Source organism: Dendrobates tinctorius, unplaced genomic scaffold (genome assembly GCF_039654945.1).
Source record: "Dendrobates tinctorius isolate UK_male_01 unplaced genomic scaffold, ASM3965494v1 ptg000028l, whole genome shotgun sequence".
Classification (NCBI taxonomy): Eukaryota; Metazoa; Chordata; class Amphibia; order Anura; family Dendrobatidae; genus Dendrobates; species Dendrobates tinctorius.
In genome coordinates, this window is record NW_027361696.1 from 33,162,937 (window position 1) to 33,307,115 (window position 144,179).

The following is a 144,179-nucleotide window of genomic DNA, read 5'->3' on the forward strand; positions in this document are numbered from 1 at the left end:
AACACACCATCCTCAATTCACTCTTTATGATACCTGGCCAGGTAACAATAGATATGCCTTGCACTCAACACCATCCTCTATTGTCCTCGCAGGAGTTAATAGCATCACACACACTTGTGTGATCCCGGCCAAGGTCACTGCCGCATCACACAGCAAAAAAAATTAGACAATGCACTGTTGGCCAGGATAACACAAATGTGTGTGATGCTAGAAACTCGCAGGAGTTACTAGTATCACACACACTTGTGTGATCCCGGCCAAGGTCACTGCCACAACACACAGTATTGAAATACTTACAAAAATCCTTGCGGACCTGGGGAGAGGTGTCCCAGTCATCCAACATCGCTGCGGGCACCTCATTCCAGAGCCGCCGGGTCACCACTGTGTCCGCGTGCTGCGGATCACGGCTGTCCCACAACGGGACTTGCTCCTGGACTAAGTTGAAGAGGGCGTCGTTGTCCAGGGCCATTTCTTCGTCCCGTTGTGAAGCCTAGAAAAGAAAGAAACAATTATAATCTTGGAAAGATTTGGAAATGAAAAAGATAGAAAAATATACAGAAAAGAAGCAAGATTGAAGATGAAAAACAGGCCAGAAAAAAAGTCAGGGAAAAAAAAAAAAAAAGAGTACAATCACAGTCAGTCTATACTTACAGGCTGTCTCCCCGCCGTCACTTGGACTGGCTGCTCCTGCTGTTCCTCCTCACTTGCCGTGGACGATGAGGTCTGAAAAAGAACAAAAATTAATTTGGTTCATGTGTAGATGTGACAGCGAATACTTACCCAAACTGTAGGGCAGGATGGTACTCACTTTACGCTCTGCTTGGGCCAGTTCACCACGGGCTGGTCTGTATTGCTCTCCAGAAGACATGCTGCAATAAAAAAATGAGACATTGGCACATAATAAATTAAGAAAGAAGGACAGGCAGACATTAGGTTTAGAATACTCACATTATTGCTTCTCTCCAAATTTCCAAACGCTGCTTGTCTCTTCAAGGCTGTCTATAGAGTAGTTGTCTGCCAGTACCAACACCTTCTTTTATATACACTACCCCCCAAACAATGTTTCTTTGTGTAAGGGGTGGTTTAAACCAGTGTCTAGACATGTTTACGCAAAAAACGCATGCGTTCGAAAACGCATGCATTCCCATAGACTGTAATGTGTTATTTTGGCGCATTCCGTGCGCAAACGATCACATGCGTTTTTTTAATGACGTTGGGCGGACCAAAAAATGCAACATGTTGCGTCTAGGCGCACACCTTGAAAAAGCGCATAAGCATGATAACGCAGATGAACGCGTGCAATTGTAAGACTATGCGCCCGCCATGTTAAACATAGGGGGACATGGCGCATGCGATAGGGTGCGCACGATGCGCTGCGCTAAAAAACGCTAATGTGAAACCAGCCTTAGTTTGTGACAGCTGCCAAACATAAAAATCCGCTATATAAACCGCTATAGATAGTAAATCAAACCCCCCTTCATCACCCCCTTAGTTAGGGAAAAATAGTAAAATAAAAAAAATGTATTTATTTCCATTTTCCCATTAGGGTTAGGGTTAGGGTTGTGGCTAAAGTTAGGGTTAGGGTTGAGGCTAAGGTTAGGGTTGGGATTAGGGTTGAGATTAGGGTTAGGGGTGTGTTACGGGTTAGGTTTGTGGTTAGGGTTATGGTTAGTGTTGGGATTAGGGTTAGGGATGTTTTGAGGTTAGAGCTGGAGATAGAATTGGGGGGGTTGCACTGTTTAGGCACATCAGGGGCTCTTTAAATGCAACATGCATTTGATCTCAATTCCAGCCAATTCTACGTTGAAAAAGTCAAATGGTGCTCCTTCCCTCCTGAGCTCTGCCATGCGCCCAAACAGTGGTTTACCCCCACATATAGGGTATCAGCATACTTAGGACAAATTGCACAACAACTTTTGGGGTCCAATTTCCCATGTTACCCTTGGGAAAATAAAAAATTTGGGGCGAAAAGATCATTTTTTGGAAAAAAATAAGATTCTTTATTTTTTTCGGCTCTACATTATAAACGTCTGTGAAGCACTTGGGGGTTCAAATTGCTCACGACATATCTAGATAAGTTCCTTAGGGGGTCTACTTTCCAAAGTTTCACTTGTGGGGGGTTTCCACTGTTTAGGCACATCAGGGGCTCTCCAAACGCGACATGGCGTCCGATCTCAATTCCAGCCAATTTTGCATTGAAAAGTCAAACGGCGCTCCTTCCCTTCCGAGCTCTGCCATTCACCCAAACAGTGGTTTACCTGCATATATTGGGTATCAACATACTCAGGATAAATTATACAACAACTTTTGGGGTCCAATTTCTCCTGTTACCCTTGGTAAAATAAAACAAATTGGATCTGAAGTAAATATTTTGTGAAAAAAAGTTAAATGTTCATTTTTTTTAAACATTCCAGAAATTCCTGTGAAGCCCCTGAAGGGTTTATAAACTTCTTGAATGTGGTTTTGAGCACCTTGAGGGGTACAGTTTTTAGAATGGTGTAACTTTTGGGTATTTTCTATCTTATAGACCCCTCAAAGTGACTTCAAATGTGATGTGGTCCCTTAAAATAAAATGGTGTTGTAAAAATGAGAAAACGCTGGTCAACTTTTAACCCCTATAATGTCCTAACAAAAAAAAAATTGGTTCCAAAATTGTGCTGATGTAAAGTAGACATGTGGGACATGTTATTTATTAACTATTTCATATGACGTATTTCTCTGTTTTAAGCGCATGAAAATTCAAAGTTGGAAAATTGCAAAATGTTCAAAATTTCCGCAAAATTTTCGTTTTTTTCACAAATAAACGCAAGTCATATCAAAGAAATTTTACCACTATCATAAAGTACAATATGTCACGAGAAAGCAATGTCAGAATCATCGGGATCATGGAAGTGTTCAAAAGTTATTACCACATAAAGGGACAGTCAGGGGCGTATCTAGGGGGGGGCAACCGGGGCAATTGCCCCGGGCGCAGCCAGCAGGGGGGCGCAGTCGGGCCGCCGAATGCAGCGGTCCGCAGTGTGCTCCCTGGCGGCTGCGTTCTGCCGCCCCCCTGGCCTGAGAGTCAGCGGTTCTCTGTGTCAGCTGTCAAGCTGACAGCTGGCGCAGAGAAGGTGTGCGTGCCGGCTCCCAGGGAACAATTGTACTGACGTCTGTATAGACGCCAGTACAATTGCAGCTCTGACCGCCGGGCCAGAGCGACGTCAGCAGCGTGACATGTCATGTGATCACGCTGCTGACGTCACTCCCTGGCTCCCAGAGTGAACGCTCAGTGCTGGTGGTAAGTGTGCTCCAATGTGGAGCTGAAGAAACCACCGAAGATGGGGGGTGTTAATGTGTGGCGATGGGGTTAATGTGTAGTGGCATTAATGAGTGGGGATGGGGGTAATGGATGGGGGTTAATGTGTGGGGATGGGGGTTAATGAGTGTGGGGGGTTAATGAGTGGAGATGGGGGGTAAAGAGTGGGGATGGGGTTAATGTGGGGGGGTTAATGAGTGGAGATGGCGGTTACTGTGTGGGGGTAAAGAGTGGGGATGGGGTTAATGTGTGGGGGGTTAATGAGTGGGGATGGGGGTTAGTGTGTGTGGGGGGTTAATGAGTGTGGATGGGGTTAATGTGTGGGGGGGTTAATGAGTGGGGATGGGGGTTAATGTGTGGGGGGTTAATTTGTGGGGATGGGGGTTAATGTGGGGGGTTAATGAGTGGGGATGGGGTTAATGTGTGGGGGGGTTAGTGAGTGGGGATGGGGGTTAATGTGTGGGGGGTTAATGTGTGGGGATGGGGGTTAATGTGTGGGGGGTTAATGAGTGGGGATGGGGGTTAATGTGTGTGGGGGGTTAATGAGTGGGGATGGGGGTTAATGTGTGGGGGGTTAATGAGTGGAGATGAGGTTAATGTGGGGATGTGGATTAATGTGTGGGGGGGTTAAAGAGTGGGGATGGGGTTAATGGATGGGGGTTAATGAGTGGAGATGGGGGTTACTGTGTGGGGGTAAAGAGTGGGATGGGGTTAATGTGTGGGGGGTTAATGAGTGGGGATGGGGGTTAATGTGTGGGGGGTTAATGAGGGGATGGGGTTAATGTGTGGGGATGGGGGTTATTGAGTGGGGATGGAATTAATTTGTGGAGGGTTAATGAGTGGGGATGGAATTAATGTCTGGGGGGTTAATGAGTGGGGATGGGGGTTAATGTGTGGGGGATTTGGAGTGGGGGGGTACTTAATGTGTTGGGGGATTTGGGAGTATGGACGGGGGGTTAATGAGTGGGGATGGAATTAATGAGTGGGGATGGGGGTTATTGTTTGGGGGGGTTAATGAGTAGGGATGGGGTTAATATGTGGGGGATTTGGAGTGGGGGGTACATAATGTGTGGGGGGGATTTGGGAGTGGGGATGGGGGTTATTTAATGTGTGGGGGATTTGGAGTGGGGATGGGGGTTAATGAGTGGGGATGGGACTAATGTGTGGGGGATTTGGAGTGGGGGGGGGCGCCGAACCAAATTCTTGCCCCGGGTGCCAGGAAGCCTAGATACGCCTCTGGGGACAGTGGTCAGAATTGTAAAAATTGGCCTGGTCATTAACATGCAAACTACCCTTGGGGGTAAAAGGGTTAAGCTTTACCTCCCCTATATTCTCTACATACGTCGAGTATCCCCTGTAATAAACCCGTTAAATCTTGCTCTGCCTCATGCTTGTCACCGCATCCCGCGTTCCTACTATCTAACAACATATCAATTTATCAAGAAAAATAGCTCAGAATCTGAACTTTTTTTTTGCCAAGTATGAATGACCCAACGACTACACTCTATCAATAATTTTGTATGGACACCTGCAGACACGTACCAGTGACTGCGCAGCATCTGCATTGGGCCATCTTCGGGCAGCTTGGTTATCTCCTTGACACGCAGTCAAGGTTTGGTGACTCAGTAGATGTGATAATTTACATCACAGAAGGCACAATTTGCAGCTGTCATGGAGTGCAGCTCTCAGCATGGCCTCAGAGTAGACGACAGGACTTGATAGATCTGTAGTCTCTAGGAAGGTAGTGCATTATGGATCTGTAGTCCAGTGACTGATAGAGCATGCTGGGGGTTGTGGGCTAGTGTAGAGGGGTCTTTCAGTCTTATGATCATAAAGCTTTACCATCGTAGGAAACATTTTTATTACTTCATACTTTTAGTTTATCACCATAAACTAGTACTGCTCATACAGCTCACTGACATTGGGAAAAACTGCCATAAAATAAAAACCTGTTAATCACCTGATAAATCCTCTGATGTGGCCTTTAGGGACAGTCTATGACTAGGGGCCCATCAAAATTATTTTTTCAGCTGAGGTACTGTGATCCGCACCCTAGGACTCACATGGTGGTTTACGCCATAGCGGTACGCTTTCATATGTTTAAGGCTGGTTTCACATTAGCGTTTTTTTGCGCAGCGCATCGTGCGCGTCCATGGATATGCGTCATGCGCACCTATGTTTAACATGGCGTGCGCATGGTCTAGCGATTGCACGCGTTCGTATGCGTTTTCGTGCGCATGCGTTTTTTCAAGGTGTGCGCCTAGGCGCGCCAGACGCAACCTGTTGCATTTTTGGGTCCGTCCAACGGCATAAAAAAAACGCATGCGCACACTTGCGCACGTAATGCTACAAAATAACGCATTAGTCTATGGGAACGCAGGCGTGCGCATGTACATGCGCATGCCTGCATTACAAAACACATGGATTTTAAGAGTTAACATGGCTAGAAACTGGTTAAAACGCATGTGCCTAAAAAACGCAAATGCATGCAAAACGCATAATGCGTTTTTTGCATGCGTTTCTATTGCGCACGAAGCGCAGAGCTAAAAAACGCTAATGTGAAAGTAGCCTAACAGAGCGGCCCCGTAGCGGTCTAGCTTCAGGTTGGTGATATTACGTTGTCTCCCTTTTTTCACCTCCGTCAATAACATAGTTTAGTCGCGATCTTGATGGCGTGAGCTCAAACGCTGCCGCGGGCTACTGGTAGAGCAAATACAATGATTACTTATAGGGCGATATAGAACATAGTGCTATGTACTGTGCACCAAGGTCAGGCTGGGGATAAAATTTCCAGAAGTCTAGGGGCCCAGCCATGGGTCAATACAGCCCTGATGCTGCCACACACAGTGCCCCGATGCTGGCTGTGGAGTCAGTGGGTTGTGAGGTGGGGATGACCGAGAGAGACCAAAAGTGCAGGATCAGAGAGAGCAGAACTGCACGGCTCTATCTGTTGGCTCTGGTCTAGGGTCTGCATCGGTAGGGTGGGGTCCTGGTCTGTGAACTGTAGCGAGAGTGGTCAGGGGTGGGTGTAAATGAGGTCTGATCATGGGTCAGTAGAGATGAGGGTCTCATCTGGGGTCAGTAGAGATGAGGGTCTCATCTGGGGTCAGTATTGATGGGGGTCTGATCTGGGATATGTATAGATCAGGTCTGATCTGGAGTCTGTATAGATGGGTGTTTGATCTGGGTTCTGCATAGATGGGGTCCGATCTGGAGTCTGTGTAGATGGAGTCTGATCTGGAGTCTGTTTAGATAGAGTTCTGATCTGGGGTCTGTGTTGATGGGGATCTGATCTGGGGTCTGCATAGATGGGGTCTGCATAGATGCGGTCTTATCTGGGGTCTATATAGATGGGAGACTGATCTGGCATCTGTATAGATAGGGGTCTGTATAGATACGGGTATGATCTGGGATCTGAATGGAAGGGGTCTTACCTGGGGTCTGTGTAGATGGGATCTTATCTGGGGTCTGTATAGATGGGGGTCTGATCGGGGTCTATATAGATGGGGTCTGTATAGATGGGGGTATGATCTGGGGTCTGTATAGATGGGGGGGTCTGTATATATGGGGTCTGACCTGGTGTCTGTATAGATGGGGGTCTGTATAGATGGGGGTCGGTATAGATAGGGGTCTGATCTGGGATCTGAATGGATGGGGTCTTAGCTGGGGTCTCTGTAGATGGGATCTTATCTGGGGTCTGTATAGATGGGGATCTGATCTCCGATCTGTATAGATGGGGGTCTGTTCTGGGGTCTGTATAGATGGGGATCTGATCTGCGATCTGTATAGATGGGGGTTTGATCTGGGGTCTGTATAGATGGGGTCTGATCTGGAGTCAGTATAGATGGGGTCTGATCTGGGATTTGTATAGATGGGAGTCTGATATGGGATCAGTATAGTTGGGGTCTGATCTGGGGTCAGTATAGATGGGGGTCTGACCTGGGATCTGTATAGATGGGGGTCTGTATAGATCTGGGGTCTGATCTGGGGTCTGTATAATGTAGATGGGGGTCTGATCTGTGATCTGTATAGAACCATCTCAAGGAGGATCACAAGGAAATGGACAGCATATGACATCAAATCGGTCAAAAGTGGTGCACTCTAAACATAGAGAGGTGGTGCTCTAAGGTAAATAAAGTCAAACAATAGAACGATGACCTTTGGCACTCAATAAATCACAAAGAAGTTCAATTGCCAGTAAATTTCAAATTTTAATTAACAGCTGACAAAATGGGGTACACAGATAAAGGTCCTTTCCCAACGTTTCGGGGCAATCGCCTTTATCAAGGGTGTCAGTGCAGGGTGTCTGTCGCCGTGCTGCAGTTATGCTCTGCCAAGTGCTGTGCCGGGTTGCAATAGGAATGTGCAGAAACTACGCTGCAGTGTGTATCCATTGACTTGTACCGGGGCAATGGTGGAAATTTACTGGCAAATGAACTTCTTTGTGATTTATTGAGTGCTGAAGGTCATCGTTCTACAGCATGTGACTTAAATATGAGTGTCTGAGAAGAGGGTCTGAATACTTATGACCATGTGATATTGCAGTTTTTCTTTTTTAATAAATTTGCAAAAATTTCTACATTTCTGTTTTTTTTCTGTCAAGATGGGGTGCAGAGTGTACATTAATGAGAAAAAAATGATTTTTTTTTAATTATCACTTTCACTTACAAACGGTGTCTTCCCCTCATCCTTCAAACATGCCTCGGATCACACCCATCGTCAAAAAGCCCTCCCTCGACCCATCCTCTGTGTCTTGCTATCGCCCGATATCACTTCTCCCCTATGCCTCAAAACTACTGGAACAGCATGTCCCTCTTGAACTGTTCTCCCACCTCTCCTTCTGCTCCCTCTTTGACCGGTTACAATCTGGCTTCTGACCTCATCACTCAACTGAAACTGCCCTAACTAAAATCACCAATGACCTACTGACCACCAAGAGCAAGCGACACTACTCTGTCCTCCTTCTCCCGGACCTGTCTTCTGCCTTTGACACTGTGGACCATTCCCTCTTGTTACAGATTCTCATCTCTTGGCATCACAGATTTGGCCCAATCCCAGATCTCATCATACCTAACAGACCGAACATTTAGTGTCTCCCTCTCCCACATCACCTCCTCACCTCACCCTGTCTGTCGGTGTTCCCCAAGGCTCAGTTCTTGGACCCCTACTCTTCTCCATCTACACCTTCAGCTTGGGACAGCTCATAGAATCCCATGGTTTGCAGTATCATCTCTATGCCGATGACACTCAGATCTACCTATCTGGACCTGACATCACCTCCTTGCTGAACAAAATCCCACAATGTCTGTCCACTATGTCATCTTTCTTTTCTGCTCGCTTTCTAAAACTAAACATGGACAAAACAGAATTCATCATCTTTCCCCCATGTCACTGCACCCCTCCACCGGAGCTAACCATCAATGTCAATGGCTGCTCACTTTCCCCATGCTCGGTGCCTCGGGGTGATCCTCGACTCTGCTCTCTTTTTCAAGCCACATATCCAAGCCCTTGCCTCCTCCTGCCGACTCCAACTCAAAAATATTTCCTGGATCCATACATTCCTTCACCAAGAGACTGCAAAACGCTTGTGCACGCCCTCATCATCTCCCACCTCGTCTATTGCAACCTCCTACTCTCTGGCCTCCCCTCTAGCACTTTGCACCACTCCAATTTATTCTAAACTCTGCTGCCCGACTAATCCACCTGTCTCCCCGTTATTCCCCAGCCTCTCCTCTCTGCCAAGTCCTTCACTGGCTTCCTATTGTCCAGAGGCTCCAGTTCAAAACCCTAACTATGACCTACAAAGCCATCCACAACTTGTCTCCTCCATGCATCTGTGACATGGTCTCCCCGGACTTACCTACACGCAACCTTCGATCCTCTCAAGATCTCCTTCTCTACTCCCCTCTTATCTCTTCTTCCCACAACCGCATACAAGACTTTCCCGTGCTTCCCCCATATTCTGGAACTCTCTACCACAACACATCAGACTTTCGACTACCATGGAAACCTTCAAACGGACTCTGAAGACAAACCTCTTCCGACAAGCCTACAACCTGCAGTGATCCTCAGCCTGCTGAACCGCCGCACGACCAGCTTCACCCTCTCCTGAATATAATAATAATAACCAAAGGGCAGCAATGAAACAAAGAGTGAAAAATTTAAAGCGGTCTGAATACTTTCTGTATCCACTGTATATCTCAAAGGGGTCTGTGATGTGTATAAATAGTGGGGGCTGTATAAATGGGGAGCCTGGTCTGGGGTCTGTATAGATGGGGGCTGTACAAAAGGACGTCTTTAAAGGGGTTTGGTACAAAGGGGTATGCTCAACACTCTAGGTCTAGGTGGTCTAGATTGGGGGTCTATATCTTTATTTAGAGGTCTGGTCTAGAGTGTGTATAAGGGGGTGAGATACAATTACTTCCTTGCTTCCCTTCCTCTAATTGTCTTCCATCTGTTGATGTTTACATATGCTAATGTTGGTAATGTCTATGTTTTTTTTTGCAGTACTGTTACATAGTAATATGTATTATCGCTCACAGTTATGGTATTGCCACATTCATACATGTGTTACCATTCTTTGTAGAACTATATTATATGATGTTGTGTACCTTTAGTGTAATGCTGTTTATGTGATGATGTGTACTAATGCTCATGTACAGTTTAGGGAAAGTAAGTGCATCCCTTTGATAAGGGTAGTTGTAGTTCCTTTGTGGGCCACTAGATGGACGCATACTAGTGTGCACTGTAGGTATAGTTTATAGTATGGTTATAGGGGGTTAAGTGTAGGAGGGACTGCCGGGTGGTAAGACAGGAGTTTCTAGGAAGTTAGGTCAGACAGGGCCAGGGTGCCGTAGTGTCCACATGGGCTATAGTCCCGGACAGCTCGGCAGCCACGTAACGTTAAATTGCTGCAGCCCACATCATTCATGGCCACTGTGCATCATAGCAGTGGGCTAGAACAGGAAAGGAAAGATGTGGCGACTCATCGCCTGGGCGGATGCCTTTAGGGCAGGAGTCGGTTGGACTGAGGAGATCAAGGAAGTTGGAGCTTCGATGAGAACGGTATAGACAGGCCAGATGCTTTACCAGAGGCAACCAAACCTGGTGACTGATGATTTCAAGTCTGGGGCAAAACAGACAAAAGGAATTGTCATCATGGCAAGGTCAGGTCAGGAATGAACTGGGGCGCGGTCTAGGATGGTCCGGTCCAGGCGTGTTCTGCACAGAAGTGACAGCCAGAGAGGGAAAGATAAGGAAACAAGTGAATATCATGATGTGCCAACTGTGGATGTGACATGTGAAGTACTGAGTAAAGAAAATGTTAAAGTTATCCCGAACAGTATCGCTATTATTGGTGGTCGCCTGAAAGAGGGACTGTCAACGCCTGGGAAATGCCCGGGGGGACCTAAAACTGGAGGTGCAGGTACGCTGAGAAGAAGAATACAGTTTTCTGTAGGGGAAGGTCGGGACATAGATGCTGCGGAATCTCTGGTCATGACTACAGTCCTGAGTCCTGCCTCCCCTTACATATGTTTAAAATGGAGGGTCTGTATCCAGTGGGGTTGTTATGGATGCCCAGTCTGGTCTGTGGTCTGTGCACTGTATAGATGGGGTCTGGATGGGGTCTATATCTCTAGAGGCTTTGGTCTGGGATGCTATAAATAGGGGGGGCTGTGTACAGCATGATCTGGGGTTTGTATAGATGGGTCTTTAGCTTTATAGTATGCTATATAGTGGGGATGTTACCTATATAAATGGGCGGGGCAAGAGGAAACATTTTTAGGAACCTCTCTGATGTCTTTTTTCAAAAATTGCTAAGTATATCATAGCTCCCAACCGTCCCGACTCTCGCGGGACAGTCCCGTTTTTGACACCCCCCACCCGCGTTCCGCCTGGGACGCTATTTTTCCCGCATTGCACTGAGCCGCCACACCCCCCCCATGCACCGACCCCATCCTCGCCCTCCCAGAGACTCACCGCAGCCTGCAGTGATGTCGCTGGGGTGTTTTGTGGCTGCACGCACAGGACCTGTGATGAGGTCACAGGAGGGGAGGAGTCAGGGGTCACTTGATCAGGGGCCTCCGTGTCTGGAGGACTCTGCTGTGCTGGTTGTCAAGGTGCTGGATAAGGTGAAGTTTCTGTGTGGGGTCAGGAGAAGTTTACAGTGTGGATATAGCAGAGCTGTGTGTGTATGAGGTGTACGGAGCGGAGCCGCGTGTATACGAGGTGTACGGAGCAGAGCCGTGTGTGTACGAGGTGTACGGAGCGGAGTCGTGTGTGTACGAGGTGTACGGAGCAGAGCCGTGTGTGTACGAGGTGTACGGAGCAGAGCCACGTGTGTACAAGCTGTACGGAGCGGATGCACGTGTGTACATGGCGTACGGAGCGGAGCCGCGTGTTTACGGGGCGTACGGAGCGGAGCCGCGTGTGTATGAAGTGTACAGAGCGGAGCCATGCGTGTACTGGGCTTATGGAGCAGAGTCACGTTTGTACGGGGTGTACGGAGCGGAGCCGCGCGTGTATGAGGTGAACGGAGTGGAGCTGCGCATGTACGAGGTGTATGGAGCGGAGCCGTGCGTGTATGACGTGTACGGAGCGGAGTCGTGTGTGTACTTGGTGTACGGAGCAGAGCCGCATGTGTATGGGGGTATGCGGAGCAGAGCCGTGTGTGTACGTAGTGGAGCCATACCTGTACGGGATGTACGGAGCGGAGCCAAGTGTGTACGAGGCATAAAAAGCGGTTTTTCCCACGGACACAGGAGTACACGGCGGAGCCCCGAGGAGCACTTTAAAACTCGCATATGACGGTCCACCGGAAGTGATGTGCTGGAAGCTGACCAGAAATTAGGTAATTTCATGAGATTGTGACGGAACCAGAAATGCTTCAGATCCATCACCATGTCCTCCTCCGACAGCGCGGACAGCAGGATCACCTTGGAATCGGGGATGCTGGCCATGTGAGTGGATCATGATATGTCCTGCACCGGGAGGCTCAGGTAGGCACTACAATGGGAGCCAGGCTGCTATAGTATCTTTATAGAATATTTATTTCTTTCTCTCTCTGTTTCTTTCTCATTCTCTGTTCTGTCTTTCCCTCTCTTTTTCTTTCTCTCTATGTTCTTTCCGTCTCTCTCTAATCTTTCTTTTTTCTTTCTCTCTCTCTGTTCTTTCTTTCTCTGTTCTTTCTTTCCCCTCTTTCTTTCTTTTTCTTTCCTCTCTTTCTTTCTCTCTGTTCTTTCTTTCTTTACTTATTTCTTTCTCTCTGTTCTTGCTATCCCCTTTCTTTCTCTCTGTTCTTTCTTTTCTCTTTCTTTCTCTCTCTGTTCTTTCTTTCCTCATTCTTTCTCTCTATTCTGCCTTTCTTTCCCCTCTTTCTTTCGCTCTCCCTCTGTTCTTTTTTTCTGTCCCCTCTTTCTTTCTCTCTCTGTCCTTTCTTTCCCCTCTTTCTCTATTCTCTTTCTTTCCCATTTCTTTCTCTCTCTGCTCTTTCTTTCCCCTTTCTCTCTGTTCTTCCTTTCTCTTTCTCTCTGTTCTTTCTTTCTCTTTCTCTCTGTTCTTTCTATCTGTTCTCTGCTATTTCTTTCCCCTCTTTCTTTCTCTCTGTTCTTTTTTTCTGTCCCCTATTTCTTTCTCTCTGTTCTTTCTTTCTCTCTTTCTTTTTCTCTGTCTTTCTTTCCCTCTCTTTCTTTCTGTTTTTTATTTCCCTTTTTTCTCTCTCTCTGTTCTTTCTTTCCCCTCTTTCTATCTCTCTGTTCTTTCTTTCTATCTGCTCTCTCTGTTCTTTCTTTCCCCCATTTCTTTTTCTCTCTGTTCTTTCTCTGTTCTTTTTTTTCTGTCTCCTCTTTCTTTCTCTGTGTTCTTTCTTTCTCTTTCTTTCTTGTTATTTCTTTACCTACCCTTTATTTTTCTCTGTTCTTTCTTTCCCCTTTCTTTCTCTCTGTTCTTTCTACCTGTTCTCTCGTTCCCCTCTTTCTTTCTGTTCTTTCTATCTGTTCTTTATTTCCCCTATTTCTTTCTTGCTTTCCCCTTTCTTTCTCTCTCTGTTCTTTCTTTCTCTCTGTTCTTTTTTTCTGTCTCCTCTTTCTTTCTCTGTGTTCTTTCTTTTTCTGTTTTTTTCTTTATTTCTCCTCTTTATTTTTCTCTGTTCTTTCTTTCCCCTTTCTTTCTCTGTTCTTTCTTTCCCCTCTTTCTTTCTCTCGCTCTCCTTTCTTTCTGTTTTCTTTCTATTTGTTTTCTCTCTTTCTTTTCCTTAGTACCAGTCAGTGTGCCCAGAGTACCAGTCAGTGTGATCAGCAGTGCTAAATGGATGTGTTTGGGTGTGGACATGGGTGTGACTAGTTGCGAAATGGGTGTCGTTGGGACGTGGCCTAAAATTTGCAGGGTTGGGAGGTTGAAAGTTGGGAGGTATGTAATGTTACGCAGAAATTGGAGCAATATTCAGTGCCGTTTGACGTTTTCGGGCATTTTTTTATTTTACCAACCTAAAAATGCCCTCCTTTTCTTCCAGGCATTTTGTGGAGTAAAACGTGGAAGGTAAAGGGACTTTGCGCTTTCAATGTAGGCCCCGGCGCTCTGCGGGCCTGGTGGGCGGGGCCTGTCACTGTAGAGGGCGTGGCTCCCGCAGTGACGCAAGGCGGAGGCGGCAGACCGCTGGCTGCTGCTGCTCAGCGGGGCTCTGCGCATGCGCACTCACGTGACTTCTCTTCAGCGGCTGTTGCGTCGGTTTGTTTTCGCAGCCATTTTGTGTTGCATTACTGGGAAAAAAAAAAAACCCGTCAGAGCCGGAGTGCGGGGCAGAGGCGGCGAGCTGTCACGGCCTCCCCTCCCCGCCTCCACCTGCAGCTGCTGGCCACCACCGGGGAGGGAGCAGGGAGCGGACGCCGGGGCTGCTTGTAGAAGCTCCGCTCCGGCCTGCAGAGAGCTCGTCAGGATGTGCGTCCGCCCGAGGAGAAGCAGCAGCCGCCGCGCCTGAGGTAAGCGGTGTCCGGAGAGGTGGCTGTATCCAGGGGCGGCCGGATTCTGCCTGCGCCGCTGTTTCTGGGGGAGCACGGATTCTGCCGGGGAGGATAGGGGGTGCTGCAGGTGTGTGACGATTACATTACCCCCCCCCAACCTGGCAGTGGTACGGCCCATCCAGGGACCTGTCACCTATGGACCGTTAACATTTCAGGTCCTACCATTGCGTCTAATTGGGGGGGGTCATTGCATTTTGGTGCAATCTTTTTTTTCTTTTGGTGTACCCCGAAGAAAATGCTGTTTTAATAAATTAAGTTTTCCCCACCCCTCCTACGGTGCTTCTATTATTCCTCCTGGAAATGTGTGAATTAAGTGGTGCCACCATATTTTTTTTTCTATTTTTTTTCTCAAAGCGATGAATGAGTCTAAATTCTCATATGGAAGGTGATAAAAAATAAAAATAAACCTTTTCGTCTCGCGTTTCCTGGCTCGGCTGCAGCGTCCGGTCCACTCCTCGTGGGCCCTTGTCATGTGACCATGTGAGACTAGTCACTGGCTTCAGTGCCAGAATAGCAGGAAGGAGGGTGTGGTGTATATATAATTTATTATTTTTTAATTTATTTACTCTTTTGCCTTCTGAGTTCAAATTGAAATTCGGAATATTTCTATCAATAATAATTTAAAATAATTAAAATGTTCGGAATTTTAATTTGATCTCTGCAGGAAAAAGAGAAATTTTGAATATTTTTATTTTAATTTATTATTGATAGAAGTAGTCTGACTTTCAGTTTGAACTCTGCAGGCAAAAGAGCATTAATTTTGTCTTGAGGCGCATCTGAATGTTTTTTTTTTTTTGGTAGCTATGAACCTATTTTCTGTTGTCACTGATAGTCATCCCGTGTAAAACGGTAACATCCATTTGCTCATTATTTCATGGGTTTCCAGGAGGAGTAACAGAAGAACATCACCAAGCAAATAAATAAAAAAAAAACCTAAAAGCTTGTGGGTTTACATAGAATAATTTATTAACACAGCAGAGCGGACTGGGTGTTGTTACTGATCATGTGGGCAGCTCCTTTTCGTCCTCCACTGGTGGTTTTGTAGGTAAGGTACCAATGTTGCTTTTGGCAAGTGAAGCTTTGCCGATGCCCATTGATTCATATGGGGGATAGGAGGCTGCAGTCAGGTCTGGGCGCCCCCTACATTCTCATCATTAAATCTTATTGGCAATGACAAGAGTTAATACCGGGGGTCTGGTTCTGCAGTTCTAGGATGAGGGATGACATGAGCAAGGGCTGCTCCTAATATGGGGTCCCCACGTCCTGGCCCTGTCTGGGTAGCACCCTGCCTGATACACTGTGGGGGGGGAGTCGACTATAAATATGTGCAGGGTTGTGATACAAGGGGCGCTTAAGGCATCTTGTATGCTCACAGCGATGGTGAGCCCATTCATAGATGTGCAGCTGGATTGTGGGTAATCAGATTACATGAAGGAGATGGATTGTGGGGACGGCATTTCACTCAGCTCTCGGATAAGCAGAGTGGAAGTTACTGGATTAGGGTCTAAGCGATGAAGGGATGTAGTGTCATAGACTGGATGGCTGCAGTATAGATTTTAGCAGGTGGATCCCTCCAATGACCTAAGAGGGTAGAAAAGGGTTCTACAGGTTGGAATTTTACTTGTCTCATCCTTAATTCCTACAGAAACAGTGATAGATAATTATCTGTCTTATTACAGAAAGAGGGATGATAGATAATTGTCACACAAACTTTTGACCATCACCTTTCAAATCGAAAAAGTGATTTTTACATGTTAATTGATACCTTTTAGTTTTTAAAACTAGCCAGACTCAGACTGCAATTGTCATTACTTTATTCATTTCCCCCCCCCCAGTGTGTAGTTTACAGTATAATCCCAGTTTCAGATTTTTCTTTTTCTTGTGGGAGTGTCTCTCACAGTAATATATGCTGGATGTGAGTGATGTTTCCTTTTAGTAATATAGATTGGAAGTGAGCACTGTTTCCTTGTGGTAGTATACGCTGGTTGTGAGCTGTGTCCTCTTTTTTAATATATGCTGGATGTGAGTGATGTGTGTCGTCCTAGTAATATAGGCTGGATGTGAGCTCTATGTGTCCTTTCGGTAGTATGGGTTGGATGTGAGCTCTGTTCTTGGTAATATAGGCTGTATGCGAGCTCTGTGTTTCGTCTTGGTAAGGGTGGTTTCACATTAGCGCTTTTTAAGCGCACGCACGGCCGGGGGTAGCTCTGCCCGGCGTGCCCGCCCCTTGCTTGTAGCGCCGCCTCCTAGCGGACAGCGGCGCCTGCGATCGGCGCACCCTATCTTTAGCATAGGGTGCGCAGATCGTGCGCAGGCTGTGCGCTAGTTGCGCTTTGACCTGCGCTGCGCACTCTTGACGGTGCGCCGTGCGCGCCAAAATCGAACTTTTCGGATTTTGGCGCGCACGGCGCACCGTCAAAAGTGCGCAGCGCAGGTCAAAGCGCAACTAGCGCACGGCCTGCGCACGATCTGCACACCCTATGCTAAAGATAGGGTGCGCCGATCGCAGGCGCCGCTGTCCGCTAGGAGGCGGCGCTACAAGCAAGGGGCGGGCACGCCGGGCAGAGAGCCGGCTCGGGGGCGGAGCTACCCCCGGCCGTGCGTGCGCTTAAAAAGCGCTAATGTGAAACCACCCTAATATAGGCTGGATGTGAGCTCTGTGTGTCCTATTAGCAATATAGGTTGGATGTGAGCTCTGTGTTCTTAGTAATAATAGGTTGCATGTGAGCGCTGTGTTTCCTCTTGGTAATGTAGGCTGGATGTGAGGTCTGTGCGTCATCTTAGTAATATAGGCTGCATGTGAGCTCTGTGTGTCTCTCCCAGTAATATAGGCTGGATGTGAGGTCTGTAGGTATTTCCTCTTGGTAAAGTAGGCTGGATGTGAGGTCTGCGCGTCATCTTAGTAAGGCTGGTTTCACATTAGCGCTTTTTAAGCGCACGCACGGCCGGGGGTAGCTCCGCCCCCGAGCCGGCTCTCTGCCCGGCGTGCCCGCCCCTTGCTTGTAGCGCCGCCTCCTAGCGGACAGCGGCGCCTGCGATCGGCGCACCCTATCTTTAGCATAGGGTGCGCAGATCGTGCGCAGGCCGTGCGCTAGTTGCGCTTTGACCTGCACTGCGCACTTTTGACGGTGCGCCGTGCGCGCCAAAATCCGAAAAGTTCGATTTTGGCGCGCACGGCGCACAGTCAAAAGTGCGCAGCGCAGGTCAAAGCGCAACTAGCGCACGGCCTGCGCACGATCTGCGCACCCTATGCTAAAGATAGGGTGTGCCGATCGCAGGCGCCGCTGTCCGCTAGGAGGCGGCGCTACAAGCAAGGGGCGGGCACGCCGGGCAGAGAGCCGGCTCGGGGGCGGAGCTACCCCCGGCCGTGCGTGCGCTTAAAAAGCGCTAATGTGAAACCAGCCTAACATAGGCTGGATGTGAGCTCAGTGTGTCTTTCCCAATAATATAGGCTGGATGTGAGTTCAGTGTGTGTTTCCTCTTGGATGTGAGCTGTCTGTTTCCTCTTGGTAATATAGGCTGAATGTGAGCTCTGTGTGTCTCTCCCAGTAATATAGGTTGGATGTGAGCTCTGCGTGTTTCCTCTTAGTAATATAGGCTGAATGTGAGCGCTGCGTGTGTGTGTCCTCTTTGTAATATAGGCTGGATGTGAGTGATGTGTGTCCTCTTTTTAATATATGCTGGATGTGAGCACTGTGTGTCCTCTTAGTAATATAGGCTGGATGTGAGCGCTGTGTGTGTCCTCTATGTAATATAGGCTGGATGTGAGTGATGTGTGTCCTCTTTTTAATATATGCTGGATGTGAGCACTGTGTGTCCTCTTAGTAATATAGGCTGAATGTGAGCGCTGTGTGTGTGTCCTCTTAGTAATATAGGCTGGATGTGAGCTCTATGTGTCCTTTCGGTAGTATTGGTTGGATGTGAGCTCTGTTCTTTTGGTAATATAGGCTGTGTGTGAGCTCTGTGTGTCCTATTAGCAATATAGGCTGGATGTGAGCTCTGTGTGTCCTATTAGCAATATAGGCTGGATGTGAGCTCTGTTCTTAGTAATAATAGGTTGGATGTCAGCACTGTGTTTCCTCTTGGTAACACAGGCTGGATGTGAGCTCTGTGCGTCATCTTAATAATATAGGTTGCATGTGAGTTCTGTGCGTTTCCTCCTGGTAATATATGTTGGATGTGAGCTCTATGTGTCCTTTTGGCAGTATAGGTTGGATGTGAGCTCTGTTCTCTTGGTAATATAGGCTGGATGTGAACTCTGTGTGTGTTTCCTCTTGGTAATATAGGCTGGATGTGATCTTAGTGTTTCCTCTTGGTAATATAGGCTGGATGTGATCTTAGTGTTTCCTCTTGGTAATATAGGCTGGATGTGAGGTCTGTGTGTGTTTCGTCTTAGTAATATAGGCTGAATGTGAGCTCTGTGGTTTTTTTTTTTGGTTTTTTTTCTTACCAGTAATGTATGCTTGATGGGGAGGTGTGTGCTTTCCCATTAAGGCCAGGTTCAGTGTTTGGTCAGTAATTTACTTCCATATTTGTAAGCCAAAACCAGGAGTGAGTGAAAGTACGTAAGTGGTGACGTATTCCTAGTATAATTTTTTTCCTCTTATTGTTCCACTGCTAATTTTGGCTTTCAGACCAAATTCTGAATGTGTGAATGTGGCCTAAAGCTGGTTTCCTGACTGGTGTATTTCATGACCTTACAGCTCTGTGGGCACACACAAATCTGTTAATTCAGGTCAGTGGACCCGCAGTCAGTCTAGGCATTATGGTCTGTATACGTTCCCCTTAAAATTATTTACTGTAAACCAGCCAAATATGGGCTGGATGTGAGGTTCATGTGCGTCTCTCAGTAATATAGGCTGAATGTGAGCTCTTTGTGTATATGGGGTGCTGCTGTCGTCTTTAGCTCATAAATTGACAAAGCTTCTATCCTGCGCTGCTTTCCTCCTTACCTGTAGAAATTGCTTCGCATTTATTCCTACTGGCTCATTGTAGTTATTTGCCCAATTCACTTTTTTCAACCAAAGTTTTGGCATCTGAGGTTCCCAGTGAGTCCTCTGAACTCATCTTTGAGAGAAATTATTGTGCACCATGGCATAAGAGGAGGCCATGTTTGCCCTATAGCTGTGTCCATGTCAGTCACTCTGGGGACCTGCTATGGACATTGATCCTTTCATCATGTGCATCTTTTTTTAGGATGGGGCAATAAAACTGCAGGATTACAAATGGCTCTGGATAGAACGCTGATGGGCCTGGATCTTATCTCTTGCATCCAATGCGTAGAAGTCAGAGGATTAGTGCGGATACTATAGGAGGTCATATTTGTTTCCTAAACGTTGTGCAGATTGATGTTGAATCTCTGAATAATGTTCCCACATGATTTTGTGTTGATCCATGTGCAGAACGGATGTGAGATCAAATATGGTGCTCCTGCAATGTAAGGGTATGTGCACACGTTGTGGATTTGCCCGCGGATCCGCAGTAGTTTTCCATGTGGTGTACAGTACCATGTAACCCTATGGAAAACCAAATCCGCTGTGCACATGCTGCGGAAAATTCCCCGCAGATTTGCTGCGGTTTATTTTCCGTAGCATGTCGATTCGTTGTGTGTTATACGCAGCGCTTTTAGGCTGCGTGCACACGCTGCGGATTTTTCAGTGAAAACAGAAAGCAAAAAACACAAATATCCTGAGCTAAAAGTAAAAAATATACTGCAAATAATGCATAAAGGTAATAATAATAATAATAAGGGTATTTAGTAAACATAATTTTGATCAAAATAATTTTACAAGCCATCCCGCCACGTCACGGCAACCCTTGTGGGACAGTCCCTACTCTAGTATTTAAAACCTTTTCACTTGCCAAGTGGCGTGAATGTGAATAAGGGTCGAGCGGCTGAACCACTAGTAACAGCTTAGGCCAGACTGGATGGATTTTTCAGTGTGGGTCCACAGGTAAAACCGCAGGTAAAGTGACGGTTTATCTGCGGATTTGCCTGCGGTTTTCCTCTACGGTTTGACACTTGGACAATGGAACAGGTGGCAAACCGCAGCGGAATTCGCAGAAAGAATTGACATGCTGCGGACCTGAAACCGCAGCAAAACCACACGGAAAAATCCGCAGCATGTGCACTGCGGATTTGAATTCCCATTGAACAACATGGTACTACACTGTCTGCGGAACTGCTGCGGATCCGCAGCGTGTGCACATACCCTTACACCTCTTCCATTATAGGAATTCGCAGGTGTAAAAATGCAGGTTGAATCCGCACAAAATCTGCAGAAAATCCGCAGTAAATCAGCACTAAATCCGCAGGTAAAACGTAGGTCATTTTACCTGCGGATTCAGCCACATCCTTGCGGAAAAATCCGCAACGTGTGTACATACCCTAAAGTGGAGATTTCCAGAAGACGCCTCTGAACACCATGGCAGTGCTGTCATATGGATCATATTACTATGGATTATGGTAGCTAAGTGCTGATAATGGGGAGCAGTAGCTTAGACATAAGGGTTATTGCCACTTAAGGTCCCTTTACATTTAGCGATGCACTAGCGATCCGACCCGGTCAGGATCGCTGGTGCATCGCTAAATGATCGCTAGTGAGCTGTCACACAGGCAGACCTCATAGCGATGCAGCGCACAATACTCACCTTTCACACACAGCGATCCTGACGTCCTCCCGCCCACGTCCATGCGTCGCTCGTCGTCACAGCAGCAAGCGCCCGACGAGAAATGGAGCCGGACATTCTCGCGCGATCAGCGATGGACAGTGGGGGAGCCGGTCGGAGGTAAGTATCACACCTAGCGATATTGCTATAACGTCACAAAATTTTAGACGTTATAGCGATATCGCTATGTGTAAAAGCCCCTTTAGTATAGACCAGGATAAGTTGGGGTTGTAAACTTTTTCCCAGACTCCCGCATCATTTGTTGTGTGTGCTGTGTACCTGTTATGTTGGTGTGTTGACGCCTGCCCTGGGCTGGGGTACGTGCTGTCGTCGTATCCTTATATTTACATCCTGTAAAGTATCTGCCTAATAAATAGGTCAGTGTGATTCATGAGGAAATCAATGTCACCATTAGATCACTTTCACCAATATGTCGCCCAGTCTGCCGGAGGCCTGGATATGATCATGGCTTCTGTTCATCTGGTGGGGGGATGAGAATTTACTGGAAGTTATCTTTTAGCGCTGATTGTCTTTAGAACAAAATATTAAAGTGAAGACTTGATCCTGGCGCCACCTATCTGAAAATATTAGTGAAAGATGCGGGATGGAAAAGCTATATACATCTGCTGCTGGGGGTCTCCTGTGGGATCAGGACTGTACTTTATATTATCATGTCATGGAATTGCTGTTTGAGCACTTTCCTAATCCTTACCTGAGCACTGGTCTGTGGGGCATGAGTCAAGCCTAAGAGGGAATGTCTAACATTTGCCTGGAAGCCGCCGGTTGCCCCCTAGTTTCTTTGGACTCTAGGAAACTGGTGTTAATATAATTATCTGATGGTGATCGGATCTATATTCCCATCATTCTTTATCGTCCAGGGTCCTAGTCTCCAAAACTGAGACCACAATGTATCCTGGAGTAAAGTCTGAAAGCAGCCCCAAATGGTATGTGTAAAATATATATTATTTATCAATCTATATGGTGAATCCACTTTGCAGTATTTTAACAACCCCCATGTGTCAGGACATAAGTGACCACCCTAGACCCCCTCCCCTTGCATGCCATCTGCTTGTGTCAGAGAAGGGCTATAAACGTTTGATTGTCCCACCAGGCAGTATTCCTTTGCTGCAGCCCCCCATCCGCCGCGGTGCATGTGTTTAGCGTTCAGCATTGGTGTCGTACTGTATGGAGCAACGCCGGAGCCCAGCGCCTGTCACGTTGTATTATAGGCAGAGCAGGAAGTCCTCACACGTTCCCTGTTACTAGGGAATAATCGCCAGCAGTTCTGCTGTGCAGTTTGCGTGCCTTTGATGTAGCGCAGCGGTGAAGGAGTTAAGGAGGGGAGCGCCGCTGCGGAGGACTGCTGCTGCTGGAAATAGATGTAGTTGCAGTGCATTTTGCAGCAAAGTTCCACTCCACGTGCTCTACCTGGTTTTGTGGGAGAGGGCATTTGATCTGAGAACACTTTTATATATATTTTTGTGTTGGTGTAAAATTTTGACAGGTGTTTGGGGGGGTGCACCTGATTTGTTGGGGAGATTGGTGACGGATCGGGATTGGTAACTGCAGCAGTGCGTTATTTATATCTGCATGTTCCTGGAAGGAACAGTGGCTTTGAAAAAGAGGGGGGTATTTTTGGAGAGAGCCTGAACTGCTCCGGTTTCTCTCTTTGTTTGGGCATAATCATTCACTGCATCATATATAACCTAGCAACATGCATCACCGCAGAGCCGCTCCCGTGATTGGCTGCAAGTAGCATTTGTGGCAGCCAATAGGGAACCTGTTACCATAGCAGAGGAAATGTTAGAGGTGAGTCTGCAGAGGCATGCTCGGGAACATTTGTGCCCTTCTGCTCCGTGCTCAGGGAATCTGTGATACTTACAAAAGGCTGATTGATAGCGCTGTATGCGCACATGGAGCATTTATCCCCTTGCAAAATGTAGGGGGAAAGGGTATAATGCACAAGGAGGGGGTTAAAGCTATAAGAAATTTGATTCCCCTCCCCCCCCCAACCTTGATGAAATCTAATTATAGAAGGGGCTGCCATTTTTTTTTTTTTTTTACACAGTCCCCCTCCTCACTGATAGTAGCCGCCTCTGTCTCTGGGAATAGGCTTCTCTGAGACCACCTTCTTCAGTTGTGATATTAGCTGTGTTTTGTAGGATGTGGCTGAGAGGGGAAAAAAGGGGGGGAGTAGTGGTGCTTTATATTGTTAACCCCTGCCGTGCCAGGGAAAAGCTAAGTTCCATGCATCAGATGCATCCTCCCCCTTTTTGCATCGGCGGTTAGCGCGGAACGGACTGGTGACCTGCAGCTGTCAGGTACACTGCAAACAGCCTGGGCTTCAGGCGGGCCCGTCAGGATTTGTGCATGCTGCTTGCTGGTCGAGGAGGGTCCCCCTTCTTAAATGTATATATTTTGGGGTCGGCATTGCATTCGCTGCAGTGTGGAGAGGGCGGCCGGGCTGCTGCAACTCGCTGAACTCATGTATTATACGGTGCTTGCATCATCTGTAAAGTGGATGTGTATACAGCAAAATTGTTTGTGGGTGCGTGGTGGTCTTTTATTTCTTTGGGGGAGGGGGGGTCCCATATTCAGAGGGGCAGAAAGCAAAGTAAATGTAACTCACTTTGACAAAAATTAGGTGAAGAGGAAACATGTCTGCATTGTGTCATTAGAAATTCTCACCTTCAGGCTTCTTCTGAGACGGTGCTTTGGGTTATGATATAATGGCACTGATATGATGACTGCAGCATCTAATGGGGAATTTGCTTTGTTTTAGTCCAGTGGACCGGCGGTGATGTTAAGTATTAACATGTAAAGTATCTTTAACAACTAGAGTGAGAAAAGTCACTGGCAGTGCAGATGTTGGTGTTGGAGAGGAGGCCTGTACTGTTCATGAGTCATGGAGGTCTACCTTCTTTTGGCGGACTGTATAGAAGATATTTGGAGATGTTTACACCTCAGCTATAAGGCGGCTCTATGGATTGGAAATTACGCAGATCCATGAGTGCCATGGACACATCCTTCTGTAGTAAACAATCAGTCACTATTCTATTAGCGCTCACCTTGCCTGTGTTTGGCCTGAAGAAATCCAATATTGAGTCATATATGGTTGGGTCTGTCTGGTTTTATGTTTCTTTTAGATAGCAGATCGAACTCTGTGTTGTAGGAGTCACTACCTGATGGCCTGAAAAGAAAAACAAAAACTTTAGAAGTTTTGAAAACTTTTTGAAAAGTTTGCCCACGTCCACATCAAAGTATCAGTGGTGATGTTGCCATCTTTAGAGATTGGCCCGCATACTTTCCATTTCAGTGTGATTTTAGACCAGACCTCACTATGGCTGGTGCCTTGTCTACCACCGCTCTGGTATCTGGACTCAAAAGTTGTGACCTGATAAATGGCAAAGTGTGGCATTGACAGTATTAGGTCAATGGGTTATAGATGCTTTTCTTCTCATTGATGGGAGATGGATATGATAAGCACCCGACTCCAAATAAAAAGTTAAATAAAGAGCTGCTGCTACCTGGACAACCTGTTTTACGTAGTGCAAAGGTTGTCTAAATTGTCAAGAGGATACTACTGCAGTCCAATACACAAGGGCTGAGCTTTCAGTAAGCTAACTTGTTTGACTCACCCCATATTTCTTTGGCGAGCAGTGGATAAGTTCTTGCCACATAGTCCTGTCAGCACTATTCTCCGACCAGAGCAATGGATCAGAAATGTTGTGCTCCAGTATCATTTAAAGGGGTTGTTTGGACTCATAATTACTTACCTATCCTAAGACTAGGTCATCAATATCCATTCTGTGGCAGTCCAACACGTTACTCCCCTAAAAAAATATCACCCCCGTTGGTTAGCTGATTGCAGCTCTTGAGGCACCTGGTTGCACACAGTGTTCAGGGCCAGCACAGCTCTGCACACTGTAAGCCAGCCGTTATGTGGTACCGCAGCTCATGTCCCATTCACTTCACTGGGAGCTACACATTGCACAGAGCTATGCTAACTCTACATTGTGGGTCCGGGACGCCTCTAGAGCAGCAACCACTGGGTTGAGTCAATTGAAGCATCAGCCAGTCCTGACACTTTTGTTGAAATTATGAGAATTGGATGCACCCACACTTAAATTATATATCCATAGGATAGGTGATAGCTTGTTGATCGGTGGAGGTCCAACTGCTGGGACCTGTATTGATCAGCAGAGATGGGCACTTTTATTCTTGTTAGATTGGATTAGGTTGGTTTCACATTTGCGGTTGTGTCCACAGCGTTTCTGCCACATACATCCGCATGCGTCCTATCTTTAACATTGGGGATGCAGGTACAGGCGTTTGTAAGCTTTTTGCCGCTTTGACGCATGCATTGTTTCTTCGTCTGCGGCTGGGCGCTGTAAACGCAGCATGTTGCAATTTTGGAGGCGTCAAATTGCCGCCTCCAAACGCATGCGTACGCTTGCGGAAGGAATGCATCTAAACAACGCATTACAGGTTATGGGAACGCATGCGTACACAAGCACTTGCATACGCAAGAATTTACATAAGACACCTATTGGGCGTGGCTTGTGTTGTGTACATTCAAAAATTCGCCGGGAAACTAGGACTTGCTAATAGTTCACAACCGCAAACGCATGCATGTGTTTTTGCATGTGTTTGAGGTTGCGGACGATACGCTGCAAATTCAACCGCAAATGTGAAACTAGCTTCAGCCGTGAGTGTGCTCCACCGCCGCTTCGCTCATTCTGAGCTCTGCTTTTTCCGACAGCCCCATACAAAATGAATGGTGCAGCAATCAGGCATCCAAACTGCTGCTTCATTTTCTAACGCACATAAAAATTCCCCATCTTATCAATCGGTAGGAATCCGACCAATGAGACCCTGACCGATCAATAAGCCATCACCAATTCTGTGGCTATGTGATAGCATCCTCTTCACCTCTGCTCCAGAAGCATCAAAAACTCTTTTGATCGTTTCTACCTAAAAGTGTTACTAGAGACTATTTCCTTCCTTATGGAGGAGAGCTGATTTACATATTTTAGCCAGAAAGCATTGCTTGTAGGGCTACATTCGCAACATGAGCTTTTTAGTGAGTTTTTGATGTACAGGGTGGGGCCATTTATATGGATACACCTAAATGAAATGGGAATGGTTGGTGATATCAACTTCCTGTTTGTGGCACATTAGTATATGGGAGGGGGAAAGCTTTTCAAGATGGGTGGTGACCATGGTGGCCATTTTGAAGTTGGCCATTTTGGGTGCAACTTTATTTTTTCCAATGGGTAGAGGGTCATGTGACACATGAAACTTATTGAGAATTTCACAAGGAAAACATTGGTGTGCTTGGTTTTAACGTAACTTATTCTTTCATGAGTTATTTGCAAGTTTATGACCACTTATAAAATGTGTTCAAAGTGCTGCCCATTGTGTTGTATTGCCAATGCAACCCTCTTCTCCCACTCTTGACACACTGATAGCAAGAAATGCTAGTCTAAAGGGGTCAGATTCCTTGTAGGAATGCTTGGACCTGACACCCATAATGTGGTGGTGCACCATCTTGTTGGAAAAACTCAGGGAACGTGCAATCTTCAGTGCATAAAGAGGGCAACACATCATCATGTAGCAATTTCAGATATCCAGTGGCATTGAGGTTTCCTTTTGATGAAGAATGGCCCCACTATCTTTGTACCCCATATACCACCCCATACCATCAATTATGGGTGTCAGGTCCGAGTATTCCTACATGAACAGTTTCCTGGAAAGTGGATTGGTCGTTGTGGGCCAGTTGAATGGCCACCAAGGTCTCCCGATCTGGCCCCCTTAGACTTTTATCTTTGGGGACATCTGAAGGCAATTGTCTATGCTGTGAAGATATGAGATGTGCAGCATCTGAAACAAGGGATACTGGAAGCCTGTGCTAGCATTTCTTCTGCGGTGTTGCTTGCTATCAGTGTGTCAAGAGTGGGAGAAGAGGGTTGCATTGACAATCCAACACAATGGGCAGCACTTTGAACATATTTTATAAGTGGTCAAAAACTTGTAAATAACTCATGAAAGAATAAAGTTATGTTAAAACCAAGCACACCATTGTTTTTCTTGTGAAATTCTCAATAAGTTTGTGTCACATGACGCTCTTCCCATTGGAAAAAAATAAAGTTGGATCCAAAATGGCCGCCATGGTCACCACCCATCTTGAAAAGTTTCCCCCCTCCCATATACTAATGTGCTGCAAACAGGAAGTTGATATCAACATTACCATTTTATTTAGGTGTATCCATATAAATGGCCCACCCTGTAGATTTTCTGCACATATTAAGTAAAATAGGTTACTTGCATTATATACAAAATACGCAGCGTAAAAACTCACCGTGGGAACGTAGCCTAAGGGTATGTGCAGACAATCAGGAATTGGCAGCACTTTGGACGTAGTGCTTGTCCACTGCTTCCAAAGTGGTGCCAGCTATTGAACATAGGTGAATCCGTACATGTTCACTAAACCACGTGGATTCATCGCATCCAATACATTGTATGGGTGAAATTTCTCTTGCGGAGACTCGCTGCATGTCAGATTCTGCGGATGAGCCGTGAGCGTCTCTCTTCTTAAATCCCATCCGCAATGCCGTAACATCTGGACACTGCAGGTTGGGCGCTGCAGAAGTAGGCAGCGTCCAACCCACAGCGTTTACTTATCGTCTGCATATACCCTAAGGGTCTGTGCACACGTTGCGGATTCTGCTGCGGATCCGCAGTGGATTTGGCCCTGCGGATCCAAAGCAGTTTCTCCTGCGGTGTACAGAACCATTATATTCAATCTAAAATAAAAAACGATGTGCACATGCTACGGATTTTTCCATGCACATTTGCTGCGGTTTTGAATCTGCAGCATGTCAATTCTTTGTGCGGAATCCACAGCATTTTTACACCTGCTCCATTATAGAAATCCGCAGGTGTAGAAAACGCAGGCGAAATCCGCAGGTAAAAAACAGGTCATTTTACCTGCGGATTTAGCAAAATCTGTGCGGAAAAATCCGCAACAGAATCTGCAACATGTGCACATACCTTTAGACTTCCTACACCAGCAGAATCTCCACAAAGGACCAACCCCCCTTCCAGGAGTTTAACAAAGTACAGATTTCCCAAAGTATTAACCACATTAGAGAAGTGCCCTGTGTGTAGAAGCTGCTGTAAGCAAAATATCTGCTTGCCCAAAAAACTTTTTTGAAGTTTGAGGCAAACCTTTTTTTTTTTTTTTTTTTTCCCCCAATGCTCTGTAGCGGTGTACACATGGGTGACCAATAACTAATACTTCATTGTAACTTACCTGCACAGTCTTTAGCTATAATAGTATCACATGAGGACGTTGTCTCATTGTATTAATAAGCTGTGATCACCAGCGATCATCCCGGTGTGCCTAAAAAAGAACCGGAAGAAAAACTATTTTAAACTCTCCGGAAGAAAAACTATTTGGCAAGGGTCTTATAGGTGTTTCAGGTCACTCCTCACATTATGAATGGGAGGGGTAGGGCGTCCGTCACCTTGTACAGCCTCTAATACAGCATCATTATAATCGTATCCCTACTACTGGATCAGTGACTTTACAAGAGGAAGGGAACTAAAAAGCTGATGTCGACTATACTTGCTTGCTAGATGAGTGCTGATACCCAAAAAATTTGGATGATGGGTGGAATCAGCATGGGAAGAAATATCCATGCAGTTGCCTTGATCAAATGTTAAATATCGGACCCCAGTTCTGCAAGATGAGAGATTGGGGAAGGCCGATGTTACCTGATTTTCTGACTTTTAGGGTACGTGTCCACAATCAAGAACTGCTGTGGGTTTGACGCTGCATGTTTAGGCTATGTGCACACGGAGTTTTTTGCCTCTGCGGATTTTGTAGTGAAAACCGCAGATAAATCCGCAGGACCCTGCGGTTTATCTGCGTTTTGCCTGCGGTTTTACACATAATGGATGAGGTGTGAAACCGCAGCGTTTCTGGACAAAAGAATTGACATGCTGCGGATTGTAAACCGCAGCAAAACCGCGCGGAAAAAGCCGCAGCATGTGCACAGCAGTTTCCAGTTTACCATTGAAAGCAATGGTACTGTACAACGCACCAAAATCTGCTGCGGACCCACAGCAGAATCCGCACCGTGTGCACATACCCTTATGCAACTTCAAACCCGCAGCTGCCCGATATTAAGGGTACGTGCACATGCTGCGGAATGGGGTGCGGATTTGGCCGCGCGGATTCTGTAAAATCTGCAGGTCAAAAGACCTGCGGTTTTGCCCTGCGGTTTTTCATCTCAATGGAGGAGATGGCAAACCGCAGCGGAATCCGCAGAAAGAATTGACATGTCAATTCTTCCTGCGGTTTTGAAACCGCAGGAAAACCGCGCAGAAAAATCCGACCTGTCTGCACTACGGTTTTTAATATCCATAGGATATTATGGTACTGTACACCGCAGCAAAATCTGCTGCGGATCTGCAGCGGCCAAATCCGCTGTGGAACCGCAGCAGAATCCGCAGCGTGTTAACACACCCTTTAGCATAGTGGATGGGATCTCTAGAATAATCTGTGGCCGGGGAATGCCTGCGGACACTTACATTGCGGCACGTCTTTCAAGACCACAGCATGTCAACCTCTCCTGCGTAGATGCTAGTCTCCGCAACAGAAATTTAAATCCATAGAATGTATTGAACACTGTAAATCCACATGGTTCAGTGAACACTTGTGGCTTTACCTGTGTTCAATTGAAGGCAGCGTTTTTTGACGCAGCCAACATAGCGCTGCCATTTCCTGATTGTGGGAACGTAGCCTAAGGCCTGGGAGTCCACGATCCAGAACGAGCAGCTCTTTGGACATAGTGTATGTTTGCTGTGTCAAAAACGCTGCCTTCTATTGAACGCAGGTAAATCCACGTTTGTTCACTGAACCGTGCGTATTTACCGCATACAATACATTCTCTTGGTGAAATTGACATGCTGCTGTCTTAAAAGACGGGCCGCATGTCAGTGCCCCCGGGTGATTCGGAAGCGACTGGATGCATAGTGGATATAGGCTTTCTAGAAATCCCTTCCCCTATGCTGTAACATCTGGCGGCTGTGGGTTTGATGCAGCAATATCCTAGGCACGTACACTGAATGTGTGTGCACACGCTGCGGGTTCTGCTGCGGTTCCGCAGTGGATTTGGCTGCTGCGGATCCGCAGCAGTTTTTGCTGCTGTGTACAGTACCATAATATCCTATGTCAATTCTGTCTGCGGATTCCGCTGCGGTTTGCCATCTCCTCCATTGTGGAGATGAAAAACCGCAGGCCAATCCGTAGGTCTTTTGACCTGCAGATTTACCTGCGGATTTTACTAAATCCGCGCGGCCAAATCCGCACCCCAATCCGCATTGTGTGCACATACCCTTAGGGGCTGCTTTATTCAAGTTTGGCCAGGTATAGCAGCTCCTCCTATTTCACGTGATATTGCATGTTTATCACCACATTTAGTAGGATATGTACATTCATGTTTATGGGAGAGTTAGGGCGATTCAGGATAATTGTATGACCAGCTTTGGAGAAAGTTTTTAACTCCCTGTAGAAAATCAGCTGCTGTTCTCAGTTTGGAGAGCATTTTGTGCCTGTTGGAAAAGTTGTGGAGGTGTGGGATCTTGCAGGAAGTTTCTGGGCTTTGCTTTGTCTTCCATCCTTCACCATGTTCGTTCTTTTGAATGCTGAACCTCAAACTAATATATGTTCTTCTGAAGTTTGATCTGAGAGTTAGACAAATTGACTCTTTAGGGTGTCCTCAGCTGCTGCACCAGAAAGTTTATTGCACTTTGTCTGGCTGTGTATTCCTGGTACTTCAGGTAAGCACTGGGCCATCTGCTTGTAAGTTGCACTGCCTGCTTGATGTAATTAAATATGGGACGTGGTGACATTAGCCCAGTTGTCTGCAGGTATCTGGTAAATTTCCTTCAGGTTACAGCCTTCCTGACACCCACGCTCTTCTGTTTTGAGCATGCATTCACTCTCCATTCCAGAGAAGTCAGGGCCTCCTGTTACTCCATTGAAGAGAATTAGGCACTGAAATCCAAAAGACCCGACACTTCAATATCTGTCAGGAACCGTGCTTTCACATTTATTTTTTTTTGGCCAGTCTGCAGAAATTGCTGGGTTTGGCTCACTTTGCTGTTTTAGGCCCTGTTCACTCTAGCAGTAATGGCTTCAACTATGGCAAGTTACATTAGTTTTGGAACAAACCTTTGACTTCTAGTTGGCTTGTCACATTTATGGTATGGTTGCATCAAGTTTGTTGTAGAAGATAAAGATGAATGAAAGTGAAAGCAGGTGTCTACATCTGGATAGTGGCTGTGCGTAGTGCTGCGGCTGTTAATGGTTCTATTATACCGCATACTATGAGGATTCTGGGGTACAGCTGGGAAGTAACCTCATCATGTTGGAGCTCTATATGAGGGCATTGCTGGATATAAAGGTGCATTATTACACACAAGCGCTATGTATGGGGGGTCTGTATATCGTGCTTGGATGCATATCTTGTATGTCATAGGCACGGTACACCACCTCACCAATGAATTTTATATAAGTGATCACTGGTTATTAAGGTGCAATATATAATCTGTACAGGTGGGGTGCAGTATTTTCCCACTGTCCTGCTAATGTAAGGGATGGAGTGTGTGCCCTGTCCTGACAGTTTTGGGATGCAGTGTGTTGTCCTGGCAGTAAAGATAATGTATGCACGTTGTCTGTTCTGGCCATTTGGGGATCTATTGAGGCCTTTAACCTGGCAGTTTTAAGGTGCGGTGCTTGTGGTCAGCGTGTTTTTGCAGTTTCAGTGCATTGTTCGCCACCCTCTATCCTGGCAGTGGAGGTTCAGTGTTTTGGTGCAATATACTATGTTGTGTGCGTGTGGTGCAGGGTCCCCCTTGTCCTGACATTGCGTTTGTGGGTAGGACAGGGAGAATCCTGCACGGCAGTGTGTGTGGAGGTGTGCAGGGTGCTCCATGTTCTGGCAGTGTGGTGTGTGGGGGAGGGGGGTGTGTGCAGAGTGCCCCCTGTCCAGGCAGTGTGGTGTGTGCAGAGTGCCCCCTGTCCAGGCAGTGTGGTGTGTGCAGAGTGCCCCCTGTCCAGGCAGTGTGGTGTGTGCAGAGTGCCCCCTGTCCAGGCAGTGTGGTGTGTGCAGAGTGCCCCCTGTCCAGGCAGTGTGGTGTGTGCAGAGTGCCCCCTGTCCAGGCAGTGTGGTGTGTGCAGAGTGCCCCCTGTCCAGGCAGTGTGGTGTGTGCAGAGTGCCCCCTGTCCAGGCAGTGTGGTGTGTGCAGAGTGCCCCCTGTCCAGGCAGTGTGGTGTGTGCAGAGTGCCCCCTGTCCAGGCAGTGTGGTGTGTGTGCAGAGTGCCCCCTGTCCAGGCAGTGTGGTGTGTGTGCAGAGTGCCCCCTGTCCAGGCAGTGTGGTGTGTGTGCAGAGTGCCCCCTGTCCAGGCAGTGTGGTGTGTGTGCAGAGTGCCCCCTGTCCAGGCAGTGTGGTGTGTGTGCAGAGTGCCCCCTGTCCAGGCAGTGTGGTGTGTGTGCAGAGTGCCCCCTGTCCAGGCAGTGTGGTGTGTGTGCAGAGTGCCCCCTGTCCAGGCAGTGTGGTGTGTGTGCAGAGTGCCCCCTGTCCAGGCAGTGTGGTGTGTGTGCAGAGTGCCCCCTGTCCAGGCAGTGTGGTGTGTGTGCAGAGTGCCCCCTGTCCAGGCAGTGTGGTGTGTGTGCAGAGTGCCCCCTGTCCAGGCAGTGTGGTGTGTGTGCAGAGTGCCCCCTGTCCAGGCAGTGTGGTGTGTGTGCAGAGTGCCCCCTGTCCAGGCAGTGTGGTGTGTGTGCAGAGTGCCCCCTGTCCAGGCAGTGTGGTGTGTGTGCAGAGTGCCCCCTGTCCAGGCAGTGTGGTGTGTGTGCAGAGTGCCCCCTGTCCAGGCAGTGTGGTGTGTGTGCAGAGTGCCCCCTGTCCAGGCAGTGTGGTGTGTGTGCAGAGTGCCCCCTGTCCAGGCAGTGTGGTGTGTGTGCAGAGTGCCCCCTGTCCAGGCAGTGTGGTGTGTGTGCAGAGTGCCCCCTGTCCAGGCAGTGTGGTGTGTGTGCAGAGTGCCCCCTGTCCAGGCAGTGTGGTGTGTGTGCAGAGTGCCCCCTGTCCAGGCAGTGTGGTGTGTGTGCAGAGTGCCCCCTGTCCAGGCAGTGTGGTGTGTGTGCAGAGTGCCCCCTGTCCAGGCAGTGTGGTGTGTGTGCAGAGTGCCCCCTGTCCAGGCAGTGTGGTGTGTGTGCAGAGTGCCCCCTGTCCAGGCAGTGTGGTGTGTGTGCAGAGTGCCCCCTGTCCAGGCAGTGTGGTGTGTGTGCAGAGTGCCCCCTGTCCAGGCAGTGTGGTGTGTGTGCAGAGTGCCCCCTGTCCAGGCAGTGTGGTGTGTGTGCAGAGTGCCCCCTGTCCAGGCAGTGTGGTGTGTGTGCAGAGTGCCCCCTGTCCAGGCAGTGTGGTGTGTGTGCAGAGTGCCCCCTGTCCAGGCAGTGTGGTGTGTGTGCAGAGTGCCCCCTGTCCAGGCAGTGTGGTGTGTGTGCAGAGTGCCCCCTGTCCAGGCAGTGTGGTGTGTGTGCAGAGTGCCCCCTGTCCAGGCAGTGTGGTGTGTGTGCAGAGTGCCCCCTGTCCAGGCAGTGTGGTGTGTGTGCAGAGTGCCCCCTGTCCAGGCAGTGTGGTGTGTGTGCAGAGTGCCCCCTGTCCAGGCAGTGTGGTGTGTGTGCAGAGTGCCCCCTGTCCAGGCAGTGTGGTGTGTGTGCAGAGTGCCCCCTGTCCAGGCAGTGTGGTGTGTGTGCAGAGTGCCCCCTGTCCAGGCAGTGTGGTGTGTGTGCAGAGTGCCCCCTGTCCAGGCAGTGTGGTGTGTGTGCAGAGTGCCCCCTGTCCAGGCAGTGTGGTGTGTGTGCAGAGTGCCCCCTGTCCAGGCAGTGTGGTGTGTGTGCAGAGTGCCCCCTGTCCAGGCAGTGTGGTGTGTGTGCAGAGTGCCCCCTGTCCAGGCAGTGTGGTGTGTGTGCAGAGTGCCCCCTGTCCAGGCAGTGTGGTGTGTGTGCAGAGTGCCCCCTGTCCAGGCAGTGTGGTGTGTGTGCAGAGTGCCCCCTGTCCAGGCAGTGTGGTGTGTGTGCAGAGTGCCCCCTGTCCAGGCAGTGTGGTGTGTGTGCAGAGTGCCCCCTGTCCAGGCAGTGTGGTGTGTGTGCAGAGTGCCCCCTGTCCAGGCAGTGTGGTGTGTGTGCAGAGTGCCCCCTGTCCAGGCAGTGTGGTGTGTGTGCAGAGTGCCCCCTGTCCAGGCAGTGTGGTGTGTGTGCAGAGTGCCCCCTGTCCAGGCAGTGTGGTGTGTGTGCAGAGTGCCCCCTGTCCAGGCAGTGTGGTGTGTGTGCAGAGTGCCCCCTGTCCAGGCAGTGTGGTGTGTGTGCAGAGTGCCCCCTGTCCAGGCAGTGTGGTGTGTGTGCAGAGTGCCCCCTGTCCAGGCAGTGTGGTGTGTGTGCAGAGTGCCCCCTGTCCAGGCAGTGTGGTGTGTGTGCAGAGTGCCCCCCCCTGTCCCGGCAGTGTGGTGTGTGTGCGGGGTGCCCCCCCCGTCCCGGCAGTGTGGTGTGTGTGCGGGGTGCCCCCCCCGTCCCGGCAGTGTGGTGTGTGTGCGCGGGGTGCCCCCCCCGTCCCGGCAGTGTGGTGTGTGTGCGCGGGGTGCCCCCCCCGTCCCGGCAGTGTGGTGTGTGTGCGCGGGGTGCCCCCCCCGTCCCGGCAGTGTGGTGGGTGCGCGGGGTGCCCCCCCCCGTCCCGGCAGTGTGGTGGGTGCGCGGGGTGCCCCCCCCCGTCCCGGCAGTGTGGTGGGTGCGCGGGGTGCCCCCCCCCGTCCCGGCAGTGTGGTGGGTGCGCGGGGTGCCCCACCCCCCTGGCAGTGTGGTGTGCGGGGTGCCCCCCCCTTCCTGGCAGTGTGGTGTGGGGTGCCCCCCCCTTCCTGGCAGTGTGGTGTGGGGGGTGTGCGGGGTACCCCCCCTTCCTGGCAGTGTGGTGTGCCCCCCCCTTCCTGGCAGTGTGGTGTGGGGGGTGTGCAGTGTGCCCCCCCCCTTCCTGGCAGTGTGGTGTGGGGGGTGTGCAGTGTGCCCCCCCCCTTCCTGGCAGTGTGGTGTGGGGGGTGTGCAGGGTGCCCCCCCCCTTCCTGGCAGTGTGGTGTGGGGGGTGTGCAGGGTGCCCCCCCCCTTCCTGGCAGTGTGGTGTGGGGGGTGTGCAGGGTGCCCCCCGGCCAGGCAGTGTGGTGTGGGGGTGTGCAGGGTGCTCCCATCCTGGTAGTGTGGTGGTTGTGTGTGCAGGGTGCTCCCATCCTGGTAGTGTGGTGGTTGTGTGTGAAGGGTGCCCCCATCCTGGTAGTGTGGTGTAGGGGTTGTGTGTGCAGGGTGCCCCCCTGTCTTGGCAGTGTGGGGGTGTGCAGGGTGCCCCCCTGTCCTGGCAGTGTGGGGGTGTGCAGGGTGCCCCCCTGTCCTGGCAGTGTGGGGGTGTGCAGGGTCCAGGGTGCCCCCTGGCCAGGCAGTGTGTGGGGGGGTGCTTTTACATTACACCGTGAGCTCAGCTTCTCTCTTATAATCTCCCCCCATGGTTGCGCCTGTTTCACTTGCTGCTTTATCAGCTGCTTCACGGAGTCCCTGTGAAAGCAGCCATTCAGCGCTCATCAGCCAGACTCCTCAGCCAATGGCAGCTGACTCTATCCTGTTCCCGCTGTGCGCGCCAGCCAATCGGCGTCTTGTTGCTAAGGCGTTGGTGCAGCTTGGGGCAGTGCTGGCGATTCCCCCAGCACACGCTCGTGTTCCCGCCCGCCCGCAGTTGGACACGTCCGCCGAGCGCCTCAGAGACGGGCGGGTGACTCAGCAGAATCAAACATGTCTCTGTCAGTTTAGAGCAGAGCCCTCCTCCTCTCACCGCCCACACAACCCGGCGCGCACAGCGGAGCACAGCCCGGGGAAGCTGCGGAAGCTCCTGCACTGAGGATGTCGTCTGCTCGGCCGCGGCCTGCCATCACAGCCGGGGAGCGGAGACGCTGGAGCTGCGCTGCCTCACAGCCAGCGGGCCGCTCTGACAGATAGACGGAGATAGGCGCGGGGAGGAGGGGCGTGCGGGTTTTTTTTTGTTTCCCGCCCGTTTTGAAACGGAAGCGGCGGTGCCGCGCATGGCGGGAGCGCGCCCCTGACACAGATCTGCTTACGTTACTATAAATGGTCTGAGGCGGCGGGCGGCCGGGGCGCGCACATCCACAGCCCGCTGCGGGGAGGCGGTGGCGGAGGACAGGGCCGGGCCTGAGGAAGTCACCTATCATTGTGTCTGTGACGCGCCTCCTCCCAGCCCTCCCCCCTCGCTTGTGGCTGCAGTGGTACATCCCAGGGTGTGGAGCCTTAGACCTGGGCGAGCGCAAGAGTTTCCAGAGGAGCCGGAGATTGTGCTGATCCAGCCCAGGACGCCCGGCAGCGGCTACAGCAACGGGGGCCGCTTCCTCCTGCCCCAGGACTGCGCGGCGGAGACTCACGGACGTGACCTTCCATGACCCGCGTTCACCTTGCCTTGGTCGGGCGGTCCGCGGAGCTGCGCCTGAGCCTCGTCTGTCCGCCCCCGGCAGGTCGCAGCATGCTTCCCCAAAGATAAGGCCCGGCGCCGGCCTATGTTAGCACTTGGTGGAACAGGGTTACTCATCAATCTCCATGACTGGATTACTACGCTCATCATCGCTGACAAGCTGAAGGGCCACAGAGTGCAGCTGCCATGGCCAGAGACCCCCTCTGATCCGCTGGAGTTACATTTTATATTCAGACCTGGATGACATGGATTTCTGACAATTCACACATCCTTTTGTTTCCCCCTCCTTTCCATTTTTTTTCTTTGGTTTGCTGACAACTTGTGTTTCCTGGTCTGACTACTGACTGTGCCTCTGAGAAGAAACACATCGATGGTGATCACGTCTAGTTCTGAAGAGGCGCCCCCTCAGAGAATGCTGACAGCATTGCCCACGGAATGGGCCAGTAAGGATCCGGCGGCGGCGTGCCACAGCGGCAGGAAGCCTTCCAGAAGTTGGTATACCTACCTCGCCAGTACTTTCGGTGTCGTGGTGAAAACCGCATGCGCGCCGACAGTTTTCTCTGCCTTATTTTGCATCTTGTCGTTTCCGCGAGGGCATCACAGTACCCAATGATGTGCGAAATATGTGGGCACCACTATATGGGTACACGGGTATGAGAAAAAGATGCCCAAGACACAACTGTCAGAAAAAAAGTTGTACTTTTGTCAGATCTGGAGATATTGCGCAATTTCTGTGCCTTAGGGAAAAGCTGTAACATTTCTGAAAGTTGGTGTAGGAAGTTAAGGCGAAATTAGACGAACTCCACAAGTTAAGAGTTTGTGAAAGAATGAGCTAGCGTTTTTTTTTGTTTTTTTTTGGAGGGCCTAGTCATCTGTACTCCGGGTGAAGTGTATTTATAGACTCTGTTGGCTCCTTGACTCAGGTCTGATCCCGCAGTGAGTCTGCCAGAAGGGTACAGAATAGTAGGAGGATGACTCAAAGGGGGTCCTGAGAGACCGATAATGGTTACAGTGGGCTCCACCTGCAAGAATGCTATATAAAACCAACTATGTATCAAGACTACTGGATAAGGATAGGGCCTAGCACAGGGGTTGTTTTTTTTACTTGAATTGTACATAGTGAATTAAATTTCTTGACTGTGTGAACTGAAGGTGTAAAATTTGACTTAAAATATCCCTGTTCTTATTTGTGCCACACTTGTGAATTTTTGTGGTTGAGGTGCAGTTACATAAAGTCAGGAGACCTGAATAAGATTGTAAGGTGTATTTCTCGCTTTACCTTCATGTAGTGGGGTCACTGGTTTTGGAGGACCTGCATGGTAATTTTACTGTGTTTTTTTTTTTTTTTTTTTTTTTTTTTGTGGAGAGGTTTAGATTCTGTCCTAAGCAAACAGAGTTTTGATCTTAGGCCGGACTGAAATAGTATGGGATAGTCGCCATTGACCTAGGACTTTAATTGCCAATTCCAAAGTTGTGAAATCACCTGGGCATTAATGTAAATGTGAATGGCAAATGACCTATATTATATACTCTACTCTTCCTCCTTGGTCATTACCATGTACAGAGCAGCTAGGCCTGGGCCTACCCAACCTGGCTAACTAGTATAGAGATGAGCCAAGACCCTGTTTCAGGGACAGTAACCTGTGGCCACCAGATGGGAGTCTGCAAACGTCCTCCTATCTGTAATGTGGTTTCACCATTGCGACGTGATGCGCTAATAATACACCAGGCCAGCTAGTCATAATGGGAGCCAGGGATGCCAGCAGGATGATGTTTTGCAGGGGTCCTTCCTGGCAGCCATGGAGTACCAACCTACAAATCAATTTCCTCATGTCTGACTCTTGCAATGATTGATGGGGACAGATCTTCATTTTTGGTGTTTGAATGTGATGAGTACATGGTGGGTTCACCACTGTCAGCGGTATGGTTAGGCTCCCCCCCCCCCCCCCCCCCCCCACAACCTTTTAATGTTCTTAAAGGATCAGTGATGTAGAAATGTATTTGGGTTTAAAAATGTTGTTGGCCTAGAAGAGGCTGACAGGGTGAGTGAGCCAGTCTATCTTAGGTTTATCATGGCTGGTTGCAGCCTCATGTGTGTGTATAATGCATCTTGCTTAGGCCCTGTTTACATTGTGTTGCAATCGTACCTCTGCTAACAGGCTTGTCTGAACTTTGATCTGTCTGACTTAGGAGCTAGAGATTTTACAAAATCTAAAAAGGTTTTATCTTGGAACATTTGATACCTGGCCTAGAAGAGCTGCCTGTGTGGGAGTGGTTAGGGGTTTTTTTGTTGTTTTTTTTTACACTTTGTGGTTGAGCTGAGGCTGTGTGCACACGCTGCGGATTTTGCTGCGGTGTACAGTACCATGATCCCCTATGGGAATTAAAAACCGCAATGCAGACGGTGTGGAATTTTCCGCGCGGATTATCCGCGGTTTTCAATCCGCAGAAAGAATTGACATGTCAATTCTTTCTGCGGATTCTGCTGCGGTTTGCCATCTCCATTGAGGAGATGAAAAACCGCAGAGCAATCCGCAGGTAAAACCGCAGGTCTTTTGACCTGCGGTTTCACCTGCGTATTTTACAAAATCTGCGCCGATGAATCCGCACCTAATCCGCAGCGTGTGCACCCAGCCTGAGTCAACCTGTTTAGTATAGAGTGATCACATTGAGCAAACCTCCCACCAGGTTGCAACACACTGGAGTCCCAAGTCTGAAGGGTAATATTAGACATCTCTGGTGTTCAGAGTAACATGGGAAAGGATGACTTGTAAAGTTTTCGTAGCAAGAGTGGATAAGGTTGTGCACATACCCCTTCCCTTATCCAATGTTATAAGGTCCAGGTTGCTAGAACAATGGTATAGCATGACCATTTCATTTAGAGAATACTGTTTGCATCATCTTTTTGTAATATTGTGGTTTACTTTTAGTTTGGGGTCGATTATGTTAATGGCTAAATGCTGCAAGCTTAGAAGACCTAGCAGCATCGAGCAGCTATAATAGTCTTCTGGATTGGTGTTCCACACTGGCTCAGTGTTGCAGGTTTTAGGAGTCAAATGACTTCAGCTGTCACAGTGACTATTTAGTGATCTGGCTATAAGAAATCCAAAGTACCTGATGCCAGTGGACACATTGCCTCCTGTTTGTAGAATTACGTTTTATGCAAAGACTGGTGGATGGTGAACTTTATCTCCCATAGACATGACGTTTCTGAATATTTTTCAATCGTACCATCCTAATATCATTTACGAAAATTAGTGTGGTTAATAAATATTCTAGAACTCGTCTTAAACCCAGTAAAGGTAACAGCAAGTGAAATTCTGATTTGACTTCTTATTCTCGACACCTCCAGTCTGTTGCTCAAGCAAGACTGATCAGTGATCACCATCTACTAGAACCTACTTGTCTACCTTCTCAACATCATGGAGGTCCCAGTGATAATTGTTAGTTTGTCCTTTGGGTCATCTCCTCCAGCATAACAGAAGCTGTAGGAAGTCCTGAGGATCACTGGAATAGGACCCAGAGCCACCCATCAAATATAAGTGGCCTGTCCTAGCAATGAACCATGTCCCTATGCCTCATTATGATTCCTATAATCTTTAGCCTCGGAGAATCTCAGTATCTCCCCCTACGGATTAAATTTTCTTTGTAGGCTACAAGGAGAGCGCTAGTGGAAAGGAAGTGACAACTGCTCTCAGCGCATTTATAGCCTCCAGTTGTCAGATTGTCTGCTGTTCCAAATGTGAATATTCACGTGGTAAATGATTCTCACAAAACAAAGGTTGGGAGCATTACACCACAAAGGACCAATTTTTATTTTAAAAAAGATTCTGTTACAAATGAATCCATCTGAATATCATGTGTTCTTCAAAATGGTGTCCATCCTTACCAGACATTAGTTATATATAACCTCCTTTTTGATGCTATCAGCCCATCATTTTACGTTATCATCATTGCAGGGTAGGCAAGTTTTTTTTGTTTTTTTTTTTATACTAGTATAGTACTAACTGTTGCAATGTCCTCTACTTCATGGTTAGTTTTCTGTTCACTTTGATAAGACTGGTTTCTTTTCCATCTGTTTGATAATCCTGAAAAGGTTGTGATCGATATTTAAGACCATGCTCCATATGCTCATGGTGTTTGACCCGGTACTGGCAGAATGGCTGGATTTTGGAAGTAGTTTGATATCTATTGATGATCATGCTGATCATATGGTGCTGACTCCTATGAATCTATGATCTGAGACTTGAATTACACAGGTTAAGAACTGCCCAAATGGAGCTGATAAACTTTAAGAAGCATGGCTGCCAGCTGTCAGTTACTTTTGGCGAGTTGTTTGCAATCGGTGGCTCTCCAACTCTTATAAAACTTCCCAACGTGACCCAGCTATCGGCAGCTTTCAGTGTCCTGGGCCTTTCAGTTTTGACAACTGTAGATTCATAGATTGCAGATGCCTTTCTGGGCCTTTTAGTTTTGACAACTGTAGATTCATAGATTGCAGATACCTTTCCTCTATAGATGAAATATCAAGTGAATTTAATTTCCCCCGCTGTTTGTGCACCAAAGCCAGGCGGCATTTATCGAGATTCTCCTGATGGTAAAATATTTTCATATAACTTAAGTGTTTCAGAAAGTTGGAGCAGGAAACAGCCCTGTTTTTCTTTCATCCCGATATTTTTTTTTTTTCAGCTATTCATAGCATCAGACCTTGTGTGCAGTTCAGACCTTAAATGAACCCAGTGTATCACCAGGCAATTAAGGACCATTTGGCACAGTTTCTGTAATCTGTTACAGAGAAGAACAGAGTAACTTTAAGGGACAGACTGTAAACTTAATGCTTTCTGCACACACTGCTGAGAATGGAATAGTTGTGAAATCTATTGAGCCTAAACTGCAAAATTAACACTTACTTGCATGTGTGAGGCTCCAAAGACTTAAGAAGGCAACGTAAAAAAAAAAAAGAAATTCCAGAGCCGTGCAGTTCATATGTCGGCTATATATAGGGTTTGTGTAGAGGTTGGATAACTACAAATAGTTTGGATTGATTTTTCATGGTTAAAATATCAGTTTTAAAGGGAATCTTTTGACAGGCTTTTGCTACTTTATCTGGGGCTTCTTGTCTCTACATTGTGCTGCTCTCATATTGGGTGTCAAAAACCTGTTGAATAGACAGCTGTATAAATCATTAAAGGAAATCTATAGTATAGAAAATATCAGAGCACTATTCTGATCCTGGGTCCTAGAATAAGACTTGTTTTGTAAAGTATCCATTTGACTTAATACATGGTAGCCATCAGAGTAAGTACAGCTTGCCTAGTAACATAGGCTCTGCCACTTTCTGATTTTATGTAGTTTCAAACTAATGTTTATTGAGACTTTATGGAAGAATATGTAGCAGCATCCTTCTCTGATACGGTCCCCATGAAGGATAAATGCAAAATCACATCCAGCAGAAGATGAACAGTATAGTGTCTTAACAGTGGATGGGTGACACATCTAGAAATAAACTGCAATAAAAAGATGGCTGAATATAAGACAATGTTATGGTAAATTACATATTTGCAACCTCATACGTCAGACCACAGGGAGCGTTGACTCAGACTGTCTAGGGCTGGCAGGTGACCCAGAATTGAACCATGGTACCGTAATAATAATATTATTTTATGTAGCACCATTGATTTCATGGTGCTGTACATGAGAAGGGGTAAAGCCCCCTTCACACATAGCGATATCGCTAAAACGTCAGCGATTTTGCGACGCAACAGCGATATCGCTAGCGATCTTGCTACATGTGACACTTACCTCCAACCGGCACCACTGCTGGATATCGCGCAAGAACGGGATGATCTGTTTTCTCATAGCCGGCTTCCTGCTGGCGCCGACGAGCGACCAATGGACGCGGGCGGAAGACTTAAGCAGAGCTGCGTGTGACAGGTAACGACCGCTGACCGCTGCTGCATCGCTGGTGAGATCTGCCTGTTTGGCAGCTCACTAGCGACTATTTAGCGATGCATCAGCGATCCTGACCGGATTGTATCGTTGTCGGGATTGCTGGTGCATCGCTAAATGTAAGGGGACCTTAACATACAAATTACAGATATCACTTACAGTAAACAAACTAACAATCACAGACTGATATAGAGAGGACCCTGCCCTTTTGGCTTGCATTCTACAGGATGGTGGGGAAGGAGACAGTAGGTTGGGGGGTTGCAGCAGCTCCAGTGATGGTGAGGCGGTAGCCCCAGTAGTGGTGAGGAGGCAGTGGGGATCATTGCAGGCTGTAAGCTTTCCTGAAGAGATGGGTTTTCAGGTTCCGTCTTAAGGATCCGATTGTGGTTGATAATGGTTTCTGACCATGGTATCTGACCATAATGCAGAGACTTTGTCATGTTTTATTGACCCTGTCCTTCGCAGTCAAGCTAAGGACCACACACATTAGGCTAACGATTGTCCGGACCCGCTGATATTAGTGGGCTTGGCCCAAAGTCTGTGTTTGGAATGAGAGAGGGATCCAACATGTCTGGATTTGGCCTGCCATTCCTTTCGTTCACTGTCGCTGTAGAGGACATGGGAGCATATAGTTGAGCCCAACACTCCTGTGTATGGAGGAGTCGTGAAAGTTAATTTATTTATTCAGCATTTTTCTGTTGTGTCTGGGGGGGGGGGGGGTTAACTCTAGGGTCAGACGGCTTCTCCTTTGTTTTACCCTCCAGTTGTAGTTCCTGTTATATACCGTATTTAACAGAGCTGGCCAATAGTACCCGCTTAGGCCTGTTTCACATTTCTGTCTTTGAAGTTCAGTCAGAATCCGCCAGGCGGTTAAAAAACGGATCTGTCTCCGTCATGGGCCAAACTGATGCCACTGGATCCGTTAGAGAGAGTGAGAATTTTTTTTTTTTTTTTTTTTTTAACGCCTTCGCGGACGCATCCCTGCCAGAGCTAATCTGCCGGGCATGCGCAATACAAAATAGCGGACCGTTGCGCTGAAAAAAGTTTGAGTCCGTCTCCTCCGCCCGGGAGCCGCTAAAATTCTGACGGATCCGTCAAAAAAGGGTGAGATGGACGACCGTCAGCCAAAATCCGCCGCTAATGTAAGTCTATGGGGGAAAAAAACGAATCCGCCGAAAAAGGGGCTGATCAGTTTTTTCCTAAGAGTGGTGGATTTTGACTGACGTCAAAAAACAGAAATGTGAAACAGGCCTTATACTGCAGTAATCATTCCAGGCTGGATGTCCTCACTGGTTTCTGGGCAGTTTCATAACTTTTCTAGCCCTTTCAGTCAGAAATCTGACTGGTTCTCACCAGTTGATGTCCACGGTGCTCTTAGGGTGTGTGCACACGCTGCGGATTGTCCTGCGGATTTTTCCGCGTGGATTTGTCAAAAACCGCAGGTCAAAAGACCTGCGGCTTATCTGCAGTTTTTATGCGGTTTAACCTGCGGTTTGACACCTGCCATGGAGCAGGTGCCAAACCGCAGCGGAATCCGCACAAAGAATTGACATGCTGCGGTTTTGAAACTGCGGAAAAATCTGCACTGTCTGCACAGCGGTTTTCATCTTTCATTGCTTTTAATGGTACTGTACACCGCAGCAGAAACTGCTGCGGATCCGCAGGACCAAAACCGCTGCGGATCCGCAGCATGTGCACACACCCTTAGACCAATCTAACAAGCTTTTAAAGGATTTGACCATCCCTGGTGGGGAATGCAGTGTATTCCAAATTAAGAAATGGGTCAAGGTGCATTCCTCCACCTTGACCCATTTCTTCCAACAATCCGGGAATTCAGACTGTTTGTTACTCTATCTCTAAGCTGGAGCAGTAAGTTGGCACCAATATCTGCCGTAATGACGAGCGGCTGCCTTTTGTCATCCAACCTGTGCACAGCTAGTCTTTACCTTTTTGTTACTTTTAGTCTCTGTTCTTGAATTTGTCGTAAGGTTAAAAAAAAAAAGAAAACCTTCATCATTGATAAAGTAATACCTTAATGAAAGCCTGAAGTTGCCCTGCGAGATGGCAATGAAAATTTCTAATGAGGAGGAAGGTCGATCCACACCCCCTCAAAAAAAAAAAAATACAATTTAATGTGAAATTGACAATTATTTCTTAATAAATGTTACTTAAAAGTCAACATTGTCCTGGAAGGAGTTTATCCCCCTACTAGTGCTCACAAAGGGTTGAGTTTTACATGGGCTTGTATTTTTAGTTCACTTGCTATTAATACACCGTGAAGCAGTACTTAAATCCCGTGTGCTCAGTCCTTACTTGCCTTCTTTGGCATCGTAGTGAGTTGTGAACCCGGCGACTTCAGAGTGCTAAACTCGCTACTGCTCTGCACCAACCCTGGGTGTTAATTGGCAGCGCCATGTATGTGAAATGGTATTGTCTTTGTAGTGCAAAAATGGTTTTATTAAAATGAGACGCCTACCTCGGAACTTTTAGTAAAAATTCTGACCTGCAATGTAGACAAATGGCTATAATCTTCTATTGTTTTGAATAATCAGGATTGTGTGCTGTATTATACACAGCCTGGGGCAATGTGTCTGATGTCACCATAGCACACTATCTTCATTGATTGCAGCGTACTCTTTGGGACCTTAGACGGGAAACAAAAGACAATCCATCTCTCGCCCTCTTCATCGGCTTATTAGCCCCTTCCACATTGATCCTCAAAGTGGTCAGTTTCAGAACCTTCTCTGCTGGACCAAATAGATTAGAAGTACTTGATATCACTCAGTAAACCCAACTTACGCCTTGCACTAAAGAGCTATTCTCAGTCAGATTGGGTTTAAAGGGGTTGTCCAGGACTTTAAGATTGATGGTCGGTCTATCTTTAGGATAGGTCATCAATGTCTGGCAGTGGTGCTGTTCCCGGGCTTATTGATTTGAATTTGGGTGTGATGTGCAGTACCTGCCGAGGCCGCTATACAGTCTACAGTCATGGCCAAAAGTTTGGAGAATGACACAAATATTATATTTTCACATGATCTGCTGGCCTCTGGTTTTTATGTGTTTGTCAGATGTTTTTATCACATACAGAAATATAATTGCAATCATTGAGTAACAAAAGGTTATATTGACAGTTAGAATGAGTTAATGCAGCAAGTCAATATTTGCAGTGTTGACCCTTCTTCTTCAGGACCTCACAATTCTCCCTGGCATGCTCTCAATCGACTTCTGGATCAAATCCTGACTGATAGCAGTCCATTCTTGCAAAATCAATGCTTTTATTTTGTCTGAATTTGAAGGTTTTTGTTTGTCCACCCGTCTCTTGATGATTGACCACAAGTTCTCAATGGGATTAAGATCTGGGGAGTTTCCAGGCCATGGTCCCAAAATCTGTTTTGTTCCCTGAGCCATTTCGTTATCAACTTTGCTTTATGGCAAGGTGCTCCATCATGTTGAAAAAGGCATTGTTGATCGCCAAACTGCTCTTGGACGGTTGGGAGAAGTTGCTCTTGGAGGACATTCTGGTACCATTCTTTATTCATGACTGTGTTTTTGGGCAAGACTGAGAGAGGGCCCATTCCCTTGGCTGAGAAGCCACCCCACACATGAATGGTTTCAGGATGCTTGACAGTTGGCATGAGACAAGACTGGTGGTAGCTCTCACCTGGTCTTCTCCGAATAAGCCGTTTTCCAGATGTCCCAAACAATCGAAAAGGGGATTCATCAGAGAAAATGACTTTACCCCAGTCCTCAGCAGTCCACTCCCTGTACCTCTTGCAGAATATCAGTCTGTCCATGATGTTTTTTCTGGAGAGAAGTGGCTTCTTTGCTGCCCTCCTTGAGACCAGGACTTGCTCCAAGAGTCTCCGCCTCACAGTGCGTGCAGATGCACTCACACCTGCCTGCTGCCATTCCTGAGCAAGCTCTGCACTGCTGGTAGCCCGATCCCGCAGCTGAAACACTTTTAAGAGACGGCCTGGCGCTTGCTGGTCTGTCTTGGGCGCCCTGGAGCCTTTTTGGCAACGAGGGAACCTCTCTCCTTGAAGTTCTTGATGATGCGATAGATTGTTGACTGAGGTGCAATCTTTCTAGCTGCGATACTCTTCCCTGTTAGGCCATTTTTGTGCAGTGCAATGATGACTGCATGTGTTTCTTTAGAGATAACCATGGTTAACAGAAGAAAAACAATGATGCCAAGCACCAGCCTCCTTTTAAAGTGTCCAGTGGTGTCATTCTTAATCATGACAGATTGATCTCCAGCCCTGTCCTCATCAACACCCACACCTGTGTTAATGGAGCAATCACTGAAACTATGTTAGCTGGTCCTTTTAAGGCAGGGCTGCAATGATGTTGAAATGTGTTTTGGGGGATAAAGTTAATTTTCTAGGCAAATATTGACTTTGCAAGTAATTGCTGTTAAGCTGATCACTCTTTATAACATTCTGGAGTATGTGCAAATTGCCATTAGAAAAAATGAAGCAGTAGACTTTAATATAATAAAAAATTATTTGTGTCATTCTCTAAACTTTTGGCCATGACTGTATAGAGCTGTGCAGTTCTGGAACAGCTGATTGGCGGATTGGGGTAACGGGTGATCAGACTTTGACCTATCCTAATGCCAGGCCAAGTCCTACACAGCCCCTTTAATTTATGCCCTCCCCATAAATCTATCATTCATCTATTGAGGGAAATGGCATATCTGGTTTGTGCCTGATCTCCTGAATTACTGTGATACAAGCTGGTCAGTATTGGGGACAATGTAATGTGAGTTTATAGGCCAGTATGAGACTTACAATTACCATTGGTAAGTTTACCAGACCCACGAATTCAGAACCTGCTAAAAAGATATGTATTGAGCTAATGCAAGAGTACTAGTCGAGACCTTTCGTAATATTCAGTGACCGCCCCTCACTTGTCCATTTTGGTATAATGCTCATACGCTGGAGCATCTTTTCTCACAACTCTTCTGGTACTGTTCCTCTATTATTCCTTTTAGAAATGTATAAATAGACATCAGTAATGGTAACACTCGGGTGTCCCTGCAATATCGGCAGTGATTAAAAAGACAACGATATCTAGTGGCATAAACCCAACTGGTGACTTCCAGCTCACACTATGCAGAGTATTAAAAGATTTATAAAAAAAAAAAAAAACAGAATTGTGGCACATTTTTTTTTCCATTGGGAAGACGGGTCTTTGCTGCTAGGTTAAGGAAGTGCCCCGGGGGACAGAGAAGTTACACGTGACTCGTAACTGCCTCCATTATGTCTCCTGAGTTTCCGTTCCAATTTTTTGGTGTCCAGATCTCTTGTATGCTTGAATTTATCAGCTTCCACCATAAGGTCACGCATGACAAGAGCTATTTCCACATTAAATGTCATTTTATTTGCAGTTCATTCTTTTGAAAAGTAGGTAGCACTTGAGTTGTAGGCCTGGTCCACAACTTATTTGACTGAAAGCCAGAATCTGGTGCAAATTGTCACAAATCTACACTAATTTATAGCAGGCATACATTTGATTTTCTGAATTTTAGGACAGTTCAGAATGTACCACATTTACTTTAACTGAGAAATTCAGCTTAAAATGACCAAACCAAGCAAGGGTACATGGTTCAGCCTCGGTGTGGCCGTGCAGTTCTGTCCTCTTATTCTGTCTATTGTCATCCTTCTGTGGTTCCTGTAAAGTCAGAGCTGTCAATCAAGGAAGGAGGGGGCAGAGAAAGACAAGAAAACAAGTAGGTGGGAACGTGCACTGATCTGTTTGACCCCGGCCAAGTGTGCACTGGGCGCCGGTACTTGAATTAAGCAGTGATTTTGTGCTGTGCTTTTTGTTGACTCTATTCCTTAACGGGGTTGTTCCCATTGCAGGACTGAGCGTTCAGAAGCGTCTGCATACTCACATTCCTGCCAGATATATTCTAGTTGGCAATTTATTCAAACATTTGTACGTGGAATGACATGTGAAGAAAAAAAAAAAAAAAGCTCCAGAAGGATTTTAGTGCTAAATACATGTATTAGTAAATACTGACATATTGGGAGGGATGATAGAAGATGGCTAAAATCCTGGAATTTGTGAATGTATCGTGGTAGCATAAAACTTGGATCTTATGGGTGTTTCTAAACCCTTAATCCACAGGTGTGATTCGGTGCACACCATCACATAAGGATTCCTTGAACCCTTATGGCTGCTGCTGTTCAGGGCGACTGGCTTCTTTCATCTTGTTTTGCTTTGCTTGTCACCGCCGTAGACCTGTAACGCATAGCACAGTATTTAGGATGGTTTTGCTGCTGCAGATCCTCCATTCCCGTCTGACAGGGAGGAGTTCGCTGGTTACCTTGCCAACCATGAACCGGCTGCTGGCAGCTGTGTTTAGTCAGCTGTGTGCATGGTGGTATTATGGGTACTGCCGCTGCTGAGACAGCACAGCTGACTTTTTTTTATTTTTAGACTAACCCTGCCCATAGATACTAGTTCTTCATTGGATACCTGTGTTGCTAGTTGGACCAATTAGAGGAGGAAATTAGAACTACCTTTGCACTAGCGAGCAGTGTGTCCGCTTGTCCCCAGCGAGAAGACATAAATTCATGTTTAAGTGTGTTATGTAAGGTGGAGAAGTTTGCTTTGCTGGAGACTTTCTTCCTTTCTCTTCAGATAGAGAAGCCACCCAAAAGCTAATGCAGTCCAGACATATAGCAACAAAGTCCTCCTCCATATGTCATAAATGCGTAATTGTAATTCTGCAGTTGATGTTACGTTGATCATCATAGTGCATTCATCTTTCGGAAGGGAATGACTTCCTTTTTTTCCTTTTTGTCTGAGCTGTTGCTTAGCAACCTGTAGATGCGCTACGAGAGAGCTTGTATTGAACAGCGATAGTATATTGTCACTTTGTACCATTGTCCTTCTGTGTAACTCAATTTCAGGAGATGCAGGTATATGTGGTTCCAGCAAAGTGATTAAGGGGGTGTGCACACGCTGCGGATTCTGCTGCGGAACCGCAGCGGTTTTGGCCCTGCAGAAACGCAGCAGTTTCTGCTGAGGTGTACAGTAGCATTATAACTTATGGAAAACGAAAACCGCAGTGCAGACGGTGCGGATTTTTCAGTGCGGTTTTGCTGCGGTTTTCAATTCGCAGAAAGAAATGACATGTCAATTCTTTCTGCGGATTCCGCTGCGGTTTGCCATCTGCTCCATTGTAGAGATGATAAACCGCAGATCTGCTCCATTGTAGAGATGATAAACCGCAGGGCAAAACCACAGGGTAATCCACAGATAAGCCGCACGTCTTCTGACCTGCGGATTTTTACTAAATCCGCGCGGACCAATCCGCAGAGCATTCCGCAGCGTGTGCACACCCTAAAACTGTTGCCTGTGCATCTAATTTACCTCGGTTATTTTGGACTAAGTTTGTACAATGCTGTGGCCCACTACCTGGAAATGAGAAACCGTTGTAAAGGAATAAATCTATAGCCCTGTATGTGTAGGAATAACGAGGCTTAAATGTGTCTTGTATGCAGTCTATTGGCATCTGAATATCTTAAAAAGAAGTTTCAAATTGCAAGACCAAGAGGGAAAAGTCGTGAACCATGAATCACAGGATTGATGGACATTTTAATGATCTGTAAAGGATGATCAAAACGGAAACAATTTTCTAAACATATTGATTTAGTCAGCATCTATTGTAGACATCACACGTGGGAGTACACACTTGTACGTCTAGAGATGCCTTTTGTTGTGGGAGCTCGTTTAGGCCACTTATGGGAGGCTACTCGTAAGCATCATGCCACTTGGCGTTTTGGTTCGACAGCAGTGATTGAGACACTTAATAATTTATTTCTGTAGCAGAAGCAAATTCTGCAGCACTTTATAATTTTAAGGGGTCATGTACAAAATAACACCTAGTTCACCACTTGCAGAAAGAGTGAGGGCCATATTTATAATCTAAAAGGAAAAGGGAGGCTCAATAGGTAGACCGTGCTTGTCATGTAATATTGTCCATTATATTGGGGGTTATGGTATAAAGCTGCATGATCCTGTCATCAGCAAGGATCTGTCTTAAGTACAGTTACCAAGGGCTGTTGGGTGCATCCGGAGGATGTGGAGACAGGTGATTAGGAGGGAGCAGGGAAGAGTTAGATTAGTGAATTGATAGACCTGTCTAAAGAGATGTGTTTTTAAAGCACTCTTAAAAATGCTGGGACTAAGTATTAATCTGTTCATCCGTGGTAGTGCATTCCAGAAAACTGGCTCAGCATGAGAGAAGTCTTAGAGTACCGTTATACGTAGCGATGCGCCAGCGATCCCGACAACGATATGGATCGCTGGTGCATCGCTAAGTGATCACTAGTGAGCTGCCACACAGGCAGATCTCACCAGTGACATAGCAGTGGTCGGGGGTCGCTACTTACCTGTCAGACGAGGCGATCCTGTCGTCCTCCCGCCCACGTCCACTCGTCGGCGCCACAGGAAGCCCAGCAGGAATCTGCTGACGAGAAATGGCCCAGGCCGTTCTCGTGCGGGGGAGCCGGTCAGAGGTAAGTGTCACACGTAGCAATATCGCTGCTACGTCACAAAACCAGTGACGTTACAGCGATATTGCTAGCGATATCGCTACGTGTAACGGGCCCTTTACAGACTTGAGGTTCGGTTATTCTCAGTTCAGTTGCAAAACGGCACGGGTGGGGTGATGCAGAGATCAGGGAGGAGTTGTATGGTGGTGGAGAGCATTGTGGGTGAGAGCGATGAGGCAGCACGGTGGCTCAGTAGTTAGCACTATTGCAGCACAAGGACAAACATCTGCAAGGAGTTTAAGTTACCTCCATATTTGCGTGGGTTTCCTCCCAGTTCTCCGGTTTTCATCACACTCTGAAGACATATTATTAGGGAAATAAGATTTTAAGCCTCAATGGGGACAGTGACGATAATGTTGGTAAATCACTGTAGATTTTGATGGTGCTATATAAGTAAAGCTTAGTAATTAGCTTATAATGTACTCTATAGCGGATGGGCAACCAGTGTACTGACTGGCACAAGGTGCATGGATAGAAATGCAATCTTGGCTGCTGCATTCGGAGCACATTGGAGAGGAGAAAGTTTACGAAGAGGGAGATCAATTAGTGAAGAGTTGCAGTAGTACAGATGAGAATGATCTTTGAAGAAATGGCGACACCAGGGGTGGGCAATTAATTTTCCCGAGGGGCCTCATGAAAGACCGTGACTGTTGTGGAGGGCTGAACCAATAGGACAAAATTCTACTCAATATTAAGATCGATATGTTAGAATTATATTATTGATAATTATATTAATTGTAGCACTTAATCCCTTCCTTACCGATGACAGAATAGTACATAATCGGTAAGGATCCCCGCTTTGAGGTGGGCTCCAGCGGTGAGCCCACCTCAAAGCCGTGACATGTCAGCTGTTATGAACAGCTGACATGTGCCCGCAATAGGCGCGAGCGGAATCGCCATCCGCCTGCACCTGTTAACTAGTTAAATCCCGCTGTTATCATTGCCAACCCCCGTCACATCATCGGAGGTCGGCGTCATGTTGCCTGGAAAAACCACAGGTCTCCTAGAGACCAGGGCTGTGGAGTCGGTAAGCCAAACTTGCGACTCCGACTCCTCAATTTCCCTTACTCGGACTCCACGACTCCGACTCCCACATATATTGCTTATATTTAAGTGAAAAATTTATTGTAGTACAATGTGAACATCAGACATTTAATCATTTCTATGATCCAATAATCAAGATATTTAGAACATAATATCTATTTATTGGAATACAACTTTAGAACACAAAAAACTGTAATAAATTGTAATTATGTAATACACTGTATAATATCGATTACATACATACGGCACAGACCAAAGTTTGGACACACCTTCTCATTCAAAGAGTTTTCTTTATTTTCATGACTATGAAAATTGTAGATTCACTCTGAAGGCATCAAAACAATGAATTAACACATGTGGAATTATATCATTAACAAAAAAGTGTGAAACAACTGAAAATATATCTTATATTCTAGGTTCTTCAAAGTAGCCACCTTTTGCTTTGATTACTGCTTTGCACACTCTTGGCATTCTCTTGATGAGCTTCATGAGGTAGTCACTGGAAATGGTCTTCCAACAGTCTTGAAGGAGTTCCCAGAGATGCTTAGCACTTGTTGGCCTTTTTGCCTTCACTCTGCAGTCCAGCTCACCCCAAACCATCTCGATTGGGTTCAGGTCTGGTGACTGTGGAGGCCAGGTCATTGGCGTAGCACCCCATCACTCTCCTTCTTGATTAAATAGCCCTTGCACAGCCTGGAGGTGTGTTTGAGGTCATTGTCCTGTTGAAAAATAAATGATGGTCTAACTAAACACAAACTGGATGGAATGGCATGCCGCTGCAAGATACTGTGGTAGCCATGCTGGTTCAGTATGCCTTCAATTTTGAATAAATCCCCAACAGTGTCACCAGAAAAACACCCCCACACCATCACACCTCCTCCTCCTTGCTTCACGGTGGGAACCAGGCATGTAGAGTCCATCCGTTCACCTTTTCTGCGTCGCACAAAGACACGGTGGTTGTAACCAAAGATCTCAGATTTGGACTCATCAGACCAAAGCACAGATTTCCACTGATGGCCACTCGTTTTTCTTTACTTAGCTGCTTTTTTCTTGCCATAATACAAATTCTAACAGTCTATTCAGTAGGACTATCACCTGTGTATCCACCAGACTTCTGCACAACACAACTGATGGTCCCAACCCCATTTATAAGGCAAGAAATCCCACTTATTAAACCTGACAGGGCACACCTGTGAAGTGAAAACCTTTTTTGGTGACTACCTCTTGAAGCTCATCAAGAGAATGCCAAGAGTGTGCAAAGCAGAAATCAAAACAAAAGGTGGCTACTTTAAAGAACATATAAGACACAGTATTTTCAGTTGTTTAACACTTTTTTGTTAATTATATAATTCCGCATGTGTTAATTCATAGTTTTGATGCCTTCAGAGTGAATCTACAATTTTCATAGTCATGAAAATAAAGAAAACGCTTTGATTGAGAAGCTGTGTCCAAAGTTTTGGTCTGTACTCTAATATTCTATATATCACACACTATGACTTAACTCAGCTAAGAAAGCCTAGATCCTACATTGACACTATGGGCGTAGCCAGGATCAAACCTGGGGGGGGCAGAACCTCATACTGTTCCGCAGAATTTCATACTGCACACCTCAGCTGCTGCAGAACCTCATACATCACACCCCTACACTTGAAAATAAAGCCTGCACCTTAAGAAGATGTGGTGATGAATGCAGTCTATTTATTCCAACTATCAATTGATGTTGATGTGTTACTGAAGACGAGCAATGCCTGTCCTGGGCGTCATTTTGGGCAGCTATGAGGTGTACCTGACTGGTGCTAAAAAAAAAAAAAAAAAAAAAAAGAGTGTTAGTCTGTGTGCTATCCGGCTTTCATTCTTTTTGGTACAGATATGATATGGATAGAGCAGATTTCTAATCTGCTTTTGCTACTGAAAACATTATCTATGAGCTCAAAAACCTTTCAGGTGATGCGGTTTTTTAAAAAGCTGATCTGCTTTTGCAGGTGAAAAACGTATCCTCAAAAAACCCAGGAAAAACGCTGTGTGAATGTAGCCTTAGATCAGGAATAGAACACCCATTTATAGGACATTTCATAACTTTCCCAAATTCCTATGAAAAAATATTCAGCACATTCTGCATTGAACTACTGTACCCAATTTATTATATATTTTAGGAGTCGGTCCATTTTATACCGACTCCACGACTCCAACTCCACAGCCCTGATAGAGACCTCTATGGTTGTTCCAGGCAGATGGCTTTGAGCGCCACCCAGTGGTCGGTGCTCAAAGCACAGCAGTAAATCTGCCCATATGTAGCAGAGCCAATCGGTTTGTGCATGATTCTAGCCTCCTATGGAGGCTATTGAAGCATGCCAAAGGTAAAAAAATTAAAAAAAACAAAGTTCAAATCAACCCCCTTTTGCCCCTATCAAAATAAAAAAAAATCCCACATATTGGGTATCGCTGCATTCAGAATTGCCTGATCTATCAATTAAAAAAAGCATTAACCCGATCGCTAAACGGCGTAGCGAGAAAAAAAATTTAAAACACCAGAATTAATTTTTTTTTTTTTTTTTTTTTGTCGCCGCGACATTGCATTAAAATACAATAACAGGCAATCAAAACAACGTATTTGCACAAAAGTGGTATCATTGAAAACGTCAGCCCGGAACGCAAAAAATAAGCCCTCACCCGACCCCAGATCACGAAAAATGAAGACGCTTCGGGTCTCAGAAAATGGTGCAATTTTTTTTTTAAGCAAACTTTGGAATTTTTTTTCACCACTTCGATAAGAGAAGATAGACATGTTTGGTGTCTATGAACTCGTAATGACCTGGAGAATCATAATGGCAGGTTAGATTTAGCATCCAGTGAACCTAGCAAAAAAGCCAAGCAAAAAACAAGTGTGGGATTGGACTTTTTTTGCAATTTCACCGCACTTGGAATTTTTTTCCCGTTTTTGAGTGCACGACATGGTAAAACCAATGGTGGTGTTCAAAAGTACAACTCATCCCGCAAAAAATAAGCCCTCACATGGCCATATTGACGGAAAAATAAAGTTATGGCTCTGGAAAGAAGAGGAGCGAAAAATCGGAAAAAGCTCGGAGTGAAGGGGTTAATATTTATTAGAATTAAGTATGCTGATATCCCCCTATATATCGTTTGAACCGGAGTACAGCCTTTATCGTATGACCCCCCCACACACACACACACACACACACACACACACACACACACACACACACACACGCGCAGCCCCTTAAATAGCGTGAGCCCAACACCTTCCTCCCCCGTTTGCAGCACCGTGTCACCCCCATATCCTCCCCTGTTATGATTGGGTCACCGAGGAGCAAAGCAAGACAAAGCTAAGTCACAGAAATCCATAGAGGTTGGCAACTAAGCGGATTGCAGACCCCTGATCCTAATCACACAAGTAGCAGTAGCCGTGAAGCGTACCTACGATGATTCTAGACGCCTCAACACAGCCGGATAACTAAATAAGCCTAAAGCAAGAAAGGGGAAATCTAAACTGCCCCAGAGCAGACCCCAAAGGAATAACCCCCAAACATATTGTCGGTGAGACAAGATGAAAACAAAAACGCAGGCAGGAAAATAGACTGAGCAAACGATGGGGCCCACATTAACTGGACAGGAAAGGAAAGACGGTCTGCAATCACGTAAAAAACCCTGCAAAAAATGCCCAACACGTCTGATAGAAAAAATACTGAAGTCACTAGACTTTGCCCACTATGTCAGCTCTCTGGTATATTCTGAAAGCAGAGCAAAGAGAGGCCAATCTAATAAGGGACAAAAACAAACTGGCACAAACAGTAACATAAGGATGGAAATTCAGCACAGCCCCAGCCAGGGCTGACTGACCACACAATACTGAAATAGACAAAACCAAATCAAATGTGAACAATAGCAAAAGAACACTTAGCTTGAGCATGCAGGGACTGAGCTGGAAACTAAGACCTCAGGAGGCAGGAAAAAATAACCAGCAGGGATAGAGGGAGTCGGCTGTCTTAAATCCAGTCAGAAACTCCAGATGTCCAATCATCCTCCTCATCAGGTGGCAAGCCTCTGTTAATTAGATCAGCTCCATTACTTCCTGTAACCACCAGAGGGAGCCCGGAAAAAGAACTCGCGACCCCTCTGTCAATATAACCAGCTCCACTACCTTCACTAGTAACCAGAAGTAGGCCAGAAAGTGAATTCACAACACTCCCCATTCCCACCCAAGCAAAAAAAAAAAACATACTTGCCTTGGTCCCATTCCCCGGCGCTCTGCTTCTCTCCCTACCTCCGGTGTGCTGACTCTCCGCAGTACACAGCTGACTAAGTGAAATGACGTCGCGTCACTTGTTTCTCACACATTGGTGGAGGAAGTGGCTGGAGGCCCCTCCTCCACCATTGCAGTCTGTGCCTATGGAGACAGCGAGCGGGTGGGCACGATGTGGACTATTGGCCTCTGGTTTCCAGCCCCACGACTGTCTTGGTCCGCTGGCCGGACTGAGACAGCCAGATGACTGGATGTTGCCCGCGGACTGCACTTTGCCCAGGTCTGCTTTAAACAATTAAACCAATGAAATGCTGAACTGTTAGCGCACCTGGCATGAGCAAGAGGAGTCTGACTTCAGTACATTATTCTACCCCAAACCATAATCCCAGGTGTATGACATTGTTTTTCCCACTTGTTCCCCAGACTAATTTCTGGCGTTTTATTACATCCAAGACAAAAGCGGGACTCGTGACCAATCTCAAAGGCTATGTAGCCGGAAGTCTTGCTAGTAGCTCAATGTCGTGCAAACGCTGTCTTGTGGTTTGTGTAGACAATGATGCCTTGGGCTTTGATATGTGACATCCAATTTAACTTGTAGCAAACAATACAGGGTGGGCTGTTTATATGGATACACCTTAAAAAAAATGGGAATGGTTGGTGATATCAACTTCCTGTTTGTGGCACACTAGTATATGGGAGGGGGGAAACTCTTCAACTTTGCATTTCTTCTGTGGTGTTGCTATCATTGTGTCAATAGTGGGAGAAGAGATTTCCATTGACATTCCAACACAATGGGCAGCACTTTGAACACCTTTTATAAGTGGTCATAGACTTGTAAATAACTCATGAAAGAATAAAGCTACGTTAAAACCAAGTACACCATTGTTTTTCTAGTGAAATTCTCAATAACTGTCACATGACCATCTTCCAATCAGAAAATATAAAGTTGGATCCAAAATGGCCGCCATGGTCACCACCCATCTTGAAAAGTTTCTCCCCTCCCATATACTAATGTGCTGCAAACAGGAAGTTGATATCACCAACCATTCCTATTTTATTTAGGTGTATCCATATATATGGCCCACCCTGTAGATTAAATGTGGATCCAGTGGTGCTCCAATATCTTCAACATTGCTCGTACTAGAGTGAGCAGGTTTATTGGCCTAAACTTGCTCCCGTGGCTGCAGCGTCTGTCTCTGGACTTTTCTCCAATGGGGACGTCTTTGGTCAGTGATTACACAGGAGCTGCCAGCAGAGGATCTTGATAATTTGCTCAAGTGTATTCAGCACGCCAGCCATGAATCACCTCATTGATACTAGCCAAAACTGTAACTTCCGAGATTTCTGCATGTGGCGTTCATGCTGAATAAATCGAAATATTTTGAAAATTTTGTTTCAATTTTTTTTTCAGCATTTGCACATTAGTAAGTTGTATATTGACCCTGTTGCTTCTATAAATTCACAACTTTTCCTTCTTGGTGCTACAATTTCAGTGTTGGGGGTGTGTGGTTTTCTATGGTCTAATAGAGTAAAAAGTCCACATACACCTGTGGATGAAACTCAGCCAAACTCGCCATTCATTGGTGTTAGGAGAAGCCTGAAACTTCCCCCGACAAAGGCAGATCGGGTGGTGTAATTTCTGACTCCCAAACCTCTTGTTTTAGTTGTCGATATGTAGCTGCTAAATGAGTTTATTGCGAACCTACACCCCTCTACACATTAAAAACTCTCAAATACTTAACAAAGTCGAATGTTCAAATGTACTGGGGAGTTGGGAAATTTTTTACTAACAAATGGGTCTTACATGTAGCGTATCCTATGGTTTTGGTTTTGTTTTTTCCCTGCAGGAAAACCTCAGGTTATGTTCAGAAAACCATAGTGGAAATAGTTTTTTGGTGCAGTGTGATGTTTTTTATGCAGCAGTTATATAAATGCCAATTCTTTCAGTATTTTTAGTGCAATTTTTCCATACTGTTCTCAGTACTGGAAGAGTTGATATTCTGTGTTTTTACATATGTTCTTAGTGCATAGCATAATCGTTAGAAATTACATTTTCAATAGACCTATATTAAATTCTATGTTCAGGACCTTTAGCATCTAGCAGGAGTGCAGACTGTGTACTAAGATGCCCATCATTGTGGAGGCCCCCTCCATGCCAATCTGTACATTATCTGGACTTCCCATGATTTATTAGGGACTGGGGTTAGATGGTCCCGTTTGGAGGGAACACTTGCTAACTGTTCTTTTTTGTAGGTTAAAGTTGATCTAGGAACTGCTCGGATGTGCCTGTTTTTTTTAGGGGGTTCTACTTGCAAAAGTAACATTGGAAAGCCCATTTTAAATAGAATTTCTGTTGAATGTGATTAGCTCGGTCTGCAGTTTTATTTGCTTGCTTCAAAAAGATAAAAATAAAAAAAGAGCTAGACTCTTGTTAAGTGGTGGTTAATATCTGTTCCTATCCTTCATCTGCATAGTTGCGTGTCTGAGCCCCGGAGTATGAGAAGGGTATGCAGAGGTATTAGGTTGTTAACATGCCTCCCTTAATGGGGGTTATTTGGACATCTTTCTTGTGATATCATCACATGCCACTAAATTCTCCATCACTGTGTTCCGCCTCTCCAAGTATCAAGCTTTCAACATGTGCTTGTAAATTCTAGAGGTGCCACAGTCTTCTGCATGTTTTACATATTGCTACTTGTGTGCCACAGGTTTTGTCTGTCATTTAGTAGTGAGTAAGCTTTTCCAATTTTTTTTTTTTTTTTTTTTTTCAATGTAGGTGGCAGCAGTACAGGATGCAAGTCCTCCTCTTCTTTCTGTCTGGCTGCCCCTTTTGCCTTTGTCCCCACTGAGGCAAGCATGTCGAGCCAGCACAGCCACGCTCCGTTCTCCAGCCTCCAATCAATGGCTGATCATCAGCAGGTAACTGGAACATGGCCTTACTCTATATAACTTGTTTTGCACCACATTTTGCAAAGTGATTCATACTCTGCATGAACAGGGCTGTGGAGTCGGTAAGCCAAACCTGCGACTCTGACTCCTCAATTTCCCTTACACAGACTCCACGACTCCGACTCCCACATATATTGCTTATATTTAAGTGAAAAATGTATTGTAGTACAATGTGAACATCAGACATTTAATCATTTTTATGATACAATAATCAAGATATTTAGATAGAACATAAGGTATATTTATTGGAATACAACTTTAGAACACAAACTGTAATAAAATGTAAATGTCATACACTATGTAATATCGATTACAGTTGTGGCCAAAAGTATTGACACCCCTGCAATTCTGTCAGATAATACTCGGTTTCTTCCTGAAAATGATTGCAAACACAAATTCTTTGGTATTATTATCTTCATTTAATTTGTCTTAAATGAAAAAACACAAAAAGAATTGTCCTAAAGCCAAATTGGATATAATTCCACACAAAAAAGAGGGTGGACAAAAGTATTGGCACTGTTCGAAAAATCATGTGATGCTTCTCTAATTTGTGTAATTAACAGCACCTGTAACTTCCCTGTGGCACCTAACAGGTGTTGGCAATAACTAAATCACACTTGCAGCCAGTTGACATGGATTAAAGTTGACTCAACCTGTGTCCTTGTGTGTACCACATTGAGCATGGAGAAAAGAAAGAAGACCAAAGAACTGTCTGAAGACTTGAGAAACCAAATTGTGAGGAAGCATGAGCAATCTCAAGGCTACAAGTCCATCTCCAAAGACCTGAATGTTCCTGTGTCTACCGTGCGCAGTGTCATCAAGAAGTTTAAAGCCCATGGCACTGTGGCTAACCTCCCTAGATGTGGACGAAAAAGAAAAATTGACAAGAGATTTCAACGCAAGATTGTGCGGATGTTGGATAAAGAACCTCGACTAACATCCAAACAAGTTCAAGCTGCCCTTCAGTCTGGGGGTACAACAGTGTCAACCCGTACTATCCGTCGGCGTCTGAATGAAAAGGGACTGTATGGTAGGAGACCCAGGAAGACCCCACTTCTTACCCCGAGACATAAAAAAAGCCAGGCTGGAGTTTGCCAAAACTTACCTGAAAAAGCCTAAGGCTGTGTACACACAGCGTTTTCTTAGCTGTTTTTACCGCAGTTTTCACTATAAAACCGCTAAAAATAAGCTTCCCAGTCATTTCTATGCATTTTGCATTTTTTGTGCACATTGATGCGTTTTTTACCGCGAAAAAACCGCAGCATGCTAATTAATTTTGCGGATTTTTTTCCGCGGTTTTGGCTTCTACCATGCGGTTTGAAACCGCTGCGGAAAAAAAAAACGCATCAAAAACCGCCGCGGAAAAATGGGTGCGGTTTCTGGGAAGGGATTCAGGTATTTTAGCAGAAATTTTCTGCAACGTGTGCACTTAGCTTACAACGTTTTGGAAGAATGTTCTCTGGGCAGATGAGACAAAAGTAGAGCTTTTTGGGCAAAGGCATCAACATAGAGTTTACAGGAGAAAAAAAAGAGGCATTCAAAGAAAAGAACACTGTCCCTACAGTCAAACATGGCGGAGGTTCCCTGATGTTTTGGGGTTGCTTTGCTGCCTCTGGCACTGGACTGCTTGACTGTGTGCATGGCATTATGAAGTCTGAAAACTACCAACAAATTTTGCAGCATAATGTAGGGCCCAGTGTGAGAAAGCTGGGTCTCCCTCAGAGGTCATGGGTCTTCCAGCAGGACAATGACCCAAAACACACTTCAAAAAGCACTAGAAAATGGTTTGAGAGAAAGCACTGGAGACTTCTAAGGTGGCCAGCAATGAGTCCAGACCTGAATCCCATAGAACACCTGTGGAAAGATCTAAAAATGGCAGTTTGGAGAAGGCACCCTTCAAATATCAGGGACCTGGAGCAGTTTGCCAAAGAAGAATGGTCTAAAATTCCAGCAGAGCATTGTAAGAAACTCATTGATGGTTACCGGAAGTGGTTGGTCGCAGTTATTTTGGCTAACGGGTGTGCAACCAAGTATTAGGCTGAGGGTGCCAATACTTTTGTCTGGCACGTTTTTGGAGTTTTGTGTGAAATGATCAATGTTTTGCTTTTTGCTTCATTCTCTTGTGTTTTTTTTTCATTTAAGACAAATTAAATGAAGATAATACCAAAGAATTTGTGTTTGCAATCATTTTCAAGAAGAAACTGAGTATTATCTGGCAGAATTGCAGGGGTGTCAATACTTATGCCCACAACTGTACATATATACAGTACAGACCAAAAGTTTGTACACACCTCATTCAAAGCGTTTTCTTTTCATGACTATGAAAATTGTAGATTCACTCTGAAGCTATTAAAACTATGAATTAACACATGTAGAATTATATAATTAACAAGAAAGTGTGAAACAACTGAAAATATGTCTTATATTCTAGGTTATTCAAAGTAGCCACCCTTTGCTTTGATTACTGCTTTGCACACTCTTGGCATTCTCTTGATGAGCTTCAAGAGGTAGTCACTGGAAATTGTCTTCCAACAGTCTTGAAGGAGTTCCCAGAGATGCTTAGCACTTGTTGGCCCTTTTGCCTTCTCTCTGCGGTCCAGCTCACCCCAAACCATTTCAATTGGGTTCAGGTCTGGTGACTGTTGAGGCCAGGTCATCTGGCGTAGCACCCCATCACTCTCCTTCTTGGTCAAATAGCCCTTAAACAGCCTGGAGGTGTGTTTGGGGTCATTGTCCTGTTGAAAAATAAATGATGGTCCAACTAAACGCAAACCGGATGGAATAGCATGCCGCTGCAAGATACTGTGGTAGCCATGCTGGTTCAGTATGCCTTCAATTTTGAATAAATCCCCAACAGTGTCACCACAAACCACCATCACACCTCCTCCTCCATGCTTCACGGTGGGAACCAGGCATGTAGAGTCCATCCGTTCACCTTTTCTGCATCGCACAAAGATACGGTGGTTGGAACCAAAGATCTCAAATTTGGACTCATCAGACCAAAGCACAGATTTCCACTGGTCTAATGTCCATTCCTTGTGTTCTTTAGCCCAAACAAGTCTCTTCTGCTTGTTGCCTGTCCTTAGCAGTGGTTTCCTAGCAGCTATTATACCATGCAGGCCTGCTGCACAAAGTCTCCTCTTAACAGTTGTTGTAGAGATGTGTCTGCTGCTAGAACTCTGTGTGGCATTGACCTGGTCTCTAATCTGAGCTGCTGTTAACCTGTGATTTCTGAGGCTGGTCACTCGGAGGAACTTATCCTCCACAGCAGAGGTGACTCTTGGTCTTCCTTTCCTGGGGAGGTCTTCATGTGAGCCAGTTTCTTTGTAGCGCTTGATGGTTTTTGTCTCTATACTTGGGGACACTTTCAAAACTTTCCCAAATTTTCAGACTGACTGACCTTCATTTCTTAAAGTAATCATGGCCACTCGTTTTTCTTAGCTGCTTTTTTATTGCCATAATACAAATTCTAACCGTCTATTCAGTAGGACTATCAGCTGTGTATCCACCAGACTTCTGCACTACACAGCTGATGGTCGTAACCCCATTTATAAGGCAAGAAATCCCACTTATTAAACCTGACAGGGCACACCTGTGAAGTGAAAACCTTTTCTGGTGACTACCTCTTGAAGCTCATCAAGAGAATGCCAAGAGTGTGCAAAGCAGTATTTAAAGCAAGTGGTGTCTACTTTGAAGAACATAGAATATAAGACATACAGTATTTTCAGTTGTTTCACACTTTTTTGCTAATTATATAATTCCACATGTGTTAATTCATAGTTTGATGCCTCCAGAGTGAATCTACAATTTTCATAGTCATGAAAATAAAGAAAACTCTTTGAATGAGTTGTGCCCAAACTTTTGGTCTGTACTGTGTGTGTATGTATGTGTATGTATATATGTATATATGTGTGTATATATATATATATATATATATATATATATATATATATATATATATATATATATATATATATTTATTTCTACCTATATCTATATCTCACTAGATTGTGTATGTGGCCCGATTCTAACGCATTGGGTATTCTAGAATATGTATGCAGTTTATTTTTGAAAACTTAATAATAATGCTAAAAATTCACCCCCCCAATCCTGATATGTATGGTGTGCTACCCCTCAACCCCCTATCCTGGTATGCATGGTCCCCTGACCTGCCCCAATCCTGGAATGCATGGTCCTCTCACCTCTTTTTTTCCTGGTATGCATGGTCCTCTTACTCCCCTTTCGGTGTATGCATGGTCCTCTTACTCCCCTTTCGGTGTATGCATGGTCCTCTCACCCCTCTTTCCTGGTATGCATGGTCCTCTTACTCCCCTTTCAGGGTATGCATGGTCCCCTCACCCCCCAATCCTGGTATGCATGGTCCCCTCACCCCCCTTTTGCTGGTATGCATGGTCTCCTCACCCCCCAATCCTGTTATGCATGGTCCCCTCACCCCCCAATCCTGGTATACTGTTCCGCAGAACCTCATACTGCACACCTCAGCTGCTGCAGAACCTCATACTGCACACCTCAGCTGCTGCTGAACCTCATACTGCACACCCCTACGTTTTGAAAATAAAGCCTGCACCTTAAGATGATGTGGTGATGAATGCTGTCTATTTATTCAAACTATCAATTGATGTTGATGTGTTACTGAAGACGAGCAATGCCTGTCCTGGGCGTCATTTTGGGCAGCTATGAGGTGTACCTGACTGGTGCTAAAAAAAATTAAAAAAAAAAGTGTTAGTCTGTGTGCAACCCGGCTATCATTCTTTTTGGTACAGATAAGATATTTTGCTATTGAAAACATTATCTATGAGCTCAAAAACCTTTCAGGTGATGCGGTTTTTTGAAAAGCTGATCTGCTTTTGCAGCTGAAAAACGTATCCTCAAAAAACGCAGGAAAAACGCTGTGTGTGAATGTAGCCTTAGATCTGGAATAGAACAGCCATTTATAGGACATTTCATAACTTTCCCAAATGCCTACTGTACCCAATTTAGTATATATTTTAGGAGTCGGTCCATTTTATACCGACTCCACAGCCCTGTGCGTGAAAGCAAAAATGCTCTTTTATTTTCTTTTTATTTCGTTATGCCTTTTTAGAGGCATAAGGCACATGTTCCACAGAAAGGGTTGTCCCTTTTCAGACATGTTTTTTTGCAGCTTCAATTTAACAACAAACCATTTTGTTGCTGCCTTCTTTGGCGAGTTTACGCTGTTGCTTCTGGCTTTGACTGGCATATGTTGTGTCAACGTCAGCGCTGCAGCCCATCGGTGAACTCAATGGGTTTTCCATTTAATTGAGCTCACTGATATTTTTGGTTTTTGTCAATGACTCAGTGCTGCAGCCAACATTTGACACTGGGATCGGTGGCAGAGAATTGCCAGTGGGCCCTGGGAAGGAAAGTACAGTTTTGTTTTTTTGCCATAGTAGAACATTAACTAAAATGGGACAATCTCTTTAAAAAAAAAATAAGTTAGACTTTAAAAAGGCATAACATTGTGAATAAAACAAACAGGCAAAAACCCCACAAAGTGTAAATGCAATAATGTATATTTATACACCGTACATATGAGGCCATACAAGTGACACATTCACAGAATATTAGGGGGAAAGTCATTATTTAATTAGAGATATCTTGTTGTGCTTGCCTGCTTTTTTCACAAGTATTCACAAAATGTATTGTTTTTCAGTTTCTATTTCAGAATTTGTGTATGTATATGACTTGGATAATTAACACCAAGTGGGTATTCTTTTCATGTATACACCAGGTCCTGCCAGACATGACAATTCTACAACGACGGATTCCATTAACCTTCCGAGACTCGGCAGCTGCACCGCTACGGAAGCTTTCAGTGGACTTGATAAAGACTTACAAGCACATAAATGAGGTTAGTTCACAATAATTGTAACTATAGTTTCGACTAATTATCAGGCTATGTGCACACGTAGCATTTTAAAACGCTTACTAAAAACCGGACTCCTTCCCAGAAATCGCGCGGTTTTTTTCGCGCGATTTCACCGCGATTATGATCGCGATTTTGCTGCGATTTTCGCGTGCGATATTCAAATACTTTCCAAGCGATTTGAAGCATCGTTTGTAAAGTGACTGACAGGTTGGTCACACTCGTCAAACATAGTGTTTGACAAGTGTGAGCAGGTTTTTACTATTGAGGCTGCCTATGCGGCATCAATAGTAAAAGATAGGATGTTAAAATGCTAAAAAAAAAAAAAAAAAATATCGGGGTATATTTACCTTCCGGCGTCCCGCGCTGCATTCCCGGGCCTCAGCGTTCCCAGTAATGCCTTGCGAGACCTGTGATAGTCTCGCGTTGCTATAGCGATCTCGCGAGACCACGTCATCACAGGACCTTGCCGCAAGGCATTACTGGGAACGCTTAGGCCGGGAATGCATCGCGGGACGCCGGAAGGTAAATATACCCCGATTTTTTATTTTTTTTTTAGTTTTTTTACAGGGGTATGGTACCCAGGGCCTGGAGGACAGTCTCCTCTCCTCCACACCGTGGGTACCAACCGCACATGAGACGCTTATCTTCCCGCATGGTGGGCATAGCCACATGCGGGAAGTAAGCGATTCTCATGCATTCCTATGGGTGCGGAATCGCGGCAATTCTTTGCGATTCCGCACAAAGAATGAGCATGCTGCGATTTTTTTCCGCGATGCGATTCCGCCGCGGAAAAAAGCGCAGCATTAGCACAGCATGTGCGGAATGCCATAGGAATGCATGGGGGGCGTTCTGTACACGATTTTTAAGCGTTTTCGCGCCGAAAATCGCGGCAAAAACGCTTAAAAATCGTTACGTGTGCACACAGCCTCAAAGTTGTTCATATATTGCTGTTTTGCCACAAACATTTTGAAAGACTGCACAACCATTTTATTGTAAGTTGATCCATCGCCTCACACTTTTTCCTCTGCATTTCCGTCATATATAATTTTGGGTTCTGCATGCAATTGATGTAATATGCCCGAGTGACTACAGTCCTTTTGTCAGAGTTCTGAAACAAAACAATGAAAAGTTTAATTGTGCTCTGTAAATTTATACCAACTCTCGATTGTTTTTTCTACACTACTGAATGTCAACGGAATGTACAGTAGGGAAGAGAAGTATTTCATATATTTAATCATTTTAGTGCCATTTATTCCATGGAGCTTTACATGTGAGGAGGGGTATACATAATAAAAAACAAGTACAATAATCTTAAACACTACAAGTCACGGCTGGCACAGTAGGAGAGAGGATCCTGCCCGCAAGGTCTCACAATATACAGCTGATTTTGCAAGTTTTTCCACCTACAAAGAATGGAGAGGTCTGTAATTTTTATCGTAGGTACACTTCACCTGTGCAAGACAGAATCTAGGGAAAAAAAAGAATCACATTGTATGATTTATACATAATTAATTTGCAATTTATTGTATGAGTTACAGCTCCCTCCAAAGATTTTCTATTGGGTTCAGGCCTGGAGACGGGCTACACCACTCCAAGACCTTGATATGCTTCAAGCCACTTCTTAGTTGCTCTGGCTGTTTTGAGTCATTGTTATGCTGGAAGACCCAACTTTAATGTTCTTACTGAGGGAAGAAGGTTATTTGTCAAAATTGTGCAATACATGACCCCATTCATCCTCCCTTCAATACAGTGCAGTTGTTCTATCCCCTCTGCAGAAAAGCACCCCCTAAGTATGTTTCCCCCGCCATGTTCCACGGTTGGGTCTTCTTTTTGTTACTCATCCTACTTCATCTAAACATGGCGAGTGGTGTTAATACCATAAAGTTCTATTTTGGTCTCATCTGACCACATTACCTTCTCCCTTGTCTCTTCTGGATCATCCCAATGGTCATTGGCAATCTTTAATCGGGCCTGGACATGTGCTGGCGTGAGCAGAGGGACCTTGCTTGCCATGCAGGATTTTAATCCATGACGGTTGTAGTGTGTTACTAACCGTAATGTTTTGAGACTGTGTCCCAGCTCTATTCAGGTAATTGACCAGGTCCTTCTATATAGTTCTGGTCTCATTCATGACCTTTCTCCGAATCATCCTCACCCCACAAGGTGAGATCTTGCAAGAAGCCCAAGACTGAGGAGGATTGACAGTCATCTTGTGTTTCTTCCATCTTCTAATAATTGTGCCAACAGTTGTTGCCGTCTCACCAAGCTGCTTGCTTATTGTCCTGTAGCACATCCCAGTCTTGTGCAGGTCTACAATCTTGTCCCCGGTGTCCTTAGACAGTTCTTTGGTCTTGGCCATGGTGGAGAGGTTGAAGTGTGATTGTGTGTGGACAGTTGCAGATAATGGATGCAGAGTAGTGGTGCTTCTTAAAGAAAACCTACAGATTTGTAAGAGCCAGAATTCTTGCTGGCTGGTAGGAGATCGAATACTTATTTCATACAATAAAATGTAAATTAATTATGTAAAAATCATACAATGTGATTTTCTGGATTTTATTTTTAGATTCTGTCTCAGTTGAAGTGTACCTTCGATAAAAAATTATAGATCTCTCCATTCTTTGTAGGTGGGAAAACTTGCAAAATCGCCAGTGTATCAAATACTTATTTTCTCCACTGTATATGACTCTTCTGTAAACTAGTAGCTCTTGCCAAGTGCACATACATGCATCTCCCTGGGCAGGAGAAGTTAAGAAATCCTGTTTGTAAATCCATCATGACCTAAGTAGCAATATATAGATTTCCATAGAACAATTTTTAGTTCCCCTTTCAAATTATGTGTAGAAACTAAAGGCATCGTCTCCACACAACATACAATTTGCGCAGCAATATTTTCTTTTGCTTCAATTGACGACCAATGACACTTAACTAATTAATGTATGTGTAATTTCAGGTTTATTACGCTAAAAAGAAGCGCCGTGCCCAACAAGTGCCACCTGAAGACTCCAGCACGAAAAAGGAAAGGAAAGTGTTCAACGATGGATTTGACGATGATAACTACGATTACATAGTTAAAAACGGAGAGAAGTGGATGGACCGATACGAAATAGATTCACTGATTGGAAAAGGATCTTTTGGACAGGTAATCGGATTGGAGAAGCATTCAGAAAAGCCTGTGTGTGCTGTATACACATACACAGATAGATATCCTATATATCCTGTCATCTGCGTGTTAGAACTGTGTGTGCATGTATATCTTACAGCTAAAGAATAATAATTTTAGAATATTGATTTTAGGTTTGAGTCTTTTGTGACGTTTCCGTGACTCATCGGTATTTGAGCACATATTTTACAGTGGCCACTAAACAATCTCTACACATTTCATTACAGCCGTTCTGTTGCTGATATGAATGAGTACACAACTGAGAATGGTGTGGCCCATTCTATAGAACTATAGTTCTTACCTTTATTAGTATATCTTAATAATTTGCTGGGTTATTTTCTTGTGTGTTAAACCCAAGTATGTGTTTTTCAGGTGGTGAAGGCATACGATCACCACGATCAAGAATGGGTAGCCATTAAAATCATTAAAAATAAGAAGGCTTTTTTGAACCAGGCCCAGATAGAGCTGAGACTACTTGAGCTTATGAACAAACATGACACCGAAATGAAGTATTACATTGGTAAGTAATGCCACACAATTATTAAAATTGATGTTTTATCCTGACAAGGGGCCGTGACTAGGAGAAATCTGCAAGTGCCTGTGTAAGGGTATATTCACATGGAGCAGATTTTTATTTCTGCAGCTAAAGTCTGAAAGGGGCTTGAAGAAATCCTTTTGCTTTTCATTAAAACAAATCAAGATGAATGGAACAGATCTTAAGTTGCAGAAATTTCTACTGCTTGAAAGTGTACCTTAAGGCTCATAAAAACTGGTCTGACCAGAGCATAATCCAAATTCATTTTCTAGAGCACTTTGCTGCTTTTCCAATTTGCCATTTTTTTTTTTTTAATTTTTTTTTTTTTTTGTGGGGGGGTGGGGGTGGGGATATGACATTCCTGTGACTTCTTAGTTATAGCGCTTTAAATCAGGGCTGTGGAGTCGGTAAGCCAAACCTGCGACTCCGACTCCTCAATTTCCCTTACTCCGACTCCGACTCCCACACATATTGCTTATATTTAAGTGAAAAATTTATTGTAGTACAATGTGAACCTCAGACATTTAATCATTTTTATGATCCAATAATCAAGATATTTAGATAGAACAGAATATATATTGGTGTACTACCCGGTTTTCATTCTTTTTGGTACAGATACGATATGGATAGACAGATATGGATAAATGGATATATAGATAGAGCAGATTTCTAATCTGCTTTTGCTATTGAAAACATTATCTATGAGCTCAAAAACCTTTCAGGTGATGCAGTTTTTTAAAAAGATGATCAGCTTTTGCAGCTGAAAAACGTATCCTCAAAAAACACAGGAAAAACGCTGTGTGTGAATGTAGCCTTAGATCAGGAATAGAACAGTCATTTATAGGACATTTCATAACTTTCCCAAACTCCTATAAAAAAATATTCAGCACATCCTGCATTGAATTACTGTACCCAATTTATTATATATTTTAGGAGTCTGTCCATTTTATACCGACTCCGACGCCGACTCCACCAAAATGAGCACCGACTCCACGACTCCGACTCCACAGCCCTGCTTTAAATCTTAAATAAACTCCGTACAATCCCTAAAGAGACCATGTATTGTGGATGCGACTATCTAACGCAGTGGTAAAATTGCACTGGATGTGTCAGGGGTCTGAAATGTCACCAGCTTTCTTTGTCTTTGCAGTGCATCTAAAGCGGCACTTTATGTTTCGGAACCATCTTTGTCTGGTGTTCGAGCTTCTGTCCTACAACTTGTATGACCTTCTGAGAAATACAAACTTCCGTGGAGTTTCTCTAAACTTGACCCGAAAGTTTGCTCAGCAACTCTGCACCGCTCTGCTCTTCTTGGCTACTCCTGAACTCAGCATCATTCATTGCGACCTGAAACCCGAGAACATTCTTCTATGTAACCCAAAACGCAGTGCCATCAAAATTGTGGACTTTGGTAGCTCCTGTCAGCTTGGACAAAGGGTACGTGTTTAGGAAGTCCCTCGTGAGTGATGTAAAGGCATCCTCCTCCTCATAGTCTTGTCAGAAGAGACTTGTGTAATGCAGTAGGTTAAGTCGTCTAAATAGAGGAGGATCGGTAATATTGAAATTCAGATTCCAAGCTTTTTTATTTCGCTGACTGAGTTTGTGTCTGCCTGTGACATACTCCCACACATCGTTTTTAGTTTTTATTCTTTTACTGCATGAATCCAACAAAAATCATGTATTTTTCTGCTGGGCCAAAATTACCTTATTTTTCAGACTATAAGATGCAGCGGACCATAAGACGCACCTCAAAATTTCAGAAAGAAAATGGGGGTACAAAATCTAATGCATCAAATGGGGATCAGTCTTACAGTCTGAATTCAGCTTTAAGGTGGGGATGGACAGCGCTGGTGGAGCGGGGTAACTGTGTGTTTGGTCCAACGATATGATCTGACTCCCATCCCAGACTGATGTGGCTGTCCTCGGTGGTACGGGTGCTCTTCCGTTATCTTGTGAATGTCTGGAGCCCCTGCTAATCCATTGCTGCAATGCAATGGCTTCTGGGAAACTGGCCGCCGGGCTTTCACAAGATGTCGGTGGAGCCCCCGTACCACTGAACACCACAGAACCCGCTGCACCAGTCTGGGATGAGAGTCAGATCATCGTCCTGCAGCGTTGGACCACCGAATTTTCCTCTTCCCAGCCCAGTACAGCAGACTATCCAGACTCCTGTCTGCCGCCCCATCCTGGTAAGTACATTCCGGCTAATAAGACGCACCCCCAAATTTAAGGTTTAAAAAAGTGCGTCTTCTAGTCCAAAAAATACGGCAGTTAAATGAAATTATTTTAATTTTGGAGATTGTCCAAATAAGTAACAATTTTGGCTTTAATTAATTCCGACTGTCTTCGGCTGCCCGGGCGTCGGTCTAGGTTGCCTTGTGGAAGTAAACAAATGTCTTAACTTTCTAATATCCACAAATCTTATTATTTTCAAAGATCTACCAGTATATTCAAAGCCGCTTTTATCGGTCGCCTGAGGTGTTACTGGGGATGCCGTATGACCTGGCAATAGACATGTGGTCTTTAGGGTGTATTTTGGTGGAAATGCACACAGGAGAACCTTTATTCAGCGGATCCAATGAGGTAAGAAATTATCATAAAAAAATACCCGCAGCCCAATAGGAATAATTTTGCATGTCTATTTCTATAGAATTTTGTGATTATTTCCTGCTTGAAAGTAGCGATTTCATATGTAGACCAGTCTCATTATGGCTGCTGTTCTGCATTTGTGAAGTAGTAAAACTAATAAAACTGCTTGTGACACAAAAGGTGGACCAGATGAACAAAATAGTGGAAGTCCTGGGAACTCCACCAAACCACATGTTGGATCAGGCCCCAAAGGCACGGAAATACTTTGACAAACTTCCTGAAGGAACGTGGACTGTAAAGAAAAATAAAGATATCAAGAAGGTGAAAACATAAAATAAATTCTGTTACTTGTGATGTGATCATCTGATAACTTCATACGATTTTGATGAATATTGACATGTATCAAGGTTTGAAATACAGAGTTTGAAATCTTTTTTTTATTCTTTTAGGATTACAAAGTGCCAGGAACTCGTAGGCTCCATGAAGTTCTGGGTGTAGAAACCGGTGGTCCCGGTGGACGTAGAGGAGGAGAACAGGGACATTCGCCATCCGATTATCTCAAATTTAAAGATTTAATTTTACGGATGTTGGATTATGACCCTAAAACTAGGATTACCCCTTTTTATGCGCTCCAGCACAATTTCTTCAAGAAAACGACAGATGAAGGGACAAATACAAGTAACAGTAACTCTACAAGCCCTGCAATGGACCATAGTCACTCTACCAGTACAACTAGTTCTGTGTCCAGCTCAGGTGAGGTATTGCATGTGCCAACACAAAGTATTGCAGCAAATTTCACAGTCTGTTGGCTCCAAGTCTGTCTGTTGTAAATCTGCTTTCTACTGTTCAAAGGCAATATTAGTCCAAAAGAACAAAGGCAGCACTCCAATAGAAAAAATAAGTGATTTTTTTTGGCCCATGTGGACCTTTCTAAAGCTTGCACATGGGCCAATAAATCACACTTATTTTTTCTATTGGAGTGCTGCCTTTGTTCTTTTAGACTATAGCATGAGGCTTGGTACATACCTGGAAGGATTTTTTGCACCCTTTGTTTTCTTGTGGTGCGATAGATAAATATATATATATATATATATATATATATATATATATATATATATATATATATATATATATATATTTTTTTTTTTTTTTCATATTCTCATACAAACACGCACCCACATATATATCTCATACACACATTTATTTTTGTAATGTATTGTTAAGATGCCTATATATTTATGAAATATTATAAATTATTTTTTCATATATAGTTTGTAGTTTTTTGTTTCTAAAAATGTATACATTACATTTAATGTTTTTCTATCAATTTATTTTCTTAAATTGATTACAAAAATATATTTTCTTTAATAGTTGGTACATGTGAAAATAAAAAAAAAGGTCTTATATTTGATCAGAGAAATTCGCTCCTTTCTCATCCTCGACTGATTTCACTCTCAAAATTCTCTCTTCACGGGTAAAATCTGTCTTGAGTGAACACCGTTTCCCATTACTGAGATAACGGTCGGTTCTCATAAAGTTCTACGGAGAGCGTGCATCACTGTCGGCCTCTCGCTCCTCCATAGAATTTTAAAGCACCAACTGTCCCCTCCTATCTCAGTAACGTCCTCACTGAATACAGATCCCCCCCCCCCATGGATTGTGTGTGAATGATCATTCCTGGTGGATAAAGAAATAAGTAAAAATTGTGGTATATATAATATGTATGGGGCCAAAAAAAGCCTCAATTAATCATATGGCAGATAGAATAAGCCGATACATATACATAAAGGACACTTGATGAAGACAACTGCAATCACAAAGATCAAAGTGAATAGAAAAGAAAGGCCAGCAGTCAAAATGTCACATAAAATACAAAATTTTATTGATAATATGTAATAAGACATAGGTACATGGAAGAGGGGGGAGGGAACTCACAAATGGCTGAAAAGAGGGCCTAGTATGTCACCCATATCTCCCAGGCAAGCAACCCCATGTGGTCATACCACAAAGAAGTTCATATGAGAGTCATACATAATTAAGTAAATATAATATACATCTACATAGTGAACCGAGACTCAAAGAACTAACTGGTAGTGAAAAGTATCTAATCTGGAACAATTGTTCATAATAACTAGACCTACAAAGGGTCTGCAATATTACCTGGACAGAATGGGGGTAAACCATACAGCGGCCGGACCCCGACGCGCGTTTCGGAGCGTACTGCTCCTTCCTCAGGGGGCGTGGCTGGCAACGTCACTGTGTGACGTTTATATCATGCCAGATCAACAGCTATTGGGTGCGCCGGCTGGCTGTCATGTCCGAGGCAGCGCCCCCTCTAGACGAAACGGAAACGCTCGGGCCCCACGTGATCCGAGACGTCAGAGGGAGGGAACAGCCATCGGGCCGACCAGTCAGCACTTGCGCAAGACAGGACTTCCTGTCTTGCGCAAGTGCTGACTGGTCGGCCCGATGGCTGTTCCCTCCCTCTGACGTCTCGGATCACGTGGGGCCCGCGCGTTTCCGTTTCGTCTAGAGGGGGCGCTGCCTCGGACATGACAGCCAGCCGGCGCACCCAATAGCTGTTGATCTGGCATGATATAAACGTCACACAGTGACGTTGGCAGCCACGCCCCCTGAGGAAGGAGCAGTACGCTCCGAAACGCGCGTCGGGGTCCGGCCGCTGTATGGTTTACCCCCATTCTGTCGAGGTAATATTGCAGACCCTTTGTAGGTCTAGTTATTATGAACAATTGTTCCAGATTAGATACTTTTCACTACCAGTTAGTTCTTTGAGTCTCGGTTCACTATGTAGATGTATATTATATTTACTTAATTATGTATGACTCTCATATGAACTTCTTTGTGGTATGACCACATGGGGTTGCTTGCCTGGGAGATATGGGTGACATACTAGGCCCTCTTTTCAGCCATTTGTGAGTTCCCTCCCCCCTCTTCCATGTACCTATGTCTTATTATATATTATCAATAAAATTTTGTATTTTATGTGACATTTTGACTGCTGGCCTTTCTTTTCTATTCACTTTGATCTGGTGGATAAAGAAGTGGATTTCTGATACTACAAAGTTGCTTGTTTTTGTGAGTACTGTCTTCTTATGATTATTCTCTGTTTGTGGAACGTGGGATGTTCTGCATGGCTATCTGTAACGCTGCTTTGAGCATAAAAAGTTCTAGATATTAGACATGTCAAAACTATTGACCATAGGTCACAAACTTGTATGTGAAAGGTTTTCTATTTTATCTCTGAAGTTCACAATCTGACTTGCTTTTATATGGTCAAACCTATTTGTGGGATGTTTGATCCTAGAGGCATTAATCTTGGTGGGGAGCGATTTCAATATGCGGTATCCAGAGGTGGCTGGGACTGCAGAGATCGCTGTATGTGCCATTGTCTCTGTAACTCGTATCAATCGTAGCAAGACCCCCTACACTGTTCTCTTAATCCCACCACCTCTTGTCGTCGCTTATGAAAAGGCTAAAATTAAAATTCTTTTTTTTTTTCTTTTTGGTGAATGTGTGTTTTGTAATTGTTCGACAATGGCCTACACACATTGAATGCGTTATGTACAGTCATGGCCAAAAGTTTAGAGAATGACAAATATATTTTCACATGATCTGCTGCCCTCTGGTTTTATGTGTGTTTGTCAGATGTTTTTATCACATACAGAAATATAATTGCAATCATATTATGAGTAACAAAAGGTTATATTGACAGTTAGAATGAGTTAATGCAGCAAGTCAATATTTGCAGTGTTGACCCTTCTTCTTCAGGACCTCAGCAATTCTCCCTGGCATGCTCTCAATCAACTTCTGGATCAAATCCTGACTGATAGCAGTCCATTCTTGCAAAATCAATGCTTTTATTTTGTCTGATTTTGAAGGTTTTTGTTTGTCCACCCGTTTCTTGATGATTGACCACAAGTTCTCAATGGGATTAAGATCTGGGGAGTTTCCAGGCCATGGTCCCAAAATCTCTGTTTTGTTCCCTGAGCCATTTAGTTATCACCTTTATTTATGGCAAGGTGCTCCATCATGTTGATAAAGGCATTGTTGATCGCCAAACTGCTCTTGGACGGTTGGGAGAAGTTGCTCTTGGAGGACATTCTGGTACCATTCTTTATTCATGGCTGTGTTTTGAGGCAAGACTGAGAGAGAGCCCATTCCCTTGGCTGAGAAGCAACCCCGCACATGAATGGTTTCAGGATGCTTGACAGTTGGCATGAGACAATGACTGGTGGTAACGCTCACCTGGTCTTCTCCGAATAAGCAGTTTTCCAGATGTCCCAAACAATTGAAAAGGGGATTCATCAGAGAAAATGACTTTACCCCAGTCCTCAGCAGTCCACTCCCTGTACGTCTTGCAGAATATCAGTCTGTCCATGATGTTTTTTCTGGAGAGAAGTGGCTTCTTTGCTGCCCTCCTTGAGACCAGGCCTTGCTCCAAGAGTCTCCTCCTCACAGTGCGTGCAGATGCACTCACAAATGCCTGCTGCCATTCCTGAGCAAGCCATGCACTGCTGGTAGCCCGATCCCGCAGCTGAAACACTTTTAAGAGACGGTCCTGGCGCTTGCTGGTCTTTCTTGGGCGCCCTGGAGCCTTTTTGGCAACAAGGGAACCTCTCTCCTTGAAGTTCTTGATGATGCGATAGATTGTTGACTGAGGTGCAATCTTTCTAGCTGCGATACTCTTCCCTGTTAGGCCATTTTTGTGCAGTGCAATGATGACTGCACGTGTTTCTTTAGAGATAACCATGGTTAACAGAAGAGAAACAATGATGCCAAGCACCAGCCTCCTTTTAAAGTGTCCAGTGGTGTCATTCTTACTTAATCATGACAGATTGATCTCCAGCCCTGTCCTCATCAACACCCACACCTGTGTTAATGGAGCAATCACTGAGACGATGTTAGCTGGTCCTTTTAAGGCAGGGCTGCAATGATGTTGAAATGTGTTTGGGGGATAAAGTTAATTTTCTAGGCAAATATTGACTTTGGAAGTAATTGCTGTTAAGCTGATCACTCTTTATAACATTCTGGAGTATATGCAAATTGCCAATAGAAAAAATGAAGCAGTAGACTTTGTAAAAATTAATATTTGTGTAATTCTCTAAACTTTTGGCCATGACTGTAGTGCTAACATATTCTGAATCGCTACATCATTCACTTTAGTGTATGTCAGCCATGTCCACACTACAGAAATTCATGTATAACACACAAGGGTTTGAGAGTTTGGTAGAGAACAGGACCACCTGGCTGAAACCAACCCAAACTATGCCAGTGTTGCCCTTGGTAGTTCCAAGCCAGCGCCCCAGTGCAAGGTTACAGCAATGACCATGCAGGTACAAACTGCGAGCAACAGAGTATAGATTTATCATGCGAGATCAGGAACAATAGTTTTGTTCAGGCTTCTTGCTTTTATTCCATCCATTTTTCCGTCGATGCTTCAGCTCCTTAAGTAGACTTGTTTCTGGACACGTGTTGCGTGTGTCGTCTGCGTCTTCTCACACATGTTCTGCTTTACCTGCAGGAGGATCAAGTGGCTCTTCTAATGATAACCGCAATTACCGGTACAGCAACCGATACTATAACAGTGCCGTCGCTCACACAGATTATGAGATGCAGAGTCCACAGGTAAGCGGTCATTATAGTTTCTGCATAGTCTTAACATTGCGATGAGGGAATAATGGGTACAAGACTATCATACTGCAAATTGTTCTAGATCTCCAGAAAATGTGAATTTTATTTTATATTTTGCTTCTAACTGTATATGGGAGAGTTTCCATTTTGGAAATGATCTCTTAGGAAGATTGCTGGCGCGTGAGCGTATAATAAGCACACTATGACTTACCATTGTAGGGAGTAAGAAGCAATGTGTGTACACTGAGCTGAGTGCAAACAAATGTGTGAAAGGGAAGATTTTGTGTGTAAGCAGCGATCCTGGGCTGTGGAGAGGCTGAATGTCATCTTCTCAGTGAGACACACTTCTGCTCCTGAGGTCGTTGCTTTCTGCAGCCAGCGGGCTCTTGTTGGAGTGACATCCATGTGTGTGATGGATTACCTACGAGACGTATGGGATATATGGCAAATCTGTATGTTAATGTGGTTTCGTTTCTCGTCTCTCCCCAGACTCATTCTCAGCAGCAGATAAGACTGTGGGCCGGCGGAGATGTTCCCATCACAAACAGCGATTCCTACCCTCAGATCTTACCTCACAAGCCTACTCCCAGTCAGCCGCAGCATTTTCATGGAAACGAACCACATCACCCTCACCCACTGTATCATCATGTTAACCGGCCACACTACCATCGGCAGCTCATCACCTCCTCTTCTCCGCAAATCCCAGAGTCTATGGAGCTCAGCTTGGGACACAGACACCCCCAGTCTTCCTCTTCATTGCACCCACACCACCCTAGCTTAGACTGCACTCCGTTTGGCTCCTCAAACTTACACTTAGGGGTTTCTGCTTTTCGGACTAGAACAGTCAGCGGGCATAACGATTCTGGCGTGCCTCTGAATTATCCCTACTCTAGCAACACATCCAGCATGGTTGGACCACCTCATATCCGAAACAGGACGGAAACTGAAGAGAGTGCGATGTTAGGCGTTTGTGTCCCTCAGAGTACGGCAGCAAGCTCTTGATGATTCTTTCATGTAAAATTAAAGCCATACCAATAATAGAAAAAAATGAATTCGGAGGAGGGCTGACAGGCTGCAGGGTGGGGTTGTGGAAAAAGGGTGAGCTGGCTTTTATCACAACCATCAAACAAAAAAAATGTCAAGGTGTAGCTGTTAATGTGAATTGTTTATTTATTAAAAAAAAATCACTACGAGAGGAGTGTGAAGTGTGTGTTGACCCATGAGAAGCAGTTTTAAACAGACTTAATTGGACTGCTCTTTTTATTTTATTTTTATTTTTTATTGCTTTTTTTGACACACTGGTAGAAGTTTAACCTGTGCAAAGACTTCAAGACATTTCCAATGCTTCCATTTCTATCATAAAAGTTCCTCTTCAGAAGAAGCAGGATGATCCAGACTTACTTTGCACGTCAGTGAACTCGTTTACAGGCCAAACGTCACTCTGCAAAACACTGTCTGTGCCAGTTGCCCTATGCTGCCATCTTAAGCATTCATCCAGATCTCTCCTGTGTTGCCCCCCGTCCTTCCCCACCTTATACCAACCTTCTCGCTAGGGTGCAGATTTATGCACTTCACTGGAATAACCTTGGCTGCTAACTCCACACTCTCAACTGGAATTGCTGCTAAAACTCTTTAACAGTTTTTGCTTTCTAAGAAACCTAAAGGTTCCCCCATGTCTTTTATTTATGACTTCGTACTCAGTCGGTTTTTAGCTGTTTCAGGAAAGATTTTTAGGAGCCATTTTTTTTTCCTTTATAACCAATTAATACAAAATTTCAGTGTCTCTTATTCTCCCGTCATCACTTTTTACTTTTTTTTTTTTTTTTTTCCTTCTACCTTTGGTTATCCTTCTAGATTCTTTTGGTTTGCATACCCATTTCTTGTTTTCAACACTACATTATATATATTTTTTTTATTGCATTTCCCCTTTTCGGCCTCTTAAGTTCCGTGTGACCAGTGATGGCACATCTTCATGGGTTATTGTAAGACGCTAAGCCCTTGCTTCAGTATTAACTTTTACAGCGCTATGTGCTGTAACAGTAGGGTTTTTCTAATTTACCTTTATTTTTTTTATTTTTTTTTTTTTTTTTAAAGCTTTCAAAATGTAAAGATTTAACCTGTCCTTTTTTTTTTTCTTCATATCTCTGTGGATAGTAACGTACTGTTTTAATTTTATTTTTTATTTTATTTTCTTATTTTTTTTTCCTTTTTTATTTATTGTACCAAAGAATGGTATTGAGGCATCACTTTTAAAAAATGAGGGAAAAAAAAAAACAAAAAAAAAATCAGACATGTAAAATGATTGTCTTTTTAAATGTTTCCTTTTTCTGTTCTTGAGTGTTTTTAATTGGGCTTAAAAATTCTGAATCATGTGTAGTTGCTGTTGGACTCCAAGGCCTTTCACATTCATGTTTGTTTCAAGTATTGTGGGTGATTTTGGAGGATCCTAAAAATAAAGTAATAGACAGCTACAGAAGATCAAGAGGATTGGTGTTGATTGTGTCTTTAAAAAAAAAAAAAATCCTTAAAGGAAACTCGTTAAGAAGAATCACAACTTTTAGACGTGCTGTAATTATATCTTCACAAATGCTTCTGTGAATAAAATGGAAATAAAAGATGATTTTTACTTTGCTGCCAGAAATGCTTTCAATATCATGTGCCAGAAGGATTGATGGTAGCAAAGGATTGAACAACGTATTTTGGCTTTATTTATAGGAGAAGAGATGGAAATCTTTGTACTGTCTGGTATTCCTGTTGCCCATATATCTTCTACTATAGTATATTTATTTGTTTTTGCTTTTTATATCTTTTATTCTAGCAAAAGGCCTCTAAATTTATATCTTTGCCTTTTAACTATTTGTTTCATTCATTCACCACTTTTTTTTTTTTTTTTTGTTTTTTACGAATGTGAAAAAGGGATTTAAACTTAACTCATTGCTTCTTCTCTACTTTGTAACTTTTGGAGATAATCTACATTTTTTTTTTTCCCCCCCCCAAAAAATGAAAGTATGACACTCGGTTGCATTTGTAGCCTCCCTGTCGTTTTTTAAAATTATTATTTGGTGATCGATTCTGTGAATTAAAGTCCCTACTGTTAAAGTACAGAGCAGGTTTGTACTGCCCAAGAGATCAATAAATGAGGCTCTACTTTGGACTTTTTTGGTGTGTGCGGTGGGGGGGGGGGATGGGGGGAATAGTTAATGGATGTTTTGGGGAAGGGGATTGGGTCCACTGTGTTGACTTGTTAATACAAATCTTGCAGCCAAAAGCTTCAACCTCATCTCCTAAAGCTGTTTTATGGTAAGCGTGTGTCAAGAACTTGTATATTGACACTGATCATTGGGCAACGTAGGACAAGTCTGTGTATTGTCTCCATGAGAGCGGCCGTCGGTCACACAAGGATCTGTCTAAATGATTGTGTTTAAGGGATTTGTACATACTGTATGTTTCTCCATACATTTAAGGATGATAAAGTTATCTTTTCTATTGAAGAATGCTTTGTAAAATATTTTTTTACCTATATCTGTAATGTGACTTAATAGAATATTTAACAGGGAGGTATGCAAGAGTCTACATCTGGGCAAGAAAAACAAAAATTACACCTAAAGAATAGGAGGAATAGAACTAAGCAACAGCACGTGTGAAAGACTTGGGTATACTAATAGATTTCAGACTGGCAGATGAGTCAACTGTGTGATGCAGCCGCAAAAAAAGGTCTAGGATGTATTAAGAGAAGCATAGAGTCTAGATCATGTGAAGTCATTATTGCCCTCTACTCCTCCTTGGGTCCAGTTCTGGCACCACATTGTAAAAAAGACATTGAAAAACTGGAGCAAAGTTCAGATAAGATTGACCAAGATGGTAAGCAGACTGCAAAGCATGTCATACGAGAAACTGTTAAAGGATCTGGGAGTGTTCACCTGCAAAAAAAAAAGGCTAAAAGAAGTCTATGGGTGTGTGCACACGCTGCGGATTCTGCTGCGGTTCCGCAGCGGATCTGGCCGCTGCGGATCCGCAGCAGTTTTTGCTGCGGTGTACAGTACCATAATATCCTATGGATATTAAAAACCGCAGTGCAGACAGTGTGGATTTTTCCGCGGTTACTAAACCGCAGAAAGAATTGACGTGAAGTCTTTCTGCGAATTCCGCTGCGGTTTGCCATCTCCATTGTCCGCAGAGCATTCCGCAGCGTGTGTGCGTACCCTCAATAGCTGTCTACAACTATCTAAAGGGCTGTCACAGTGTAGCAGAATCATCCTTAAGCCCCCGTTACACACTGCGATATCGCTAGCAATATCGCTGTAAAGTCACCGATATTGTGACGTTGCAGCGATATTGCTACATGTGATACTTGCCTCCGACCGGCTCCCCCGCTGGTTATTGCTGATCGCGCGAGAAGCTCCTGGACCATTCCTCGTCGGCCACTTCCTGCTGTGAGGACGAGCGACGCGTGGACGCGGGCGGGAGGACGCAGGATCGCCGCGTCTGACAGGTAAGTAGCGATCCCCGTCCCCAGCGATGTCGCTGGTGAGATCTGCCTGTGTGGCAGCTCACTAGCGACCACCTAGCGATGTACCAGCGATCCTGACCGCGTCATATCGCTAGTGATAGTGAAGGGTGATCAATGAGTGGAACAGGCGGCCACGAGAGGTGGTGAGTGCTCTTTAAATGGAAGTCTTAAAACAGGCTTTGTACAGACATTTGTCTGATATGGTTTGGTGAATCCTGCTTTGAGCAGAGGCTTGGCTATGACCCTGGAGGTCCCTTCCAACTCTGATCCTTTTCAGGTGCTCCATATATATATATATATATATATATATATATATATATATATATATATAGGCCATTTAAATCAGTGCCAGTTAAAAGGAATCTGTCACCCTTTTTTTGAGATATATGATATCGTTCAATTGTGTGTCACATAAGGATTCTCTTAGTACTTTTGCTTCCCCCTGACCCTGCACCTTTCATGCATAAATACCTTGTTAATATCGGTTCAGATGTATGTAAACTGCCGCTGTCCGATGGGTGGGGCTTATTGACCTGCTTCCCCCCCCCCTCCCTGTCTTGCTCTACACAAGAAGAAATGCATAGAGCAAGACAGGGAGGGGGGGTGCAGGTGAATAAGCCCCGCCCAGCGGACCAGACCGTGGCAGTTTACATACCTTGTTTATATAGGTTCAGATGTATTTATGCATGAAAGGTGCGGGGTCAGGGGGAAGCAAAAGTACTAAGAGAATCCTTATGTGACACACAATTGAATGATATCATTATATGATATCTCAAAAAAGGGGGGACAGATTCCCTTTAAAGTTATTGCTAGGTTTTAATGGATCTATATGTTGGTGTGGGAATACAGACGAGGGCAGCATACGCGTGTGACCACCACTCCATTCTGCCAATTGTTGGTGGTCCTAGCAGTCTTCAAGGTGCTAAGAAAAAAAAAAGTGTGATTCGATAAACACAAATTGATGTAATAAAAAATTTACAAAAGCTGCAATCCTATGTTTAAGTCAACTTAGGGGATAAAATTCATGCAATATTTTTCTATCAATGGTCTAAAAGGAAAAATCCAGAATTCATGTTTACAGGCACCGTATCCCACAAAATTCAAAGACTTATTAAAATGTATGACTCCTAAGGCCTGTTTCACACATCAGTTTTTTCCCGTCAGTCAAAATCCGCCAATTTTTTAAAAAAATGGATCCACCAAAAAAGGGGCGGATCTGTTTTTTCCCCCATAGACTTACATTATTGGCAGATCTTGACTGACGGCCGTACGTCCCACCCGTTTTTGTACGGATCTGCCAACATTTTAGCGGCTCCTGGGCGGATGAGATGGGCCTTGCAAAGTTTTTTTTTTTTTTTTTTACTTTGACGGACCGCTATTTTGAGGTGCGCATGCCCGGCCGGGAGGAATTTTAACCCATACATGCCATCCCGGGAGCCGCTAAAATCTCTCCCCTACCGTCGCCCTGCTCTCTTCTCGCGGCTCGTCCAGGTCCCGCGGCCCCGCTCTCTTCTCGCGGCTCGTCCAGGCCCCGCGGCCCCGCTCTCTTCTCGCGGCCCGGCCCGGTCCCGCGGCCCTGCTACCTCAGCGCTACTTTTTTTTTTTTCTTTTTTCTCCATGCCTGCGGTTCCTTTAACATCCCTACATCTGCGGATCTCGACAAAACACAAATCCGTTCTCCGCCTTTTTGGCGGCTGGCAACTGACGGGAATAACGTAAGTGTGAAACAGGCCTAAGAGATATCCTTTATAAATGTCAGAAAAAGAAGAGTTAACGGTCTTGGAAAAAATGGCACCACAGTCCCTTAATGGACGATGAAGCGGCCTTGTGAGTTTGATCTGCAACATGGATCCAAGTAGGATATGTCCGCTTCTTTTTGTTCCCCTCTGCAGACGTGAAGAAGCTCGTTCATTGTAATGGGTCGGGATCTGTCTAAAAGTATAACGGGCTGCTAATGTGCAGAAAAATTCTGATGTGCGAAAGATTCCTAATTCTGCTGAGACACCAAGCAATAGGTTACAAACTATATAACAAGCGTGCGAGTCATATGCAGGTCTCCACAGGAGGGAGTAGGAATGTCCTACTTCTAATTTACATGAATGCTCTCCATGTAACATAGAGATGGAGTGCTTCTGCCACAAAAAAAAAAAAACTTCCAGCTTTTCTGGATATTAAATGATGGGGAAAAAAATGTGCTAATAACTCATAAGAACAGCACATCTATGAACACTATTGACAGTGATGGCGTCAGACACAGTATTGGTACAACACTCACTCGGATCACACTTCTTGTTAAGGTCAGATTTACATTGTCTTTTGAAGTATTCTATATATAAAAACGCAGAATAGTGAGTGCAGCTCTGGAGTGTAATACAGGATGTAACTCAGGATCAGTAATGTATGTACACAGTGACTGCACCAGCAGAATAGTGAGTGCAGCTCTGGAGTATAATACAGGATGTAACTCAGGATCAGTAATGTAATGTATGTACACAGTGACTGCACCAGCAGAATATTGAGTGCAGCTCAGGGGTATAATACAGGGTGTAACTCAGGATCAGTAATGTATGTACACAGTGACTGCACCAGCAGAATAGTGAGTGCAGCTCTGGAGTATAATACAGGATGTAACTCAGGATCAGTAATGTATGTACACAGTGACTGCACCAGCAGAATAGTGAGTGCAGCTTGAGTATAATACAGGAGGTAACTCGGGATCAGTAATGTATGTACACAGTGACTGCACCAGCAGCATAGTGAGTGCAGTTCTGGAGTATAACACAGGATCAGTAATGTATGTACACAGTGACTGCACCAGCAGAATAGTGAGTGCAGCTCTGGAGTATAATACATTATATTACTGATCCTGAGTTACATCCTGTATTATACTCCAGAGCTGCACTCACTATTCTGCTGGTGCAGTCACTGTACATACATTACATTACTGATCCTGAGTTACATCCTGTATTATACTCCAGAGCTGCACTCACTATTCTGCTGGTGCAGTCACTGTGTACATACAGGCTGTAACTCAGGATCCGTAATATAACTCACTATTCTGCACCAGCAGAATAGTGAGTGCATCTCTGGAGTATAACACAGGATGTAACACAGGATCAGTAATATAATGTATGCACACAGTGACTGCTCCAGCAGAATAGTGAGTGCAGCTCTGGCGTATAATGCAGGATGTAACTCAGGATCAGTACAGAATAAGTAATGTATGTACCCAGTGACTGCACCAGCAGAATAGTGAGTGCAGCTCTGCAGTATAATACAGGATATAACTCAGGATCAGTAATTTAATGTATGTACATAGTGACTCCACCAGCAGAATAGTGAGTGCAGCTCTGAGGTATAATACAGGATGTAACACAGGATCAGTAATGTATGTACACAGTGACTGCACCAGCAGAATAGTGAGCGCAGCTCTGGAGTATAATACAGGATGTAACTCAGGATCAGTAATTCATGTACACAGTGACTGCACCAGCAGAATAGTGAGTGCAGCTCTAGAGTATAATACAGGATGTAACTCAGGATCAGTAATGTATGTACCCAGTGACTGCACCAGCAGAATAGTGAGTGCAGCTCTAGAGTATAATACAGGATGTAACTCAGGATCAGTAATGTATGTACCCAGTGACTGCACCAGCAGAATAGTGAGTGCAGCTCTAGAGTATAATACAGGATGTAACTCAGGATCAGTAATGTATGTACCCAGTGACTGCACCAGCAGAATAGTGAGTGCAGCTCTAGAGTATAATACAGGATGTAACTCAGGATCAGTACAGGATCAGTAATGTATCTACCCAGTGACTGCACCAGCAGAATATTGAGTGCAGCTCTGAGGTATAATACAGGCTGTAACACAGGATCAGTAATGTATGTACACAGTGACTGCACCAGCAGACTAGTGAGTGCAGCTCTGGAGTATAATACAGGATATAACTCAAGATCAGTAATGTATGTACACAGTGACTGCACCAGCAGATTAGTGAGTGCAGCTCTGAAGTATAATACAGGATGTAACTCAGGATCAGTAATGTAATGTATATACACAGTGACTGCACCAGCAGAATAGTGAATGATTTTGATTACAGCTGTAGATGTTGCAGCCTGTATTACCAATATTTAATTGTATCTATAAGAAATGTGTGGACTTTCCTGATGAGTTGGATCATGTGATTCTATGGTGATTGTTTCCTGGAAATTACATGAATTTTTTTTTTTTTTTTATTAATAAATTGATGTGGACTGTACCAGTCAAGTTCTCTGCAGTGATTGCAGAAACTCCTATCACACCTACTGATGATGGTTGTATGGCTCCTGTCTCATAGTTATAATGAAGGTGATTACATTTTTGCTCTGAAATAAGTGGTGTGCATCGTCCATATGAGCATTGTCTGGAATCAGTGCTGGAGGATTTGTGCAGTGTCAGACACTGAACAGGCAGGTGCAGGATTTCACTAAAGTGAGCGTCAAAGACAAATACACCAGAAAATTAACAAACAGTTCAAGAAAATGACCTTTCTGCGGTTGAGCATTGCTGACCTCCATATACAGTACAGAGCACAGCAAGCACGGATGCTGCGGCTCCATAACCCACACAGGGATCCCTCTACTCCACCTGGTGGCAGAAAGGGGAAGAACAACACAGCTCTAACGGTAATGTGCAATCAATTACCTATTTTGGAAAAATATACCATATGTAATTTTGTTTTCTTCTCTATACTACTAAAGGTTTTTTTTTTTTTCTTTAATCAATTGGTCACTCAGCTTAATATGAGACTATTATTTCCAGAAAGGCACAAGGTAAGATGGTGCCAGCCAATGACCACATTGTATGGGAGGAGTTGAGTGGAGACACCACCTATTATGAATGGTGCAATAAGGCTCTGCACTTCGTGGAGCTGTGCCCAAACTCTGCAAGCATGTGATGGGCGAAAACACTTTTTGGCAGTCTGTGATTCCCAAACTGAACGCATGACGAGATGTGTATATGAACGCATTCATACATGCACACACAGATTTATATACGAACATGCATAAACATACTTGCATACATATACATACATTTATGCACACATTTATATGTCTACACATACATACAGTAGATGCAAAGTGTATGTGTGTGTATATATATTTATCTACAAAACTGAATGTGTGTGTGTGTGTGTGTGTGTGTGTGTGTATCGCCAACCAATCACGAAGCATCACATTTCACCAGAGCTGTTCAAAAGAAGCGGAGCTATGATTGGTTGCTATGAGCAACAGTTTTCCTTGCAACGAATCACTAAGCATCTCTCATTTCACCAGAGCTGGTTCAAAGAAGCTGAGCTGTGATTGGTTGCTATGAGCAAGTTTTCCCACTTGACAACACCTCAGCAGGCACTGACCGGGTGGGAGAAATCTAGCATCCCTGGGAACATAAGCTCCCAGCCATTGTCTGCCCCCCCAAAAGGAGCAGAGAGCACATGACAGATATACACATCCTCCATCCCGTAGGCACATCTTTCCTCTTATGGGATCATTGGTATGGAAGTCAGAGCAAAGCCATCCAGGGCTTTGGTTTTGACCCCAGGCCTCTCTTAAAGGGATCCCTGGTATGGAAGTTAGGACCGTTCCACTCAGCTGTGTCGTTCTGATCCCAGGGTCTCTTAAAGGGATCATTGGTATGGAAGTTAGGGCAAATCCACTCTGCGCTTTGGTACTGACCCCAGGCTCTCTTAAAGTGATCTACTGTATGGAAGTCAGGGTAATTACCTCAGTGCTCTGGTTCTGACCCCAGGCCTCTCTTAAAGGGAGCATTGGTAGGGAAGTGAGGGCAAATCCACTCTGCGCTTTGATACTGACCCCAGGCCTCTTTTAAAGGGATCTCCGGTATGGAAGTTAGGCTAAATCCCTCAGCGCTCTGATTCTCACCCCAGGGTTCTATTAAAGGGATCATTGGTATGAAAGTCAGGGCAAATCCACTCAGTCCTCTGGTTCTGACGCCAGGCCTCTCTTAAAGGGATCCCCGTATGGAAGTTACGACTGTTCCACTCAGCGCTCTGGTTCTGACCCCAGGCTGACGGGATGATGTGGGATATTAGGGGTAGTAGTCCTGTGGCTCTGGCTGATGGGATGATGTGGGATATTAGGGGGAGTAGTCCGGTGGCTCTGATGGGATGATGTGGAATATTAGGAGTAGTAGTCCGGTAGCTCTGGCTGACGGGATGATGTGGGATATTATAGTGAATGTGGCTATGCGGAGTGGGCAGGGCTCTACACTCCGCTTTATATATATATATATAGATATAATCATAATTTGTTATAACTAACCATAGTTAGTTACTATGCCCGGGCAGCGCCGGGCTCTTCAGCTAGTATAAATATACCCTGCTCAAAAAAATAAAGGGAACACTGAAATATCACATCCTAGATATCACTGAATGAAATATTCCAATTGCAAATTTTTATTCATTACATAGTGGAGTGCATTGAGAACAATAAGACATAAAAATGATCAATGCAAATCATAATTATTATCCCATGTGGGTCCGGATTTGGAATGATACTCAAAATCAAAGTGGAAAATCAAATTACAGTCTGATCCAATTTCAGTTGGAAATGCCTCAAGACAAGGAAATGATGCTCAGTAGTGTGTGTGGCCTCCTCGTGCCTGTATTACCACCCTACTTTAGAATGCCTGGGCATGCTCCTGATGAGGTGGCGGATGGTCTCCTGAGGGATCTCCTCCCAGACCTGGACTTAAGCATCCACCAACTCATCAGGACAGTCTGTGGTGCAACGTGACGGTGGATGGAGCGAGACATGATGTCCCAGATGTGCTCAATCGGATTCAGGTCTGGGGAACGGGTGGGCCAGTCCATAGCTTCAATGCCTTCATCTTGCAGGAACTGCTGACACACTCCAGCCACATGAGGTCTGGCATTGTCCTGCATTTGGAGGAACCCAGGGCCAACCGCACCAACATATGGTCTGAAAAGAGGTCTGAGGATCTCATCTCGGTACCTAATGGAAGTCAGGCTACCTCTGGTGAGCACATGGAGGGCTGTGCGGCCCTCCAAAGAAATGCCACCCTACACCATTACTGACCCACAGCCAAACCGGTCATGCTGAAGGATGTTGCAGGCAGCAGATCGCTCTCCACAGTGTCTCCAGACTTTGTCATGTCTGTCACATGTGCTCAGTGTGAACCTGTTTTCATCTGTGAAGAGCGCAGGGTGCCAGTGGCGAATTTGCCTATCCTGGTGTTCTGTGGCAAATGCCAAGTGTCCTGCACGGTGTTGAGCTGTGAGCACAACCCCCATCTGTGAACGTCGGGCCCTCAGACCATCATCATGGAGTCAGTTTCTAACCTTTTGTGCAGACACATGCACATTTGTGGCCTGCTGGAAGTCATTTTGCAGGGCTCTGGTAGTGCTCCTGTTCCTCCTTGCACAAAGGCTCAGGTAGCGGTCCTGCTGCTGGATTGTTGCCCTCCTACAGCACCCTCCACGTCTCCTGGTGTACTGGCCTGACTCCTGGTAGCGCTTTCAGCCTCTGGACACTACGCTGACAGACACAGCAAACCTTGCCACAGCTTGCATTGATGTTCCATCCTGGATGAGCTGCACTACCTGAGCCACTTGTGTGGGTTGTAGATTCCGTCTCATGCTCCCACGAGTGTGAAAGCACAACCAACATTCAAAAGTGACCAAAACATCAGCCAGAAAGCAATGGTACTGAGATGTGGTCTGTGGTCCCCACCTGCAAAACCACTCCTTTATTGAGGGTGTCTTGATAATTGCCAATAATTTCCATCTGTTGTCTATTCCATTTGCACAACATCATGTGAAATTGATTGTCAATCAGTGTTGCTTCCTAAGTGGACAGTTTGATTTCACAGAAGTTTGATTTACTTGGAGTTATATTCTGTTGTTTGTGTTCCCTTTATTTTTTTGAGCAGTTTATACAGTTGTGGCCAAAAGTATTGACACCCCTGCAATTCTGTCAGATAATACTCAGTTTCTTCCTGAAAATGATTGCAAACACAAATTCTTTGGTATTATTATCTGAATTTAATTTTCTTAAATGAAAAAACACAAAAGAGAATGAAGCAAAAAGCAAAACATTGATCATTTCACACAAAACTCCAAAAATGGGCCAGACCAAAGTATTGGCACCCTCAGCCTAATACTTGGTTGCACAACCTTTAGCCAAAATAACTGCGACCAACCGCTTCCGGTAACCATCAATGAGTTTCTTACAATGGTCTGCTGGAATTTTAGACCATTCTTCTTTGGCAAACTGCTCCAGGTCCCTGATATTAGATCTCTCCACAGGTGTTCTATGGGATTCAGGTCTGGACTCATTGCTGGCCACCTTAGAAGTCTCCAGTGCTTTCTCTCAAACCACTTTCTAGTGCTTTTTGAAGTGTGTTTTTGGTCATTGTCCTGCTGGAAGACCCATGACCTCGGAGGGAGACCCAGCTTTCTCACACTGGGCCCTACATTATGCTGCAAAATTTGTTGGTAGTCTTCTGACTTCATAATGCCATGCACACGGTCAAGCTAACCATCCCTACTATCTGTTATTGGCTGCAAATTAACCCCAAACCATGATTGATCCACCCCATGCCTAATGATTTGCGAGATGTTCTTTTCCTGAAATTCTGTGCCCTTTTTTTCTACACACATACCTGTGATCATTGTGGCTAAAGAGATCTGTTTTATCCTCATCGGTCCACAGGACTTGTTTCCAAAATGCATCAGGCTTGTTTAGATGTTCTTTTGCTTACTTCTGTCACTGAATTTTATGGTCATGACACAGGAGAGGTTTTCTTTTGATGACTCTTCCATGAAGAATGTACCACAACTCCAGAGTCTGCTAAATCTTTCTGAAGGTCTTTTGCAGACAAGTGGGGGTTCTGATTTGCCTATGAGCAGCTCTCACTGAAATTTTGCTTGGTCTTCCAGACCTTATCTTCACTTCTACTGCACCTGGTAACGGCAATTTCTTAATTACATTTTGTACTGAGGAAAGGGCAACTTGCTTTTGGCACAGGGTGATATGGGGCCAGGATTTTGTAAAGCTGGGAAACATGCATCCCCTGGCCTTTCCTAACGATGATGAACAAACTATAACCCTAACAGGTTAATTAACCCCTTTCTGACATAAGACGTACTATACCATCCATGGGACCCGGGCCCCTATGCCCATGGACGGTATAGTATGTCTAGCGCGATCAGCGACGCTCACGGGGTGAGTGCCGCTAATCGCGGCCGGGTGTCAGCTGATTATCACAGCTGACACCCGGCACCATGTGTCAGGGGCGGTCACGGACCGCCCCCGACACTTTAACCCCTGGCACACTGCGATCAAACACGATCGCAGTGTACCGGGGGTTTAGGGAAGCATCGGGAGGGAGGGGGCTCCCTCCGTGCTTCCCTGAGACCCCCACAGCAGCGCGATGTGCAGCGCTGCGGCGGGAGCCTCCTTCCCTGCAGGTCCCCGGATCCAATATGGCGGCGGGGGCCTGCAGGGAGCTGGCTATTTCACTGCCTGGAAAGCGCAGGCATGAGGAAGTCTGCTTCAATGCCTGTGACAGATCGCTGATCTGTCACAACGATCTGTGATGTGACAGATCAGCGATCTGTCACATGACAGTTATGTCTCCCCTGGGACAATGTAATAAAGTTAAAAAAAAAAAAAAGTGTAAAAATAATTTATAAAAAAAATCGCTAAATAAATTTAAAAAAAAAATATTCCCTAATAAATTCATTTTTTGGAAATAAAAAAACACAAACAATAAAAGTACACATATTTAGTATCGCCGTGTCCGTAACGACCCGCCCTATAAAACTGTCCCATTAGTTAACCCCTTTAGCGAACCCCCTTAAAAAATAAAAATAAAAAACAAAGCAAAAAATAATGATTTATTATCATACCACCGAACAAAAAGTGCAATAACACGCGATCAAAAAGACGGATATAAATAACCATGGTACTGCTGAAAACGTCATCTTGTCCCGCAAAAAACGAGCAGCCACACAGCATCATCAGCAAAAAATAAAAGTTATAGCTCACAGAATAAAGCGATGCAAAAATAATTATTTTTTATATAAAATTGTTTTCATTGCATAAAACCGCGAAAACATAAAAAAAATAAATGAGGTATCACTGTAACCGTACTGACCCGAAGAATAAAACCGCTTGATCAATTTTACCGCACGCGGAACGGTGTAAGCGCACCCCCCAAAAGAAATTCATGAAACGCTGGTTTTTGTTCATTTTGCGTCCCAAAAATCAGAATAAAAAGCGATCAAAAAATGTCACGTGCCGAAAATGGTACCAATAAAAACGTCAACTCGTCCCGCAAAAAATAAGACCTCACATGACTCAGGGGGTCAAAATACGAAAAAATTATAGCTCTCAAAATGTGATGCAAAAACTATTTTTACAATAAAAAGCGTCTTTTAGCGTGCGACAGCTGCCAAATATAAAAACCGCCATAAATAGTAAATCAAACCCCCCGTTATCACCCCCTTAGTTAGGGAAAAATAATAAAATTTAAAAAAAATGTATTTATTTCCATTTTCCCATTTTGGCTAGGGTTAGGGCTGAGATTAGGGCTAGGGGTGTGTTGGGGATAGGGTTGGAGTTATAATTGGGGGGTTTCCACTGTTTGGGCATATCAGGTGCTCTCCAAACGCAACATGTCGTCTGATCTCAATTCCAGCCATTTCTGCATTGAAAAAGTCAAATGGTGCTCCTTCCCTTCCAAGCTCTGCCATGCGCCCAAACAGTGTTTTACCCCCACATATGGGGTATCAGCCTACTCAGGACAAATTGCAAAACAACTTTTGAGGTCCAATTTCTCCTGTTACCCTTAGGAAAATAAAAAAATGGGGGCAAAAATATCATTTTTGTGGAAAAAAAATGATTTTTTTTTTTCACGCCCGGGCGTTATAAACTTCTGTGAAGCACTTGGGGGTTCAAAGTGCTCACCACACATCTAGATAAGTTACGTGGGGGGTCTAGTTTACAAAATGGGGTCACTTGTGTGGAGTTTCAACAGTTTAGGCACATCAGGGGCTATCCAAAAGCAACATGACACCCGCAGACCATTCCATCAAAGTCTGCATTCCAAAACATCACTACTTCCCTTCCGAGTCCCGACGTGTGCCCATACAGTAGTTTCCTCCCACATATGGGGTATCAGCGTACTCAGGACAAAGTGGATAACAACTTTTGGGGTCCAGTTTCTCCTGTTACCCTTTGGAAAATAAAAAAATTGGTGACTAAAAGATCATGTTTGTGGAAAAAATGATTTTTATATTTTCACGCCCGGGCGTTAAAAACTTCTGTGAAGCCCTTGGGGGTTCAAAGTGCTCACCACACATCTAGATAAGATCCTTGGGGGGTCTAGTTTCCAAAATCTTGTCATTTGTGGGGGGTTTCCACTGTTTTGGCACATCAGGGGCTTTCTACACACGATATGGCGTCCAATCTCAATTCCAGCCATAAAAGTCATATGGCGCTGCTTCCCTTCCGAGCTCTGCCATGCGCCCAAATAGTGCTTTACCCCCACATATGGGATATCAGCGTACTCAGGACAAATTGCACAATAACTTTTGGGGTCCTGTTACTCTTGGAAAAATAAAAATTGGGGGTGAAAAGATCATTTTTGTGGAAAAAATGATTTTTTTTTAATTGTACGGCTGTACGTTATAAACTTCTGTGAAGCCCTTGTGGGTTCAAAGTTCTCACCACATATCTAGATAAGTTCCTTGGGGTCTAGTTTCCAAAATGGGGTCACTTGTGGGGGGTTTCCACTGTTTAGGCACATCAGGGGCTCTCCAAGCGTGACATGGCATCCGATCTGAATTCCAGCCAATTTTGCATTGAAAAGTACTCAGGACAAATTGGACAATAACTTTTGCAGTCCAATTTCTCCTGTTACCCTTGGAAAAACAAAAAAAAAAAATTGGACCTGAAGTACTTTTTTTGTGAAAAAAAAAGTTAAATGTTCATTTTTTTTTTTAAAACATTCAAAAAATTCCTGTGAAGCACCTGAAGGGTTAATAAATTTCTGGGTATTTTCTATCATATAGAGCCCTCAAAGTGACTTCAAATGTGATGTGGTCCCTAAAAATAAAATGGTGTTACAAAAATGAGAAATCGCTGGTCGACTTTTAACCGTTATAACTTTCTAACAAAAAAAATTTTTGGTTCCAAAATTGTGCTGATGTAATGTAAACATGTGGGAAATGTTACTTACTAAGTTTTTTGTGTGCTGTATCTCTCTGATTTAAGGGCATAAAAATTCAAAGTTGGAAAATTGCGAAATTTTCTCCAAATTTCCATTTTTTCCACAAATAAACGCAAGTTATTTGAATGAAATTTTACCACTAACATGAAGTACAATATGTCACGAGGAAGCAATGTCAGAATCACTGGTATCCATGGAAGCGTTTCAGAGTTATTACCTCATAAAGGGACAGTGGACAGAATTGTAAAAATTGGCCCGGTCATGAACGTGCAAACCACCCTTGGGGGTAAAGGTCTGAAACCTTGGTCAAAGTTATCTGAGCACACAAATCTCCAAGGGTGCTCAATCTTTTGCATCAGTCCACATTTTTAAAATATATAAAAAAAAAAAAAAGTCATTTTTGACATAAAAAGTTCACTCTTTAGTTATTTTTTATCTTGAAAGTAGGGCATTTAAAGGTAAGGTGCTACGTTTTTATATTATTTAAAAAAAAAAAAAAGTTACAAAACATTCTTTAATCCAATGTTGTACTGAATTGGGTTTCTGCTTTTTTTCTTAAATTATTTTTTAATACAGCCACTGGGGGCTGCCCAATTGACAGCTGTATGTGTAGCCAGGCACCATTTTATTATAGCCCAGCACTATCCTCTGAGCTCAACTTATCCTCTATCACCAGGACCTGTAACCAGAAGTTGTACTGTTCACTTCCAGGATAACAGGTCCCGTGTTGTGAGGAGGAAAAGCCATAGAAGATCGGAGAAGCTGTTGAGGCTAGAGAAGGTGAATAGAAGATAGCGGCGAGTACCAGGAGCAGTGTGAACCAGAGTAGTGGCGAGTACCGTGAGCAGCATGGATCAGAGGAGTGGTAAGTACTGGGAGCGGTGTGAAATGGAAGAGCGGCGAGTATCAGGGAGCGGCGTAGACCAGAGAAATGATGATTACCAGGAGCGGCGTGGACCGGGAGCAACATGGAGTGGCAAGTTCAGCGAGCGACGTCGACCGAAGGAGCAGTAAGTACCGGGAGCATCGTGAAACGGAAGAGTAGCGAGTATTGGGAGTGGCGTAGACCGGAGGAGTGTCGATTACCAGAAGCAGCTTAGACCGAAGGAGTGGCGAGTACCTGGAGTGGCGTGAACTGAAAAAGCGGTGTGAACCGAAGGAGCTGTGAGTACCGGAAGCGCCGTAAAATCGGCAGAGCGGCGAATATCAGGAGCAGCGAGTAATGGGAGCGACATGAACCAAAGGAGCGGCGAATACCGGGAGCGGCGTGAACCGGAAGAGCGGCGAGTATCGGCAAGTACCAGAAGCATTAACCGGATGAGCAGCGAGTACAGGAAGCTCAGGGTGAAACGAAGGAGCAGCAAGTATCGGGAGCGGCGTGAACAAGAGGAGCAGCATGCACCAGAGGAACGGCGAGCATCGGGAGCGGCAAAAAAAAGAGAAAGGATCGACCAGCTGGATAGGATAAGAAAACTTCTCCTTTATTTCATATCATTAAAATGAGTCCAGACAGGTTAAGAACAAGAAGACATTGACGCGTTTCTGGCCGAAGCCAGAATATTCTATGACTAAGGGCTTCTGCCAAAAACGCGTCAGAATGTCTTGTTCTTAACCTGTCTGGGCTCATTTTAATTATATGAAAGGAGAAGTTTTTTATTCATATCCAGCTGGTCGATCCTTCTCTTTTTTTGCTCACATCCGGTGGTCAGATGGACTTTGGATCCCAGCTGCAACATTGGAGGCTACCTACTATTCACACGGTGAGGCTCATTTCCCTTTTGTTTTCTACTGAGTGCGGCTTCGACCGAAGGAGCTGAGAGTACCGGGAACGACATGGATTGGACTAGTGGCAAGTACCAGGAGCGATGTGGAGCAGAGGAGTGGCAAGTACCGGGAGCGGAGTGAACCGGAGGAGCGGCGAAAACCAGGAGCGATGTGGACCAGAGGAATTGCAAGAACCGGAGGAGCGGCGAGTATCGAGAGCGACCTAAACCAGAGGAACGGCAAGTACCGAGAGTGGCATCGTCCAGAGGAGCGGTGTGAACCGGAGGAGCTGCGATTACCGGGAGCAAAGTGGACCGGAGGAGCCGCAAGTACCAGGAGTGGCGTGGTATGGAAGAATGGTGAGTAACGGGAGCAACATGGATCAGAGGAGCAGCGAGTACCGGAAGCGGCGTTAATCGGAGCGGCGAGAACTGGAGAAGCGGGAGCAGCATGATACGGAGGATCGGCGAGTATCGAGAGCGGCGGACAGGACAAGCAGCGAATAGAGAGAACCGCGAGTGGCATGAAACGGAGGAATGGTGTGTATTGGGAGCGGCGTGAAACGGAAAAGCGTGGAGTGCCGGGAGCGACGTAGACTGGAGGAGTGGCAAGTACCGGGAGCGACGTGGACTGGAGAAGCGGTATCGGGAGCAGTGTGGACAGGAGGGGCGAGAACTGGAGAAGCGGTATCGGGAGCAGTGTGGACAGGAGGAGCGGCGAATACCAGGAACGGCGTGATACAGAGGAGCAGCGTGAACCAGATCAGCGTCGACCAGAGTAGCTGAGAGTACAAGGAGCCATGTGGACCAGAGGAGTGGGGGGCATCCAGAGTGGCGTTGACCTGAAGCGAGTACCGGCAGCGGCGTGGACCAAGAGCGAGGAGTATTCGGAGCGGCGTGGACCGTAGGATTGCAACGACAGGTGTGGTGATAGCAGGGGCCACGTGGATAACATCACATTTCAGTTACAGAATGTAGCAGCCTTTCATGAGTACCAGGGCTGCAGTGGAAAATGGTACATGATGGGGGAGACGGATGAAGTATGAGGTGGGGGAGAGGGATGGAATATGAGGTGGGAGACATGGAATATGGGGAGGGGCATGGAATATGAGAGAGGGAGACATCATATTCCATGTCTCACCCCCTCATATTTTTGCCTCTGCACAAAATGCCTAGCCCTTCACCGTGAGCAGCCCTGATATATACCAATGGATGAAGTCACTGCATGCCCCTCCGGTCCATGCTGCTCCCACGATCTTTTCTACTTGCTGCGCCTCTGACCACATTGTGCCTCCGGTTTTTATAGCATGCATATATCACAGTGCAGCCACAAACAAAATGGTGCTGCACGGAGGAAAAAAAAGCATTCCAATATCAGGACCGAAAAAATGGACGTGTGTCATGCGAGTACAATGAGATTTTCACACCTAGCATCCGATTTACATCCGAGTGCATTGCGATTTTAACATGGGCTTTAACATACAGTAATTCTCTGTCATTTACACATCGCTTTCAAACGTGAAAACACATATATATTACAAGAAAAGCCAGCAATTGGTGTGAGCGTACAGTAAAATCACACTGACAGGTTAGAATAGGATATATACACATAGAATTCATATATACCGTATATAGATGTCAGTGACACATATGTATTTATATTGCATAGAGAGAAGAAAAGCTGGTACATCTGCACTGTAAAATCACTGCAGGAACAGCAAAGGCTATGCAGATAGCTGCGGCTAAGTGCCAGAATTGGTGCATCTTTTCTGGGGCGGCTGAGAGCTGATGTTTTTAGCTGGGGGGGCGCAGTATCCATAGCCCCTTTCTAGGCTATTAATATCAGCCCATTGCTTGATTCGAGCACCCGAGTATCTTAGTACTTGCTCATCTCTGATTTTTTTTCCTCAGATTTTATGACTTTTTGCCCAAAAAAAAAGTAATGAAGTTAAATTATTCTGAACATAACTGTACGTGTCAGACCTCCAATAGCACGATTGGAGACTATATAAATAGTGTCCATCCCCAAATACAGAGGCACAGGGGTAAAGATAAAACCTTTATATTGTTTCTCCAAAATACATATATCCAATACAAAAAAAAACACAATAAAGAGGACAACAAAAATCAGAGTACAGATAAGGAGTGCAGCCCTTCGAAAGATGTAAATTATTTCACTGCAGGGTAAAGGCTCAACCAAGGACAATTTAATAAGGAATTGACAAACTTGCGTCGAAACCCCCCAATAATGACAGCAGAGCCCATCGAGAACAGCAGCGCCCCCCTGTGCCAGTCTTCACAAAGTCACGCACCATAGCGTATTCACACCACCCTTGTCAATGCCCTGTTAAATAGGCATCACTGTAAGCCCCGATCCTGGCAAACCAGTCCATCTTTGGGAGAAGACAGAGGCGAAGTCCAGGCAGCCCCTGCACAATGTTCATGGGTAGAAGCAGGGGGACGATGCAGTACGGTGGGATTCTTGATATATAAAAATCTAAGTCTTAAAGAAGTAAAAATTTTAAAGTAGGAAAATCATTTCTTCTGTTTTGGTGGAGGCCTAAAGAGAGAAAAATTACAGTATGAGGTCAGGAGAAAAGGCCGATTACTACACCCCTCACCCAAAAAAAGGTGGCAAACCCCGCACCTGTATACTCCAACCACCACTGCGTGGTCCCTCTCATATGGCTCAAGCGTCAATTGCTCCTGGGGTTTCATGTTTTCTTGCTGCATCTTCTTTACTTCTGAAGCAAACACGGCCTCAGGTGCCGCCGTGGAGTCAATGCAATTTGCCTATAAAGAAAAACCCCAGTAAGAATCATCACTATTACATACATCATACCCCACATACACAGGGGGGCAGTATTATAGTAGTTATATTCTTGTACATAGGGGCAATATTATAATAGCTATATTCTTGTACATAGGAGCAGTATTATAGTAGTTATATTCTTGTACATAGAGGCAGTATTATAGTAGTTATATTCTTGTACATAGGGGCAATATTATAGTAGCTATATTCTTGTACATAGGGGCAGTATTATAGTAGTTATATTCTTGTACATAGAGGCAGTATTATAGTAGTTATATTCTTGTACATAGAGGCAATATTATAGTAGCTATATTCTTGTACATAGAGGCAGTATTATAGTAGTTATATTCTTGTACATAGAGGCAGTATTATAGTAGTTATATTCTTGTACATAGGGGCAATATTATAGTAGCTATATTCTTGTACATAGGGGCAGTATTATAGTAGTTATATTCTTGTACATAGAGGCAGTATTATAGTAGTTATATTCTTGTACATAGGGGCAGTATTATAGTAGTTATATTCTTGTACATAGGGGCAGTATTATAGTAGTTATATTCTTGTACATAGAGGCAGTATTATAGTAGTTATATTCTTGTACATAGAGGCAATATTATAATAGCTATATTCTTGTACATAGGGGCAATATTATAGTAGTTATATTCTTGTACATAGGGGCAATATTATAGTAGCTATATTCTTGTACATAGGGGCAGTATTATAGTAGTTATATTCTTGTACATAGAGGCAGTATTATAGTAGTTATATTCTTGTACATAGGGGCAGTATTATAGTAGTTATATTCTTGTACATAGAGGCAGTATTATAGTAGTTATATTCTTGTACATAGGGGCAGTATTATAGTAGCTATATTCCTGGACATAGGGAGCAGTCTTATAGTACTTATATTCACAGGCGTTAGAGTATATTTTCTGTACGAACCTTTATAGAGATTACAAAATGGCCGCCGTTCTTCAGGAAGTTGTGGGCATTGAGTGCAACAATTCTTGTCTGATCGGGTTGAGCTACATCAGCGAAAATTACGTCGACCATTCCTGGAAGTTGAGAATACGTTATTAGTCTCAATTATGCAGTAATATATGCCTTATGACAAAAACCGTTGCGCACTCTCCCCCAAACTGCGTGTATTTGTGACCTCATTACCGAGCAGCATGCGGTACTTGTGTGGGTGTCTGGCGTCCTCAATCACTGGGATGATGTTTGTACGTTTCTTAGCGACATTAATGAGATCTCGTCCGGATCTGTGTGAGAATTCTACAGCGTAGACCAAACCTTCCTGCCAGAGGAAATGAGATGTTTAATATGACGTGGCGACACCTTGTCCCTTTAAGTCTCCGCTACCCGCCTCACGCAGATGTTGCCTTGCCTCCGCCATCTCCACCCCCCGCAGACGCTCCCCTCGCCTCTGCCATCCCCCCCGCAGACGCTCCCCTCGCCTCTGCCATCCCCCCCGCAGACGCTCCCCTTGCCTCCGCCATCTCCACACCCCGCAGACGCTCCCCTCGCCTCTGCCATCCCCCCCGCAGACGCTCCCCTTGCCTCCGCCATCTCCACACCCCGCAGACGCTCCCCTCGCCTCTGCCATTCCCCCGCAGACGCTCCCCTCGCCTCTGCCATTCCCCCGCAGACGCTCCCCTCGCCTCTGCCATTCCCCCGCAGACGCTCCCCTCGCCTCTGCCATTCCCCCGCAGACGCTCCCCTCGCCTCTGCCATTCCCCCGCAGACGCTCCCCTCGCCTCTGCCATCCCCCCGCAGACGCTCCCCTCGCCTCTGCCATCCCCCCTCGCCTCCGCATCTTCCCCGCAGACGCTCCCTAGCCTCCGCCGTCCCCATTCCCCCCCCCCGCAGACGCTCCCTCGCCTCCGCCGTCCCCATTCCCCCCCCCGCAGACGCTCCCTCGCCTCCGCCGTCCCCCCCTCGCCTCCATCCCCACCTTCCTTGGCAATCCCCTCGCAGACGCTTCCGCACCTCCCCATATAAAGCTTTCACTTACTGGGCCAACTAAATGAGGAAATGAGATGTTTAATATGACGTGGCGACACCTTGTCCCTTTAAGTCTCCGCTACCCGCCTCACGCAGACGTTGCCTTGCCTCCGCCATCTCCACCCCCCGCAGACGCTCCCCTCGCCTCTGCCATCCCCCCGCAGACGCTCCCCTCGCCTCTGCCATCCCCCCTCGCACGCTCCCCTCGCCTCTGCCATCCCCCCTCGCCTCCGCATCTTCCCCGCAGACGCTCCCTCGCCTCCGCCGTCCCCATTCCCCCCCCCGCAGACGCTCCCTCGCCTCCGCCGTCCCCATTCCCCCCCCCGCAGACGCTCCCTCGCCTCCGCCGTCCCCATTCCTCCCCCCCGCAGACGCTCCCTCGCCTCCGCCGTCCCCATTCCCCCCCCCCGCAGACGCTCCCTCGCCTCCGCCGTCCCCATTCCCCCCCCCCCGCAGACGCTCCCTCGCCTCCGCCGTCCCCATTCCCCCCCCCCGCAGACGCTCCCTCGCCTCCGCCGTCCCCCCCGCAGACGCTCCCTCGCCTCCGCCGTCTCCCCCCCCGCAGACGCTCCCTCGCCTCCGCCGTCCCCCCCCAGCAGACGCTCCCTCGCCTCCGCCGTCCCCCCCCGCAGACGCTCCCTCGCCTCCGCCGTCCCCCCCCCGCAGACGCTCCCTCGCCTCCGCCGTCCCCCCCCCCGCCTCCGCCGTCCCCCCCCCCGCAGACGCTCCCTCGCCTCCGCCGTCCCCCCCCCCCGCAGACGCTCCCTCGCCTCCGCCGTCCCCCCCCCCCCCTCGCCTCCATCCCCCCCGCCATCCCCACCTTCCTCGGCAATCCCCTCGCAGACGCTTCCGCACCTCCCCATATAAAGCTTTCACTTACTGGGCCAACTAAATCAGACACGTGGGACACTGTTGTTCCGGAGGCGGCTCCGAGATACAGGACTTTGGATCCAGGTTTTATGTGAATTTGGTCGACACCACCCAGGATGGCTGCTGCGAGCTTTGATCTGAAGGGGTTCCAGGCTCTGTACTCAGTTTTTAATTCTCCGTCCTGAAGAAATGAGAAGATATTTCGTCATTGTCCGGTGAACATCAGCAGGAAATACCACCCCCTCAGGGGCAGCACGAGGTCCTGACTGCCTGCGGTGGCCACTAGGGGGCACTTACTGTTTTTCCCCAGACTACAAACCTCCACAGAGATCCTCTTCTCTCCATACACAGACTCTCCGGGCACCAAGTTCTTGGTCACCAGGGCGTCCTCCTTCCCTCTGCAGATGAAGACTCCTGGAGAAGGAAACAGGCTGAGGCTAAGCACAAATCCTCCCGAACTGACCCCTCCCGAGAGTAAGACCCCGTCCTCACCTTCGTGTCTATGGGGCTCCACAACAACTTTCTTTCCTGCTCCGAATCCCCCTCTCCCTCCGCGTCCTCCTCTGCCTCCTCGAGGACCACCCCTCCCTGGAGATCTAAATCCACCTGCAAAAGCAATAAAATAAGTATATATAAATCAATCCTCACGATGTCGAGTGTCTGCAGCTCTGGCACCACTACCTGGACTATGCACTTACCTCTCCCTCCGCGGTCACCAAAGCCGCCTCTCCCCCGACCTCCGAAGCCTCCTCTCCCGCCGCGGTCACCAAATCCTCCTCCTCCTCTACCACCAAATCCGCCTCTGCCACCGCGGTCTCCAAATCCTCCTCTACCGCCACCTCGACCCCGGTCACCAAATCCTCTGCCGCCTCCTCGGGGACTGAATCCTGCCAGAGAAAGGTATTAAAGGGAATTGGTGGTGGTCCGACACCAGGCAGATCCTCTGACCATAGCACAATAATGGATTAAGACCTTCCCTCCCACACACATGGCGTCCTGCTGGGATTCTCAGCCTCCTGCCTGTGGCTGAGGAGAGTAACTCCCAGCAGATAATGATGTGGATCGGGCAGAGGGATCAGATCCGATGGAGAAGTGCCCGATCCTGCAGGAAGGAGACGTCTCCAGCACTGGGTCCATTCTAACCGAGGTGATGGCGGCTCCTGCATGGAATCATCCGGTCCGTGCCTAACACGGAGCCGCAGGACACAGCTCCGGCCGCCACACTCACCCCAGGCCCCCCTCTCCCTCCCCGGTCCCGGCCGCTCACCTGGCCTCATGTCCGCTGCTCGATGTCTGCGCAACACGTGTCCGCCGCACTCAGAACCTCCCAGCAGCCTCCGCGTAAACAGGAAAAGGAGTATTGACGCATGCGCAGTACGCTACTGCGGCTACAGGAAGTGCGCTGCCACCATGTTTGTTATGGGCGGGTCTCACTTTGCGATTGTTAAAAAGTTCTTTCCATGTTCAAACGATCTTACTTTCTTGTCACACTGCGATTTTTGTCCTCACTATATTCGTCGACCAGCGTGATGGGCGTTGTAGTTCTTGTAGCAGTTCAGAGTCTGGCTGCATTTTCTAGAGAGCCCTTTAAGAGCAGCCATCTTATTGGTTGCCATGAGGAGCTACCTGACTTTCTGTAATTATAATCTGCCAGGTAGTGTCGTCTCCTGTGGGGGTCTCTTCAGGATCAACATATTGCCATGTCCAGTAAATTTCTAAGGGGCGAGAAGAGTCTCCACTCTCCAGCGCTCTGCGGACCCCATAACTGCAGCGCCCAGACCTCCAGTATAAACATTACGCCTCCACCAGGAGCTTTGTGGCCGAGCAGCTGCATGCGGCCGTACATCACCAAGCACAATGCCGAGCATCGGATGGAGTGGGGTAAAGCTGCCATCACTGGACTCTGGAGGAGACGAGTCTGTGTATAGTGATTCCAGGAGGACGTTACCCCATGACTGCATTGTGCCCCCTGTACAGATGGTGGAAGGGGATAATGCTAGGGGGACTCTCAGCTCAAGTGATGGGAAATCTTCAGCTTTGTGGGAACAGTTTGGGGGAGACCCTTATCTGCCCCCGATAACTGCACCCAGTGCACTAGGTCCCTACAGTCATAGAGGGAAGAACATGAGCGGCCGCACAGAGCTCGGACCCCAGCCCCATCCTGTAATGGAGATTGTGAGTCTGGACCCCCAACATCAGTGCCTGACCCCACAAATGAGCTTCTGTATAAAGGGGCAAAAATTCCCACCGACGCCTCAGCGGAAGCCGTTATATCTGTAGATGAATGACTACTGTTAATGTGTATGGGTGTAAAATAAGAGGTCAGAAAACCCCCTGAAAGTGGATGTGGAGGGGGGATCACATACTTTTCTTCATATTAACCCCTTCACCACCTTGCGAGTCTCCGTTTTTTCCTCCCCTTCTTCCCAGAGCCATAACCTTCTTAGTTTTTCCATCCATACAGCTGTATGAGGACTTCTTTTTTGCAGGACGAGTTGTACTTTTGAATGGCTCCAACGATTTTACCATATTGTGTACTGGAAAACGGGGAAAAAAAATCCTAGTGCGGTAAATCGCAAAAAAAAAAAAATAAATTGCAATTCCACAACTGTTTTTTGTATATATTATTTTATTTATGTTCACTATATGGTAAGACTGACCTGATAATATGATTCCCCAGGTCAGTGCGAGCACGCAGATACCAAACATGAATAGGTTCTTTTTGATTTTTGCATTCTGTGCAAATAAAGGTGCGGCCTCCCTTTTTCTTGAGCTGGGCATTACAGTCATATAGTTCCCAATGGCTGGGTGTCTATTAGCCGAGTCTCAGTCCTTATTCACATGTACATTTGGCATATGGTAACTTTTATTTACCAGAGATTAGCACGGTCTTGAGTAGGGTCACTGAGTTGCAGTGGGGTAGCTTATACGTTTTATCAAAATTATGTTAACTAAGCACCCTATAGTATTTCCATGCACTATTGCTATTTATTTATTTACTGCATGGTATTTGCTTATTTTGTTGTTATCTTGTTTTTTTTTAAGTGTTAACATTTTTTACGAGACCTGTAGATGGTGATGGGCGAACCCGCACCGTATAGTTCAGGGTCCGTACCAAACACCTAGTGTCCGTGCGTGGACCCCGAACATGGACTTCAGGAAGTCACCCCGAACGTCTGTTCCCATGCTGTCATCTGCGTGACAGCACAAAAAACATTTTTGGCATAGGTGGTTTCCTTCATTGGAGACTGCCCTTCCCGTGGTTGTTCCTTCCCGGGCAAAGACCTGGCTGGTCATTGCTTGCGTTGAGAAACACGTGATGGTGTCTCCGCGGCTTCTGTTTTGCATGTTTTACATATTTCCCATAAGGGATGGGGGCATTGCTCTAGAATCACTGCGTTGAGAAACACGTGATGGTGTCTCCGCAGTGTCGGATGTTGATCTCCATTTCATTCATCCTCCTCTTCATAGCACAAAAAACACAGGCCTCTCTGATCTTCGGTTCCCACACTGTCACACAGATGACAACATGTGAGCCAGCAGCTGTGGCGAGTGGTAAAAAGGTTACCGCTGGTCACAGGCTTCGGCAGATGAAAGTACTACTCTCGTGAGCGTACACCTATCGATTACACCGAGAGCAGACGCCAATGATGGGAGTATTCATCAATTAAAAGAATTATGTGCAGTAGGGTGACCGCAAAAAATCGATGTCGGAATTTTGTCCGTCTGGACCCCACAAAACGATTCCCCTTTCCAGATATTAAGATAGCCAAAATTTGAGCTCGATCAAACGACGTTAACCCGTGCCGCTCGTCACTCAAAGTTTGAAAAAAATCCAGATTTAGGTATTTTGCATAGTCTGTTAGACTATAAAGAATGTGACAACAACATTGCAGAAATAGCCCTGACCAAATTTTCGAACCATTTGTGGTATTTGAATGCAGAGTTTGTGGGATTATCGTTTTTTGATCCCACCATTACAGACAATGAAAAGTTGTTAATGGCTAATAAATTGCTCAGTAGCACAGATGAACCATCAGAGCACGCTAGGGTTGTAAATCCAAAAGTTAGGAAAGAAAAATTAAAGAGGTAGGAAGTAACCGACTTTAACGACCTTCTGACAAAAGATGAAGAACAAAAGCAATATGTCCTGCAAGTTGTAAGCAAATGCCGAGCATTATATTCTGACGTTTCAAAAACTACTTTAACAAAAGCTCTAGAATAGATTAGATAACTATGTAAAATTATCAACTCATGTAGGTTAGCGTGCTGTGAAGGTTCATCTGTGCTACTGAGCAATTTATTAGCCATTAACAACTTTTCATTGTCTGTAATGGTGGGATCAAAAAACGATAATCCCACCAACTCTGCATTCAAATACCACAAATGGTTCGAAAATTTGGTCGGGGCTATTTCTGCAATGTTGTTGTCACATTCTTTATAGTCTAACAGACTATGCAAAATACCTAAATCTTAAAATACCTCAATTTGGTAGCGACGAGCGGCACGGGTTAACGTCGTTTGATCGAGCTCAAATTTTGGCTATCTCAATATCTGGAAAGGGGAATCGTTTTGTGGGGTCCAGACGAACAAGATTCTGACATTTTTTTCCCCCCATATGAGATCTGGTCACCCTAATGTGCAGTCCCTCTATTTTTGACAACCAGCACAGGCAAACCCACAGCTATGGGCTGTAACTCTCACCTGTCAGCTTTATCATGGCTGGTTATCAAAAATAGAGTGGTCCCACACCATTTTTTTATATTAATTTTAAAAAATGGTGTGTGGGTTCTCCCTCTCCCCCACATTTTTGACAACCAGCCAAGCTAAAGCAGACATATAATTGCTGTCTAGAAAGTCGTCATTTTTTTTTATTTCTCCGTTATTACAGACATTGTATTTTTGTGCGTATTAATCCTTCATATATTTCATATTGTAAGGTAACAGCACCACCTGCTGGCCGTTTAATGCATAGAGTCTAGTTTAATTTGCAATGTCTTGTGGGAAGTTCCTAGGGCATTATGGGATTGTTCCTGTTGCATCATGGTCTTGTTTATGACACTGTGAGGGGAACAGCAGCCATTATTCCTCCATGTGTCTTAGGAGAAACTACACCATTCGTGTTCTTCATGCTCCTTAAACAGCCTGCTCTAAGCATAGTTGGTAAGCACTATCTAGGTGTTCTAATCCTGTGTTTATCAATACGTTTGTTGTACTAAGTAGGTAATCATCAGTTTGTATATTACCTCGTGTTTCCTGTGTATTGCAGACTATTTGTGTTTCATGCTCTGTGCAGTTATATATTCTGAAATGCTCCTGTTATTGCATCCTATAGTTTCACCCTTTCCTGTCACATCTGCAATCAATAAAAGGTTACAATTTTACAGCCTCTTTTCTTAAAGAAGACAGGGGGTTTAGCTACGTCTCATTGCACACCCTGCTAACGTGTATGAGGACAGTATACCTAGACTACGGCGGACAGAGAGTATATGTTGATTTATTATTTTACATTATTTCTAGGAGACGAGGGCGTCGGGAATTTGGTGTGAGACATAATGGGTTTTTATTTTTATGTGAATATGTATGTAATTGTACTTTTTTTTTTTTTTTAACTGTGAGCACAGGCGCCGGCAGATGATACTACTCTCCCATCAGCAACACCTGCTGTCGCCGTTATTAGTGACAGCAGACATAGCCTGATGGGAGCAGTAGTCTCATCGGCCCACGCCTGCGGGTTACAGTCAGCTGCGGGATCTCGTGGACGTCTGCCAGCATGATCCCGCAGCGCTGTGACAGACCGTACCGGCGCACAGATAATGCAGACATGCACATATTCTCCGCCCACACACTCTTCCTGACATTTCCTTTCATGCAGCGTTTTTGCCAGCACATCCGCAAACCTTGTTACACCTGCGTTTTTTTCTGCGGCTGTGACTGACTCAGTGGAAGCCAATGGATGCAGAATTTTCCGCAGTATATGCACAACAATTCAGGAATGCCATTGATTAACATTACTTTAATAATCTATAGCATTTCTGTGTGGAAAAAAACGTTGCGGAAACGCAACAAATCCTTAACATGTGCACATAGTCTAGTTTTTTGTTGTTGTTGTTACTAGGTTATTGATAAAATGCCTCTATCAGCCCTGCAGTGATCTGATGTTGGATCCATCAGTTCTTATTCTCCAGGCCACGCTGCTTAGAGTATCCCTATCCTTGGGAAAATGTCAGACGACGGCCGTAGTGTAGGACCACCCCAGCCCCACTCACAGCTCTATATTCGACTACGATGCATTTTGGGTCCAATCCCCTGTCTTGCCTTGTAAAGCTTTCTGTACTTTTAGTTATTCCCCTCCCCCACACATCAATGCACGCTCCGCTCATGTAAGTGTGCATATGACGTCAAAATGAAAAAAGGTGACTAAGCTGCTGCTCGACACCCGGCTGTTACTAGAAAAGCCAACGTGTCTAGGCCGGTCAACAAATCAAATCGGACTTATATTAAACTAGCCGAAGAAGACAGAACAATTTTATTTAACTCTGCAGAAAGAAAGTTACAGCCTTATTCAGGCAGCACAGTAATATTTTCATCTTTTATATTTGGGATGGTGTGTAATTCCCCCTTTTGGGCATTCTGTTTTTTATTATTTTTCTATATATGATTTTAATATTTTGTATAATAAGTGATTTTAGAATTATTTCCTGGATCTCTTCTTCGGCTATTTTAATATGTCCGATTTGGTTTGTTGATCTGATGATATGAAGTGCCAGTCTTTGCATGATATGGACAAAATTTGATATACCGTACTGATGTCTAGGATGGTGTAAGGGAGAAAACTGCACCCCGGATCGTGCCACGTCTGCAGCCTTCCCTTCATCAACATGGTAGAAACCGTTCCTGGATAAAGAGTGATGACGGCAGCGATCATATAACAGCTCCCACTGGATCCTGATGTCAGAAAACCAACCAGTGAGTCCGGAGAAGCGGCAACGATGAGAGAGGACAAGGCAGCTGGTTTTCATCCTTACACCACCGTCTCCTAAGTAGTGTTGAGCGATACCATCCGATATAGTGAAATATCGGATCGGATCGGACCGATACCCAAAAAGTATCGGATATCGCTGATTCCGATACCGGAAACCAATGCAAGTCAATGGGACAGAAATATCGGAATTAAAATAAACCCTTTCTTTCCTTGTAGGTTAATTCTACATAAAGAAAAACAACTAATAATAATGTAGAATGTATTTGGGGAGGTGGAGGAGACATTAAAGGCATAGAGGTTTAGCCCAATCAAATGGAATAGCAGGAATACATTTTTTATTTTAAAAACATTCGGAGTTACAAAGATATTGACTAACCTTTTTTATATTTTGTCAGATATGTATGTTTCACTACTTCCATGCTCTTCACCTTCTTTTTTACTTCTCCCACACTTTCTCCTTCATGATCCTCAGCAGCAGCAGCATCTTTTTCATCAACTTCTTCACCTTATTCATCTTCTTCTTCACCTTCTTCCTATTATTTTTTTTTTTACATTCTTCATATTCTTCTTATTCAACTATTATTCTTCTTCATATTCTACTTCTTCATCTTCTTCCTATTCTTCTTCATCATATTCTTATTTGTGACAGGCATTCCTGTAGTTGTTATCTATAAAAGTTTGAAGATTACACCTTCCGTTTTGCCTGTCACAAAAGATTTACAACAGGATTTGTCCGCGTTCAGTTTGGCCTGCAGCAGCAGGCATTTTCCAGGGGCAGCACGAGGAGGAACTGACTCACCCCCATACACTGCTTAGTCTTCTTCTGCTTATAATTTATATAATATCTTTTGCTCTGATTTTTAGTCTTCTGCTTTTTGTTCTTCTGCTTCTTGGTCTTCTGTCTCTTGTTGTTCTGTATCTTGGTGGTTGTCTTCATGTTCTTTGTCCTCTTGGTCATCTTCAGGGTCATCTTTTTGGTCTTCGTTGGGGTGGTCTTCCGGGTCGTCTTCAGGGTCATCGTTTTCGTGGTCGCCGTCTTCGGGGTGGTCTTCAGGGTCGTCGTCAGGGAGATCCAGAGTGATAACCAAAAACCATTTCCAAAAGCTTGAACTTGGAAATGTAGCAGAAGGTACAAGAAGGCTGAGGAACTGCCGAGAACCAGCTGTCGGTGCTGGAACCCGGAGGGGCAGCAGAAGGAACAAGAGTCAATGGCACTACAGAGGACCAGCTGACGGTGCTGGAACCTGGTTACTAAGCAGGAGGTACCTGTGCTAGAAAGCACTACCAAGGACCAGCAGACTTTGCTGGAACTCGGATACCGAGAAGGAGGCACCTAAGCCAAAGGCACTGCCGAGAACCAGCTGACGGTACTGGAACCCGGATGGGTAGCAGAAGGTACCCATGAAAAACCAAGTTGCAAGGCCGCGAGCCGGCCGCAGTTACCGAAACCCACAGTCCTACAGGGGGTGCTTGTCCTATTGGCACTACGGAACCAGCCTTTGTTGCCAGATCCCGCAGCCCACATAGGAAGCCCATAAACTGCAAGCACCATAGACTCGGCTAACCCGACCGCAACACGACAGGACAACGTATTGGTGGCAAAGTGACGTTGACACTACCCGGAAACAGCAGGCGTGCTGGAACCAGGCTGGGCAGCAGGGAGTACCCGTGCCAAAGACACTGACGAGAACCAGCTGACGGTGCTGGAACCCGGATGGGTAGCAGAAGCTACAAGAGCCAATGGAACTACCGAGGACCAGCTGATGGTGCTGGAACCCGGAGGGGCAGCAGAAGGAAAGAGAGCCAATGGCACTACCGAGGACCAGCTGATGGTACTGGAACACGGTTACTAAGCAGGAGGTACCTGTGCCAGAAAGCACTACCAAGGACCAGCAGACGTTGCTGGAACTCAGATACCGAGAAGAAGGCACCTAAGCCAAAGGCACTGCCGAGAACCAGCTGACGGTACTGGAACCCGGATGGGTAGCAGAAGGTACCCGTAAAAAACCAAGTTGCAAGGCCGCGAGCCGGCCGCTGTTACCGAAACCCACAGTCCTACAGGGGGTGCTTGTCCTATTGGCACTACGGAACCAGCATTTATTGCCAGATCCCGCAGCCCACATAGGAAGCACCTAAACTGCAGGCACCATAGAGTTGGCTAACCCGACTGCAACACAACAGGACAACGTATTGGTGGCAAAGTGACGTTGACACTTCCCGGAAACAGCTGGCATGCTGGAACCAGGCTGGGAAGGAGGGAGTACCCCTGCCAAAGACACTGTCAGGAACCAGCTGGCGGTGCTGGAACCCAGGCTAAATACTACAAACTGAGTGGAGACAGGCCTAATTGGAGCAGGTTTAAAATCTGTAGTTGTGAGTGTGGACAGAGCAGGAGAAATTGCCGGTCACACAGCTGGGGATCAGCTGACATTACTGAACCCCAATAACATTGGAGCATATGTTGACTGTGCAGACGGCTATTCTGAGCAGCAACTGGCAGTGTTGGAGCCCAGGGTTAATACTACATAGTGGAGCCAGAGGCCTAATTGGATCAAGATTAATATCTGTTGTAGACTACAACTGATTTTAAACTTGCTCCAATTAGGCCTCTGGCTACAGTCTGTTTCTGAACCTCACTAATACAGGAGCTAGTGTTTTTCTCTGTGCAGACGGCACTTCTGAGCAACAACTGGCGGTGTTGGAGCCCAGGATCAATCATGGTGTAGGCTGAGACCTACTTGGAGCAAGTTTAAGATCTGATGTAGTTTGGATGTGGAGGGAGCAGGAGATATTGCCGTACACACAGCAGGGGAGCAGCTGGCGTTACTGAACCCCACTAACACAGGAGCTAGTGTTTTTTTCTGTGCAGATGGCACTTCTGAGCAACAACTGGCGGTGTTGGAGCCCAGGGTCAATCAAGGAGTAGGCTGAGGCCTAATTGGAGCAAGTTTAATATCTGATGCAGGGTGAATGTGGAGGGAGCAGGACATATTGCTGGACACACAGCAGGGGAGCAGCTGGCGTTACTGAACCCCACTAACACAGGAGCTAGTGTTTTTTTCTGTGCAGACGGCACTTCTGAGCAACAACTGGCGGTGTTGGAGCCCAGGATCAATCATGGTGTAGGCTGAGGCCTATTTGGAGCAAGTTTAATATCTGATATAGTTTGAGTGTGGAGGCAGGAGACTTTGCCGGACACACAGCAGGGGAGCAGCTGGCATTACTGAACCCCACTAACACAGGAGCTAGTGTTTTTCTCTGTGCAGACGGCACTTCTGAGCAACAACTGGCGGTGTTGGAGCCCAGGGTCATTCATGGAGTAGGCTAAGGGCGAATTGGAGCAAGTTTAATATGATGTTGGGATGAATGTGAAGGGAGCAGGAGATATTGCCGGACACACAGCAGGGGAGCAGCTGGCGTTATTGAACCCCACTAACACTGGAGCATGTGTTTTTCTCTGTGCAGATGGCACTTCTGAGCAACAAATGGCGGTGTTGGAGCCCAGGGATTACAGTTCAGGTGGTAGAAACATGAACACAACAGGAGACCTGGATACTGTTGCCAACCAATTATTTATTCTGGAAGAGGGCTGGCAAATTCCGGCGAGATCCAGGCCTTGTTCATTTTCAGAAAAATAAGCCGGTCAACATTATCGGAGGATAGTCGCGTGCGACGGTCTGTTAGTACACCACCTGCGGCACTAAAGACGCGTTCCGATAATACACTGGCAGCAGGGCAAGCCAGCACCTCCAATGCATACTGGCTAAGCTCTGGCCATGTATCCAGCTTAGAGACCCAAAATTTGAAGGGGGAAGAGCCATCTTGGAGTACACTGAGAAGGCAAGACATGTAGTCTGTCACCATCTCACGGAAACGTTGCCTCCTGCTGACTGGAGCCGTCTGTGATGGTGTAGACATTTGAGGCGGGCACACAAAACTTTGCCACATTTGGGCCATACTGGTCTTGCCTTGTGCTGAGGCGCTGCCTCTGCTCCCTCTTTGTGCAGAGCTTCCTCCACTGCCTCAATGCACAGAGCTGCTTTGTAAAGCACTAGCAGCACTGCTCTCGGGTGGAATGGAGAACATGATGGAATGCACCAGTGTGTCTTGGTACTCCCGCATTTTATGCTCCCGGTTCAACAGTGTTATGAGGCTTTGTAAGTTGTCCCGGTAGCGAGGATCTAGGAGTGTACACCCAATAATCAGCTGTGTTGAGAATGTGGGCGATGCGGTGGTCGTTTCTCAGGCACTGCAGCATGAAATCAACCATGTGCTGCAGACTCCCAACTGCCCAAGAAACGCTGTCCCCTGCTTGAGGAGTCATCTCTGCCTGCTCTGCATCACCCCACCCTCGCTGTACATACTGACTACTAGGGCATTGTGTACCTCCCTCCTCTGGAGAGAGGTCTTCCTCCTCCATTGACTCCTCACAAAGTGTCCCCTGCCTAGGCCTTTGTGAGGAACCAAGTTGCGCAGACTGTCCAGAAGCAGATGGCATTTGAGACTCCTCATCCTCCACCTCTTCCAAAACCTCCTCCCTTAGTGCTTGCTGTGTTTTTTGAAGCAGGCAGATAAGGGGGACAGTAATGCTGACTAGTCAAAGGCACGCAAACCATGGCAGATGTCCTTCATGGAGGCCCACTCAGTGGTGCTGAAGTGTGACCGGCGCACAGTGCGACTTGTTTGCGCCTGATGCAGCTGGTTCTCCATTACTGCTGCCTGCTGCTCACACAACCGCTCCAACATATGTAACGTTGAATTCCACCTGGTGGGTAGGTCACCTATGATGCGATGTTCCGGAAGGCAGAATCGGTGCAGCAGAGCTGCATTGCGCGATCTTGCCATGCTGGAACGCCTCAATTGAGCGCACTCTATGCGGACCTTGTGCAGCAGTGCATCAAGATCTGGATAGTCTCTCAGAAAGCTCTGCAAGACCAAGTTGAGCACATGTGCCAGACCTGGGATGTGAGTGAGGTTGCCTAGGCCCAGAGCTGCCACCAGATTTCGGCCATTGTCACACACTACCAAGCCTGGCTGGAGATTCGCTTGCACAAACCACACGTCGCTCTCCTGCTTGATGGCATTCCAGAGCTCCTGCGCTGTGTGGCTTCGATTCCCCAAAGAAACTAATTTGAGTACGGCCTGTTGACGTTTGGCCATGGCTGTGCTCATATCGGGTAAGCATTCACGGGTCCATGTGGAGGTAGACCGTGACAGCTCCTGCAGCGCTGATTCAGAGGACCTGGAGTATGAGGAGTCAATGTGTACTGACTGGATTCCTGCAATCCTTGGAGTTGGCAGAACACGTACAGCGCCACTCTCAAGATCTGTACCCGGCTCCACAACATTGACCCAATGGGCAGTGAGGGAAAGGTATCGTCCCTGTCCATGGTTACTGGTCCACGCATCAGGGGGTCAGGTGGACCTTGCTACTGACGGCGTTTAGTAGCGCATGTTCAATTTTTCCCTCCACACGCTTTTGCAGGGCAGGGACGGCTTGCCTGCTGAAAAAAAAGCGGCTGGGCACGGTTTATTGTGGGACTACCAATGCCATGAAGTTACGGAAGGTGTCAGTCTCCACCAGCCTGAATGAGAGCATTTCAAGGGCCAGTAGTTTTGCAATGCCAGCATTCAGAGCCTGTGCTCGGGGATGGTTTGCCGAGTATGGCCACCTTTTCTCCCATGCCTGTGCTACCGATGGCTGTAGAGTGGCCTGGGAGTGTGAGGATGACAGGGAACGTGGTGCTGTGGGTGGAATGTCACTGGGTCTCTGGCCAACAGTGGCAGAGGTTCTCCCATGGCGATCCTGTGAGGAAGCCGAACCAGCTGTGTGTGAGCTGGAGGAAGAGGCTACAACACGAGCTGAAGAGGAGGTAGGTGGCGCTGTAGGATGGCCTACGTCTTCAGTGTGTCTTTGTAACTCCACCACGTGCTTGGTCCGCACAGGTTTCCACATATTTGAGGTATTGAGGTTGCTGACACTTTTCCCTCTTTTGACTACACAGCTTGCATTTGACAAAGCAAATGTCATCTGCAACTGTGTCAAAAAAGGACCACGCACTCCAAGTCCTGGGAGCGCCTGTTTCTGAAGAGGAATGCTCCTAACTGGTACCGAAGTGGAGGCTACAGGCAATCAAGTCTGTCCCCTCCCTCCTGTTTTGGCCATTCTGGGAATCTCTTCCTCAGAGCTGCTCCCCCAACCTTCCTGTTCCTCACGCCATGATGGGTCAAGAACCTCATCATCTACACTCCCCTCTTCAAACACCTGCTTCTCCTGGGTAGTCTCTCCAGCACAGTACGCACCGGAAAGTGGCACCTGAGTCTCATCATCTGATGCGTACTGAGGTGTGCTGACCATAGGCACTGGCCAACTCGCCTCTTCAGATTCAGAGGGACAAAGCAGTTGCGCATCACTGCATACTCCCTCTTCTTCACATTCTAGAATGCTGCTTGGCTGGCCCCGTTTCCAAGCCAAGAGATTCAGAGAACAGAAGTAGAGATGGCTCCTGTCCAGGGCTCTCTGACTGCCTGGGCAATTTGGCAGGTGGTGAAGAGACAGATGGTTGCTCTTCAGTGCTCTGGCCCTGAGAGGATGTGGAAGTCATTGAAGTCGATGCGTTAGCTGCCATCCATCTGACAACGGCTTCAATTTGTTCGTCCCGCAGCAGTGGGGTACAGCGAGGTCCTACAAAGCTGCGCATAAAGGACTGTTGCCTGGTAAAACTGGAGGATGCTGAGTCACTGGTGCCCGCAGCGGGAACAGAATCCCCACGTCCTCTCCCTGCTAAAACTCCATGCCCACGTGCCTTACTCCCTGCCTCCTTCATCTTGGTAGACTGATATAGGCAGAAAAGTACAAAGGGGGGGGGGGCTTAGTGTGCTTATTCCTGAACAGCTGCTAACAGGTATAAGAAACACTAAATTTTATAAAGTGTGTGGACTACACTTTAACCCCTTCACGACCAATGACGCCACGTAGGCGTCATGAAAACTGGTGCAAATCTGACCAGTGACGCCTATGTGGCGTCATGACTTTAAAGCCCCCCTGCGGGTCGGGTGACCTAGGTCACCCGACCCGCAGATACAGGGGGCTTTGTTCTTCAGCATAGGGGGCGTGGCTTTGCCCCCACGTGACTACGATCGCTCTGATTGGCTGTTTCACTGTTAACAGCCAATCAGAGCGATAGTAATATTTCATCACTGAAAATTGATGAAATATTACAATCCAGCCATGTCCGACGCTGCTGTAGCATCGGACATGGCTGGTGACAGCGATCCAACCCCCCCACCCGTTAACGGGGGCGATCTGCCCCCCGCCACTGAATGACAGCGGCGATGTGCCGCCGCTGTCATCATCTCCCCCCCGCCTTCCCTCCGCTCCCCCCCGGCTTCCGATTGCCCCCCTCCCACCTCCCGGTACTCACCGAGTGCCGTTATGGCTCCCGGTGTCCCTCGGTCCCAGACCATGGGCGCCGCCATATTGGAAAATGGCGGGCGCATGCGCAGTGCGCCCGCCGGCTCCAATTTCCATTCATTCATTTTGATCACTTTCACAGTGATCAAAGTAGAATGAAATGTATATAAACCCCCCGTTTATCACTCCCATAGGCAGGATCAACTGATAAAATAAATTATTTTTATTTTTCCATTAGGATTAGGGTTGGAAAGAGGGTTAGGGTTGGAAAGAGGGTTAGGGGTGTGTTGGGGCTAGGGTTGGGATTAGGGTTAGAGATGTGTTGGGGTTAGGTCTGTGGTTAGGGGTGTGTTGGGGTTAGGGTTGAAGTTAGAATTGAGGGGTTTCCACTGTTTAGGCACATCAGGGGGTCTCCAAACGCGACATGGTGCAACCATTGATTCCAGCCAATTTTGCGTTCAAAAAGTTAAACGGTGCTCCCTCCCTTCCAAGCCCCGACGTGTGCCCAAACAGTAGTTTACCCCAACATATGGGGTATCAGTGTACTCAGGAAAAATTGCACAACAACTTTGGGGGTCTAACTTCTCCTGGTACCCTTGGGAAAATAAAAAATTGGGGGCTTAAAAAATATTTTAGTGGAAAATTTTTTTTTTTTATTTTCACATCTCTGCGTTATAAACTTCTGTGAAGCACTAGGGGGTTCAAAGTGCTCACCAGACATCTAGATAAGTTCCTTGGGAGGTCTAGTTTCCAAAATGGGTTCACTTGTGGGGGGTTTCTATCAGGGGCTCTGCAAATGTAACGACGACCGCAGACCATTCCATCAAAGTCTGCATTTCAAAACGTCACTACTTCCATTCCGAGCCCTTATGTGTGCCCAAACAATGGTTCCCCCCATATATGGGGCACCAGTGTGCTCAGGACAAACTGTACAACAACTTTTGGGGTCCAATATATCCTGCTACCCCTGTGAAAATAAATTGCTGGCTGAAAATTTTTTTTTTAGGAAAAAATTTTTTTTTTATTTTCACGGCTCTGCGTTATAAACTTCTGTGACGCGTTTGGGGGTTCAAGGTGCTCACCACACATCTAGATAAGTTCCTTGGGGGGGGGGGGTCTAGTTTCCAAAATGGGGTCACTTGTGGGGGGTTCCACAGTTTAGGTACATCAGGGGCTCTGCAAATGTTACATGATGCCCGCAGACCATTCCATCAAAGTCAGCATTTCATAATGTCACTACTTCCATTCCGAGCCCCGACGTGTACCCAAACAGTTGGCCCCACCCACATATGGGGTACCAGTGTACTCAGGACAAACTGGACAACAACTTTTGGGGTCTAGTTTATCCTGGTACCCTTGTGAAAATAAAAAATTGAGCACTAAAAAATAATTTTTTGAGGAAAAAAAAAATTTTTTATTTTTACGGCTCTGCGTTATAAACTTGTGTGAAGTGCTTGGGGGTTCAAGGTGCTCACCACACATCTAGATAAGTTCCTTGGGGGGGTCTAGTCTCCAAAATTGGGTCACTTTTGGGGGGGGTTCCACAGTTTAGGTACATCAGGGGCTCTGCAAATGTAACATGATGCCCGCAGACCATTCCATTAAAGTCAGCATCTCAAGATGTCACTACTTCCCTTCCGAGCCCTGACATGTGCCCAAACACTCAGGACAAACTGGACAACTTTTGGGGTCTAATTTATCCTCGTACCCTTGTGAAAATAAAAAATTGCGCACTAAAAAAAATTTTTGAGGGGAAATTTTTTTTTTTTTATGGCTCTGTGTTATAAACTTTTGTGAAGCACTTGGGGGTTCAAAGTGCTCACTATGCATCTAGATAAGTTCCTTAGGGGGTCTAGTTTCCAAAATGGGGTCATTTGTGGGGGAGCTCCAATGTTTAGGCACACAGGGGCTCTCCAAACACGATATGGTGTCCGCTAACGATTAGGAGTAATTTGCATTTCAAAAAGTCAAATGGTGCTCCTTCCCTTCTGAGCCCTGCCGTGTGCCCAAACAGTGGTTCCCCCCCCACATATGGGGTACCAGCGTACTCAGGACAAACTGGACAACTTTTGTGGTCGAATTTCTCCTGTTAGCCTTGTCAAAATTAAAAATAGTGTGCTAAAAGTCATTTTTGAGTAAAAAAATTTTTTTTATTTTCACTGCTCTGTGTTATAAACTTTTGTGAAGCACTTGGGGGTTCAAAGTGCTCACTACACATCTAGATAAGTTCCTTAGGGGGTCTAGTTTCCAAAATGGGGTCACTTGTGGGGGAGCTCCAATGTTTAGGTACACAGGGGCTCTCCAAACACGACATGGTGTCCGATAACGATTGGAGCTAATTTTCCATTCAAAAAGTCAAATGGTGCTCCTTCCCTTCCGGACCCTGCCGTGCCCTCAAACAGTGGTTTATGACCAGTGACCACATATGAGGTATCTGTGTACTCAGGAGAAATTTTTTAACAAATTTTAGGATCCATTTTATCCTGTTGCCCATGTGAAAATGAAAAAACTGAGGCTAAAAGAAAATTTTTGTGAAAAAAAAAGTACTTTTTTTTTTTTTTACAGATCAATTTGTGAAGTACCTGGGGGTTCAAAGTGATCACTATGCATCTAGATAAGTTCCTTGGGGGGTCTAGTTTCCAAAATGGGGTCACTTGTGGAGGAGCTCCAATGTTTATGCACACAGGAGCTCTCCAAACGTGACATGGCAACCGCTAAATATTCCAGCATATTTTCCATTCAAAAAGTCAAATGGTGCTCCTTCCCTTCTGAGCCTTGCCGTGCGCCCAAACAGTGGTTTATGACCACATATGAGGTATCAGTGTACTCAGGAGAAATTGCCCAACAATTTTTAGGATCCATTTTATCCTGTTGCCCATGTGAAAATGAAAAAAATTGATGCTAAATGAAAATTTTTGTTGGAAAAATTAAAATGGCCATTTTTTCTTTCCACGTTGCTTTAGTTCCTGTGAAACACCTGAAGGGTTAATAATCTTCTTGAATGTAGTTTTGAGTAGCTTGAGGGGTGCAGTTTTTAGAATGGTGTCACTTTTGGGTATTTTCTGCCATATAGACCCCTCAAAGTGACTTCAAATGTGAAGTAGTCCCTAAAAAAAAAAAAATGGCTTTGTAAATTTTATTGTAAAAATGAGAAATCGCTGGTCAACTTTTAACCCTTATAACTTCCTAACCAAAAAATATTTTGTTTCCAAAATTGTGCTGATGTAAAGTAGACATGTGGGAAATGTTATTTAGTAACCACTTTGTCACATAACTCTAGTTTAACAGAAAAAAACCTCAAAATTTGAAAATTGCAAAATTTTCGCCAAATTTGATTTTTTCACAAATAAACGCAAAAATTATCGACCTAAATTTACCACTAACATGAAGCCCAATATGTCAGGAAAAAACAATCTCAGAATCGCTAAGATCCGTTGAAGCGTTCCAGAGGGACACTGGTCAGAATTGCAAAAAATGGCCTGGTCATTAAGGTCAAAATAGGCTTGGTCATGAAGGGGTTAATATGAGCTAATGTGGCCTACACCAGTGGTCCCCAACCTTTTTTGCACCAGGGACCGGTTTCAAGCAAGACCATTCTTCCATGGCCCGGCAGGGCGGGGATGGAGGTGTGGCAGGGGTGGGGCTTTGGTCATAAGGGGGCGGGGCTATGGACACGGTTGTAGTGTAGCAGTGCATACTTATAATTAAATAACATTTATAATGTGACTCAACTCACCATAGGTTTTGAATAAGTGCTCCATCACCCCCTTCTTCCCATCATTGCCTTCTCCCCATCACTGCCATCTCCCCATCACTCCCTTCTCCCCATCACTCCCTTCTCCCCATCACTCCCTTCTCCCCATCACTCCCTTCTCCCCATCACTCCCTTCTCCCCATCACTCCCTTCTCCCCATCACTGCCCTCTCCCCATCATTGCCTTCACCCCATCACTGCCTTCACCCCATCACTGCCTTCTCTCCATCACTGCCGTCTCCCCATCACTGCCTTCACCCCATCACTCCCTTCTCCCCATCACTGCCTTCACCCCATCACTCCCTTCACCCCATCACTGCCTTCACCCCATCACGGCTGTCTCTCCATCATTGCCTTCACCCCATCACTCCCTTCTCCCCATCGTTGCCTTCACCCCATCACTCCATCATTGCCTTCACCCCATCACTCCCCTCTCCCCATCATTGCCTGCACCCCATCACTGCCGTCTCTCCATCACTCCCCTCATGGCCTTCTCCTCATGTCCCCATCTCCTCCAGGGCCAGGCTACACAAACACAGACCAACACACACACAGACAGACATACACACACCACCTCTCTCCTCTCACCTGCCCGCCGCCCGCGCTTCCTCGCTCTGACACAGCAGCGGCCGCGCGCTCCTCTCTGTGTCAGTCAGACAGGAAGCGCGGGCGGCGGGCAGGAAGCTGGACGGGTCCTTGCAGCTCCGCTCCTGCTATTCCCTCTTGCAGGCAGCGGAGCTGCTTGGATCGCTCCCTGGCCGCCGCTAAGAACTGCTGCGCGCCGCCTCAGCCCCCGCTACGCCACTGATCGCCCCTGGCTCCCCTTGTGTCCGCGGACCGGCAAGGGCACTGCAGCGGCCCGGTGCTGGGCCGCGGACCGGCGGTTGGGGAACCCTGGCCTACACAACTGTCAAGTGGAGTGTTTGGTGAACTTTATTTACGTGTTTGTTTTTTTTTTCAAAAAAACAAAAAAGGATGTGACCAAAGATGTGAAAGCGATAGTATCACAAACTTTTTGGAGCCACTACAATGCAATAGATGAGGCTCCAAAAAATAGGCTAATACTAATCTGGCTGCAGGGCACAAGCCAGCAAAAAAGCTCCTCTATCTACTCCTATATAGTGTTTGCAACCAACCAATGTAGATGGATACAGATGGATGCACACTAAAGGGCATGTCACACTAAGAGATATCGCTAGCAATATCGCTATAACTAGTGACGTTATAGCGATATTGCTAGCGATATCTCTGTGTCTGATACTTACCTATGACCGGCTCCCCGCTGGTTATCGCTGATCGCGCGAGACCGTTAAGGACTGTTTCTCGTCGTCAGCTTCCTGTGGCGCTTCCTGCTGTGAGGACGAGCGACGCGTGGAGCTGGGCGGGAGGACGCAGGATCGCCTGGTGTGACAGGTAAGTAGCGACCCCCGTCCCCAGCGATGTCACTAGTGAGATCTGCCTATGTGGCAGCTCACTAGCGACCACTTAGCGATGTACCAGCGATCCTGACCGCGTCATATCGCTGGTCGGGATCGCTGGTACATCGCTAAGTGTGACAGTACCTTTAGAGAAGAAAAAAAAAAAAAAAAAAAAAATCATCAGGAAAAATGAGCTGCAATAAAACAAACAAAAAAAAAAAGGACTATGTATGAGGCAGTGACGCACGCTGAGCGGACCACAACTAGAGGTGGCTGCAGAACACACTACAACGTGAGCTGCACTCACACACAGAGACCTCACAGACAGCCGTAAACAGTGCAGAGAACTGGGCACTAGCACTGAAAGGCTACTCCTAAAGTGTTTGCAACCAATGTAGATGGATACGGATGGATGCACACTAATAGGAGAATTCACACTACAGCGTGAGCTACACTCACACAGACCTTGCAGACAGCTGTGAACAGCACTGCAAGGCAAAAGAAAGCTACAGTGATTGATAATGTAGCCTGGGTAAAGCACAATATTATATAGCAAATCGCTATCTCTAACTGTCCCTCACAGTCTTGAACAGCAGCCTGTCCCTAACTGAATTCACAGCAGAGTGAACCCTAAATGGCGGCGGCTTTTAGGATGTGCACACACTGCGGATTCCGCTGCGTTTCCGCAGCGGTTTTGGCCGCTGCGGACCCGCAGCAGTTTTAGCTGCGGTTTACAGTACCATTCAAATGAATGGTAACAAAAAAACACTGTAGACGTTGCGGAAAAATCCGCGCGGATTTGCTGCGGTTTAGAAACCGCAGAAAGAAGTGACATGTCAATTCTGCGGAATCCGCAGCGGGTTCCTATCTCCACCATTGTGGAGATGGTGAATCCGCAGGACCAAACCGCAGGCAAAACCGCAGATAATCCGCAGGTCTTTTGACCTGCGGTTTATCCGCGGTTTTTGCAAAATCCGTGCGGATTAATCCGCAGGGGATTCCACAGCGTCTGCACACACCCTTATAGTGCATCATGACATCATTTCAGCAGCCAATCACAGCCATGCCATTAATTAACATGCCTAACATAATGTGCCCACACTTGAGGATTCCTCATTGGCTGAATCAAATCAAACTGGCTCATAGCATTATGGGAACTTCCGATTCCGGTATTCGATATGCAAAAAGTATCGGAACTCAGTATCGGAATTCCGATACCCGATATTTGCGGTATCGGAATGCTCAACACTACTCCTAAGTGTAACCTTATGTTGTAGTCAACAACCCCTTTAAGAATAAGTAATGTTTAAATCTGCTCCTTTGACATTAGGCTTTGGCTGGGGGCTTCAGACCCCTCCCAAACATCACAGGGGCTGCCATTCCTGCCAAACGACTGAGTATGATCAGCATTGTATGGGCGGTCAGATGTCACTGCGCTCCGCAGTGGCCGGTGATGTTACACTCGGTCCATACGTGACATCACTGGAGCTGCCGACCTGACGTGAGCTGGATTTTGCTCGTATTCTTTTTTTTTTTTATTTTTAGGTCCATAGTCTGATGCTATGAAAAATAAAATCTGCTATCCTCCCTCGCCGTGGACAGGACTGCAGCCAATCACTGGGCTCAACGTTCACTGAAGTCGTGACGTCACTAACATACAGAGCAGAGGCCTCACTGGATCTGCAGGGGCCACAATTGTACTAATTTTCAAGGTGCTGTAATCCCACCTGGAGCGAGGCCCCAGGGTACACAGCTTCACTGCTCAGTTCTGCAGCTTATATGATTATAAATTTCAAGGGCATCCCCCCCCCCCCCATATACAAACCAATGACAATACAATCTTTCCATGCCCCCCCAATTACATTCATGTTTGCATATCAGAGCCCAGAGTGACAGATGTCAGTCTGATAGTAACAGGACAGGTGACTATGTAATCTCTCATCCAACTAAAGGGACTACAGTATAGGGGTGGGGGTTCACACTGCCCTATTATCATTGGGGAAAGGGTCTCAGATTCCCTTTGATCACTGGAACAAGGGGCCCCTTAGACCAAATTATTTCCCTGCCATATAGAAGTCACTAGTGAATCCCAACTTCAGGCAGAAGCCCCCCAACCCCCTTCCAGGCTCCCCGCGACAATAACTCCACAGTGGACGCAGCTCATGTAGAATTCAATGTATTTGACAAGTCAGTGGATGGCGCGAATGCTTCGCCCCGAGGAGCAGACACCACTGCAGACTGCGGTAATTGGATTAAGCTCCACTAAACACATTAACGACAGAACAAGCCGAGAAAACAACGTCATCGGCCAGATCTGATTAAATAGCGGGAATGGACATTCCTGGACTGAATGGTGGTGGCTTCGCTGCGAGCGGTGGGGGGCTTAGAAGTCAGGACCTTCCTTCTTCAAGTTCTTGTAGTCGACAGTTTCATTGTAAAACTGGGGAGAGACGACAAATGGTTAATGGGATATGTTCCTTATGAAGAAGGAAGAAACACACGATCGCCGGTTTAAAGGGGCATTCCATGAAAAGATCTAAGTCAGCGATCATGAGGATGGGCCGTCCTCTGCGGCACTCGGACCCCATTGGTTTCTTTAGCTCCAGGTTATAATACGTCTCCCCTTTAATAACCAATGCTCCAATACTCATTGCCTGCTTTCAAGGGAAAACGACTGCTGACAATAATGGGGGCTTCAATAGATAGGGGGACATACTGTATATGTAACATTTAATTAGGCCAGTACCCGCCTCCAGCTATTGTAAAACTACAACTCCCAGCATGCCATGTTGCCGTCAGACCGCTACAATCGTGATATCAGTCCAGTATAATAATGACAGCGTCCCCCATCCATCCGTACCTTGTACTGGTAGTTGGGGCTCTTCTTACTCCAGGGGTCTGGGTTGTTTTTCTTGTCCCAGCTGCAAAAAAAAAAAAAAAAAAAAAATAATTCAGATTTAATATCCAGATTAATTTACAGGATTCCTTTAACCCCTTCCTGACATGGTGATTTTCGGTGTTTCTAGCGCTGCTGTTTCGGCCTCCCTCTCCTCCAATAGCAGTCATTTTGTCTTTCTGCAGCCGTCTGAAGACTTAAAGGGGTTGTCCGGGCTTTTCACATAATCTCAGTACATATCTGGGCTGCAGAACTATGACAATAAGCAATTTACTTTGTCACTAGTTTGCACAGTTTTCTAGATATTCTGAATAGAACGTCCAGGGGGGGGGGGGTGTTTATGGCACTGAAATGAGAACTAGTCGTAACCTCCTACTCTACTCCAAACATATAAGCAAAATCCAATGATCATAGTGGGTATATAATAATAATAAATAGATAATACCAAAATTTCACACCCACTATAAGTGCAGAAAAGGGAAGACCAACTGTAATAAAGATAACAAACAGAGAGCAAGCACAGTCATAAGGTCACAATAAAAACTGAAAAATTTATTAATGTATAAAATACACACAGACAGACAAATACGAGTGGGGGCTGGAAGATGAAAAGGGTTCATCAGACCGCATGTGCGAGGCCCAGGGTAGGTTAGTAGGAAGGCAGTAAAATAATAATGTTGTCATGGCATAGAAGTCAAATGCACAGTGGCAGAATAAAAATAAATCACAGGTACAAGACATCACCACATGGTACATATAACCAGCACAAAGGCCATATGTGCATAATAGCACAAAAGGCTTAACAGGAATAAGAACCAACAGACATAAATATGCCCAATAATATTCAGATGCATAAAGAAAAGTGGATGTATATGGAGAAACCAAAATACAAATACCTGTGAAAGAAATAACTGCCTTCCTCCACGTCCCACCCGCCCCGACGTGCGTTAAAGGCACGCCGAGACGCGCGTCGGGGCGGGTGGGACGTGGAGGAAGGCATACAATCAATCGGAAAATAATTCCCCCCCCCCCCAAATGTGGCAAAAAATTCAATATAAATTCTGCAGAAAAAAAAGAAAACAATCACGTGGAAACAAGATTCTCCCAGTCAGCGAGATTAAGGCTAAAGCAAACATGCAAATTTTTTTTTTTTTAATTAAGTGAGGAAATTTGTTTAAAAATAAAGATGCAAATTTTATGGATATGGAAATATGTTTTTTTTAATTATTTCTAAGGTGGGAAAAAGAGGGTGATTCGAACTTTTATATTTTTCACATTTTTAAAAACTTATTTTATCATTGCTGTATTTTGCAGTCACCAGAGCTGTCGATCATCTGATGGCTTATACAAAATACCCCAGTACTGCAGTATATAGTAAAAATCATGGTCTGCTATAAACACCAACCACTGGCTGGATGGCGCAGTCATGGCAGACACAGGGGTGTGTGGGGTCTTTAGCCCACAGATACCCTGCAACTGAACTGCTAAGGGCTAACGGCACACCCCTCCCACAAAGGCCACCTCCTGTAGATGCCACTGGACACAGATTGACAGCGGCATTTCACAGAAAAGATCAGTTCCACCAGCGGCTGAATAACAGATCAGGCAGCAACGATGCAGCCTCACCTCCTGAGCCTGCATTAAGGACTTATATCTTGTCAGGAAAGGGTTAATCCGGCATTCGCACCCACGGCAGAAGCTGTGTGACAATTAAAAGGTATAAACGCTGGAGAGTGAACTTACACGACTTCAGGGCTGGACGTGGTCACCCTCAGAGCGTAGAGAAGGGAGCCGATACCACCACACCCCACAAACAGGAACAGGGGGATCAACTAAAAACACACAAAAATCACAATGAGCCGAGGTCATAGGGTCACCAGCTCTGTAACACCCCTCAGGTGTAGCTGTACATTCTTATTCTCTCTGTTGCCAGTCATTTTCAAACAAATTAACATGTTAGTGCTTGCACCTGTTCTTCTGTTTGGAAGCGACGGTCAGTCTTTGATATTTGGAGGACGAGTGACCCTAGTGATCGCTACTTTATGACACTTCCACCCATGTCAGCTACTCCTATTATAACACCAATAAAATGAGAAGGCTACCGCCCCTTTAAGACTTTCCCATAAGATGTCCCCATCTGGGTATAAGGAGGCATCAATATCACCAACACATTCTGGAGATCTTGACCTTCCCAAAATATAAGGACATGAATACAACCTGTGTTCAGACTACATATTCCACCATGCCTGTGGCTGTAAGAGCATGCTGGGATTTGTAGTTCCACCCCAGGAACAAACCTGCACTTTCCACCCTTCCCCCCACAGGCGTGTAAACCTCCATGAGCTACGTGCAGAGCGGCAGCTACCAGGTGAAGGAGACCGGAAGTGAACCATCTGGGGTGGCGATCATTAACCCCTAGTAGCCCATAACAGGGATAACTGCCTTTATGAAGTTAAACACATTTATCATAAAGGGGGGGACTGACGAATCACAAGGACGAGGGTCCTAAATCCCTCAAACTTACAATAGCACCTGCATGGAATTAGGGGGGTCTGGGGACTGACAGGACCCCCTGCGATCAGACAGTTATACCCTTTGTACTGCAGTGTAAAAGCGTCTGGACAGTCACTGGCCAGTCAGAATGGTGCAGCGTCGTTACAAGAGACGGCCGGACGCAACAAATGCCATCGTGATCATGACAGAGACGGGAAGAAAATAGGAAAATATAATATATACCCATTAAAATTCTAAAGAAAAAACTGAAGGTATTAAAATAAATAATGCTAGTAAAATTAAATATATAAAGTTTAAAAATTTAAATAGTTAAAATATAACAATGGGAATAAAATAAATATTTAAGTGACAATAAACAGGAACCAGAACACAGAGTGCCGTCCAATAAACAGGAAATAAAGGAGGATTTCACTATTAAAAAATTAACCCTTCATCCCCCCCCGGTTCCTCTGACAATTAACGGCCGCAGCGGCCCCGTGGATTACTCACGCTCGGGTGTTTCCGGGCGTGGGTGAGCATAGTACGGAACATGATGGCGGCCGCGCTCTCTCCTCCGTGCACACAGATTCCTTCACTGCGACACAATGTCACAAGAACACGCCGAGGACCCCTCTGACGTCACTAGCTGGGGCCCTGTTTAGGGCTGGCTGTAATAAACGCCTGAGCGTTCCGGCACAATGTGCAGTAAGGAGGAGGCTGTCCTTAAATATGCCTGAAAGTTCCGGCACACACAAAACGAAGACAGGTTGTTTTTCTCACTTCATATTGTGCACAAAGAGGAAATTGCAGAAAGTGTGCTGAAGAATAAAATAATAAAACAGGACGGACTGCGCAGGCGCACTAAAAAGGACCCGCCAGACCACGTGACGTGTTAGTACTGTCAATCATCGTGTGATTTAATAATTGCCATCAACCAACAGAGGGAGCAGCTGAGCAGAAATAAGTTTGGGAAAAAGTTTTTAAACTTTAGAAAAATGCAAAAGGACGGAGAAAGTTTCCACAATCGCTCAGATTCGCTGACAGGTATAAGCCAGGCTGAGAAACCCATTGTAAACTGGGAAACTTTCATAAATTGCTAAGAGTACCCCCATATAAAACTGCAGCCTACCTGTATATACAGGCAACATCCAGGCTGTAGACGTGCGCCTCATTAATAACAAATGGACAGGGTGTTTATTGGTCCTGATGTTTGGTAGCGGAGCAGCTTCTATGCAGATTCTGCCATCTGATAACTCACAGTACAGACCCGAGGTATAACCAGGGGCCGATAACCTGATAACCTGCACGTGATCTGTAGGGGACTCTATACAGACAGGGGCAACACCTCACTGGTGCAACCTGGGCACCCAAATACTGTTACTGCACAGGGGCCCCTTATACCTGCAGGCACCACTGAGCAAATAGACAGCAGAATAGTGAGCACAGCTCTGGGGTACAATACAGGATGTAACTCAGGATCAGTACTATAATGTACAGTGGGTACAGAAAGTATTCAGACCCCTTTACATTTTTCACTCTTTGCAGCAAGTTGGTAAATTCAAAAAAAGTTCTTTTTTTTCTCATTAATGTAGACTCTGCACCCTATCTTCACTGAAAAAACAGAAATGTAGACATTTTTGCAAATTTATCAAAAAAGAAAAACTGAAATATCACATGGTCATAAGTATTCAGACCCTTTGCTCAGACACTCATATTTAAGTCACATGCTGTCCATTTCCTTGTGATCCTCCTTGAGATCGTTGTACTCCTTCATTGGAGTCCAGCTGTGTTTAACTAAACTGATAGGACTTGATTTGTAAAGGCACACACCTGTCTATAAAAGACCCCACAGCTCACAGTGCATGTCAGACCAAATGAGAATCATGAGGTCAAAGGAACTGGCCAAGGAGCTCAGAGACGGGATTGTGGAAAGGCACAGATCTGGCCAAGGTTACAACAGAATTTCTGCAGTACTCAGGGTTCCTGAGAGCAGAGAGGCCTCAATAATCGTGAAATGGAAGGAGTTTGAGTCCACCACAAGTCTTCCTAGACCTGGCCGTCCAGCCAAACAGAGCAATTGTGGGAGAAGAGTCTTGGTGAGAGAGGTAAAGAGGAGCCTCAAGATCACTGTGTCTGAGCTCCACAGATGCAGTAGGGAGATGGGAGAAAGTTCTACAAAGTCAGCTATCAATGCAGCCCTCCACCAGTCGGGCCTTTATGGCAGAGTGGCCTGACAGAAGCCTCTCCTCAGTGCAAAACATATGAAACCCGCATAGAGTTTGTTAAAAAAACACATGAAGGACTCCCAGACTATGAGAAATAAGATTCTCTGGTCTGATGAGACAAAGATAGAACTTTTTGGTGATAATTCTAAGCGGTATGTGTGGAGAAAACCAGGCACTGCTCATCACCTGCCCAATACAATCCCAACAGTGAAACGTGGTGGCAGCATCATGCTATGGGGGTCTTTTTCAGCTGCAGGGACAGGACGACTGGTTGCCATTGATGGAAACATGAAAGCAGCCAAGTACAGAGATATCCTGGATGAAAACATCTTCCAAAGTGCTCTGCACCTCAGACTTGACCGAAGGTTCACCTTCCAACAAGACAATGAGCCTAAGCACACAGCTAAAATAACAAAGGAGTGGCTTCAGAACTCTGTGGCCATTCTTGACTGGCCCAGCCACAGCCCTGACCTAAACCCAATTGAGCATCTCTGGAGATACCTGAAAATGGCTGTCCACTAACGTTCACCATCCAACCTGACGGAACTGGAGAGGATCTGCAAGGAAGAAAGGCAGAGGATCCCAAATCCAGGTGTGAAAAACTTGTTGCATCATTCCCAAGAAGACTCATGGCTGTACTAGCTCAAAAGGATGCGTCTACTCAATACTGAGCAAAGGGTCTGAATATTTATGACCATGTGATATTTCAGTTTTTCTTTTTCAATAAATTTGCAAAATTTTCTACATTAATAATAATAATAATAATAAATTTTATTTCTATAGCGCTGACATATTCCGCAGCACTTTACATTTCAGAGGGGACTTGTACAGACAATATACATTACAGCATAACAATAATCACATAGATCATAACAGATACCAAGAGGAATGAGGGCCCTGCTCGCAAGCTTACAATCTATGAGGAAAAAAGGGGAGACACGAAAGGTGGGTGGTAACAATTGCCCTGATTGTATGGACCAGCCATCATGTTAAGTGTGTAACAGTACGGATGCAGAGGGCTAATGGATGCATAAAGCATGAGGGAACATGATGCGGGGAACCTGGTTATGGTAAAAAAAACTTATGGCTGTGCCACACAGGGATAGATTAGGTTAATATGTTGAGGCGATAGGCCAGTCTGAATAAATGCGTTTTCAGGGCACGCTTAAAATTGTGGGGATTGGGGACTAATCGTATTGACCTGGGAAGTGCATTCCAAAGAATTGGCGCAGCACGTGTATAGTCTTGAAGACGGGAGTGGGAGGTTCTGATTATTGAGGATGTTAACCTCAGGTCATCAGCAGAACGGAGGGCGCGGGTAGGATGGTATACTGAAACAAGGGAGGAGATGTAGGGTGGTGCTGAGCCATGGAGGGCTTTGGGGGTGAGGGTAATAAGTTTGTACTGGATTCTGGAGTGGATGGGTAGCCAGTGTAATGACTGGCACAAGGTAGAGGCATCGGTGTAACGATTGGCGAGGAATATGATCCTGGCTGCAGCATTCAAGACAGATTGGAGAGGGGAGAGTTTGGTAAGAGGGAGACCGATTAGAAGGGAGTTTCAATAGTCGAGACGAGAATGAATAAGAGAAACAGTAAGAGTTTTTGCAGAGTCAAAAGTAAGAAAAGGTCGAATTCTAGAAATGTTTTTGAGGTGCAGATAACAAGAGCGAGCCAGTGATCGAATGTGGGGGGAAAAGGAAAGCTCGGAATCAAGTATGACCCCAAGACAGCGGGCCTGTTGCTGGGGAGTAATAGTGGAACCACACACGGAAATGGCAATGTCGGGTATAGGTACATTAGTAGCGGGAGGAAACACAAGGAGTTCAGTCTTTGACAGGTTCAGTTTCAGATATAGTGAGGACATGATATTAGACACAGCGTTTAGACAATTGCCGGTGTTTTCTAGAAAGGCAGGCGTGATGTCAGGAGAAGAAGCGTATAATTGGGTGTCGTCAGCATAGAGATGGTACTGGAAACCAAATCTACTGATTATTTTACCAATAGGGGCAGTGTACAAAGAGAAGAGGAGGGGGCCTAGGACTGATCCTTGAGGAACCCCAACAGTAAAGGGAAGATGAGAGGAGGAGGAGCCAGCAAAAGATACAGTAAAGGAGCGGTCGGAGAGATAGGAGGAGAACCAGGAGAGAACGGTGTCCTTAAGGCCAATGGAGCGGAGCATAGTGAGGAAGAGCTGATGATCCACAGTGTCGAATGATGCAGAGAGATCCAATAGAATTAGCATGGAGTAATGACCATTTGATTTAGCTGTTAGTAGATCATTAGAGACTTTTGTGAGGGCAGTTTCAGTAGAATGTAAAGAGCGGAAACCGGATTGGAGAGGGTTGAGAAGAGAGTTTTCAGAGTTATAATGGATAAGATGGGAGTGGACCAGGCGTTCCAGGAGTTTAGAGATGAAGGGAAGATTAGAAACAGGTCTATAGGTAGCGGCACAGTTTTGGTCGAGGGATGGTTTTTTAAGTAGTGGATGTATGATGGCATGCTTAAATGAGGAGGGAAAGATACCAGAAGAGAGAGAGAGGTTAAATATTTTAGTTAGGTGAGGGGTGACAGCAGGGGAAAGGGTCTGGAGTAGATGTGACGGAAATGAGTCACTGGTGCAAGTGGTTGGGCGAGAAGATGCAAGGAGCCTGCTTACTTCTTCTTCTGTGACTGGTTCAAAATCAGAGAGTGAGCTAGATGCAGTGAGGGAGGGAGGACAGTGCATGGTATGAGGTGATTGGGAGATAATTTCCTGTCGAATCTGGTCAATTTTTTCTTTGAAGTAATTGGCCAGATCGTCAGCTCGAAGCTCCGTGGTTGGGGCCTGCACTCTTGGGTTGAGTAGAGAATGAAAAGTGTCAAAGAGACGTTTAAGGTTATTGGACAGTGAGGTGATGAGGGTGTTGAAATAGGCTTGTTTGGAGAGGTGAAGGGCAGTGTTGTATGTTCGAAGCATAAACTTATAATGGATGAAATCTTCGTGTAGATTGGATTTTCTCCACAGACGTTCGGCGCACCTGGAGCACTGCTGCAGGAAATGTGTTTGCAGGGTGTGCCAGGGTTGTCGCCGTCTGTGTTGTGGTGTTCTATGTATAGGAGGAGCAAATTCATCCAGGGCACTTTGAAGTGTTTCATTGTAATGCTTCAATGCAGAATCAGGACATGAAAGGGAGGAGATAGGGGCCAATGAAGTGTGCAAGTTCTTCATAAGTTTCTGGGTGTTAATGGTCTGTATGTTTCTATAGATATGGACAGTGGGGGTGACCTGAGCAGCCTGGCAGTTCTTGATAGAGAATGAAAGAAGGTTGTGGTCAGAGAGCGGGAGAGGGGAGTTTGCAAAATCATCCACTGCACAAAGCCGAGAGAAGACCAAGTCGAGGGAGTTCCCGTCTTCATGCGTTGGAGAATTAGTAAGCTGCAAAAGGCCAAACGAGGAGGTTAGAGATAAAAGGTGGGTAGCAGATGGGGAGAGTGGAAGAGCAATGGGGATGTTGAAATCGCCCATGATGAGGGTAGATGTCACAGGAGAGAAAATGTGGAAGCCAAGTGGCAAAATGATCCAGAAACTGATGGGAGGGGCCGGGAGGACGATACACTACCGCCACTCGCATGGAGAAGGGGGTGTAGAGTCTGACGGCATGGACCTCAAAAGAAGGAAACACAAGTGAGGGTACTTGAGGGATAACCTGAAAGGTACATTTTGATGATAGGAGCAGACCAACGCCTCCACCTGCTCTATTGTCTGATCTTGGGGTATGAGAGAAGTGTAGTCCCCCGTATGAAAGAGCAGCAGCAGCGGTAGTGTCTGACTGCTGAATCCAGGTTTCAGTAAGAGCCAGGAGGTTAAGAGAATTAGAAAGGAAAAAGTCATGAGTGAAGGAGAGTTTGTTACACACTGAGCGAGAATTCCAAAGTGCACAATTCAGAGAGACAGATGGCATGCAGGGAATATTAATAAGATTAGAGGGATTTCTGAGTGTAGCAGTTGGGGGGTTTGACTTTCTATAACATGAGGGACCAGGGTTGGGAGCAATGTCTCCTGCGACTAGGAGAAGGAGGATAGAAAGAGTGAGCAGATGGTTAAGTGATTTGTGAGAGCGTCTCTGATGTTGAATGGTGGGACTGAATGGATCTGTACAATTTAGCAAAGTGAAAAGCGCGTGAGTGCTATACATAGGAGAGGAAAGGAGTGAGGGGTCAATATGGACAGAGTGTAGAGAGTTAATACCAGGGCGGTGAATGTGTATAAATGCAGCAGCCAGGATATAAATTATACAAATGCATATGGTAAATATTTGGGGTTGCCCAAATGTACAGGAAAGAGATATATTTATGTGTCTTACCTGTCTCCTGCCCTGTCTAACTGCCATGTTATAACTGCCAGCGTACTTAGATACATGTACTTTGATTACATGTACATAAATGCCACCCCTGCATAAATGCTTTCCCCAGGCTAGCTCTGAATTTATAGAAGGCCACTTCTAAGATCTTCCTTTTTTTTTTTTTCTCTCCTTACTCGTTAGCAATCAATCAAACTAAGTTAGGACAGCAGGACAAAATAATAGAATTAGACTTTCCGGTAATTCGGTTTCTAGAAACCTTCCACGACAGCATAAGAGGAGGTCGTCTCCACGCCCTAATGGGGGACAGGAAGCACGAGAGGTTAAAAGGTCCCTCCCTCCTCCCTCTCACCAGTGACTTACAACTGATTACCATAGCACCGGTTACCTTTAAGATTCTCAGAATTTGTCCAAGAATGCAGGGAGGGAAATAGTGGTGTCGTGGAAGGTTTCTAGAAACCGAATTACCGGTACGTCTAATTCTATTTTCTCTAGCAACCTTCCACGACAGCATAGGAGGCATAACAACCTATACTGCACTAGGGGGGGGGACAACGGCCTGAAGAACTTTTCGGCCGAAGACTAGATCTCGGTTGGATACAAGGTCTAATCTATAATGTCTAGTAAATGTATGTAAGGAGGACCAAGTTGCGGCCCTACAAATCTGCTCTGAAGATGCGCCTGCCCTCTCAGCCCATGACGTAGAGGTAGATCGTGTTGAATGCGCCTTGATTCCAGCAGGAGGAGTGATGTTTTGCGTCAGGTAAGCTTCAGAGATAGCCTTTCTAATCCAATTGGCAATGGTGTTTTTCGCCACCTTCTTCCCTCTGTTTGGGCCAGAGGTATGGATAAATAGGTTGTGGTCGACTCTATAGGGTTTGGTACACTCCAGGTAGTGGAGAACTATACGTCTTACATCCAGAGTATGAAACACCTCTTCTTTGGGGTTTGCTGGGTTTTGACAAAATGACGGGAGGACTATATTCTGTGACCTATGGAAGTCGGACACTACCTTCGGCAGAAAAGATGGGTCAAGAGAGAGAACTATGGAATCATCTCTAATAGTTAGGTAGGGTTCCCTAACTGAGAGCGCCTGGAGCTCTCCTACTCGTCTTGCTGAAGTTATTGCTACCAGGAAGGCGACTTTACAGGCAAGAAGCTGAGACGTGCAGGATGACAAGGGCTCAAAGGGAGATTGAGTGAGTCCCTTAAGCACCACATTCAAGTCCCATGTTGGGACCGCTATAAGCTTCTTTGGATGAAGTCTAGTGGCCGATGTCATGAATCTTCTTATCCACCTGTGGTTGGCCAAGTCACAGTCGAACATAGCACCTAATGCTGACACTTGAACTTTCAAAGTGATAGGTTTTAGACCTAGCTCTAGCCCCTTCTGCAAAAAATCCAGGATACGAGAAATGTTAGGTTTCTCTGGGTCAGGCAAGTCTGGTAGATACCATGAAGAGGACCTCTTCCATATGTTATTATATATGGCGATAGTGACTGGTTTTCGGGATTTCTGTAGTGTCTTTATTACTGCCTCTGATGAGCCCCTGGCCCTCAGGATCTGGGCTTCAGTAGCCAGGCCGCCAACCTCATTCCCCGGAGGTTTGGGTGATGTAGGGGGCCCTGCGAGAGAAGGTCGTCTTCCATGGGTAGGATGAATGGTCCGTCTACCACCAGCTCCGTGATCAGAGAGTACCAGCTCCTCTTTGGCCATAACGGAGCTACTAGGATGGTTGTGGTATGATCGTCCCGAATCTTCTTCAGGGTTGCGGCAAGGATTGGGACTGGTGGAAAGGCGTAAGCTAGATGGAACCTCCACCTGTGGGCGAAGGCATCCACTCCCAGGGACCTGTCCCTGGGGTTCAGTGAAAAGTATTTTCCCACTTGAGCATTTCTCCTGAGGCTAACAGGTTCACCTCCGGGAGGCCCCACCTGTCGACCAGTTTCTGGAAGATTATTTTGTTCAGGGTCCACTTGCCAGGCTGGATGCTTTTTCTGCTTAAGAAATCTGCCTGAAGATTGGCGGTACCCTTCAGGTGAATTGCCGTCGAAGAGCAAGGTGCTTTTCGGCCCAGGAAAATATTTGGTTTGAGAGGCCCTCCAGGCTGCTGGATCTCGTACCACCCTGGTGCCTGAGATGGGCCACTGTCATTATATTGTCTGAGTAGACTCTGATGTGCTGGCCCCGGACCAGGTGTCTTGCTGTCAGTAGAGCTTCTTCCACTGCCTTCAGTTCTCTGAAGTTTGAGGATCTTGCGCTCACTTTCTGGCTCCATAACCCCTGGAATGGGTGACGAGACACTACAGCTCCCCAGCCTTTTTTGCTGGCATCTATTGTTACCGTGACTAAAGGCGTCTGAGACCAGTTGATTCCTCTGCACAGGTTCCTGTCGTCCATCCACCATGCCAGCGAGGCTCTCACTACCCCCGGGGTTTGGACCTTTTTGTTCAGACAGGTGTGATCCCGATTCCAGTTTCTTAAAATATGGGACTGGAGCGCTCTGGAGTGGGCCTGTGCCCAAGGTACTGACTGGATACAGGAGGTCATAGATCCTAGTATGGACATAGCTGACCTGAGGGTCGGGGACCTCTGTTCCCTGAACTCTGAGATCCTTCATATTATGGATCTCTGGTGCTCCTTCGGGAGGAAGGACATTTGATTTTTTGAATCCAGTAGGATTCTTAAGAATTTCACCTCCTGGGAGGGTTGGATCTGAGCTTTCTTTATGTTCGGGATCCACCATCCTAACGATTGGAGGATGCTCAGGGTCTGAGTCACCTATAGTTCCAGAGTGCGGTAGGATGCTCCTATTATTAGTAAGTCGTCGAGGTAGGGTACGATACATATGCCCTGACTTCGGATGTGGGACACAGCCTCCGTCATGATCCTGGAGAAAACTCAAGGAGCAGATGATATCCCAAATGGAAGTACGTTGTATTGAAAGTGTTTTATTTCTGGACCCTGGTGGACCGCGAACCTCAGATACTTTCTGTGGGAAGGATGGATGGGGATGTGGAAATAGGCATCCTTCAGATCTATAGTTGCCATAAAGTAAGACTGCCCTATCAGAGGAATGGCGGTCTTTACCGACTCCATTTTGAATTTGTGGTATGCAATGTGTCGGTTGAGGCCCTTTAGGTTTATTATTATTCTCGACTATCCTGTGGGCTTTCTTACTAGGAACAGTCTGGAATAATGCCCTCTTCCTTGCTCCTTCACAGGGACTCGAGAGATGGCATTTGACTGAAGCAACTGCAGAATGCCGGAATCTAGAGCTGGGGTCTCCCAAGATGGTAGGGAGGTGACTCATACCCCACGGGGGATAGGATTCGAGTTCTAGCAGTAGGCCCTCTCTGATCACACTGAGGACCCAGGGGGCTGTTGGAAATCAACTGCCAAGCAGGAAAGAAACTCGAAAACCTTCCCCCCACCGGGATCGAGTCATTGTTTTTCTTGGGATTGCTGTTGCTGCTGCTGGGGGACCAGGATGTTCCTGCCTCTCCCTTTAGCGTAGCTCCATCTTCCCGCCTTTCCCTTCCCTCGTGGTTGGGATGACTGATTCTGGGGGCCACGAAAAAGACATTTCTTTGTGGTTCTCTGCTCTCGAAGCACCTTCTTTTTGTCAGTGGCTTTTTCCAGAATTTCGTCTAAGGCAGGGCCGAAGACATGTTCACCTTTAAAGGGTAAAGAGCATAGCTTGACCTTGGATGTAATGTCACCGCTCCACGTCTTCAGCCAGAGGGCTCGCCTGGCAGTTTGATTGCACCATGGCTCTGGCAGAAGTACGGATCATCTCCATTGATGCATCTGCCAGGAAGCCCGTAGCTCTCTGCAAGATAGGGAGTGAGTTAAGAAGGTCACTCCTTGAGGTACCCTGCGAAATATGGTTCTCTAGCTCCTCAATCCATTGAAAGAGGGACCTAGAGACACAAGTGGACGCAACTCCTGATTTTAAGGTGGCCGCAGAGGATTCCCATGTTTTCCTCAGGAGGCATTCAGCTTTACGGTCCATCGGGTCTCTAACCTGAGATGCATCATCAAACGGTAACACCGTTTTCTTTACCACCCTTGCCACCTGGACATCGACTTTCGGGATGTCCCATTTAAAGTCCTCTCCTTCCAGAGGAAACCTATGGCGGAGCTCTGAAGGGGCTGAGTAGCGTTTTTCAGGGTATTCCCATTCCTGGGAGATCATGTCCACTATGCTTTTATGAACTGGAAAGCCTGCTCGTTTAGGTCCTTCATATCCCCCAAACATGCGATCCTGTGCTGTTTGCGTGACAGGTTCATCTTATAGGCCCATAGTGGCGAGTACTACGCTAATCAATTCCTCCACGTATTCTGTGAAAAGGAGATACCTTCTAACGTCAGGTGCCCTAAAGGTCCCCGGTTGCTCCCAGTTTCGGAGGGAGTTGAATGAGCTCTCAGACTCAGATTCTGAATCCTCCATTTTTTTGAAGGTGGTGAGCCCATAATCGGAGGGGGTGGAGGTGGAGGGGGGGACAGGGCGGCTAAGGAGGTCTGAACCTGACGGGTGACCAAGCTGCGGATCTCGTCAATTAATGATGGGTGCTCGGCTCTGACCACTTTATCAGTGCATGCCTGACATAACTTTTTCTCCCAATTAGAGGGAAGTTTGGTACTGCATATGGCACATTTGGCCGTTTTGCTGGACGTATTGGTGCTTTTATGGGCAGACTTTTCTCCCTATAAGAAAGAGGGGGAGAAGTATTTTAAGGACCTTTATCCCGGATCGCACCCTTAGGACCCCCCCCAGGTTACACTCACTGTGGCTGGGGCAGCGCTGGGCTCTGCAGATGCATGGCAGGAAGCGTCCATGACAGCAGGGGATTTGCCTTACCTGTCAGCGTCTTCCGGCGGGTTAACTCCGCCCTCAGCGCATTAGATTGATTCCCCCTCCTCCTCCCTGGGTCCTGGGGCAAGCACAGCAGGTGCTGGCGAGCTCCGCGCGCTGGCAGCAAGATGGGGGCCGCCATGACAGCGCGCCCTCCACGTACCCCGGAAGTGACCCGCGCGTGACGTCACTTCCGGGTCGCACAGCACGCAGGGGAGGAGACGACGGAGAGCTGCGGGAGGCCTCCGGCGGGGATCACTGGCCCGCTTTACTCCCCAAAGGGGAGCGCGGGAGGGCCAGGAAACGGTCCCGAATGCAGGAGCAGAAACGGAGGAGGGAAGGCTGCGCCACCGACCACCACTGCCCGGCTTTTTTGGATCTCCAGGTATGCTGCAGCAGCCGGCCACACAGCATACCAGACCTCTCCATGCCCCATGGGGGACAGGAAAGACACTGGTGAGAGGGAGGAGGGAGGGACCTTTTAACCTCTCGTGCTTCCTGTCCCATTAGGGCGTGGAGACAACCTCCTCCTATGCTGTCGTGGAAGGTTGCTAGAGAAAAATATATTTAGCAGATAAACAAGTGTCCAGGCCTACATGGATCATAAACCACTTTGAAAAGTTACTTGACCTCAATAGCATAAGGGGACAAGCAGGGTGAGTTGAAATAACTATATACCATTATATATGCTGCAAAGATGAATGATAGAGGTTGAACACATGCAGGATTCAGTGAAGTTGCTGGAAAGAGTCAAATACCATTATATATGCTGCAAAGATGAATGATAGTTTTTTCCAGTCAAGATGGGGTGCAGAGTGTACATTAATGAGAAAAAAAAAAAGAACTTTTTTGAATTTACTAAATGGCTGCAATGAAACAGTGAAAAGTTTAACAGAATCTGAATACTTTCTGAACCCACTGTATGTACACAGTGACTGCACCAGCAGAATAGTGAGTGCAGCTCTGGAGTATAATACAGGATGTAACTCAGGATCAGTAATGTAATGTATCTATACAGTGACTGCACCATCAGAATAGTGAGCGCAGCTCTGGAGTATAATACAGGATGTAACTCAGAATCAGTAATGTATGTACACAGTGAGTGCACCAGCAGAATAGTGAGTGCAGCTCTGGGGTATAATACAGGATATAACTCAGGATCAGTAATGTATGTAAACACAGTGACTGCACCAGCAGAAGAGTGAGTGCAGCTCTGGAGTATAATACAGGATGTAACTAAGGCTCAGTAATGTATGTACACTTTGACTGCACCAGCAGAATAGTGAGTGCAGCTCTGTGATATAATGCAGGATATAACTTTTATCCATGAGATTTTTCTTTTCAGCCTGTGTAGCAATTTCCTTTTTTCAATTTTAGTGTATAATTCTGTCCTTGCGGTATTAGATAACTTAATTTTATACAAATTCAGAGATTATTAAACGAAAAACACAAAAGACAGTAATACAAAAACGCAAAAACTTTATTAAGTCTCCTATCAGATCACCCTCAGCTGTGCACCGTCCTGTACATGAGCGACCCGAGATGTCACAGGGTGCGGTGAAATGTGCGGGTACGAGAGCAGGAGACAGACGATGCCAGACTGCAGCAGCCCGGAGCCGCCTCACTGGACAAGATCACTTAAAGGGAATCTGTCACCTGATTTTCACGTTGTATGTAAATTAGTTGGGTCCGGTCCGATGGGCGGTGTTTTTGCTCCTTCCCTCCACCCCTCCTTGGCCGCTGTACGCAATATTTCAGGTAATAGCTGTAGTGCTTGTCCATATTTCGCGCATGCGCATTGCAATCTCCACTCGCGCGTGCACAGTAGGGTGACCGCAAAAAAATCGATGTCGGAATTTTGTCCGTCTGGACCCCACAAAACGATTCCCCTTTCCAGATATTGAGATAGCCAAAATTTGAGCTCGATCAAACGACGTTAACCCGTGCCGCTCGTCGCTCAAAGTTTGAAAAAATCCAAATTGAGGTATTTTAAGATTTAGGTATTTTGCATAGTCTGTTATACTATAAAGAATGTGACAACAACATTGCAGAAATAGCCCTGACCAAATTTTCGAACCATTTGTGGTATTTGAATGCAGAGTTGGTGAGATTATCGTTTTTTGATCCCACCATTACAGACAATGAAAAGTTGTTAATGGCTAATAAATTGCTCAGTAGCACAGATGAACCATCAGAGCACGCTAGGGTTGTAAATCCAAAAGTTAGGAAAGAAAAATTAAAAGAGGTAGGAAGTAACCGACTTTAACGACCTTCTGACAAAAGATGAAGAACAAAAGCAATATGTCCTGCAAGTTGTAAGCAAATGCCGAGCATTATATTCTGACGTTTCAAAAACTACTTTAACAAAAGCTCTAGAATAGATTAGATAACTATGTAAAATTATCAACTCATGTAGGTTAGCGTGCTCTGATGGTGAAAAAAGTTGAGGATCAGTAAAGTATCCACTTTTTTTCACATTTAATTTGAGTGCTGCCTATTTTTTTTACTTTTGTTAATTTGGCTGTTTGGACACTGCTGAATAGGTTTTGCACCAACTATTTAATTTTGGTAGTGCTGCCCTTTTTTTGAGATAGATATATATATATATATATATATATATATATATATATATACACACATACATACACACACACACACACACACACACACACACACACACACAGTATAAAGTTTTTTATATTACGATTATTAAAGCATCCTCCTGTGATGCCAATGATGGCGGCCTCTGTACCCGATGCTGCCTTCTATAATATAAACCTAGCGGCTAATCCCTGACAGCCATTAATATAGTACTCCAGTCACCTCCAGAGCTGCATAAAGAAAAAAATAAAAATAATGTAACTATGATCAAGACAAAAATGAACAATCAGAATAAAAAAGAAAATATTAATGCTTTGAGAAAATGAAGGCACAAAACAATTATAGAAGGCCACTATCCTCCAAAATAAAGCTTGAGTGGAAAAAAAATACTCTGTGCTGCTGTGAAACCTGCCATGAGTCCAGTGCATTTCTCTCAGTGCTGGGGACACAGTTTCTTATGATTAGTAAAAAGAATAGTCTGCTTTCTTCTATGCAATTCCTGTAGGTGAGGCCAAACTGCAATATCACATGCGACCTGTGGACAAGGATGGCGCTGTTTCTGGAAGAAACAAACCTGTGTTTTTAATCCTGCTCATCCCCATAGGATCTCTAGACATTTTTACCTTCCCCATTTCAGACTTTATAATTCTATCCTAAAAATAGCAATTATTACAATTTACAGATATATATATATAAAAAAAAAAATCTGAAAAGTGAAAGCAATCAGTGATTTACAGAGCAGCACCATTCATCCCCCAGATAACAGGACTACGCAATTACACAATGGATTGTCGGACTCCTTTAATCCTTTTGTCTTAAATTAAAAAAAAAAGGTTTCTTTAAAAAAAAAAAAAAAAATAATACAATAAAAACCCTAAAATGACTAAAACGCACATCATAAGATCTGCTGTCCTCAGACTCCAGGGGATCAAGGTTTCCAGATTTCACTAATCCAGGATATAAAAAAATAAAAATAAAGTTGCTGTTGTTGAGTCGCGTTCACACGATGAGACTTTCCCGACTCAGAGCTTCACCCTGCGAAGAAGGAAAGGAAGAGGATGAGAAAAGCAGGAACCTTCATGCACAAGAATGTAACTCTTCAGCGCTGGGGCTTATTTTGGTGCTCGGGATCGCAGACATGATTATTAGTTTTTCATTCATTCATCCATGTGACGCTTGTGGTTGTTTAGTGGCGGAGTTTTTTTATTAATTTAATATTGGCGTGGCGGGAGCATAGCACTTACTCCAGAAATGTTACTCACTTTTTGGGTGAAAACCTGAAAGAAAAAAAAATGCAATGCTGCCTTCTTTTGCATTTTTTAAATTTTGCACCCTTCACCGTGCGGCATAAACAAGGTGTTACTATGGCTCGGTGAGAGGACACAGAACAGCTGTGACCTTTGTTGGGTTCTCACCTGTCATGGCAACCCAAGGTGCCAATCAAGTGACAGAACCTGTCAGCCGCCCACCGATCATGATGTATGCATAACCTACACCAATACCAGATCGGTGGGGCAACAGCTGTGATGAGCTGATGAATGTCACTGCTCAGCCCTGTGTATTTTAAGGTTCGGACTTGCAATACCACACATAGCCCCCGAGTGGTGCTAGTTCTGGAATCACAGGATATGACTGTTTGGTTTTCCAAACAGCCTAGCAGGTAAGAGTTCAGAGGACTCTTCCATTTTGTAAGACAAGGAGGGATGCAATATCAGCAGCGTTCTAGCGCACCTCTGATAAATACTTTAAAGGGACAGCACAGGAGGCACAGACAGAAGTCATGCTACACTCTGCACTGTGATTGACAGATTTTCCTTTATTCGAAAGTTTCCTTGTCAATTTGACATGACTGCAAGAATTCAGAAGATCTGCAAATTTGCCTTTTCAGGAGGTAAAAATACAGTATTTGGTATTTGGAGAATGCAAGTTTACAATTTGGCTCATCTTCCGAGACCACCAATTTTTTTTTTTTTTTTGTCTGGATGGGTTATGGAACAACACTGACCTTTTTCAGCTTCTTTCCTCGTGAAGATACAGACTCGGTCTCTGTATAAGGCGGAGGTGGCGGTGGGAAATCATCATCATCATCGTTGCGGCGGTTGTTTCTTCTGCCCTCCGAGCGAGAGGAATTGGCGACACTATCCAATCCATCGCGGCTGCCGGCTCTCTGCTGCTGCTTCCGTCTCAGGGCGTCTTCAAGGAAGCGATCGTCATACTCTGGGTCTTGGCGGGAGCGGTCGTAATCCCGGAGGTCATCTCTACTCCTGCTCCTTTTACCTCCATAATACTCATCGCGAGGGTCTGGGGAGCGTGCATCTCTTCCCCTGCCGTAGCCTCTGCTGCTGTCGTCATCTTCCGAGCTTCGTCTTCCTCGGCTTCGGTTCTCTGTAGGGTCGCGGTAACGATCTCTTCTCTCCAGGTCATCCAAGTCGTCCATCGATCGGGTACGTGCTCGCCTCTCCCCGCGGTAAAAGTCGTCATTGTAGTCGTGTGGTCGCTGCGGGGGACGTCGGTAGCCGCTCTCCGGGAGACTTTCCAACTCGATGTCCTGGATTGGAGACATGGCCTGATTCCGCAACCGGCCAAGATCGTTGCGCAGGTTATTTCTGTGATCTTCCTCATGCAATGAGCTGACCTCACTCATCGCACACGCTGGGGAGAAAAAGCAGAAAAATCAAGGTCGTATGACGGCAGGTTGGTTTGAAGATGCAGAGTCTGAACAGGAAGCCCAAGGAAATTCCTGATCAAGACAGATTGCAAAGTTAATATGCAAAAAGGGGGTAAATTGTTGCAATTGGTCTTCATTAAAAATTCTGCACCATTTGCTTTCTACAGCCTCAGCTTTTGCATTGTCTACTGATGGCTGCAAAATGAGCTAACAGAGAATCTGTCAGTGAGCTCGGTCTCATCAGTGAGTTTGTAACCCAATGTCTTTCAGTGCTCCTTGCCAAAGCAGAATGTGCAGGGAAACAAAAGCCACTAAAACCAAAACCGTGCAAAATTTTTAATGAAACTGAAATGCAAAAGTGATTTTTCAGCACTGAATACATGCACTTATGGAAAAACAAAAAAGGGACTATTCCAATAGTGTGGCAGTTCTGCTGATCCAGCACCAGGGATGTAATATGAATACATAAAATATAACAGATAACTTACTGTTCTCAAATCTGCTGTTTTGAGGTCCTGGTCTGGTTGGATCGAAGTTTGCCAGCTCCTTCTCCATGTAGTAGAGGACCCTCATAGAATCATCCTGCTGGTTGGCCTGGATGCGGTAGCCACTTCGAACTGAAAAAAAAAAAAAAAAAAAAAAAAAAAAAAAAAGGGGACATAATCAAACTCAAGATAACAAATCACACAGACAAAAAAAAAAAAAAAACCCAAAAAACTTTTTACCAGATACTGGTGCATCGTTGTCCCGAAGAAGTGGCGCCTGAGAGCTGTGTCCGCCCACTGAAAGGACAGAAAAAGAAAAAAATTTAATGCAAAAGTAGTAATAAATCCGCAGTCCCAGGGCACAACCCTTCCCTGCTGAGTGCTGCGGTCTGACCCCAGGATTTATTCTCTGGTCCCGGCACCGGTCAGAGTGAACAGCAGCAGTTTTATCCTTCAAGGGTCGGTCCATAGCTGAGCTGAAAAAATTCACTCCAGATTTTGAACTGAATCTGCTGACACCAATAATAAAAGGTCCTGCAGGGTCTGAGATTAGCTGACAGATCACCACGGGACCTTTATAAAAAAAATTAAAAAAAAGGTTCAGACTGCCATCAGATCCTCACCGGAGCTCGCTG

The 144,179-nt window shown here is 45.7% G+C and overlaps 4 protein-coding genes across 7 annotated transcripts in view; 1 reads left to right on the forward strand and 3 right to left on the reverse strand.

The window, feature by feature from the left end:
- The first annotated feature begins 14,002 nt into the window (after positions 1-14,002).
- Positions 14,003-79,671, forward strand: LOC141085268 (dual specificity tyrosine-phosphorylation-regulated kinase 1B-like). Of its 3 annotated transcripts, none has more exons than XM_073570541.1 (11): positions 14,003-14,274; positions 59,168-59,310; positions 65,114-65,233; positions 68,202-68,390; positions 68,784-68,931; positions 70,097-70,383; positions 71,383-71,529; positions 71,716-71,856; positions 71,985-72,288; positions 77,078-77,181; positions 77,677-79,671. In XM_073570541.1, the coding sequence occupies exons 2-11, from the start codon at positions 59,248-59,250 to the stop codon at positions 78,187-78,189; spliced, it is 2,016 nt and encodes a 671-aa protein (XP_073426642.1). In that variant the 5' UTR covers positions 14,003-14,274; positions 59,168-59,247; the 3' UTR covers positions 78,190-79,671. The 3 variants fall into 3 exon arrangements, with proteins under 3 accessions (XP_073426642.1, XP_073426641.1, XP_073426643.1); XM_073570540.1 differs by lacking the exon at positions 14,003-14,274 and adding an exon at positions 35,745-37,061; XM_073570542.1 differs by lacking the exon at positions 14,003-14,274 and adding an exon at positions 36,931-37,065.
- An 18,094-nt stretch (positions 79,672-97,765) lies between these two features.
- FBL (fibrillarin) lies at positions 97,766-102,829 on the reverse strand. Its single transcript, XM_073570543.1, has 9 exons — positions 102,673-102,829; positions 102,104-102,292; positions 101,898-102,011; positions 101,725-101,819; positions 101,416-101,586; positions 99,696-99,828; positions 99,474-99,586; positions 98,367-98,512; positions 97,766-98,279 (listed from the first exon to the last, which is right to left on the reverse strand). Exons 1-9 carry the CDS (start codon positions 102,680-102,682, stop codon positions 98,255-98,257), a joined length of 996 nt encoding a protein of 331 aa, XP_073426644.1. The 5' UTR covers positions 102,683-102,829; the 3' UTR covers positions 97,766-98,254.
- A 20,306-nt stretch (positions 102,830-123,135) lies between these two features.
- Positions 123,136-127,033, reverse strand: NDUFA4 (NDUFA4 mitochondrial complex associated). The gene is made up of 4 exons (XM_073570544.1): positions 126,875-127,033; positions 125,615-125,703; positions 123,836-123,896; positions 123,136-123,415 (listed from the first exon to the last, which is right to left on the reverse strand). The coding sequence occupies exons 1-4, from the start codon at positions 126,914-126,916 to the stop codon at positions 123,359-123,361; spliced, it is 249 nt and encodes an 82-aa protein (XP_073426645.1). The 5' UTR covers positions 126,917-127,033; the 3' UTR covers positions 123,136-123,358.
- A 14,144-nt stretch (positions 127,034-141,177) lies between these two features.
- LSR (lipolysis stimulated lipoprotein receptor) overlaps positions 141,178-144,179 on the reverse strand; it is a 15,401-nt gene continuing 12,399 nt past the window's right edge. For both annotated transcript variants that reach the window (XM_073570545.1, XM_073570546.1), the window contains 5 exons: positions 144,168-144,179; positions 143,785-143,841; positions 143,548-143,676; positions 142,397-143,043; positions 141,178-141,426 (listed from right to left, as the gene is read on the reverse strand). The exon at positions 144,168-144,179 is cut by the window's right edge and continues 147 nt beyond it. In XM_073570545.1, the coding sequence (XP_073426646.1) occupies positions 141,391-141,426; positions 142,397-143,043; positions 143,548-143,676; positions 143,785-143,841; positions 144,168-144,179 (881 nt within the window). In that variant the 3' untranslated portion in view covers positions 141,178-141,390. The remainder of the gene's footprint in view (positions 141,427-142,396; positions 143,044-143,547; positions 143,677-143,784; positions 143,842-144,167) is intronic.

Bases quoted from the DNA above. Each gene is read 5' to 3' on its own strand.
- LOC141085268 (XM_073570540.1), top strand. From the start codon at position 36,941: ATGGTGATCACGTCTAGTTCTGAAGAGGCGCCCCCTCAGAGAATGCTG. The intron at 59,311-65,113 runs GTAACTGGAACA...TGTATACACCAG, and splicing joins CAATGGCTGATCATCAGCAG to GTCCTGCCAGACATGACAAT. The intron at 65,234-68,201 runs GTTAGTTCACAA...GTGTAATTTCAG, and splicing joins CTTACAAGCACATAAATGAG to GTTTATTACGCTAAAAAGAA.
- FBL (XM_073570543.1), bottom strand. The intron at 101,587-101,724 runs GTTTGTAGTCTG...TCATTTCTTCAG, and splicing joins AGAAGAGGATCTCTGTGGAG to GACGGAGAATTAAAAACTGA. The intron at 99,587-99,695 runs GTAATGAGGTCA...CTCAACTTCCAG, and splicing joins CAAGTACCGCATGCTGCTCG to GAATGGTCGACGTAATTTTC.
- NDUFA4 (XM_073570544.1), bottom strand. From the start codon at position 126,916: ATGTTCCGTACTATGCTCACCCACGCCCGGAAACACCCGAGC. The intron at 123,897-125,614 runs GTAAGTTCACTC...TTTTTTTTGCAG, and splicing joins ACGTCCAGCCCTGAAGTCGT to CTGGGACAAGAAAAACAACC. The intron at 123,416-123,835 runs GTACGGATGGAT...GTCTCTCCCCAG, and splicing joins GCCCCAACTACCAGTACAAG to TTTTACAATGAAACTGTCGA.